This window comes from Chamaea fasciata, unplaced genomic scaffold, assembly GCF_029207755.1.
Source record: "Chamaea fasciata isolate MVZ Bird 193981 ecotype frontalis unplaced genomic scaffold, bChaFas1.0.hap1 SCAF_17, whole genome shotgun sequence".
In the NCBI taxonomy this organism is placed as follows: domain Eukaryota; kingdom Metazoa; phylum Chordata; class Aves; order Passeriformes; family Sylviidae; genus Chamaea; species Chamaea fasciata.
Window position 1 is genome coordinate 327,961 of NW_027094102.1, and position 105,684 is coordinate 433,644.

Sequence of the window (105,684 nt, forward strand, 5' to 3'; positions counted from 1 at the left end):
ATGTCAACCAACTTTTAATAAGAAAACGTCTCTCAGGTTTTCCGTGGGAAGAGCACATCCATTTCAGTGTGCAGCAGAGCGCAGTGCGAATGCCCAGCGCCACCCTCTCGGCCAGTGTCTGCTGGCAGAGGGCAGGCTGAGCCGGGACCGGCCCGGGCCGCTCTGGGGGCGCACTGCCAGCGGGTTCCTTTGGGCTGGGGGCTGCTCCTGTGCGTCACACGCTGCTGCGTGCATTTGGAATTGAGCATTCACTCAAGAAACATCCGTTTTTTCTTCAGATAGCAAATGGAAAGACTAACTGTTCCAAAATTAACAAAAAGTGCACTGAAATGAGATCTGCTCGTGTGGTTGCAGTCCAGAATGGACACCCAGTACCAAACCTATATCCCAAAGCTGGCAGGACATGGGCTGTCCTAGTTCCCTGCAACACATTGCTTTAGATCAGAGGAAACAGTCAAACGTAAGAAATAAAGAAAAGAGATAAAATCAAAACCAAGTTCTTCTCCCAAAATTATTTCCATCTGTGAGAGAAGGAAACAAATATTAAAAAATTAGGAAACAAGATTCAGAACAAACTGCATCCCCCAACTTGCCATAAACAGTTTTGTGTTCAATAGAAGATTAGAAAAATTAAAGAGGCCTTCATGTCCAAATGAAAACATCCAGTTTTAATTATTGACTTGCTTCGGATGTTAACAAAATAACAAAATAAAAAAAAACAACCAAACAACACAAATAAAACCCCCAAACCTTTATTTTCTAAAATATACATTACTGCAAAGCACTCATGGGTTTCCTGACTGGGAGCTGGTTTAAAGGAGGCTGTGGAGGAACAGGAATACGGAGTTTCTTGTACACCTGCCATGTTAGGGAGGGTTGGTCATGTTAAGGCACTCACTCCAAAAAGAACATTATTTCTGTCCTGAGACTGCTGACATGCTTTGATTAGTTTCAGCCAGTAATCTGGAAAAAACTACAGTGCTTAGGGTAATACTGACAGAACGGAGAACCATTTTTCAAACAAGAAAAAATAAAGAACATTATATACACGATTCCTTTTTTCTTTTAACTTAAAAGCATCCCTAATACATCTTAATAACTGTATTAAAGGCTACTTAAATATTGAAGATTTTAAATAGATTTTTTCAGTAAACTGGGAGTAGCTGTGTAACTGCCAGTATATTGGTCCCATTTTAAACAATATAATTTTTATTTTAATCTTGTACATATAATAACATGATTGAAAACACATATTATTCCACTCCACATAAATAAGTATAGTTCTTCTGACCTGTTTTAAAAACTACATCTGTTCAAATAATCAGATTATAAGACTGTATCTTTTCTTTGTAAAGTTTTCTTAAAAATCCTACACTGCTCTTCACTAGCACTATATTCCAGAGTACAGAATCACAGGGCATTAGTAAAAAGAGTTAATCAAAAACCTGAAAGCTACAGTAAGTAAAATGAAGTCATGATAAGAAGTATTACGGAATGTATACTCTGCAGCATAGAGAGATTCTCTCACTGGGCCGGAGTGGGAAATTACTCCAGAAGAAATTCTTCATGTTCCTATTTGAATAAACCGTAGCTTGTGCTATTCTTTGCTCGAAAGTGCAGGTCATTTCATGAAAAAGGGCTTTACGAAACTCCCGCTAGAGGACGTTGACAAAAACCTGCTGGCAGTTAGATGTGTGCCAGGGGCAGTACAGGGGGAGCGAGGCGTGTCCAGCAGGAATTTCAACCAAGCGATTTCTGAATTTCTTGAAGTCCACAACTTTCTGGTGGGTGCACCAACAAGTCCCCAGGAGAGCTGCGCTCTCTTGAGGAATAAGGGTCGTTTTCCAGGCCTCTGGCGGAGGGCAGCAGCATCCATTCCTGCCTCTGGTGCTCCTTTCGAGCATTTCTTCAAGCAGTTAAAGAAGTACCTGGGTCCTGCAGGGCTCCAGGAGCTCCAAGGCAGATTGCTGGTGCCAGGGGTGGCTGTCGTCCAGGGCACAGCAGCACCATGGGGTCAGTCCGCAGGGCGAGGTGCCTGGTGCTCCTACAGGTCCCCCTCCGCAGGCGGCTGGCACAGCCTGTACAGCCTGCAGGGCAAGAGCAGGCAGGAACAGATCACAGGGGTAATAACTAACTTACTGCCGTCCGCAGCTTCTTCCTTCTTCTGCAAGCTTTAGAGAATAGTCCCATTTTTAATCTTGGTCACTGCAAGTTTACAAGTGGCACTGGCTATTTGTTAACTAAAGTATTTACAATCACTGTTTACAATATTATTTGAGACTCTCCATCACTTCCTCTTAATTTTGGCTCAGTTTGGTTCTCCAACAGACCCTTCTCTCTTTTTCTGTTTCTTTTGGTTTTAAAGCCAGTTCATCATTTTTCACAAACAAAAAAAGTCCTCCCCCTCATACAGGCTGGGATACCAAACACATAAAAACATATCTGTTTGTTGACATGCTTGAACGAATCTTAAAACCAGTAATCATCTTTGCAAAGAATTTTTTTTACTCACAAGACTATCAGATTGAGAACAGTGGTGAAACCTAAGCACATGTTGACGTGTCATTGATGATGTATGACTTTGTGAGCTTTTTCTTGGCTTTTTCTTTTTACATCAGAATAAATGGAAGTCTTTCATAACTTTCAAGACATCTATTACAGATTTGTGCTAGGAAATATAATCCTGGGAGTTAATTCACCAGATCTCCTTTTAACTTTGCTCAGTTTTATTTCACATTATGATGGAACGCAGTAGGAACACACATATCTGAGCTTTATTGCCCTGACATAATCCAAGAAAATAGTTCTGGAATTTATCATTGTGATTCAGAGTATACTCAAAAGAAAAAAAAATGCCTCATCTTGTGATTTGTTTTTAAAACTGCTTTGTGAAGGTAACATGGTTATGGCCATAAGAGTGGAGCCAAAGTACTGTACGGCCATTAATAATAGCAAATGACTACACTACCAAAACACTGGTGGATGGCACCTGGGCCGTGGTACCGGAGCCAACACCATTGTTTTGTTTGTTTTTGAAACAGCAATTGCCATCCAACAGAAGGATTGGGTTCTAAACGCAAAATTCTACTCTTTTTAACGTCTCTGAGAAAATGAACCCAGACTGTTAGAGGAAGCATCACCACAGCCTCTAGAATTTAAAATAATTTTCTATAAACATTTTGAGGAGTGGATAGGAGAAAAAAGAAAAATTAAAAGAGGGACTAATTTAGACCACCTCAGAAGTCTCAATGGGTCAATAAGGTATCAGTGTTTAAGGAAATCTTCTTAACACTGAACCAGTGTGCTCTTCGGAGGCCTCAGGCACCAGCAAACACGCTTGTTCTGTCTGAAGATATGGCACAGACTGTGCTGGACCTTTTCTGGCGCTGATGCTTGTGGGCCAGAACTGTTTTGCCTTCATGTAAACAATGCCATTAACAACAGCAGAAGCAGAAGTTTCTCTGGCATTTGTACAGGCAGATTCTGGGTATATTGTCATCTAAACCCTGACCAATTGTTACTGCCATTGTGGGAAAATGCTGTGTTACGGTTTATTAAAGAACCCTCTTTTCTCTGAGAGGTGAAATTGGAAGAAACTGACCCAAGATATTTCACTTACATGTAAAGGTATTGTTCTCTAGTAGAGGGAGATGAACAGCTCTGTCTCCTGTTAGGTGCAGTAGGGTTCACAAATGTACAGTGCTTTTCAAAGCTGCCTTCTAGACAAACCCAAGTATAACCCTGGGCAAGTGAGCTTCCTTAGGGCTGCACTGCTGTGTGGTTACTCTGACTGAAGAGCTTGCTCTTAAACCTGCTCTGCCAGAACTAAACCATCAGACTCTTGGAAGCACACTACTGTATTATCTTTGCATAGCTGCAGTCAAAATTGCTGTTCAGGATTTTTTTCTATCTAAACATTCCAGAGATGACTGTCCATCACTAGCTTTGCCAACTCATAGAAACAGTCCAAAAAGATCAGCTATGTTTGATTCAGAAACTGTAGAAACCCTTGAATCTGATGATCTGCATATCATAGGCAGCAAAGCTGATTAATCTACAGTGTATAGTTAGTTTAGTACAGGGAGAAAAAAGAATGATTTTCTTTCTTTTTTTCCTCCAGTATTGCTATCAAGATCATCTTTGGTCATAGCAGGAACTCCACAATTGTTACAGAAACAAAATCAGCACTCAGAGAAAATGTATAATCCATAATAACCTACCGAGGTGCATGCTGTGGCATTTGGTCCATCACTTTCAGATTCTTGGCAGAGATTTCAACCCTTGGGCCCTGTGGAAACAGAGAATTTATGGTACCGACAGTACTGACAAAACACATGATCCTTAGGAAAAAATATAACGGGAGTATGGTTCCTGTTTGAGAATCCATTAACTACTTCTGAAAGATTTGGATCCATTGGGAGGACACAATTATCATCTGTGTTTACTTAAAAGATAAATTCGGCCCCAAGCACTTTACAAGCACTGCTGTCTAGCGCTAGGTAATTTCTGCTATTTTGACACTGTGATTGAGACTTGCGTTTTTTCTGTACAGAAATGGTCTTAAATATGCGGCACATTCTCTTTTCTAACGGTCAAGGCACACACAGCACACACTGAAGCACAGGTCAGAATTGCTGCAGGGGCTGTACGCGCACAAGCGAGGCTGTTCTGTCACAGCCAGGCGTGGCCGTTGAGCCATTAGCAGGGTTGCAGTGCACAAAGCACCAGAAGAACGCCGTGTCTGCCCCGGGATGTCAGCGGGGCCAGGGCGGGCAGCAGGCACTGCACTCACTCACCTGTTTCCGCATGATGTCTGTGGCTTGCATGATGCACTTGGGCAGGAGCCCGTGGCTGCGGGCCAGGATGGCGGCTTGCTCCAGGGACACGCTCAGCGTACTCCTGAACCAGGGAACCACAGACCACAGCTTAGAAAGTGTAAACAGCCACGCGCAGGACACCTACCGCTTGCGTCTTGGTCCTGTTAGCTGCTGGTTTTTATTTACTTCTTTAGATTTTCTTACATACAAAACTATTAAATGACCCCGGTCTTGTAGCACCTGGATACTGCAATTGTTTGAGTCTCCAGCATCATTACTACAGGGCTGTGTGTCACTGCTCTTCTGCATTGATTCATTTTAAAGGGATTCACAAATTTATCTTTTCTTTTGAGACACTGGCAGAACAGTGGTGTGTTTCAAAATCAATGCACATACCAAGACTCTAAAGGTATTTTTGAGCAACTTCCTACATTTCCAGTGTGTCTTCGGACTGAAGACGATGCTGACTGGAAGTTCTATGCAACGAGATCACTTGGTCAGTTGCATTGGATGAAGAACTGAAACACAGAATCTTTTGTGTCAATATTACTTATTAACAAAAGCATTAAAAGTTACAAGCTACTCCAAAGCGAAGGCATCAGCAGATTTAGGTCCTTACTGGATTCCCTTAAAATTGGCCTTATTTAGCTTTGAGCAGGCTGACATGTCCAGGAAGGAGAGCAGCACAGCCAGGTTTAGCCGCACCCACCTCTGCATGCCGGTGGCGCACATGGTGATCTGGCAGGCGCCCAGGCGGTAGCAGAGCTCCGAGGATATGGGCAGCAGGCCAGCTCCTGATGGGGCACTGCTGGGACACCCCGACTGCGCTGCCTTTGGACTAACGAAGGACTTCAGCAGCCTGCAGAGCTCATCCATTGCATTGATAGGACGAATAAGCTAAACAAAGCAATGCGAAAATTATCAGTACCGTACTAACACCTCCAAGCCATGAAGGCATCTACAAGTCTTTATCCTACTGGCCACGCACAGTACCCTACACCACAGTGACTGCCACACAGTGACAACTGCTTGCAATATATATGAACTTTGGAAGTGGAAAAATAAAATTACTTAGGCTTGGGACAGTTTGCTATCACAAATAAGTTTTTACAATGTGTATTCCAATTGCAAGGATGTTCCCTGCAGTAGCATTTTAGTGCTTTACATGCACATATCCACATGTCACCTGCCCGGTTTGACAGACTGCCTATAACTGAGATGCTGGGCAGCATTATTTTCTTGTTTCCTCTGCAACGAAGAGTACAAAGTGAACAAAGTGTAACTTGCAAATTGAACACTTGTTCGTTTTCATGCATCTGTGGGAGAGGAAGATGAGCCCATTCTGTCTGGCGTCAGACATGGTGTTTGGCAAGGGCAGGCAGGGTCACACAGAGTCTCCTTAGTGCTGCAGTGAAGGGGGTTTATGTCCACCCAGGTTCTGCACATTGTCCTCTCAACAAAAGAACTGTAGCCAAGCTTCAGAGAAATTCAGATCCCCCCTTTAAGTTTGGGAATATTTTAAAATGCTCTTTAGGTTTGTATAGATCTGCCATACAGTTATCTCACAAGTGGAATTTTAGAGACATTGAAATAATACTTTTATGAGAGAATTTATTGCAGAAATAAATGCAGAAACAATACCTGGTCAATCTTCACCGCAGTAGTATTGGAATCAGTGGGCAAATTTGATCTCTCTAGGTAAAATGTCCTGCAAAAAGGCCAGCAGGTACTACATTAGTTGGGTTTGTCCCACTTCAAGCACATACATGTGTACAGTCTTGTATAAAACAGCTGAGAAAGCTGTGCTAAAAGGCTTGCATTTGAAGATCTGCTTCCTTATAGAACCACTGTGATTGCAGTAATTTACACAGTCCGTGCTACCTTACGTAGTCCAAATCCTCATTAAGAAAAATACAATTCTAGCTCTGCACAAAATTCTGAGGTCAAACCGGCACTGCTCCTGAATGGGTTAAACTCATGGAAGAAAATTACCAAGTTTCCCACACAATGAGCATCTCCAAAAATTTTTGTGCCAAAACCACATCAGGAACTAAACAACTTTTTCATTAAATTTTAGCAAGGAGTGCTGTGAAATTTTCAATGTTTTTTAAGGCAAGGCAGAAGTACAAAATACCTGAGTTTACGGTAGTATTGCTGCACTTTTTCGAGTGAAATGCCATTAATTTGCTGTGGGAGTTCTTCTAGAGATGAACCAGCTGGTTGTGGTTGCCACGCTGTACTCTCCAGAGCTGAAGAAGAAAACACTTTACTAAAGCTGTGTTATTAGTGGTCTTTTAGAATTCATTTATTTATTTCTATACCATCTCATTGCTCAGCAGATGACTGTTGGATCAGGTAATGGCTGATTCTATTACTCTGTAACTTTAATCTTTTCCCGGTATGGCAGTACAGTGGGAGTCTCACAGAGGTGAGCTTCACAGAAAGCAGTTCTGTCTGACAGCAATTACTCCCCATTAATGAAAGCAATGTGCTGTGTTGTATTCTGGTGTGAATACATCAAGCTGATTTCTAGCCCAGGTGGTTCTGTCACAGTGTTGGTTTTTTGAAACACTTCTCTGTGGCCTGGGCACATCTCCTGATCCTACCCTAGATCCAACTGTCCATGTAGTCCAGTATAATGTCTCTATGGCTGCGGCATAAAAAAGCCCCAAAGCAGCACATCTTGTTCTCATGACTGTGTCTAATTCTAAAGTCTAGCACTCCCCAGGGCTTCCTAAAATAGACATATCTGCTTCCTAAGTGAGTCTGTAGGTCTCAGCTGCTCCATGGTCATTCTTTATTTTAAATCTTTCAGAATCAGTAGTCAGCTTGTTTTTCTCAAGAAAGCTTTTCACAGACACCTTTTGTAAAGAGCACCGTGTGCAGTTTCAAGGTTCCCCCGTTCTGAAACCGAGCAGGCAGTTTGGAGAAGTAGTAGCTGTCAAGATAAAAGATAACCTTCAAGGCCTGACGACTTCCTTCGATGTGGTAGAAGACATGAGTATCTGGAGAAATAAAGATAAAACACTTGCTGCTTTACCACACAGGGGAATTGTGAAACCACTGCTATCTGAGCTTGTTAGATTACCTAATGACATACCACATTCTCCATCATAGGGTGAATAAGGGAGAGTCTTTATGGAGAAAATGCAGGCTGTGAAATCTTCTATTTAAGATATCATAGTTAGTGTGACCTAGTATGTTTGATCCAAATACAGTAAATATGGTTAACAATTCCAGTCCCATGTTGCTTCCTGGCATTTCATAGCCAGTAGACGTGAAGAGACAGACCTGGCAGGGCGAGACACTGGACAGGGCAGAGCTGGGAATTGAGCAGAGGGAGCGTGGTGCCAATTCTCTGTCCCGTCTCCTCCCCCAGCACGGAATGACACAGATTATCACACTGGCACAGGCCACAGCTGCGCAGCACACGCGTGCCCCGCCGTTCCGTGCTGCCAGTCCTGCCTGAGGGGCTGCGTGCTTGCAGGGGAAGCTGAGGGAACACAGCAATGCTTCAGGCCAGCTGCCCAGTGCTTTCCAGGTGTGACGTGGTCTCTTACATTGACAATCACAGAGGATATTAATCCACAGAACATACCAAAAAAAATGTGCCTCAAAGGAACAGAGAACACTCACTTGCTACAAGACCTTCGTCCAGCTGCTTGAAAAAAAAGGCAACTTTGTCTATTTCAGCCAGAGTGACCTGGATGTCTTCCAGCATGGTGCGCTCCTCCTTCTGTAGAGCAAGGCCACAGATACAAATAGGTTATTGTCTGCCGGAAGATGAGTGACAGGAAGGTCGTTATGGGCATGACTTGGTTCAGGAAACCTAAAGCAGAGTGCAGAGCTTCCCATTAGCTCCATCCCAACCAGGAAATCACTAACAGCTTTTTAACTGTGTGATACAACTTGAACCAACTATGCAAGCTCAGCTCCTCTCCTTAGACATGGTGCCCCAGCACCACAAACCTGAGAGAGAGACTGCACTCGATCTCTGTCTGAAATACTCAGAACTTCCTCACCCATTTGAGAGATGCATGTCCTCACCAGGGGATGGCAGGGGATACTCATGCCACCAACAGCTGGGCACTAAAACCTCTCTAAAAGCAGCAGCATTGCTCCAAAAGAGAAGGCTGACTGTTTTCTATAGTGTTCTTGGGTGACAGTGGGTCCAGCATTTGTGAAGAGGTGAATATGACCGGATAAGGAACATGGCACTTGGTTGTCAGCTGGGGAAATCTCCAGAGTTTGCAGTAGTGAGAGTGTGAGTACGCTGCTGGAATGCAGGAAGGAGGTTCAACAGCTCTGGCTGTGCTGAGTGGCACAGAATCACAGGCAAATGTAAGCAGACCCAAGGATACCACAGTTCCTCATCTTACCACGGCGGGGGAGAGAAGAGACTGGTAGTTCAGTAAAACTCCAGTGGCTGCTATCTGTTCCAGCCATTTTCTGCTGGCATCTCTGCTGCTCTCTTCGTATTCCCCGTTGTTGTTGTACCGATAGTTGAGAGCAGCCAGTAACTGCTCTGAAAAGGTGCAAATAGCAGCCACAAGAGACTGACAGAAGATGGAATCACGTCTCAGCTGTAGCTCAGTATCTGTCAGAGAAGGAGAGAGGAGCATAAAGAGGTCATGAATACACTCTTCTTCCTTCTCACTGCCAGCAGGTAGTGTGTGTGTGTGTGTGTGTGTGTGTGTGTGTGTGCACGTGGCATTTGGCTCCTGCTGCAGCTTTGCACCGATTCCCAGATCCCCTCACCTTGCTGTGTGCCCTGGCACGCGGGCATGTTGTGAAATTTTCTAGTCCGACTGACTGCTCCTTACTCCCTCTGCCATCTGCATGCTCCTTCTGACTGGAAAGAAACTAACCACTGGAAAGTAGCTAACTCCTAAGTTACAGCCATATCTGGACTGGTTCCCTTCTCTTTATGTTGACAGATGCAGGAGAAGTATTGGAAGAAAGTCTCTGCCATTACTTCTCCCCTGGGCTATTGGAGATTAATCTTGCCCCATCCATCTGTATTTTGTGGGCTTCCCATATGCCTAACGCATTAACTGGGCCCATCCATATGGTACCAATTGGTTTGTTTCTTGGGAGATTTTCCCCTGCATTACTTTTGCTTCCAGTATGCCCGCCAGGCAGCCACGTGCTGGTCAAATCGATCTTGTCATGCTTCAGGGGACTGCAGGCCAGAGAGACACATGACTAAGTACAGAGTGACTTCCCAGGCGCCCCCAGCACCGCAGCAGGCTCTGCAGTGCTGCAGCAGCCTCTCTTTGGCAAGGCACCGTTCCCCAGGGAAAGAAGCTGAAGACATCAGCCAGAGGCTTTGAAGGGTCTGGATTATTTTTATAAGCACTGAACACAATAGACTGACTAACACACTCCAGGCCCTGGGCCATATTCTCAGCTTAAGGGAAACCATCCTTCTTTCCAGTGGAAGTTCATGGAAATGCTGCAGGAGATGGGGCCCACACAGAGAGACACTCTGGGAAACATTTTATCTGCTACCAAAACCCAGCCTTTATGGTCGGCAGCCTGGCACACAGCTTGGTTTGGACAGTCACAGACCAGGCCTGGCAGGAGCTGAGAGATAAGCTACAGCCATACAAATCTCTGATCTCCATTCTATGAAGACTTGAGAATCAAGTGTGGCACAGTGAAACACCAGTTTCCAGTTATGTACTGTACAGTTTTCAAACAAAAGGACACCGACTAAGTGCCACAGTTAAAAAGGACTGCGCCCAGGCTCCTTGTAAAGGCCTGTCCCTTGCTCTGCAAGCACAGTGTTTGGTGTGTGCTAACAGGTTCCTGATGTCCCCAGTGTATTTGGGTTCTCCTTGCTCAGTTCAGCTCTTTGTTCTTGGCTGTAATTTCAGTATGCCTGCTCTGTTTGGAACGATGACAGAGTCCGTGGCTCAAAAAAGTTGTGCAATAGATCTCATTTTTGCTGCGTGTTCTCACCACAGCAAGGAGGAGCAAAGGGAAGGAGGGTTCTCTTCCATCTGGGAAGGTGGGTTGTACAAAGGAAAAAATGAAGACAGAAAACGCCGTGTGTTGTTTTGTAAAAAATGAAAACCCCTTACCTGTGCATTTTAACAAGGCCAAAAGCAGTTGATTCTTCCCATCTAAGAGTGAAGAAAAGAAACACTGTAGTCAGCCAAATACCAAGGTAGATGTGACTGCAGCTGGTTAACAGATTCCTCATTTCCCCCCAACCCCTGGCACCTGCATGGCCACGTCTGTTTACTATGGTAGCCTTCACTTGCACAGACATGTTCAAGACTGAAAAAAACCTTAAGTGTAAAGCAAAGAATTTTACTGGCTGCATGCTCTGTTAACTACCATGAATTACTGGAAAACAAATTGCATTTGCAGACGAATCCCTAAGGAAGTGATTTCTATCCAGTGCTTCACACTGATTTGTAAACATCAGTTTCATCTCCCGTTCCAGTTCAACCAGACTGCAGTGGTTTAGGATGTTGCAGTATCTGATTTGCATTCACTTCACAGTCTGGAATACACCAAGTATCTCTCTCTTCTATTATCTAAAAGAGTTTAAATAGCACAGGGAGATAGATCAGTCTGACATCAATCTGAATGGGATGATGAAATAAAGCAAGGGGGGAAACGTTCTTTGAAGTTGCTGCACAGGTGCAATTTTACCATAAAGCAACAGGAGTCTACAAACAAGAACACGCTCTGCCTGGTCCTCTCTAGAGCCTGGAACAGCCTTATTGCCAGATGAGTTAAAATCATGAAGTCAGCTGCTAGATTGGATGAAGATGTCTTCCCCCTGAAGCTAGTAACATTTCCTTATTTACAGACCTTCCACATGTTTCTGTATGATGTCAACAAGGTTCTTGATGCGCAGTGGAAGGTTCCACGGATCCTCCTGAATGCTGGCCTGAATATTATTCCGGCACCTTACTGTGGTTTCTTCCTTCTGTTTAAATTCTAGAAAACGTGGAGGGTGTTAGCCGTTTAGGAAATGGCACATAACCAAGAGTGGCTTAGGAGTTATAATGTGAATGCAGATGAAAGCAGAGACACAGTACCAATAGCAGTAACTGGGAATTCAAAAGGTCCCTAACTAGAAACAATAGAGAGGTCAAAACACTATTCCCATAGCCCCATTCACTAGACTACGAGCCCCTGCTTCCTCTGCCTTTGATGACCTGCAGGCAGCTCTACCGGCCACATCCAGGGAATAAGATCAACTTTGTGGCTGCGACTGTCACATCCCGTAGTGATGGAAGTTCTGAAATATCCTGCTTGCTTTCACCTGATGAAAGCTAACTATTTAATTCTAGAGCAGACAATTTATTCTCCGTGACTTAGCTATGTGGTTAAGTCAAACACCCCACTGTGGGTGATGAAGTGCATGAGCAGACAGAGAAACAAAGAAAATTATGCAAATAACTGGACAGGACCAGGAGAGCATTGCGATGTCCATCCATCACAAAAAGGTGTCTGTGGTAGCTATTAAACAGACACTGTGGTCCAGGATTCCAGCTGAGTGTAAGCAGGGCTTGTCTGCTCCTCAGTGTGATCAGTTAACTAAAAGACTCTCTCGGGGTAACTAATCTACTTTTAATAAATGACATTCTGTTTAAGCAAAATAAAAGAAACATCTGTTATTTCTTCGCTTCATTCCAACAGAGCATGGAAAAGCTAACATTCTATACAAATGTGAGTGTGTCCACAGAGATGAGCACACATAACAGAGCTTCACAGGAGTTTTTCCTGGAGTCAAGAAGGAAAAAGCAGGAAAAGATCTCTAGTTCTGGAGTTTGCCACCATAACTAAAAACCAGAGCCTGTGAGAGGTTGGAGCTCTCACCTCCTACAGCACCTGAGGTACAGCAGGAGTAGTAGGGAATATTTCAGCTCTCAAGTGGGAAAGGAAATGCAGCAAATTTTTAGACAATAAAATTCTGTGTATTTCAGGCAGAAAAGAAACCACATCCTGAGCCCCAAAACTATTAAGACCAAAGAGTCATCACGCTCCCTGAGGAAAAAGAAAATATGGTATCATCTGTTTGCTCTCTGTGGGAATCAGTTTTCCAAATAAGTGTCCTGCGAGGATGAGTTTACTCTGGCAGTCACCCATCTGAAGAAAAGCAGAGTAAGTCTTTAAGCAAACTGAGGCAGAACCTCTGGTGCCTTGGATCTCCAGTGGTCAGTCACTCCTTGGCCTTGAATGTGACTATCCCTACTTTGTGCCTTTTCAAATATGTTCACATCCAAGTGGGGATTTGGAAACTTGTGAAAGAGCTGCATGTAACAAAAGAGGCTTCCGTGTGTTTCAGGAGGAATTCTCATGAAAATGATGGTCAGACATGGTACTAATGCATGACTGGGTAGACTGCAGAGTTCAGGAACTCTGTGTGGCCGGAGCACATTTGCTTTCACGTGAAGCTCTTACATCTTGGAAATCACATTATTAAATACAATCAATCTATTTCTTTACCTTGCAAACTGTGGTCCATGGGAAAGTGCTTGGTTTCCTCAAAGGCCTTATTTATTCCTGGTCCTTTGAGAAGTGCATTGATTGCATCAACCTACAATTGGAACGTTATCGATCAGTGTCAATTAGACTTGCAGAAGAAAAGCTGAACAGAACTTGTGGGAAACTGCTGAAGCCTTCACACTATTTGTATGTTGAAATGACTGGCACTCAGCAGTCAGACTTTGTAGCCATAAACTGGCCTCAGGAGCCTCTCACATTTAATAACAGCATTTTGCACAACCATGATCTGTGTGCTGATGAGGTGAGAGAATAGCAAACAACTCTGCAGGGTTACACATCATAAACACATCTGCACGCTAAACTTGTGAGAACCTCCTGGAATCGGCAAATGTAATTCATTTACATCAAACAAAGTATTAGAAATTTCTCCTTTTTTGTCCTCAAAGCTTTTTTTCCCTTAGGCTCACGCCTTAGGTAGGGCAAGTCAGCCTTGTGATTACAAGGCAACTTTAATAATGCAGACAAAAGTGATTCATCAAACTGTCCTATAATATACTTGCTTACAGTGTACCCCAAATTCTTGATAGTTTGCCTTCCTCAAAATATTATTTCCTACCACAATTTAGTACTTCCAGTTTCTTGATTGACATTGATAAAGAGAAAGCAATTCAGTGTAAGCATAACACTTTGCATACCTGGTTAAAAAGGTGTTCCAAACAGCCATGAAGTTTGTCTTGCTTGTCTAAAGGTATCCTCATATCACTGGGAAGCTCATCTCCTAGTACAGGAGAAACGAAAAGCTTTTTGTTTACAAACATGATCTGTGATACACCTTCACACTGGTGTGAAGTAAATAACGACTGCTGCTTTATCTCCAATTCTTAGATCAAAATACTAACTATTTTCATATAATGCAAATATCCAGTAACTAAAGAAACTTATCCCTGCCTAATACCTCTCCCATGTTCCAAATTTACTGTGGTTTGTTAGAAAAAGATTATGTTCTTGGGATTAGTTTTGAAGAGACCAGCAGTGCGAGTTCCCGATGCAGGTGTCTGTAGCCAGCACAGAGGTGCCCGTGGTGCGGAGGGCCGGGCACGAGCAGGTGTGACACACTCACCTGATCCCATCTCATCACTGCCCAGGTAGGAGCTGTTGCTGCGCACGCTGGTGTAGGACAGCACCGAGTCCCGGTTACTGTTACACTCGCTGCAAGGGAGAGCACAGAGGGCGGTGAGCGGCGGCTGCCGCAGGCAGCGCAGAGCGCCCACGCGGCTCCTCTGCCTGCGGCAGCGCCCGCTCCGCGAGCCTGGCCGCGGGAGAAGGAAGCGGCGCTAACGCATGACACGCACGACAGCCGGCGGGCAGGGGCTCCCGCACAGGCCGCCCTCTGCTACTTGCAGGTAACTCTGAACGCCTAACACATCGCCCCGCTTCAGTCAGTCACGAAAACACGCGTCTGCTACACGTTTGCTACCGGTTCTCAGCGTATTACAGCTCCAAAACCAGCACACAGGGAGGCTGCAGTAGCACAGATACTGGAGGTGGGAGAGAAAATGTAAGGAATCTAAGCCACTGGAGAGTCAGGCACAGCAGATCCTACAATGAAGCAGAGAAGTCACAGCAGTCAGCTCCACACGAATCTTGGCTCATGCACACCTGGAAAATTCGAGAGTGAATCTCCGCTCTTTAAAGTTCACCTCAACTCTTCTTACTAAAAGAAATCAAGCAGACTGTGGATCTCAGGGTGTCCGCTTCCAACGAAGTGACAATGACAGTGCCTTTCATGGTACAAGCACAAAACAAAGCTTACACAATTCTCCACTGTCTCTGCCTCTGATGTCTCTGCCTCTTTTTCACTGATATGAAAGTATCAGAGCAACTGAAAGAACCCTAAATGGGTTCTTTGCTGTCCTTTCTTAAATCTAGCATCAAAGAAATCTGGATTTTTTCTCCAGTCCTGCATGGGTGGCACCTACTGCTACTGGAACGAGTGCCCAACAACAGCAAGTAAAGCATCAGGACTGCAGCGGGGGCGTTACAGACACAGATCATTCACTCGGGTCCCTGGAATCCTCCCAGCAATATGGTCGTACAAGAAATGTAAAAATGGCTTTTAAGGGTGTTAAATTGCAGTGATCAGACATGGCCACAACTTGTTATCCCACTTATTCTGAAGCTGAGTTTCCAAATGTTTCCCCCCAAAATAGAGGGAATTGGCAGTGAGATTTCCTTTGGTAGCAAATATTCCTGGAGAACCAGCAGTCAGTCATGTCCCAAAAAGATTTTGAGACGCCTGAATAAACATTTCGGTTTGTGGTTTCAAAGGCCCATTAAAAAGAAAAACTTCAACGTCCATTTGTGTTTCTCAGGAAAACTGGCTGCAGAACCGAATGTTAATACTGGCTATAACAAGACCAAGTAGTCTGAGAGTTCTGCAGTCTGGACTTCTGTAGTTTCTGGCTACAGCATACAGAAAGTCGCACCAGACCTATTTATTTAATTTTATTCAGTTTTCTAGAAGCTTTAGTATTTTGGCATTATTTTGGGGGAAGTATTTTTTCTGTGTGTGTCTTCAGGGTAATAAAGATAATGCATACTTAAGTGAAGTGAGTACTCTGCTAAACGAATACTAGATAATTGACTGGGAAACAGCTTGTTTGTTAAATCCACACTGGAATCAGAACTTTGAAACACTGTATTAGTAAGGCAAAAGCACAATCTTCCGACTGACCTGTAGGAGTCTCTGAAACTCATGGTGTCATGTCCAGAGTCTTCCTGGTCCTCCTCACAAACTTTGAAACAGACCTTCTTGATTCCACCATGCTCAGCTTTGTCAGGATCACTCTCCTCTGTTCCCAGGGAAGGTGAGGATGTCTCTTCAGTAGATGGTGGCTCGCAGGCACCAGCTTCTGTAGGTTCTGTTATGGTGGACAGAAGTCTGCAGGGGCACAACGCAGAGCTCTCAGTCCCACAAATGAACTGTCATGACCAAGGCTAAATGCACCTATGTGAAACCAGACCTAACTGTGTGAGCACTTTACATAGACCACGACCTAACACCTGATCTGAACATGCTCTCAGTTTGAGGCCACTGCCCCTCGTCCTGTCACTCCAGGCCCTCTCTACGTCTTTCCTGCAGGCTCCCATCAGGTCCAGGATGGCCACAAGTAGGTCACCCCAAAGCCTCTTCTCCAGCTTCACAACCCCAATTCTCAGCCTTTTCTCACAGCAGAGCTGTTCGTCCCTCTGATCATCTCCGTGGCCTCCTCTGGACTCTCTCCCACATCCCGCCTGGGCTGGGCACCCCAGAGCTGGATGCAGCTCTGCAGGTGGGGTCTCACCTGAGCAGGGCAGAGGGGCAGATCCCCCCTGGCTTCACCTGCTGCCTTATGGCAGACAAACTCTCAAGGGCTCTTGACAACAAACAGATTCTTATCTTGGACTATACAGTAAGCAAAACCGTGTCTGTCAAAGTCAGGGAGACTTTCAGAAGGGAAGGACAATAATGCAGTCACTGGCGGATGTGGCCGGGAGTGGATCTGACACCTCCAGGGCAGGTGTGAAGAGGCGAGGAGAGGCCGACAGCTGGGGCTGACAGCACAACGTGCTTTTGAAGGTTACTGCCTCAAGGTTATTAGAATTTCTTTCTCCAGCGCACACAGGATTTTGTACTCACTTATTTATCTGAACGACATACTGCTTCATTTCCTTCACTGCAATGTCAAGTTTGTTAAAAAGGTGCAAGTAGGAGTCCTGCATCTCCCAGTCTTCCTGTTTCAGCAGAAAACTGAGTCCCCTTTCTTCCCAAATTGCTCCTCCATTCTGCTGGCCAAAGCTGCCATCAGGATCTCCATCTTGTGGGGCTGGACATCTCCAGGACGGTGCAGCCATAGTGGTGATGCAATGCTGAGTATATGAGACGGGATTTAAGGTACCTACTAAACATTAAAGGATCAGTTAGTATGGCTCTCCTGGCTTTCCCCACTCCATCCCAGTGATGATTGTTTAGGAGAAGTGGAGTTTTAACTGGAAAAACTAAAATTGCACTGAACTGTTTTATTTAATTACATTCTATGACAAAATCATTCTGAAAGAAACCCAAAGAAGTAAGGCTTTTTTTCTGGCATGCCAACTGGACATTTTGAATTTACTGCAGTTCAGAAAGTGGCTAAATTGTGGAAGTAAAGGCCTATGTCCACATGTATACAAATACAGGCAACATTGAAGCTCTCTAAAAGCATTTGCTGAAAAGTTAATGAATTTGGGTTCTCAGGAGTCAGTCTATGCTCTTATTCCAGCTCTAGAGATATTTACACTTACACACACACATACATATACAGGATTCTGTCCTTAGAGTAGATAAATTAATTGTTTTTCATTCAGAATTGCTGACAGTTTGGGTGCAGTACTTTGCTAATTACCTTAGCTCACATTAAAAATACTTCTGCCCAAGCAAGCAGGGCTCCTTTCGAGACCCCAGTTTGAACAGTCGGAGCCGTTGTTTGGAAGGTTGGTTAGTCTACACTTCCCTCTTCCAAACATTCCTGCACTCTGACCTCCACAAGACAATGAGTCAGAATCATCTTAAGTGAGATCATGATAAAGAAATGTTGGAACTCAAACAACCAGACTGTAGGAGAAATGCTGCATAGCAGCAATTTATCGGAAGAATAGATCCCCTGACAGAGCAGAGACTTTCAGCTCCAGAGTGTGGAAGTTATTTAGTAATGAGAGTCGAAAGCAGCACTGCAATGGGACTGACTTCAGTTTTCCCCCTGAACGAAGCACTAGCATTGCCATCCGTCCCTGATCATTTTTAGTCAGCACGTCACCTCTACTAAGGGCAACAGCACCCCAGCCACATAACTACCACGAGATGATGGCCAAACAGTTTAGACAGCAAAACATGGCACCTGAAGGCCCTCTCTGCTTAAAGCCATTACTTTTTCACACCAGAAGAAGGCTGCCATTTAACTACAAAATCCTAAGGAGAAAGAAAGGGTAAGACCATGTTTCCTTGGAACTTATATTTGACTTTGCTGAGCAGTGGAAAAACACAACTTTTTATACAGATGAAATCAACATGACTTGAAAGTAAATTCTCACCTTGCTCTGGATCGAGACCAATAATGGAAGGTTTCCGTCCAATGCGAATACTGAACGATCTCCCTGCTGAGGTAGTGCTTTTGGGGTAGGACACCTCCATGAGGTTAATATGGCAGTTGGTGGGGCAGAAATCCATGCTGCCGAGGGAATGTGGCTCCATAACGGCTTGTTTGAAGGCTGGGCTCACCTTTGTCTTCAATTCATCTGCAAACTGGGAGAAATAAAGTAGTTGTGTGCTACTGCACTTCCAAAAAAAATTTGATGCAATGCAGACAATTCTTTTCCTGCCTCCTATTCCAGAAATCCAGGAATTCAGATTTCTGCTGCAGCTGGAATAACACATAAAAAAGCCACTCATAAAACAATAAAAGAAAGCAATTAGCTGTACCTCCTACCACTCTCTTCAGCTCAGGTAACTGCACAAAAAGGGCACACACACTTTGTTTACACCATGGTACACTGCCATTACACTCATGTTAAATAAGACATGCAGCAATCTGCCCTCATATTTATTCATTAATACAGTGGAGATGAATCTGCAGTAATATGTTTTAACCCACAACTCTGACAAGCAGAAAGGAGCGACTTACAGAAAAGGTAAACCCTTTTCACTCAAAGCTTGCAATATCAGTAACTTGCAGAGGTGTTCACATCCCTCAAGGACATCCACCTCCGAAACCATTTGGATTCATTAATGAAGAATCCTAAGACCCAGTCAAGACAATGAAGTACTGTCTGAAGCCTTCAGCAGTAAGGAGCAGTGTTGTACCTCCTGGTAGCTCGTGAGCCTCCTGCTGATGCTTTCCAGCTTAGTGTCACAGATCTGCCGGAATTCATACTGGGGCATGGTGGCCACGGCGCTGCTTAGGGAGATGAGTCTTTCACAGTTCCTTACGAAATTGATGTCCTCTGCAGCAAAGGCCTCTAAAATCTGAACAAAAGGACGGGATGTCAATGATAACAGTCTTGACAGGGAGGGAAAATACAGTTTTCTTCCACTCAGCGAGTGGCAAAGCCCCATGGGTGAATAAAGATGCCTCCAGAACAAGCTGCCTTTATTACTGCCTGAGAACCACTCATGTTTCTAATCCTCAGAATCATAACATTCCTTAAAAATGTTTAGAATCACGGAAGTGGATCAAAATATCCACTGTCCAAGTTACCTGCTCTAGCATCTTTTCATGGGACATCACAGTAACATTAGTGGGATGTGACAGAAGTTCAGCAACAGTTCATTTTTGTCAGAGATGACCAAGCCACTCAGCACTCTCTGCTGCTTTCCAGTAGCAGTGGTTCTACTCAACCCCTGTAGCAACCCGTCCAGCCTCTCCGGGGGGAACAAGCTGCTTGATTTTTTTGCAAGGTAAAGCAAATTCCTGCCTGAAAAGATTAATCTTAAGGATCAGCAGAGCATAAGCTACCAGGCAGATAAAAGCAAGAATTCCACAGCTGAGGGCTCCCCTCCATCTGCCTCAACAGCTGAAGGCCTGGAAGCACCTGCTGATTCACTCACACCCAACAAGCTATTGCAGCTCAGTGCATTCTAATGGACAAATCTCTACGCAGGCCTGAGAAGACCAATGTCAGCCTCAACCGAAGAGCCGAGCCCACGGCAGCCAACAATAAGCTGCATCGTTGGCTTCCCATTCTGTTTGGGAGCAAAGCCGGCCATGCGTGGTTTTCGGTACCTTTGCAGTGAGATTGAAGCAACCCTTTGGTTCCACAATTTTCTCCAGGACAAAGGACTTGATTCCTGCACTGCTAACATATTCGTACACCACCCCGTGCTCCAGGTGGGTGTTATCCACAGTCAGGGTGATGAGAGGGGTTTCTTCACCAACGACCAGTGGAGGCGTAACAGTCTGTGGTGTCTGGGCTGGAAGCAAAGCTAGTCATTAGAGGTGTTTGGCAGCACATGTGAACACAGACCTGCCCAGGCAAGAGAAACCTGCTGAGAAGTATTGATTGCAGACACAACCTTTGGCTCAAGGAGTGTCTCAGACTATGTGCTGGTGGAGACTGAGAGAATATTCTTAGGAGGACAACTGCTGTTGGCCGTTAATGGAGACAGCGACAGAGTTTTAGATAATCCACATGCTCCAGCTCCCATTCTGATGTTCCTCCATGCCAGTGTGCACACATCCATGCTCAGGACACTACTCCCAGTTCTGTTCAATGACCCCAGCAGAAGCTTCCCTTCCGGGAAGGGATGCTAACCTGAGTCCTGTTGTCTGCACTAACCCTCTGGCAGACTGACACGGGAGGGCAGGGACGTGGTGAGGAGATAACAATTTTACACAGAGCAATTCTAGAGACCAGATTCAAGCTCCACTCAGACTGAGCTTTGCCAGGGAGTTGCTCACACACATCTAGCAGGGCTGTGCTCAGCTGCTCCAGGGTGGAGCTGCGCCGTGTGCCCGCGAGGTGACAGCACCACCAGACCGTACAGGGGATCTGCACACACGAGCACCTGCTCCTGGAGGAGCTGCCAATGGCGTTCGGACTCCGGGCTCAGTCCTTCGGATTCAGTTTTGCTTTAGTAGTCTCCCTTAACATCTGCTTTTCCTAATATGCCCTCAATATGAAAGAAGAACTGGTTTTTGAGCTGTGCTTTCAAAAGTTAGAGGAAATACACCCACACCTTCTCCTGACACAGTGGTTACATGCCTTGAAAACTTGCTCCAGATCAAAGTAATTTAACATGCTAATCTTTAATCAAAAGTAACAGAAACATGGTTTGCAGGGCCTACAAAGGACTCCAAAAATGCTGAGTCTCTTCATTCCCATAACCGACTGTCTTGTAAAGAACAGAGAGAGTCAGAGGTGCATGGTTTGTGTGTGTATCTCAATCCTTTGTCCCCCCTGCAGAATAAACTGCAGCAAAGAAATGTTTTCTCTGGCAGACCTCATTCAATTACAAAGCTTTCCTAAGACAAGAGGCATACAATAATAATTACACTTTATATTTCTAGTATGGTTTTCCTTCTGAAAGCCCCTGAAATCCCCAGGTTCTCCTCCCCCATGAGGATCTTTACCTGATTCCTGTTGGCTGCTCTGAAGAGGTTCCAATTCTGCACGTCCTTCTAGAGCAGAGTTGTCTTTGCCGGAGCCTGGGGGACTGCCATTCAAACACGCAGGGGATGCTGCTTGCTGAACTCTGTCCTCTTCAGCATCTTCGTGTGTTCTGTACACCCACTGGTACAACCCCTTTCAAGAGATAAAGGCTTCAGCCAAATGCCCACTCTACAAATATTTGGACTACAACGGTGAACCTAGCCATCAGTTCTGTATCTTCTAAGAAGGCTCAAATATCAACGTTCCCCCAGCCTTTCTCTGAACTTCAGAGAACATGAAATTTAGATCACTAGCTGGGTAAACTTCTGTGGTTAGTAGTAGTTAATAATTTTCAGTACTGTAGGCATGAAATGGCTTTCATACTATTTTTAGGTGTTTTGCAGCTACGGGCAAATGGAATCAGGTCGCCTCAGTGATAGCAGGGCCCTGGCATAGAGGGAAATGAGTCAAAACAAACGTGCAGATGTTTTTTTTCTGAATAGTTAGGAAGCACAAAAGCAGAGGGAAAGGAGAGGGCAGAAGAAGGGCGGGAATAATGTACTTCCTTGGAGGCTGTGTGTTCGTACCAGTGCCTCCTGCTGCCTGGTCCTGTAGGCTGTGAAGTGCTCCAGAACTTCCTTGTAATTTCCATGTGTTGCATTATTCCCATTAACTTTCAAAATACACTGGCCTGGATGAAGGCCTACAGCTGCAGCCTCAGAACCTGCAAACAACCAGGAGAGAAGTAAGACAGAAATGCCATCTGCCCACAGATGAGAATTCTGGAAAGTTTGCAAAAGCTTTCTGGTTAGAAAAAGTAAGAAGAGATGGATCAGTCCTGTCATGCCTTTGTTAACCAAGCCTTTGCTACTATTCAGAGAGCTTTGTTGTGTAAGGATAACATGTGTCTATCCATTGCTGGGAAAACCAGCAATCTCCTGGACCGAAATGCATTCGTGCTAGAAATTGACATTTCTGTGGGAAATTGTTTGGGATTCTTATACGGTTCTCTTTTAGCCTTATGGTGACGTTAGCTGCACTAAGTAAGTCTTGCTTAAGTACACACTGTTGTATTTGTTCCAGCCTCTTGCACCTGGAAGACAGAACACTTGCCTGTTGCACAATTTGCCACAGAAAAAGCTGTGATGTCAAACGTAATTTGTCTTTTCCAGGCAAAATCCCGAAAAAGGACAATCTTCCTAGCTGCGACTTTCAGCTTGCACTCCAAACTGTGAAAAAATGGTTCGAGGTGCTGCTGTACGAGGGTGCAATAAATGTGTGTCCCCTCCCCGGGAAGTCCAGCGTGGGTGCTGCCTAAGCTGACTGCACTCGGCTGGAGACACACGCTTATTCTGAAGGAAGGAAGTGGTATATGTCTAAAAGGTCGTATTTTCTGCATCTGCTGAACATAAAGGTTAACGCTGTGCTTTGCTTGTAACTCAGTTACCACGTCAGGTACAGATGTAGTAAACACCTCTGTCAAATTGTGTTTTCTCCTTTTAAAAAGATCAAGGAGAGCAGTCTGCCTCTGTGTTATACTGGTAATTTGTAGCAATATATGCCTGTGTAAAGGGAGAAGTAGTCTCCAAGTCTTATGAAGATGTCCAGGTGGTGTTATGACTTGTCTACCAACCTGCTGCTCCCACAGCACCTTCAGACGCCAGTGACCCAAACTGTGGGTGACGACAGGCAAACATTGAGGAAACAACAGACAGCAGTACCCCTCGATTTCTCAACCATTCAGCTTTAGGGTTTTCCCCTGTGGCTGTTAAGCTTTACCTTAGTAGTCTCAGAAGAAACAGGGGCAGTGATAATGCCTTCGAAAGAGTCCGTGGTACTGTGCATTGCAGCATTCAAGTTTCTTCCACTGCGGAATTAAATTATTCCTTGTGTTGTGTTGGTGGAAATAGAGGCCCCAGACTCAGTTCATGGGAACGACACTGCTTGTCTTAGAATCTACTTAGATGATAAGCAGCTTGAGGCAGGAAATGTCACACTGTTCTATGGTTCTGTGACTGGGATTCTCGTCCGTCACAGGTTCCTGTCACTGTGGTCACTACATTTGTCAGAACTTGTATAGAACAGGCTGGACAACGGAACCTGGATCTGTCTTTATTGAAATTATATTCATTTACATACCCACACTTTATATACACATCTATCTATTCAGCTGTGCTCCCAACTTAACTGTACCACAGAGTTTCTACTCACCTCTTCCTACTGCGTGAACATAGGGTGGTGCTGCTCCCCGGATCTGAAAGCCAAGTGCTCCAGGACAATCGGGGATTTTAATAATCCTGCAGATAAATCAAGGAGAAGAGAAAACGGTTTCAAATTAGGCTGCCAGAGTTCTGGGCAGTTCTGAACAGCATCTTTCCTTGGCATTCACAACTGGGTTTGGATGAAAGAAAGCACCCACAGTGTTAACAAATAAATAACAAATAAACAGACCTGAAGTGTATATGGAAATATACTCCATCTTCAATCTCCAAGGCAGATGGGAGACTCAATTTGCTAATTAAAATTTGGCACTTCTTAATTTATTACATCTTTAGGTGAACAGCACTTGACAGAAACTTTCTAAGGCATTTATATTCACTTCCATTTCTACACAAACTTCAGTGCAGTTATGCTGACCTATACCAGCAGAGGATTTTTTTCCATCAAAAGATTTAAAAAATCAAAACAGACTGGACAAGACATTCTGCACTAGAATTCAGCAACAAACGTCCAGTGAGATGTTCAGTTCTATGGCAGATTAAATCACAGACGTTCCGTTCTGGGATTACAGAATCTAACAATACACACGACACTAACAGGGCCAACTCTCATTATAAGAAACAATAACAGACTGAGAAAATGTAAGAGCTGATATTGTTAGACTCATCCAAAAATAAGCCAAGCTTTAATGGGTGGAAATAGTTTTCCCCATGCCCACAGTATTGTGAGAAGCTTCACACCTGAGAAAGAATGACAGTCCTTGCGATCCAGTTTTGTTTGTGCACAAGGAAACCAAAAGTCATCCGCAGTATAAAGAGAACACATGCCAACCTCTCCCAAGAGCCCCAGGGTCATCACTGAAAACAAGCTGTGACTCTTGCACCTCTCATTTCTGTCGTGTTTTCCTACTGAGCGGCCTCTGCACTGCAAAGTGTTCACACAGGTTTCACTACAGCTGCGGTTAGGAACTGACATTTCTCAATAATCTTCTCTCGGCCCGTCTCGGCACTTACTCTTTTGACTTGGTGGCTACCAGGAGCCGGAGTGGCCTTCGTGAGCAGAAGGACTGGGATAAGATGGTTTCCACTTCAGCAAACGGGCGGAGGAACACCAGGTCCTCATTGATGGAATAGATTTTCCTTCCTGCTTGCAGGCCAGCCATCTGCCAAGGGAACAAACACCACGGAGCCCTTTGGACCACTGCAGCTTTCAGCAGCTCTGAAAGCTCAGGCTTCAAGGTTCAATCATTCCCTACTTATGGACATTTCTAAGATAACTTTCACATGGAATAACACGCTGTAAGTAGTGTTGGTTCCTCGAGTCATTTGTCACTCCCCCTTAAAGGTTTTCTGCATTTACAGAAAACAAAGAGGTTTCACCAGTAGCCTTAGAAACATGCCACTCTGTAGATGAATCCTAGTACTTCTCTGCTACAAATTTTAAAGGGACTATTAAAAAGGGAGACTGTAAACAACAAGGGGTGGGGGGACACAACGGAAAACTGTGGGCCCATAACAGCCTGGCTGTGACACCCCATGAGACACAGGCGTGTGACTTCCCACAGCCTGGGCACAGGAGCTGGGGACAGTTTTCAGCCATCAGCCTTGCCAAACCAACCTATACCCAGTCAGGTCAGTAAATGCAACCAGGTCTGAAGTGGTGACAAAAACTGTCTCTGCTTTAAGTGAAGGACTAGCTTGTCATTAGCCTAAAAAGCTGTAAAATTTTGATTTTAATCCCAGCTTTAGTTATTTGGCAATGGTCAGATCCAATGACAAGAGATCCCCTACTCTGCCCTCTGGAAAATAGCCTCAAACATATCCCTCGATGATCTCGACCAGGTAAAATGTAACATAAGAACATTAGGACTAGGTTTTAGGTATCAAGGAACCATTAAAAAACTATTAAACCTTCCAGATTAGAACCACTTTGTATAACTTCAGGGTTCAGCAGTTGGGTTTCCTTCTAAATGTGGCAAACCCTTTTCTATTCTGCCCGGAAACCACTGACAAGTTTCTTGAGTTGAACAAGGAGGACCACAGAGCACTACTCTCACACACACCCTGGCTCAGGGAGATGCAGATTTAGTTCTTTGCTGGACCAGTATTATTAGATCAAGTTCAAAAGATGGGCTGATGGTCAAAGGTTATCTTGAAAGATCAAGAAAAAGGTTCTTTAGAAAATGGTCCTCAACCACAACAGATTTGCAGGCTATTCCCCAAGCTTCCAGCCAAAAAACGGGCAGAGGATTGTCTAGCTGGCAATGGTCCACAGCACCGGTTTAGATTGGGAACATTTTTGGCCAACCTGTGTTGATTTTGAGCACTAGACAAAGCATAGGATTGGTTTCTTGGGTGAGCATAAACCAAATGAGAATCAGGAATAGTGAAATAATTTCATTCTAACACTGAACTTCAGTTCAAAATTCCTTTCCATGTGACATTATTAACTTGCTAAAACCACTCTGTCCACTCCAGCTATTTGCATCAAGCAAGTTGTCCCAGAGTTATTTGTAGCCCAAAGGAGTAACCCACCAATTGTAACGTGGACATTCAAACATTCTGTAAAAGTCCTGTTGCCCAGGACTTTTAATTCGAAGCTCTGTCCTGTGTGCTGCCACAATTTACTGTAAACCCTTGACAAGTCATTTGGTCCTCTCTTATCTTCATCAGTTTATCTGTGCCTTGTTTTGGTAAATGGAATGTCACACTGTGTTACCCGCATAAGGATTCGGTAGGACTAAATGGGTGATTAAGAAATACTCAGCTCCTGTGACATTTGAGCCGTCTATGTGCTTCAGAGAAACAAAGCAAATATATTCTGTAGACCTCCTAAAAAATACCACGGAGAGAAATGACTGCATGCTTTTCAAGGGAAAAACACATTTCTAAGAATACAGCTTTCACTCAAATAAACCTGTTTCCCATTGAACATCTTTGCTATCCCAAAAGAGTGTTACTTTCCCTCTGTCCTTAAATTAAAGTTAATTAAGGTTAACTAATAAAGTTGCTAAGGAACCTGAGGTAAGCTACCATCACACAGATACTGCTCTCATCCTATCACTTACCAATAGTATTCAAGCCCCCCAGTAGTGCCAAAACACTTATCAATTTACAGAAACAGCTCATTACCAGGAATTGTAGAAGACAGCCATCTTCTATTAGCTGCCTTTAAAGGAAACAGATTTTAAAAGGATGGTTTTTAACTTTCCTAAGTATTGAAACATTCTTAGATTGCAAAATATGAATGTGAGGTCCTACCTCAGCAGAAGACTCTCGTCGAACTGACTTCACCACAATTGCTTTGTTCTTTTCCTCTATGTCAAATCCATAGTCATCCTCTTCTGGTAAAATCTTAAACACAGCACAATATTTACACATATTTACGCTTCATAAATATGGAGGTCACAGAAAAGGTGAAGACTGGAGATGAGAAATTAGACTTTTCATTGCAAGCCACAACTGATCTGGACTTCCGTCTTTTGACGCAAAGGGACTGCCAGATGATTTGGTCTGATTGCCTACAGAACATGAGCTGTACAATTTCATCTTAGTAATTTCGGCATTGAGCCCTTAGTATATACTACAGCAGATTTCCCAGAGTTACTCAGGTATGATCTGCAGTCTTTGAGAAGTGAAGAATCTATTCCCACCCTTGAGAGTTTGTTCCAATGGTTAATCAGCTCTTCTTTTGGAAACTGCATTTGCTTTCCTCCTAGCCCTTTATCCTTCAATAGATCTTTCACTTCCAGATAACGGAATTCATCATTGTTCAGTATTTTCCACTGGCGGATATACTCCAGATTGAGTGTAGTCATCTGTCAGTTTTGAGAATGCATCCCACCGACCTGATAATGAACGGTCTGAGTGCTCCCCAGCGATCAGAATCTAAGCCACCCCAAATAATCTTTAAAGGTATGTTTTGCAACATTAGCGAAACAGGTTAAATAAGTACAGTATGACTCCAAGTTCCTCCTGCTTTGCGAGCTTTGAAATTGAGCACTGAACTCAAACTGCTCCTTCTGAACCGTCAAAGATTTAAGGCCTAAATTATGCAATTCATTATGCAATGAAGAAAAACTTAGCTACACGTGCAATTGCCAATTTTAGTTCTGCTCTCTCATTTTTCTCCTCTACTATAAAACAATACCATTTTAGCAGAAACATCAAGGTTAACATTAACAGATTTCTTACCAGAAGGTTCTTTCCCAGGATGTTTTCCACGAGTTTGAAGTCATTACGTAATTGTTTGCTCTTGGAACTGGTGCCCTCCATCTCCTCATCAGCATAGAAGCGGAAATATAAGGATTCATCCTTGAATTCACTTTTCTCCAGGACTGGAAATTATACACATGAAATACATACATGCATTTACAGGGAGGAAAAAAGAGAGAAACACAGAAGAAAGTTAAAGGAAATCCCAAATATTTCACCAATCTTTACAGAACACAGACCAGATGCATCTCTATCAGTCAGTTCCTCAGCTCTGTATTTTTAAGCTAATTCTGTATTTAGGAAAATAATTTTTTTCACAGTGCATGTTTCATTTGACAAACTATGCTGACTCTTAGGACTTGTATGTTCTATTTCATACTGATCCAGGTGTGATTCGTTTTCTTCCCTCGTTTGAGGATGGGTGATGTCTAACTTGGCAATTTGGCACTCAGATTTGGATGTCTCAGCACAGAGGATTGTGTCTGTTATCCAAGAGGGATAAACTAGGCAATTTTACTTAACATCTGATTTTTTTGTGCTATTTCAGGAGAGTACTTGTCTTGTGCATTGCTCAGATGGCTCTGGGAGAGATGCAGTGAAGAAACGTGCCCCTCCTAGCTTGCCCGGTGCCCTCAGTGCTTCCCTTAACCACCAGCAAGTGGCTTCCCTTGGGGAGGCCCCAGGCTGCGCCACGCGGCGGCCCAGGACTGTGCTGCGGGATAACCTGCAGGAATGTGTTCGCAGCATGTACGGCACAGCCCAGGAAGGCTCGTGTGGCTGGAGCACGAGCTCGTTTCACTGCCGCGGGGAAGCAAAGTTGCTGCGTTACCATGATGCATGAAGCCATTATTGCAGAGTCCCACACCCAGGGCGACAGCTTCCTCCCGGGTTTGACAGTCTCCCTGGAAACAGGAGAACAGTGTTACACCTCAGACCTTTTTCTGAGCTAAATTATTCCCCCTCCCCGCCGCATAGCTTGTGGCTCTGAAACTAGCAGGATGACTGTGTGGGGAACAAGGGCAAGCCATGAAACAGGCATCCCCTTGCCCAAACACTGTTTGTTCCTCCAGACAGCATCTGTCCCTCCTACAGGAACCAGGGGAACAAGCGCCAGCACTGGGGAAAGATACCACATTACCTCAAGGTAAAGGCTTTTTATTGAAATCAGAGTGTTGGACTTCAGGACCCATTGGTCACAGACAATAAAACTCCTTCTTTGAAGCCGAGAGATCCCATCCGTATTCAGCTAAGTGTGTGAACTCCGCAGGTTAACACTACAGGGGCAGTTTGCTTACACAGCAGGTTACAAAGGCTTCAGTCTCTCGCTACCTGAAGCCTTGAGCATAGTCCTTCAAAACAGGTACTGAAGGTGACTTGCGAATTTGCAAGATAGTTAGCACTGGTGCCTGGGTGCGAGGTGAGCACAGGGGAGCCGGGGGGCTGCCGTCTCAGGGAGAGCAGCTGCTCCCCTCGTTCCAGCAGCGGGGGCGACAGAAGCAACCTCAGCGTGCTCCTTTCAGTCCTATTGAACGAGAAGCTGCACCCTACACAAGTGTCTCATCCTTCCTCCCCTCCATCTCAAGAGCTGGATACCTGAAAGCTCTCCCGGCAGCTGCAGGGTAGTGTACTGACCTAGTTTTAAGCAACCAAGCACCCTCTGATCTTGTCAGCAAAACACCAGTCCTACTTCAAATCCTGCTAAGGAGAGCTGTAGTTATTTGCCAAGCAAATGCTGGCAAAGCCCATCGCTCTGGTGTGTCAGCACTGTTTCAATATAGGATAAAACAGGATCCGCTTTGGCCAATCCACAGCATAGATTTTATTAAAGAGGCTGAGAGCAGAAAAGGCACAACTTTTACAAATTAAGAACTAAACGCTGTTGTCTTGGTAGAAAAGGGATCAAAGCAGTTCTGAAAGAATTGCATGACTGTGTAATCACACAAGGAAAGCCAAGAAAATAGCTTTAAGAAACCAGAAGTTTAACTTTTACTATAAACTAATTTCAAGTCTTCACAAATCTTTCATTTTCAACATCCTGTCGTAAGACAATGCTCAACACTCACGTTGTGTTATTTTATGGGATAAATGGGTAATTTATTTACAGAGACTGGAATTTAAAATTCCAATTTATTATTTCAGTTGTAAATAAACTGGAGGAGAAATGCCTCCTGACGTTACCATCTTAAACCTTTACCAGGCTGTGTTTGTTCTAGGCAACCAGATCTTTGCATGGGAAGGGTCTAACCCAGACTTGGCTACTCCTGATGGCGTTAACGTTACTTTGGCCTCAAAACACTCCTCTAGCAAAATGCACTCTCTAGAAAATATAGATTTAATTCTTTCAGCTCAATAAGTACTTCTAAATGCTATGTAGGAATTGGTCCAAATACAATGAAGGCAGTAATGAAAATCTTCAGGAACAGAGCAGTTTACAATCAGCAATCTGACAAAATGTGTCTCATCCTTTTCATACAGAAAGTGGATGTGGAAGTAGACACACTAGTTCTGATGTGACAACTTAGGTTTCTTCCATACAATCTCTCTATTTGAGTCATCAGAATTACAGAAACAGTTTACAGTCAGTACCCCAGTGAAGCAGCGTGTCCAGAGCATGTTACCATTACTCTCATCACTGCTGCCACCATTACAATTGTTGTTATTGCTGTCCAGTTTTGGTAACGACGTGCTGATAAAGCCCCAGTCACGGTGGCTGGTTGCTCTGGGACGTGTAAACCCAGCAACTAAGATGGTCTCAGACCAAGACTGTTTACAGCTCCCTTGGAGGAGGAAGGAAAGCAGACGCACACAGGAAAGAACAGCAACCAAACCACTTTAAAATTTTCCATTGATACATTGGAAAAGGAAAGTTTTAGGATTATGAAGTGTCCCTTAGCAAGGAGAGTACCTTAAACTTCTCTTACCTGTGCAATCAGCCAGTCCACTAGCTTACTTGCAGGGATTACTGATTTGTACGTCTTTAGGTGGTAGTCACGGTCTCTAATTAAGAAAGAGAATTCAGGGAAAATCAGGACAAAAAGGAATGCATTTCTCTTACACTCTAAACCTATATATCCTATTGTGACCTCCTACTAATAAGCAGCCATCTTTTCTGTCTAGAAAGTTTTAAACTTTTCCAGCAATTTGAATTAGGAAGATAGTTCAGATCAACACAAAGCAGTGTTATTTTAAATTTCTCTGGATGTTGTTTCGAGCCATCTTCAGGGAGCTCACATTCCAGCCAGAGGCAACCAGAAGATTCTTTTCACAGATGTCCTAAGCTGCTGCTGTAACTCAGGTTAGAATACTGCCACCAGCAGTTCCACTAAAAGTCACATTCTTCGGGCAGGAAATCATCCAAAATCCATCTTTTGCCTCAGTACCAGGGCCATCTATAAGCTCCAGTAATTCTTCTCTAGTGTTTACCCATTAATGTATTCATAGACAGGGACTCTAGACATTCCCTCTGTGCCTCCTTTTTGTGAGGCTCGTGGAATTAGGCAGCTTTTATTTTGTCAAGAGAGATTCTCCACACTTGTTCAGATTTTGCTGCCTCTAGTAAAACATCGCGTAGTAGCCAGACACAAATAGAATATGCAGTATCCTTTTATGGAATCAGACAATTTCAGTCATTGTAAATAAGAAGGGTTGTGTTTAGTTCTTGGAACACAACTGGCAGCAGCTCACAGCCAGCCCTCGCAGAGAGCAGCACTGTCCTGCAAGAAGGAAAAGGAACCCTGTTGTAACTTGATGCTTTTTGCGGTTTTCTTCCATTTCTCTTGTCAAAGCCATGGAGATAATTGATGGGTTTAGCCTTTTGTGAAATATTTCTGAAGAATTTTGATACAGACACCAGGGGACGATGCGGCTCCAACACCTTTTACCTCCAAGGTCACTGGATTTAATCCAGTTCGGAAGAGCATAAAAGCCATTTTAAGGCTGTTCACTGGCACATGTGAAATGAGTTTCATGGTCCTGATCCAGTTCCTAGCTCCACATCACAAAAGCCATTACCACAATTAATTTGCATTAACTGGCTCCCTCTCATTGAGAGCCTCAGTAGAGAGGCCGAATGCTGAATGGTCTGTGTAGAATCCATTCCTCTCTCACCCCTGGGGGTGGTCCTTGCCCTGGCATGACTGTGGAAGGAAGCACAGCCAGCAGGGCTGTTTTACAGCCTGGATGGATCCTGGTACTGCCTTTTTCCTAAAAACTGAATATCCAAACACTGTCTAAAACCCATCCTACCCAGCCCTGTTCCTTTTACTGATCATCTGCTGATGCAAATATGTTGTGACTGACTGTTCAGATTACAGCTTCAGCTTTAATTCTGCTGCAGACCGGCTTTTGTTTGTTTAGGGTGCTCTGAACGACAGGATCCAAGCACCACACTGGAATCTCTTCACATCACTTCAGCATCGATATATATTTTCTATAACCCAAGTAATACAGCAACTACAGTCCCCAGCACATGATGTGCCCTGAACCAGAGTCCCTGTGGCCATCCCCAGCTGCACACCGTCCCTGAATCCGCAGCTCCAACATCTCCAGCAGCAGCGCTGCAGCTACAGATCTCAGCTGAGGAGATGCAAGGGCAGTCCACGAGCCAAGAAATTCAGAAAATCACTGCTTAAAGTAAGAACCAAGAAAGATTTCAATAGTAACACCATCCTTTTAACAAAGTCAGATAATAAATGCAAGGGGATCACAAGGGGAACTTACTTTACCACTGGAGTGTACAGGCAGTGCAGTCGGCAGTACAGCCTCACGCCCTGAAGAATGGAAGATGCAGAGTGAGCAGCTTTTTCCTTGCCAAAGAAACACTGACGAGCTAATGCTGACAGAACCTGGACACTGGTGTCTCTACTCAGCTGGAATTTTGTACTGATTAATATTGATGTTCAAAACAGTTTCTCTAGCCTCTCTGTCAAACATTCTTCCTTCTTTCCTGGCTTCCAATAGCCAGAAATCTGTTTTTACCTCTATCCACCTCTATTGCAACACTTTCTCAATAATCCTTCCTCACAATCAACCCACTAACCAATGTCCCTAAGAAAAAAGAATCAAATTTCTTAAAAGGTATGTGGACAAATATGGATGAACAGAACTCATCTGACAGACAATTTTTAGGAACAGTTTAGGCCAGCGTCCCCCACAACAGGCCAAGGCATCCGGGGGAGAGCAAACTTCTCGAGGCACATCACAAAGTTCCAAGCAAGAAAGACAATACAGACCTTGGACACGATGTCTTCCAATTCACTTCTTGGCTTGTACGTTCCATCATCATAGCGAAATCTGTACATCACCTGTTCGTTCTTAAACTGGTGCTTATCTGAAACTAAAACATCACCATGATAATTAAAACTGCCTTTTGTCCTCGCCATGTCATTTATGGGCCAGTTGGGAAAAACTGAATTTTTTAAAGTTTACATCCGATTCAGTTTACGTAAGGCGTTGGAAACAGTCCTAGTGAAGGGAATTGGGAACATCTGACCTCTCTCGGTGAGTTTTGAACAAAGTGTGGCAAATTCCCACAATAATTATCACAGCACTTACAGCCATTTTTGCAGTTGCCCAGAACTCTGCAACTCCAAAAGCAGAAGCATGCTGGTGGCAGAAATTACAGCTGTCAGAAGTAATCTTCTGTCATGGTTCTTACAGTTACCAGTGAGCTCCTTCTAAAACCTAGACTGGTTTTTTTTCACCCAGAAAAGCCATTCCACAGCGTTGCAGTTAAAATCTTACTGGGTAATGCTATCTGCTGATGCGCTTTACAGGTGAGGACACAAGTGACGTTTCAGTGTGATCGGCTTCGCTGAGTTTTCCACCCTCCCTTCCAGGGCACGACTGAAATCTGATCCCTTTTTGTGGCATGGCACACTCACCATGATGAATGATTCCATTTTCCAGTAGTGCCTGTCCCAGGTTGACCCCTTCCTCCGGTTTGCTTATCTCCCCAATCTCAGTGAGCCAGGACACGAACTCGCTGCCGAGGGGAGCAGAACACACAGTCAGCTCTGAGGGCAGCAGGCACCGGCCTCTGCCACCATCAGCCCGCCCCAGGAGACTGTCCCTGGAGCAAGGGTGGAAACTGCTGTCAGCAGTGGCACCTCCACGCTGTGGACTAATTCCCTGCATCCCTGGAGGAAACGCTCTGCGGAACGTTTAGGCTCTTCCCATCATCGCCCTTAGCTCACAGGCAGTGTGCACACAAAAGGAAAGATGACCTGGCTGCATCCAAATCCTTATCTTATGGAGCAATCCAGACACCCATGGGGGAAAAGATGAGCCAGCAAGATTAACTGAGGACCTTAAATCAAGTTCAACAGTAGGGTATCCTCCTTCCCAGCTACTTCTTGCCAAGTTACCTATCCAAGTAGTGGCCGTGATCTGACTTAATTACACACGCTCATCTTCCTTCCTGGGCCTGATTTCTGCCCCCAGCCCCACGGTGTAATCGGATTGGCTTTAATGGAATCACAGCAGGACTTAGAACAGAAGAGTCAACCTACTGAATTCAAGCACGGAGCAGTAAGAGATGGCACGAGTCCCACCGACAGGTTAGGTTAAGGTCGTTTTCTGGAGGTGGTGCCTGGCAGATGGCATACATCATGCTTCTAATTTATGCACAGAAGATGCAAGTCTCATCTGCTGCTCATGCAGCGTGAAACAAAACCTCTCTGTTGAGGGGCAGAGCTGCACGTATTGGCGGAATAACAGCCAAAAATTACAGATATGTAGGACACTACTCATTAGAAACAGGAAGTACAAAAAGTGGCCACAGCAAGCCTGATGAATCCAGCTCTGTCAGAGCCCCAAGGGACTGAGCTCTTTGCCAGGTTAATTAGCAATTATGCTAGAAATGCGTTACAGTCATGGAGAGGAACAAAAGGAATATAGGAAAGTAGAGCAACTTATGGGAAATGTGAGTTCAGTGAAACACTTGGGCGCTTGCCAACATGCAGAAGGTTGCTGCTTAACAAATTCTTGTCTCCCTGTCTCCACCTGTGGGCTTTAACTGAAGTATTTTTATTCTCTTTGCATTTATCAGCACCGACTGATGGAAGCTGTAGGAATTATTTGCATTTTGCCTTTAGAATAACAGAACAACTTCAGGACTGAAGAACTTTGGTTTGCTGGGGGGCTACTGTGTAGCTGTCATAGCGCAGAAAAAGCTGCAGCAGCTATTCAGCTATGCCAGGAGAATCCCATGGAAACCAGCAGAGTTTCGTGAAGCCCCTGGAGCCAGAGTAGGGATGAGTCAGGCCATCTCCTAAGGAACCTTCTTTCCCCAGTGATTGTGAACGGTTTCTGTAAGCATTTAAAAGCTGAAACAAACTACACACTGCGCAGGGAGGCAAAGCAAGAATGATGCTCCACCCACCCTCACAGGAGGCAGGTGACCCACCTGCAGCCAGGGAGCACCCCAGGGAGAGGCCCCCCTGCCCTGGAGGTCCCCGGCCAGAGCAATGGCTCCGTGCTCCCTACAGCCCTTCAGCGGTGGCCCAAAACTGCAGTGGATGCTGCTCTGTTACCTTTCCCGCTTTGGAGTTTAAGTGGATTGTAAATGTAAGGTTGATATGGTGAGCCCCAACAGGAAAATAACTGAACGCTACCCTCACAGCTCTGAACCTTCCCAATCATGGGATGGTTTTCTTAAGAGCTGCGTTAAGATTTCTATGACGTTTGAATCAGAAGCAAAATCAGTAATCGTTTGATCTGAAGGCTTTATAAGCCCTGAGAAGTACATGATCCAAAAATATCCCAATAGGCTCTTAAGGAATATGCTAGACTGTTTCTAAGAAGTCGTCAACTCAAAGAGTGGATGGCAAAGCTTGCTTTGTTTCCTAATCTTGTCTGAAGCAGTTCTCCAGGACAACTGAGAGTATCTCCACTCCTCAGTGCTGCCACGCTCAGTTCCCAGCTGACAGCCAGGTCAGGACAGCGTCTCCCAGCAACACCTTGGAAACGAAGGGACTCGAGCAACTGTGTTTCTACACAAGAAATACACAGGAAAATCCAACCCATCCAGGGCTGTACAATCTGATGGCTGAAACCTCCCGAGGTTACCAGATGCTCTCTCTTACACACGCAAGGTTTTGCAGCACTGAAAAGAAGCATGGCCGGCATATCATTTCCACACAGTGACAACACCACCACACATCATTCAACTGTGTCACCAGTTACTGGCCTAAATGCCACGAAGAGTCATCAGGAAAACAGATTTCCACTCAAGCCAGTCAGTTGCTGAAGTCAAGTTCAATAAACAGCCTTATAAATAAATGCATGTGATATCCCTGAAACTATTAGGATTAGATCATGCAGGTTTCCCCAGGAAAACATTTTATGTCTTGAATTCTGAGAAGCTATCTGATGTTCACACACCAAGAGGAAAAAGATTTTTGTGGTCTTGGTGCTGCTCTCAGCTGCATATAACAAAAACCCCACTGAATACATCTCAGCAGAGTTATCAGTGACTCCCTTAGGCAGGAGTATCTGCAAAAATAAACAGGTGCCAGCAATATGCATTGTTCAGGGAAAGCCCTGGGAATGATCCAAAATCTGCCAGTCGTGACTGGAATGTACTGACTGAGTCGCACTCAGCTGAGCTTCCCAGGACTATACCAGTAAGTGAATGCAGAAAAGATATCAGCAGAGTTATCTAAACTCAGCTAAAACATTAGCAGAAATAAATAATTCTTTTGTCAGAGATCAGGATACCTGTAGGTATCTCAGTCTGGGCTCAGCCATTAGCAAAGGAGGGTCAAGTCCTCACTACTGGAGTGTCAGGTGGCTGTCAAGCAAACTGAGGGCATTGAGCAGGACAGACTGTAAGAAAACAGGCATTTTAAAAGGAAAAGTAGTAGCAGGAAATCCTGGATAAGACTTGGAACTAAGCATAACATCAGAGAACCCGCAACAGGCTGGTACATCACGACACTGGAAGAAGGTAAGTTTCTGACCTGGTACTTCTTTTTGCATGAAAAATTGGACCTGCCATTATCAGATCTAAAAGGTTTCAGTTTTAATCCAACAAGATCAGACGGGGGGGTGGAGAACGTGTGAGAAGAAGAAAAGGGCAACTACTTCTCCAACATCACCAAACCTTTTTCTAGCTGAAGCATCACCAGCTGAGGCTACCAGCCTGCCTTCTGTCAGAAAGACATTTCCATCCCTGTGCACTGGCGAGGCTGCTGCAAACTGCTGTTCCTGAGCCCAGAGAGGGCAGGCAAACGAAAGTATCTCAGAACTGTTTCTCTTCCCACAGCTGATCATCTCCGTCATTAACAGCCGAGGTGGAAAAGCCTTCTCAGGTCATCTCCTGAGTGCAGTGCCACACGTGGCCCCGCTGCGGCCAGCGCCGATCACCGAGCCAAGACGCCCACGGCGTCTCTTCTGCTGCCTCACACGTCATCCTTCAGGACTGCTCTGTCATTACTTTGTCATATCTAGCTGAATCAGGGAGATTTTCCCCAGCCAGTATAGTCCTATACTTCTGACAAACACATCAGGTCGCATGATGCACAAAATTTCACTTGTGCCTGTTACACTGACAAACAGGGAAGTTCTCAGCACAGTCCTGGGGCTTGGACAGTTCTGCTGGATGTAAGTACCACCTGGAAAGCGTTTGCTTGTATACAAAACAGAGTACAGGCTAGGCCACCAACTGCCCTGAGCTTGCGGGAGTTGACGGTTGTTTTCTTACTCCTTCTGCTGATCTGCAGCAGCTGGTATGACTTACTGTAAAACACAGTGAGCTGCCACATTATTCAGCCTGCGTAAGGTGTGAAACAAAAACCAATGGCTATTTTTAATAAATCACCACTATAAACGGGGCTTACAGTCTTTGTAATTAAGCTGCATCAAAGCTCATCTGACCTGTGTCACAGTGCCTTCCCCAGAAATTCTAGAGTCCATTAATTGGAGTGCATGACCTTTTCAATTCAAATGTCACTTACTTGCCAAGAAAGCACTTGGGAACTGTACTTAATTTTCTTCTCCTGTCTTTGATAAGATTCACTTTCTTGCTCATCATCATTTGGTACAGCTTCTCTCCTTTCTCTGCAATCATGACATATGCATCCCTCTCCATTCCCAGTTTCAAACCTGGAACAAAAATCAGAAATTCCTCCAGATCTTTAACACCAAATAAAACATTTGCTCAAAGTCAAAAGCTGAGGCCAAACAGCAAAAATGGTAGAAACACAAAAATTGACTTGTTTTCCATTTAAGTGGGAAATTAGGTAATTTTTTAATCTGGGTACAAAACTGTCATTGGTAAGTTTAGCACCACTGAGATGCAGCATTTCTTCTCCATTTTAAAAAGCAGCTTTAAACTTATGGGTAATCAGACTGGTTTACAGGACACGAAGGAAGTCCAAAGCGAGATGAACACGGGTCAGGCAGTCCCAAGCACGGACACGGGCTGGGGGAATGGATTGAGAGCAGCCCTGGAGAGAGACCCTTGTGGGCGCGGGCGGATGAAAAGCTGGACATGGCCCAGCCACATCAGCGCCGCACAGAACCCCAGGGGCTGGCTGAGGCCCCAGCATTCACAAAAGCTTTTTTGGTGCTTTCTGTCTTCTAGCCTGGACACATCATTTTCTGGATTTGCTACTCTAGAACTTGCAAATCTGGGCAACTCTGGGGTCCAAAAGAGACACAGATTTTAGACACCTCCCCGACTAGCTTGAGAGCAGGCAGCCTGAGGTGATCCTGTACTTCAGGGGGCAGAATTTAAGTGACTGGTGTAAGGCTAGAGAAAGGGAGAACTGTGCGTTTTTTGGGAAGAAAAGTTTATCCTAACTGGATGTAAATCCTGTTGCTTTATGGTAAGATACAGTGATGCATCAAGAACCCTCTGAGATGTCAGAGCTGTTTCCTGGCTTTAGGAAAACACTGAGGACAGATTTTAATTCTGCCTACGAAGGGAAAAGTGCAACCTTTTCTCCTTCTCTCAAATAGGTGTGTGTGCATATGCCTTTGTTCTGCAGTTCATTCAGTGCAGTACAAAACACATCATCCACTTACTCTCTCTCTGCTCCCTTTCCTTGATGATAGCATCCAGCCACTTCTGTTTATCTTCAGCAGTCTTGGCCATACAGACAAACCACTTGTTTTTGGCTGTGTTGTGGATCTTCCAGCCATTTGTCACCGTGTAGCCATTGCTGTGGTAATCTGCTGCAAAAGACCAAAGCACAAAGCACACAGTGAGCAGGACGCCGGCTCCCTTAACCGCACCAGTGTGGGACACTTGCGGTAAAATCATCCTCTTTGAAGACCTTCACTCCTGAGGTGTTCCTCCGTGACTGCCCAGCTGTACTTAGCGCTCTGCAAGCCCGAGTACCCACAGGCTCTTCAAACTGACTGAGTGCTCCACTCCTCGGAGTGACACTCGATGACTCCCCCCAGAAGAAGAACTAAAGTCTTTTAAATACGAGGCCATCAGTGAAAGAGTCTGTGATGTTTGTTCAGGTTATTTGTTCTGAATTTCCTGGGGACACGCCATCTTCCTGCACTGTAAGGATTTCTGTCCCCACAACATGGAAATTCTTTACGTGTCAACTGTTTAAAGGACATGATACTAATTCCTGACTTACTACAATAGGGGCCGTGGTGGTGTGGCCTTTATGGAGGGAATCAGAAGCCCCCAGGTCTTCCTGCCTGTGTCAGGATACAAGAATCATAACAGAACTGCCATTCCCGTATTTTGCTCATGGTCACATTCCATGCTACTAATTTGGATACTAAGAGTAGTACTTAGCATTCTAGCACTAGCATTCTAAAAGAGAAGAAGATCCAGAAATTCTGTTATTTCAGCTGTAATGGCATGTGATGTAAAAAAAAAGGATGGAAAAAAGACAGAAGTAACTTTTATTAAATTAACTTGGATTAGGACACAAAATAGACAATCTTCTGGGAACACATAGTCCCAATAAGGTCATTTCAGAAGGAAGGACGAGTGCCTGAAAGCATTTCCAGCCCTCCAGCCATGTAGGTTGGTCCAGTGATGAAGGCCCTACAAGTTCCACAGGTTGCTTCAGATTTCACTAGAGGGGATGGACAAGTACTTTTACACCACCTTCCAACACAAGATGTGAACTCGTTCTGTTCTTAAAAGACAATATTTAGTCGCTTACCTGTTCCATCTTCCACGTTCTCTACTTCCATGACTTCTGTATTTATTCGGCCCCTGAAGATATAAAGGGACCCGTTGATTGACTTTGTCCTTTTGGATGGTTTTTTCCCAGTGACTCTGCAATTAGGATGAAGACTGTTAGCAACACAAAAGCAAACAGTCTAACAAATATATGAATAAAGCAGTCTGAGATATGACTGATAAAGGAGACTTCCAGTATAGTGCCTGGTGGTGTTTGACCACGCCTCTGATGTTACACAATTGGAATTCATTCAGATTTCCACGGCAGGTGTGCCCCAGCGTTAGTACAGCAATAACGAGCTTGTTTTGCCAGATCGTGTGAAGATGCAGGTGGCTTCAAGACTGACACTCTTGATGACTGACTGAAATCCACGTCCATGAACAGCACGTGGCTGCCTCACCCGACAGCATTGCATTTAGCTCCTGTGTCCCTAAAGCTGTGATCCATCGGTGGTGTGCACCAAGCTTCGCCTCCCAAATGAACTACGTGAAGAGGCCAGTGTCACACGCTGCCACGTGTTACACGTTGCTGTGGGGAAAATTCTGCCGGGGCAGTTTTGCACCCAGGTTTACATCCTTACCCACGAGCTTTATAGCGTCTCTGCCGAATTCAGGAAAGCACTTTTCATTACTAGTCATGTTCTGATTTTTGTGCCTCAAATAGGTGTAAAACTATCCAAGTGACACCTGCTGTGCTTCACTGTCCAAGAATAACCCTGCTACGCAAGCCAGAACACAACTGCTCAAATGGTCATTAAGAGGCGGCAGGCGTCAAAATTCCAGTCAGTGAAGGTTCAGCCCTGGAAATTTGCCAGTACTTCGGAAGATTCAAAAAATATCGCAGTAAAATCAGCAGGGGCTTGGAGCTATCAGATCCTTCCCCAAAGACAACTCCTCAAGTCAAAAGTCAACCTGTCCTAGCGGCCCTAGGGAAACCTTTTCCATGTTCGGCCTATTTCCCTACATGAAGCGTACTGCTCCTGACATCAGGATTCAATTGAAACAGCAGTCTATGATCCTGCTAAAACCAAAAAACAACACTCAGCCCTGAAAATCTAAGTCATCAGTTTGCCAGACTTCCCTATGCTTCTGCAAAAGGAGCTAATGCAGAGCTAAAACATCAAATGGAATTCTGATTCTAAACACACCTTACCCTGGGTTCGACAGTCCTACTCCTCATTTATGTTATTGTGAAAAAATATGATGCCCAGGCTGGCATGCTGCACTGTTGACTGCTTATCAAAGACTCAGCCCTGAATTCTGACTGCATTTTTGAATCAAGAAATGCTCCACTGATTTCCACAAGTTACCAAAACACAATGAGATGAGAACTAAGTAATTTAATCTCAAATTAGGAACAGACAGAGACAGTTTGTTAATGGGGTTTGGGGTTTTTTTAAGGTGCGTCCCACTAACGTGTCAGTTGTTTGAGAGCAGCTGGCCAAAGGGACACACCAACACACAGGAAAAGACATTGATTTCCATTCTAGACTAATTATAAATAGCAGCGAGACAGCAGAAAAATCCAAAATAAAGTAGCTCAGTGATCAAAATACATCTTGTACATTAGGCAACTCCCAGCAAGCGTAATGAAATATTATGCTTTTTAGTGGTAATCAGATCCTCAGCATCCCATCAGTTCGAGTTACATTGTCAGACAAAGGGAAACAATCCCTTGAGAAATCCAGGAGTTACAGCAGCATCCTCCAAAATCAAGCCAAACTACAGAGGAGCTTGGGGACATCTTCTGTACAAAAGGAAGTTCTGCTTAAAGGGCACCAGAACATTTTGTTTTCTAAATCTCAGTGCTCCAGGAAAAGTGCCTGGACAGCACTGGAGTTAGGCTAACCTCGACGACAAACGGGCTAGCAGAACAGTTTCTAAGAGCTCTGAAGAAGGAGAAGATGACTATCAGATTAACTGGGGTTTTATAAGGAACAGTTTCTGTCAGAAAACGCAAATTTCTGAACTCTGTTTCATACAGAATTTTGGACTTTGGTAAATGGCAAAGGGTCCAAATGAAGTGTTTCCTCTCCCTTGAGTCATTTCAGAGTCAAAACGCTTCGGGTAGATAGACAGATAACATTTGAAGTCTTTTAGATTTGATGGTGTAAATTTTTTTTTAATGTAAACATTTATATCTCATCTAATTCTGAATGTAGATGTCACCTAATAATTTGTATTTAGGTGGTATAGATCTGGCATTATACACACAAAAAAGTATGAACATTACTGAAATTAGTTTTCAAAGCTTAAGTGTTCCAAAATTTCCATTGTTTCCCTAGGGGGAAAAAAAAGAGAGAGCGAAAGAGAAAAAATAAAGGATAAAAAGACCCAAATTCTGAGAAATGAGAATGATCTTTGGAGAGAACAGTGGTTTTACAGAATTTCTAATTGGGCTGGCCATGCCATTTGGCCATCACCAGTAAGGAAGTATAACTTGAAGCAGGGGGATTGCATTACAGGAAAGGGAGGGAGAGGAAAAGGAGTGCAGGGAATGCATTGTAAATTTGGAACAGAGAATGGGGCTGGGGTTGTGAAGGTGAAAAGCTCAGGAACTGAAATACCCTATAATTGCTGCAGGAGCAAGCTGCCTTCCACTCCACCAGTGCTATTGTAATTACAAGCAGCAGGTGTTAATAAATCTTAAGGTTTCTGAGGTGGGATGATGCAGAAAGAATTACCAGGATAAGAAAGGAAGACAACAAACAGAGCACGTGGGCTGTAAATGCTGACAGCAACAGACAAATACTCCTCTCTTTCTCACTCCCCTGGGCCCTGCAACTATTTTGTTCGCTCAGTATTCCACTTTCCCCTATCTTGGCTTTTTATCATTTTTCACATCACCCTCTTAGGCACAGCATAACTTCACCACATTAGCTGGCACTGTCACATAATTCCTGGAGACACAGCTGCCCTCAGAAGCTTTTGTCTGTGAGAACTCACAGCTTTTGCTGCACTGTTTTAACTCCTCTGTGGACTGCACTCTTCTCAGAGGGGCACTCCGATACTGCCTGGAATATTTATCCCACCACAGAGTGACTTCTCTCTCCTACTGCCTAAGTGATAGAAATAGTCAAGAACAGAGGGAAGTTCCGCCTGGGACTCAGCCCTACAAAGCAGCAGAGAATACAGTCGATGGTCAACAATTGATCACAGCTTCCACTTACAAATCTCCTGAACGGTGAAACTGCAAATACAGAGGGACTCACCTGGATTTCCTCTTGCAATAGACCAGGAGATTATCGAACAGAAAGAACATTCTCTCCTGGATGTTTCCTGCTGAGATTTTTAACAAAGTCCCTTGCAGTAAGAGCTGTGTGCAAATGTCTGTCAGATTTGATCCCTGAAACGTAAAAAAAAGAGATTAACTTTCCTTTATGAGTGCACAATGAAGGTCTTTCACTAACACACTCTTATTTTATCTGCCATTAAACTGTGAAATAGCTGATGCACTCACAAGGATTTCACCCAGATCGATTTGCCTTTCAAGTGAGATCTGCCCATCAGAAATGTCAGCTCCATTCTAGCTCTAACACCTTCCTTTCTTTCATATTCCGCTTGTTCTGCTACAGTTCAGCGGCAGCCTGCACACGCAAAATGAACTCTAAATGCCAAATTCCTCAGAGTGATGCTGCCCACACCTTCAAGAGTGTTTACACGTCACAAAAGAAACAGAAATAAATCCCTGTGCCCAGCACAAGTCATTGCACTGTGCAGTTAACTGCCTGCAGGGAGCTTGCTGCTCCCGCATCCTACCTCCCATCCTTCAATGTGGGACTGCAGCTGTTCAAGGGCTTCCAGTTTCTCCATCTGCCTCTTGGTCTCGTTGATATTTGTACAGACTGTCTTCATTGCCTGCAGTGCGCTCTGGACAGCTGGGTGATCGGGGTGCTTAGAGGGAGTCCTCTTAGCTAGCTCCTTTTAAAAAGAGAGGAAACATGGAGACTGAGAAGTGGCTCAGGGAAAGGTATGAGCATCAGCAAGCAGTGCTGCAGGAAAATGCCAGAACCACTGCAAAACTGAAGAGAATTTGGGGGCATTTTACTGCAGATGCTGTTCTCTATTCTTCATCTGTACAGGGCTATTGTGAATGCCGGTAAATAAATGAGGCAATTGCTCATGTTAAATACGCTACACTAAGAGAGCTAAAGCCAAGTATGTTTTGCTGTGTCAGATGTGTTTACTTTGTATGTTTAGAAGGCTGAGGCACCTGTCCTGACAGAGACAAACATCTCTGCTCTGAAGGAGTCTGTAAGTCTCTGCTTCACCTGTGTCAAAGCACAACAGCCCAGCTGAGCCCCACGGAAAAACAGCAGAGGCAAAACTCAGAACCTGACAGTATTAATGACTTTGGCAAAAGCGGCAACCACTGTCAACTCACAATTAATCATTGTTTTAGACCAATAGTACATCATAGTCAGCCACTCGAAAAAGAGTACATTAAAGAAATCCAAAATCTAAAATATTATCAAGGTAATTTTACCTTGATACACAATACGGTGCTCAAGACTGAAATACTTTCTCACTATCCTTTGCCTCAGTGTGTTGTTTGGTTGTTTAAAAGCCCTGTGCTGCTGAATGGCATCATTCTGCAAGAGACACAAGAATGAGTTTGGCTACAGCCAGAGAGGCAGCCCAGCACTGTGACCTGAATGGAGCTACATCGCTTCCACCCATCTGTGGTTTACTGGGTAACAGGGGCACAGGAAAAGGATGCCAGTTGACACCAACATGAAATTCCCTGTGGAAGTCTTTACTTTGGTGAAAGTGAGGCCAAGGAGAGTAGATGTTGCAAAAGTAAAGCCAGGAGACAGGCGACACTACCTGTGCTCCATGACTGCAACACAGATATCTGTCACTAAACAGCAGCGACGGTGCGCAGCTCCAGGGTCACCCACACCGCACTGCAAACACGTCCGTACACACGGTCTAAAGCTCCCATTCAGAAACCCCCCAAACACAGAGAAAGACCTCTCCATTCACAGCACGCCTGCTGCAACAAACAGCCTCCTGCCCAGGCCCGTGGCGGCCCGGGGGCAGGAGAGGAGGCTGGCAGCGCAGGCGGGCGGCCTGGGACGGGCCCTGGCCCCTCCACAGCCCAGTCCGGAGCCATGCCAGGCAGGGCCGTGCTCCCTGACACGGCATTTCCCAAGCGCCCCCAACCAACTCCAGATGCCAGCTGCTATTGTTCCGAAGAACACACACAGACACACATCGATGTTATTAATAAAAAGTGGTTACAGCATTTAAAATATGTGCCTTACCCTACTACTTCAGTTTCCTTTCAAACACAAACCAGTCTGAATTCCTTGAGCATACTGCCTTTATCAAACCCACCCACTCGGCTACACCAAACACTCCCTTTACACAAGGTCGTATCAAAGTCACCAGATAATCTGGATATTCACAAACTCTTGCTAAAAACAAAGTAAAAGAAGAAAGTAGGCTAGCTTTGGTCTAAGACTTTTCTCATCAGCTGGAAGACAATGGTATCTGTTTGCCCTGGGAATTAGATAAAGTAAGATCCAATCTCCATGAATACAAAAGAACTATTTCAGGAGCCATAACTGAAGTTCAGTAGCAAAGGGAGAGCAAACACTTAATTTGAGGGCTGTGCTATTTTTAAATCTGTCTCTTTTTTTCCTTGCTTTGAGAGCTCCATTTTCCTGGTCAGCATGAACAGAATCTGCCTGTGTTTTCCCTCAACTGTTCTCATGTCTCAGACATTTGTGTCCACTCTGGGAATTTCACGCTAGCGACTACCAAATAAATCTTGAATGGGACACAACTTATTTGCTACGAATTCACTACCTTTGAGAATCAGAATCAGCCACACTTTATAACAGCCACTGACATTTTCTGACCGAACTACTCCTAGTTATGTTATTAATCTCACTGACTGAGGCAGGTTTGTTGCCCAATGAAAACCTAACTCCTCTTTGTTTTTTCTTAAAACTTCTATTTCCTGTCCATGAAGTTTCGAACCAATGAACAGTGTGTGATCTGGCTGTTGCTTCAACGGGTACACGTGGGCCTGGGTCAGCTGCCCCAGAGCTAAGGGCAGGCACAGGGAGGGCAAATTCACCTTTACACACTGTGGCCTGAGAGCAGGAAACACTGTTTGAGTCTTCATCTTGGTGGCACTGGCTTTGGCTTTCAAGGAAAGGAAGTTTGGTCCCCAGGAGTTTGGACACGCATTCATCACAGAATTCTTACTTTCTTCCAGATTCATAAAGGGACCTTTCTTTCAAAATATGAGGGAAAGTCTTTGTATCTTTTTAATTACGTTTCTTTTGGTAAACACAGCGTGAGTCTGGCTGAGGAAGAGACTGACATCATGGGAGACCGGTGGCTGTTAGCCACACTCGCATCCACGAGGCCACCGGGGGATGCCAGCTCTCCCAGAAACTGCTTTCTCCTTTCCCTCAGGTGAGCCCGCCGAGCAGAAAGGATGAGAGGCAAGGTGGCTCATCTTAGGTCGTTTGTGCTGTATCTCCTACGGTGAGAGTACCAGCAAGGGGGCCAATTAGTGCCACACGCCAGAGTCATTTCGGGATTGACTCCCGCCCCTTGGGAACTCGCTGAGACGGCCAGAGAGTTTTCAAACCAGCTGCCGAACAGCTGGCAGAAGGTCCAGGATTTTGATCATTGCTTGCCATCAGACTAGAGACCTTGTAATGAAAAGCATCCCGTGTTTAGAGGCCTCAGAGCCATCCAGCCCCTCAGAACACTGGCCCAACGCAGGCTGAGCACAGCTTCACAGGAAGCGGCTGAAACCGCCGCACAAGCCCGAAGAAACAGCTGAAGGGCACGCAAGTCCAAAGGCTTTGGTTAGTCTGTAAGTCACCCTGCCTGCTCTACCCAGACCATTACAGGATCTGCAGCCTGCCAGCATCAGGCAGCCTTTTGCCTGTGCCCATAAAAAGCGATTTTCTTCAGAGAAGATCCAACTCTCAGAAGAGTAAATCAGGAAAGCAACAGTGACAACAAAAGCCGAGGCTAAAAAAATGCAGATTCATTCCAAGAATCGAACAACCATCTGGAGAAATACTTTCTCTGGTTTACCTTGAGCAGAAGAGGATATTTGCAAATTCTCTGAATTGGAGTCAGCAGATAACCCTCTAGTGGAATGTCTGTTGTCTTTCTGCCTCCCAAAAGCATGCAACCCTATAATCAAAGAAAGAAACAAATGTTACCTCAGACACAAAGCTTTCAGATGATTTTTGACACGATTTTATACTTCTAGACATGCATTGTGGTGAGAAAGCGCTTTACCACACCTAAGGTACAGGAAATGGCACTTTATTCACCACTGACATACAGCCATCAGGTCTGAAAAGCTCTGCAGGCATCAGGAGAAGAAAATTTGTAGTGGATAATAATGGCTGTGCAGAAAGGTGTCTTCTCAGAGAAATACCACACAGCTGATGACTCAGAAACCATCCTAACAATACAATGACCATCAGCAAACCTAGATGGACCATTACCTAAAATATTCCAATTTACCCCACAACAGACAGGACCTGGTGTTTTTGTTCACCCTGTAAAGTTGTATACTGTCAGTCCAGAAAATTCATGAAGGCTAAAATGAAGCCTACTAACTAGTAATCATGTAATTAATTAACTTCAGTCCAATTCTTATGTCTGAATTGGCCTGGAATTGAAACAAATGAGTCATCTGCATAACATCCACCAATTCTCTGGCAAAACATTATGGCTGAGCACAGCCGGACAAACAGCCTGGGCACACTGGCTGGCTAACCAGCACACAGGGAACCTCTCAACGGATTATCCAAATTCATTTCTCAGGGTTGACAGAGTAAGGGAGTTTCAGAACAGGGTATGGCACTGGGAAAAACAAACAAACAAACAAACAAACAACCTTATAGTCCTTGATCTGTCCTTAATTTGTAACAATAATCTGTAATCTTTACGACAAATCAGTACTGCCATACTGCAAGCTTTTTACACATTTCCCTGCTGATTCTACTATTGCCTGCTGCCAGAGAGAGGCAGTAGATTCGGGTGGACTTCAAGTCTATTTCAGATAAACCAGTCCACATTCCTGTGCTCAACCATGAATTTGGACTTTGCTCCAAAAGTCACTCCAGTTGCAAATCTGTCCTGTCCACACAGAAGCTGAACTTCAAAGGCAGTTCAGCCAAGACGTGCCTGCTTTGGGCCATCACCAGTAACTTTTCCCCTGTGAAATACGTGCTGTGGCTCAGACACACTGAAATCTAGTGAGTCTCTTGGCTGTAGCTCTACAATTCTTCTCTTCAAGGAATCTTCACAGACATCATACAAAAAATCTCATCAGTCCTAACTGGTATTTTTACAGACAATTGTCTGTAAAAGAACCTGTCCCCAGGCTATTCTAGATCTGTGGCACTGGCTACCCAGCTCACAATGCTCCCTGTCCAATTTCCACGTCTCAAGTGATTCAGTCCTTCCCATCTCCTCTTTCAGCCCTCTCTCTAGCTCTGGGCTCAGAACTGCCCTTTAACACTTACTGACTTTTCAAACGCATTCCCACATTCTATGTTTCAGCAGCTGCGAGGGGGCAATCGGGCCAAATCTATCCTCACAAGCAAAGCTTTGTACTTCAGTGCTGCCTGCTCTGCACAGCAGCCCTGTAGCACTGGTGTGGGAGGAGAGGAGAAGGGAAGGGAGGCCTGGAAGAAACTGCAGCACCACAGCTGAGTAGACACATCAGGGCAGCCCTTCTTCCCATGTTTCCTGCCATTTGAATAGTCTGTTGGACTGAGGTGCTGCACCAAGAGACCGTGTGACATCTCTGATGTCCCTCGCAAGCAGTTTGCCAGCCGCTGTCTCTAACACAAGCAGAAAACTTGGCCAACCCAGCGGAAGTGGAGAACGTTCTGAAGGCTGGGAAGGATGGTGTTCACGTGCACCTTCCCTCCTCTTTCTCATTGGTTTTCCTCACAGAAGCACCCAAAATAACTTCATGAACAAGGCAAGGGTCGTTTAGTAATCCAAAGCGATGGTTTGATAAGGGTGATGAAAACTCAGACGTGACAAAGAGACTCTGGCTACACAACAGCACGAGGCTAGGCTCCCTCTGAGGATCTTGTGGCTACAGGAATGCTCTGGCCCTGCTTGTGACTGGTGCTGATGTGGAAGTTTTCTTTTGCTGTACTACATTGGGAAGGAACAGACCTTTCACAGCAAGAAAAAAACGAGAGCAGAAAGAAAAGCAGGTCCTTTGCAAGAAACAGTCTTTATTTCACTTCACAGACTTTACTAGGAAAAAAGCTGATGTGATGAATTATTCCCTCACCTACGTGCCAACCCCATTACAAATGCCACACATCCACGGCCAAGGAAACAAGACGCTCAAAAATCCAGCAGAACTAGGGTGAAAGTAAGGAGGAGAAACAACCAAGAAAGGAAAGAAAAGCAAGCAGTGCAGTGGTAGGAGGCAGCGCCCACTGATGGTTTCTCCTCCCAGCCCAGCCTCTGAGGCACGTTGGAAGGCTGTATGGCCACGGCCCTTCTTGGATGGAAGCCGGGTTACTTTTGATTTAAGCAGCAAAGATGCACTCAGAACGATTCATCCCGACTATATTTCTTGCCCACAGCTGAGAAGCAGGTCACATTTTTCTGATGAGCTGGTCAGAGAACTGAGCAGGGAACCAAATTGAATGGGAACTAGCCTCAGTCTTGTTGCTGACCTATTACATTACTCCTTTTATCATCTGTGCTTGTTTCTTCTGTCGATTCTTTTAAAAAAATCCTCCTTGTTTCCACCGCAATCACCCGTGTGGGTAGTGCTCAGTTCTGTGCCTCAGCTCCTCAGTGATGCAGACCCCCCCTCCCTGAGTGCTCCCCACCTGCAATGGGTCATACCTGCAAAGTGCCCGGCATTCCTGGCATACAAAAGAACTGTTATGAGCACGGGGCAAAGTCAGACCATTCAGTCAAGAGGGCTGGAGAAGGTGCTTACCAGAAGGAATGTTCTCACTGTCGGGATCTTGTTCAGTTCCATCAGCAGTCTGAGTGCTTTCTCGTGGTTGCTACAGTACTCCTCGTACACAAAGAATTTGTCTTTCTGCAAGGAGAAACAAAGTGACTCTTTGATTCAGACACCACTAGAGAGATTATTCTGCCACAGGCTGTTAGCAAATTCTTTACAAAGACAGGCGGACTCCAACTGGCATTAGCACTGGGGCTTCCGTGAAGTGTTTGACACTGGTCTAATGGGAATGATCTATACAGGTGTTCACTAATTCCCCCCTTACCCTGCTGTAAGTTAGCAGAGACTTTTCTGAGCACTGAGACTTCCAGCACTTTTCCTCTTAACACTTCACTGAGACCGCAGGTATTCTTTCCTGAAAGGAGGGATTTTGCTCTCTTGGGAATACTTGCAGCATGTGTGTCAGGATATTCCGTGAAAGTAGCCAGGAGCTAAACAAAGCCAGGGGGCTGACCACTCCTGCCGGAGGAAGAAAGCCAGGTGGCCTGAAAGAAGCTCTGAGATCTGGAGGGGAACTGTGGGACAAAGCAGTCAGCTGGAAATCCCCTGCCTTTCACGGGCTGAGAGCCAGGCCCCTGGAGGTTGGCTGGTTCACTTTGTGCTCTGGAGCAAGCAGCAGACAAAACTTAACAGCTACACACAATAGTTTCTGTAACTGGAAGAATTTCACCCAATAACCAACATATTGCAGGTACTAAAGGAAGGGAAAGGCAGCTTCACAACTAGACTGAGCTGCCTGCACTGGGACACGACACGCCAGCAGCACACGCTGCCACGAAATCCCGTGTTAAGAAATGAAGGTCAGCTGGCAGGTCGGGGTCAGCACGTTCTGCTCGGCTGACCCTTCAGATTCAAAGACTGCAGCTCCTTCTGCCTGAAACGATCAGAGAGGCTGAACCCATTGCAAACACCAGATATCTGGAAACGCTGGAGTGATTCACAAAAGAAGCAGGAACAACTACTCCCATGCCCGAGCAGATGAGGCCAGGGGCAAGTTGATCCTCTCAAAGCCGGTAGGAAGGGCTGAACTTTGAGCAGCTATGTTCAGAGCTTCTAGCATTGCACTCACCAGAAAAAAGGAGGGTGATGAGATTGCATTGGGTTTCAGGCAAAAGGACTGATTCAGAAGACAGAACCCATCGTTTCGGAGCCCTTCTCGAGGTGCTGCTTTACTTCCTGGTTCAGGCTGGCTTCTGTGCCATAATGCAGCACCGTGTGGAGACAAGCTATTTGCGTATCAAAAGTGATTTCAAAGCATCCGCGTGGTACTCTGCAGGGTGAGAAGTGAGGCTTTCCAGAGCTACCTGCCGTCTCAGGGCACCAAGCCACGTAGCCAACGCCTTCCAGAGTTTGCTGCTGCATTCACAGCAGCGTTCTGGTCTGAAGACATTCTATCCGAACCTTTTAATCTCCCCAGAACTTGGGAGTTAATTCTTTGGAGTTTTGACTGCAGTCCTAGCACTCTTAGAGCTTCCTGTGTCAGCTGAAGGTATTTGCAGCATTGAGCTACTTTTAAGACAGCTCACAGTGACACGCAAAAAACTACTGCCAGCTGAAGGAGTTTCCTAGCAGGAAACCACGGGAATACAGCTGCAGTCACTGGGGACTCCCTTTGCTATTGTCACAAGGAAAGGAAATTGCACTTATGTCAGTTTAGGAGTCAGATGTTCAATGGTAGATATACATGTTCAGAGTCCATAAAATGCTTTTGGGTTTCGTTTATCACTAACCTGATCAATTTTCCCCTCCTTGTACTTCAAAAGAAAGAATTGAGAAGAAACAGACGTATGTCCAAACACAAGAACAATGGTACAAAGCAAATAAAACAACAGCCACAAAGGGTATGCTGCAAAGAGCTGGAGTGCAGATGTTCAGGACTTTTATCCTTCAGCAGCAGCTGTTCAGGTTGCTACTGGGGTGCAATAGCGGGAAGCTGCAAAGAAACAAGAGCTTCTGACCACCAGATGCAGGAAAAGGCAGGCCTGGGTCCACAGCACAACAGCAAACAAGGCGATAGGATTGTGTCAGCCGTAAAAACAGGAGAGTTACATTGAAACAGATAGGGTTTTCCCCACACTTTCTCCTCTCACCTCTCCTCAACTCCCTGGATGCACACTAGCACCAGGCTTGAAATTCAAACCAGCAGCCATTAACACCAGATCATCCGCTCCACCAGCGCTCACACAATGTCACTGCTCGGTGTCTGACTGCAGCTTTAAGTGCCTGCAGTTTGGGAGGCTACATTTAGATCATGACCAAATCCTTTTGCTAAAGCTCAAGACAGTACAGTAATTATCCACACACCAGAGTGCTTTCCTCAAGTCTCTCCCAGCTGTGCCCCATGCCGGCAGCCCACAAATATGAGAACTATGCTGAAAATGACTCCTTGCCCGAAGTGTTTCATTTCCTCTCCGGGTGATACTCAGTCCTGGGCTCTCCCGTAGCCGGGTGAGGAAATTATCAGTTACATAATTACAGATGTTAGCCCAAGAGTTCTGAACCTGCAGAAGTGCAATTATGGTCAGAGATGAGACCAGACAAAAATGGCACTTTCTTACTCAGCAAATCTGCTGGATACACAGCTAGACCTTCTGTTTTGGTGACAGAAGTAAGTCTGTACTATTCTCAGTTTGGTTAAAGTAAGACTTCAACCAATAGTTTATTCTCCAAGTATGTTATTTTGGACCCATTAGCCCTGCCCACAAATTAGTGCAAATTTGAAAACAGTTTTGACTAGAAAAAAGCAAATAAGGTATTTGGAAAACTGCAACGTTTTATTTGGACATATTTTTAACAAGCCATGGCATTTTCTCATTTCAAAGCAGGCTGAAAGCAACCTTGTCAACATCAAAAACCTAAACAGAAGACATAATTCTCGACAAAACAATATCCCTGATGACTCAGACAGCAAAACTGACCACTCATGCAACACCGCTCCAGAAAATGAGCGTAACAACACACGTTTCCCTAGAACAAGTTTCTGGCTTTCCATCCCCCAGCCTCTGGCAGTACGGCAATCCCAGAAGCAAAGGATCCGACAATTCTCTGCCCTTCTGCTGCACACACGGTCACAGCCTTCCCTGCCCTGCAAAAGCGAGCCTGTGCTCGAGGTGTGCTCACCCCGCGGCCAGCACGCGTGCCCTCCCTGTCGTTAGAGACACATCCCACATGCTGCTTGTGTTTAAGGCTGTACGTTGGACTTGGAATGAATATTCAAGGCTGTTCCGTACCACCTGTTCCAGTCACACTGAACCGCAGCTCCAGAGCAAACTCTAGCACCTCCCAACAGACAATGAATTCTGGTCACCCGACCACAGCGGGCGGACAGTGTCTGTCTCTGAAGGAAAACCATTTTCCACACCTGAATATCAGAGCAAGCACTTTTCATCATCTCTGAAAATACTGCAAAAGGACAATGTGCAATAATTTGTTTTTTGGAATTCTTGCAAAATCTGCTTGCTTGCTTCAGGTGTCATTCAAGATTTGAATCCTTCTGAACCAGAGGCCCTTGGGAAATACCGGGCCCATGACAACCACCATCCCTCGATGTGTTCACAAAGGGGGTCAGTGTGCACTTGAGCACACGGTTTAATGGTGAACATGGTAGTGGTGCTGGGCTGGCGTGGGACTCGAGGGTCCTCAAGGCCTTTTCCAACCCTGATGATTCCAAGATTCTAGAGAAGCAGTGCTCTGTTTCTGAAAGCTGGGGGACCACTGCTGAGCAAGGCTCCTCCAGGCCAAGACAGAGCAGGCAGAGTCAGGCCTGGGCAGACTAGAGGACATTAGGGATACACAGGTCTCGTGAAGAGGACCCAAGCATTGCGGTCTCGTGGAGTTCCACATGGTCAATCTGGGGATTGCTACAGGGATATACCGTACACGGAAACTTAGAGAAAACATGCTCCACTAAAAAAACACACTGAATGGATAAAACACTGCTTCAAGAATTCTCAAGCTATTCACCAGATTTTTAAGTACCAGGCAAACACCTGCAGGAGTACTGTTTCTGAGGCCCTTGAAACTGCTGCTTTTTTGATGGGTGAGAAAAAATGGAACCAAAAATCAACAGGAAAGGGAAGAGTTTCTAAAAATACGTCGTTGTTTAGCTCAGTTTGATGTGGCGTCCATTGTTCTAACCTCATTCACAAGTTTTTTCCCACCCTACCTACAACTTTCATACAAGACACACATTGTCATAGTACTGCTACAAGCCTCAGAGATTAGGGCTTGCTAAGGGGCTGGAGAGCTTGCGACAGGAAACTGTACTTTCTGATAGCATTAAGTCATTGTACTTACAAATTTTAAGAAAACATTTCCCAGTTCATGCTGAGACTGGGGTTCTGGTTGCAAACAAAACTCCAGAGCAGCCAGGAACTCCTTGTGAACACCAAGAATGTCTTCAATGTTCGAAAATAAGATCTGAAATATAAGGAGAAAAACATTGCTAGTTTCTAATATGTCTCAGAGTTTTTTGCTAAGTAGAAATGCCAAAATACTGCGGAGTTCCAGACTTACCTTGATAGGATCCAAAGCTCAGACAGGGACTTGTAAAGAATGAATAACACTGTATTTGCCCCTTTCCTAGCCCCCTATAAAAATCTTTATTGCTACTGAAGCCCCTGCTGTAAATTAAGGTTATCTTTGCAGACCCCTGAGCATGATAAATGCAAGCAACCTCTCTTAAGTCTTGAGAATATTTCCTATGAGAACAGCCAGGTAAATGGAACCACAAGGCCAAACTCATTTTGCAGGGGACACAAGCAGGGAGTGGTTTGCCTTTCCTTCCCATGCATTAGAAATCTCCTTCTGGAAGAAAGGGACTTGAAGGTATCACACACAAGGGTGTTCCTGTCAACAGGAGACAAAATCAGCTGTACGGGATCCAGCCTTTCTCTGCTCGGAGTACAGAATAATGTACATTTCTCACAAACCTCAAGAGCAGCACTTAGAGTTCCCTTTCACTGACCTCAGTGACACCAAAAGGCACATTTAGAGGGGAAGAGGCTCCTCGTTCAACCTGGTATTAAAAGGCTCCAATTAATACTAGGTTCAGCCTTGTATTACTGGGGACAGTTAAATGATCCCTGTGATTAGAATAGGTGTGTGCTAAGGGGAATGAGCTGCTAGGGTGAAAGATGCTATAAGCACATTATAAATCTTGGTCGTTTTCATCCAAAATAGGAGGAGAGGGTGTGAATCCACGCACAGGGGTGGAATGCTGCCTAGAGAGGGGCAGAAGTCCTAACGAGAGGTGACAGCCATCGGTACTGGCAGGGAGCAGAGGGAAGGCTGAACGGGCAGAGTAGATCCTGCAGCCTGCAGGACATACACGTTGCAGACGGTGTTTCTATCACTTTGCTTTAACCACGTCACTTGCAAAGAGAAGACGCGAGTGCAGTCAAACACTCCCACACTGGGAGAAGCCTGCCAGGTGTGGCTCAGTGAGCGGGTGGCCCCTGAAGGAGCAGCCTGACAGGAGCAGCTTTCGTCTTCCTGGCACCTGCTGTGGGAAGTGATCACACCTAACATCTCCAGACCCTTCCCCAATGCCTCACCACAACACTAAGCTCTTCAACTTTAGGCACTGGAGTTTATCTACCAGATGTAGCACTGAGTCAGCCTGGTGGCTGGTGATGAGGCAGCAATTCAGAGAAACAATAATCTGTAAATTAAGTCTAATCATTAAAGCTAGGTCTGAAACCTCAATTCCTGGTTTAAAGCCAGTTTCTCTCTGGTATTGCAGGGGTAGACAAGATCAGGAATTCAAGGCCTTCCTCTCTTCAGGTAGCCAGGTTCAACTCTGTACTTCTGTTTTTCACAAGGACGGGCAGAGCATTTCTCTCAAACTCCTCCCTTCAAGCTGACGGCATGTCCAGAGCAGAGCCTGTTGCATCTTCCCTGTCTTTGCTTCCCTCTCCCTTCAGGAATTCTGAGATTTGGTGCTGTGCACCGTCATCAATGCCCACTTGTGCCTCAGAGCTCCTTTCTAGCTCTCAAGAAGCTGAAAGATTCCAACACGCTGAATTTGCACTGACTGGCTCTGAACCCAAAAAAAGGCCAGGGCGCTAGGGTCCTTTCACTGCTCCCCAAAAACTTCCTGCGCTAATTCACGGGGAGCCTGCAAGTGTTCTGTCACGTGGCTGAAGGTGGTGTGATGATGCAGGAGCCCGTGCCTGCAGTGCTTTGCCAGACGCTGTGCCACAAGGGGATTAACAAGCAATGGGAAAACATCTGTCAGGGATGATTTTATCCCTCGGGGGCAGTCTTCAGGCGTGGTTTTTGATCCAAGGAATATCTGTGCAAGCTAATGAATTTGAGGTGATGAGTAAAGCTCTACTTGCAGCAGAATTTGCAGGTTAGAGTCACGTGAAAATCAAGGCAGCAGAGAGACCTTGAGTGCACACGCTCCTGTGCCAAATCCCGTTACCAGCCTTGTGCTCACCCCCAGGTTGTACTGCCTGCAAACTGCTCTTTCAGGGAAGTGACAGCAGTGCCTGCTGCGAGCACAGCATGGTATCAACACAACAGGAGAGTTATTCCTACACGAGGCAGCGAACAAGTTCAAACCAAATTTTTATGATGCTGCTGCAGCTGTCAGTCACTGGTGCACTTGTGGAATCTGGGCCTGCACAGCACTCAGTGTGGCCTTTCTGGAGAGGGCTACAGGGGCTGAGGATTACTGAAATCTCTGCTGCTTAGCACCAGCTGGAGGAGAAATCTGCAAAATTAAACTGGGAGCAATAACAAAACTTATCTTAAAAAGCACCTTCTCCTTTGGCCCAGAGGTGAGTGACTGCCTGAATGCCCTGTTTTCCTCTAGGCATTTCTGCCCTGTGGAGAGCAAGAGCAAAGCCAGGCTTCTCCTCACACAAGCTGCCCAACCACTTTTGCAGTCTCTTCTACCGCTGGCCATCTCACAGCTCTCTGGTGACTCAAGACGTAACATCAGCGGGCAGATCATCAGGAGTCCCAACAGCACTTTTCCTTCAGTCACCCCCGAAGCTGCTCCAGATGCTGGGCGGTGAGTTTTTGGAGATTTCCAGATGTGAAGACAGCAAGAGGCCGAGCTCCGCAAAGGCGGCAGCAGCCTTGTCCCCAGCCCCTCGCGATGGCAGTGGCACGCCTCGCTGGCCTGAAGACCTGAGGGCCAAGGGGGCTGGAGCCCAGCTCACCTGGCACAGGAACAGCTGCAGCAGCACTGCGGGGTGAGCCCTCCTGTGCCTGCCCTGCTCCCTCAGGCCTGCAGGGCAAAGCTGCTGCTGCTGCTGCGGCCTCAGGAGCTGCAGCACCCAACACCAGGGCAGGAAAGCACCAGCCAGTGCTCTGTCCCGCTCCCCAGCGATTTCACTCGGGTTTGTGCATCGAGAGGGGTTGGGGTTCACATGCAAACGTGCACAAGGTGAGTTTTTAAGCCAAACAACTACAAGAAAGTGCTTTGTGTGTTTATGGCATTAATGAACAACACACACCCCTGTGAGCACAGGCACTAGAGGAGCCTGTACCTCACAGCCCTCTATGTCCCTGAACTCCTTCCAGTGCAAAATTCATTCAGGAACCTCCTCACACAGGGGTCTCACAATATGCAGACCTCCCACAAGAACCCAAATTCCTTTCCACAAGAACACAAAGGAAAATTCCTGCCTCCTTCTCATAAGCCCTATTAAATTTCTATTAGTAGAAAACAGCAGATGCAATTTGGCTAACTGAATACTGGCAAACAAAACAGACAAGGACTGTGGATTCCCTGTCACTCTACTCAGAGTTTCACAAATCTTGGCAGAAGTTAGTATCTCTGACAACACTACACTGCTGCCAAATTTTACTAAAATTAGCCAGTGAGATGAAAAATTCCAGTAATTTTTCTGGAAGATGACAGCTCTAAGAATGGGCAAACAGATTGACAGATAAACTGTTAACATGAGCTCCTTTCCTTAGGGAACCAACTTAATAATAAGCATCAAGATGACACGAGGATATCTGATACTCATATCCCTGAATCTAGCCTTTCATTGCGTATCACTTTCCCTACCAAGAGAACAAGGAAGGCAGAAGAAATACCTTTACATTCTCCTCTGTTATGTACTTCTCAGCTTTGTCCACTGCATTCTGTCGGATCCGGTGGAGAAATGCCTGCAGAGATGAAAGAGGATTTATATTCAAAAAGTTTGAGAATAGCTTGATTTCACTTTTATTTCCTCCAGGTTCCCATCAACACCGTGTGGCTGATTACCTTTAAGGCTGAAAGAATGTAAAGGTTTATGAACTCCCCACCACACGTGTCCAGGCTGCACGCAGACACTGCCAAAGGCATTTCCTACAAGGCTGTTGGGCTTAGCCTGACAATAAATGTCTTCCCTTTGTTGAAGCTTTCAGCTTTAATGATGTGAAGAGCAGCAGACTCCAGCAGGGTCCACTTGCTCCCCTGAAGGTTTCCTGTGTCTCCAGGACAGCGTGGAAGGAAGGGGCTGTCACACTGCTGGGGCTGAGGCACCTCAGAGCCATGAGCTGGGGCTGGGGCCAAGTCCGAGAGTCTCCCTATGTGGGGAAGGGAATGGAATTCAGCAGACAGTGCCTGCGACGCCCTGACCCGTTCACCTCAGTTCAGTTGGCTCAAAACAGACAAAGCAATGCTGGGACTTTTCCCTTAGGTCAGGCTTCCCCTTCTCCCAGCTCTGCACAACTCTGGCTTCAACAGTCAAATGAATGAAAAGCTCCAGGCCAGATACAAATGGACAGTGACTTCAATGTCAGCCTGAAAAGCCTAACTCTGGCTACTGGAAGTTGGGAGGACCTACTTGCATTTGCACTGAACACACCCACAAACCCATTTGATTCAGTGGGAAGGGTTCAGAAAAGGACACTGCATGGGATTTCCAGCTCAAGACTCCCTGGTTTAGCAACTATTGGCTAAAAGGCGCTTCTGGACTGAGAGCAAAGAATTTTCCTATCCACAGGCACCAGCAGAGAGGGAAACACCTGCAGGAGAGACTGACGGGCAGCCAGCGAGGACAGAACCTGCTGCAATGACCTACAAAACCTCTGCAGAGCAGGGAAGAGGGCTCTCCTCTCTGCTCTTGCCCGTGGTTTCTGACTTGCCTCCCACACAAAGGAGTGAGCCCTGGGGAGTGCAGTGAGCAAGGATGAAAGAACTTCTCTCACCCACCTGAGAGAGTGAGGGGAAGTTGGTCATGTCTTTATTTAGGGCACAGAGCAGCTTTGTTACAGCTTGATAATAAAAAGCCTTTAAAAGACGAACTATTCCTGAGCAAGGCCCATGTCAGCTGGTGCATACTCAGCTTTTGCTTTTCCCCTTGTGCCTGCTGGGATCAGCAGCAGCTTACAGCCTGTTAAGGGGCAATGTCACAGAACCAAACTTGCAGCTTACGGAATGCCTTCACCTCTGGTGTTTTGCTTGGCAGACCCTGAACGTGCTCCTCTGGCTGACTTTCTAAAAGGAGCACATCTCTGTTCCAGCTTAGGCATGGCTCTGTCACTCATCAGCCATTCACACTTTACAGGACAGGCACCAGTAAAAAAGACATTAATTAATGAAGCACAGAGACCCTACATTTGTTTTTAGCCTTGGATTTTCAACCCGCTTTTGAACAGATTTCAGGGACCATAACCACATTGCTCCTCTAGGATTGCTCAATAGGAAGAAGACCTTGGCTAGATTCCAGCTAGATCTGGAGAACCCAGAGGAGTTTGTGGGGACTACGAAGTCTGAAGACTAGATGCCTGCATCAAAGGACAGGACACACGTGCCAGTGGCGGAAGGGCGGTTTTATAAGGACCAGCCAGCCCACCCTGGAATACTGTGGGCAGGAAGTGCAGTGCTCAGCAGCCTGCAGCAGCCCGGGAGCTGCCTGAGCTGCGGAGTTCAGCAGGATGGCTGCTGACCTGCTGACGGGAGAACACTGCTGCACTCCCCCTGCAGCTGGGTGTGATGGCCCAGCTCAGACCGGCCCCTGAGCCACACAGGCGCCGCAGCACTCCAGAGCCCTTCTTCGTTCGCTAACGAGGTCAGGCACTGGTTCTCCTTCCTTCAATCACAAACGTGTCTGGAGACAGCAAACCCAACTGAAATCATCAATTCACCTGCGCAATTAGCAGCTCCACCGGTGACTGACAGTTATCTGCACATCAGTCCCAGTGTGAAGGGTCTAATGATAGACAGCTGTATACAGAAGTACAAATCACATTGGCTGTTAGAGGCCACTCAATAAAAAAGTGGAGACTGTGTTAATCAAAAAAAAAGCTTTCCTGTGATGCTTGTCTGAAAAGACCACTTGATGTGAGCACAAGAAAGGGAGAAAAAATAGGGGGAAATCAAACAAAAACTAAAAAAGGCATAGAAGCAGAGAGAGGAAGGAGGATGAAAGACCTAGAAGGGAAACAGTCAACTCTGTAGATAGTCTTTCAAATCTCCTACAGCCTCTGATTTGCCTTGGTGTGCATGGACAGCAGTCTCTCCAGTAATAATAAGACGGTTACAAGAGATTTTTGTCTTAACAAATCTAATAGTCTGCTTTCCAAAATGCAAGTGTCCTCAAATTATCAAAACTTAGTGGATGCAGAACAAATTTGTTCCCCATTTTTCAGCACCTACTGAGGTGCAAGAAGAATCTTTTGCAACACAGTCATTCAAATAAAAAGTATGAAAAACACAAGCTATTAAACAGCAGCTCACGAAGATAATGCTGCATGCCCAGTTCACATGGCAACCCCACTTTCTTCCAAACCACTTCCTGCTTGGAAAAAGCAACCCTTTTCCCAGAGATGTTATTCTGACATTCAGGTCAGCATTTCCTAGACCTCTCCCGTGATTTTTGTGCTACTTGTTTTATTGGGGTCTAAGCTCGTCTGTACTAGCACTAACCCTCGCATCACCTGGTGACACAGACTCCAAGATCTATTACACAAGTAGTGTGCATCTCTTTTGGGGGAAGGAGCGCTGTGATCTTCCACCAGACCTATTGATTTAGCTGGATTATCAGAGTTACCTGGACCAGGACCTGACAAAAGTGATGCCAAAAAGAGAGAAGCGGTGGTGGATGGGTATTAAAAAACTTGCCATGCCTATATCTTATTTATATTCCAAAATATTTTGTTATAAAAGAGGAAGTAGTTGAAAGGGTAAAAGCTTGTCTGTCCACCTACAAAGTTACTGAAACAAACTCTCTCTGGCTGCTCCAACCTCTTCACGCTCTACTCAGCTCCTCCAGAAATCCAACGGCTCTGGCCCTTGGCATTTCTCACAAGGAGCCCTCAGGGACCCCACAGTACAACCCTTCTCATCTGCTGCACCTCCAGTCTCTGTAGGAACTAGCCTCCAAGGAGATGGGGAAGCATGGGGGCAGCTTCCTTAGGAGACCTTGGAAGTACGAGCTGGGCACTCTGAAAATCACTCCTGGGACACACGAGAAGATCACAGTCACCCCTCCATGGCAACCAAGAGCAGAAATCTCTGCTGTGGCACACTGTTGGTTTCCTCCTCTCCGGAACTATGGGGGATCACTGAAACAACAACCAACTGCACAGCACTGAGGCTGCGGAAGAGCTGAAACTGCTCAACAGGCAACACGAGTAGGCTCTGCTTCCTCCTATCTTCTTGTGGTACCCTGGTCAGGACTTAGAAGGATCAGGATTTCACAAAAAGCAGAGGGGAGAGGAGAGCTGAGGGCAGACATCTCTCCCGCTCATCCCCGCGCTGCACTGCCCCTGCCCGCGCAGTGCTGCCCTGTGCCCACCCCGGGCCAGTCCGAGCAGCCCCGGCTGTTTGTGTGGGCAGCACAGGAAGAGCCCATGGATCCAGAACAAGAGCAGGTCATGGCACAGGGCAGCAAAAGTGGGAAACCAGGCTAATCCATTTTCTTTCTGCTGATAAAGACTGTAAAGGTCCCATCTTCCATTTTCATGTGCCCAGTATTAGGAAAACAGTCCCCAGAGGACTTGTTTTCGTTTCAAATTCTGCTGTAATAACATAATACTTATTTGTGCACTGTGACTGTTGTCCTAGAGGTCTGCTATTCCCAAACTCAGCAGGCCACAGCTGATGCTACTCATGTCCTGCAGAAGCACATTTATAGTCTGCCTTACAGTACAAAGCCTTGCAGGATTCAAGCATCCTGACAAACTAGAATGAGCAGACTGAAATGTTTCCTTTCTGCATCACATCATGTTGGACAAGTTCCTCCCAATGCAGACTAATAGAGACGTATTACAAATCTAGAATGAAATTTAAGAATAAAATTCGTTTCATTAAATAAGTACTCTTTAATGCTCCTTCTGTATGAAAGTGTTTTGTTCTTCTACTCGTGGTCCTCACATTCCACTGTTCCCATGAAATCTCACTGTTTTGATTGTCTTTGCAGCACCTCTAAACCACAAAAGCACAGAGTACATTTTAAGGAAAGAATCTGCCAATTGTTAGTTGTTGTCACATGAAACAGTTGCACACATGAAACCACTGGGATTTCTCTCAAATGCTTTTCACACGGGCCTTAATTAGAGAAAATTCGTATTTTCCATATTCTGTGTAGCAGAAGTAACACAAGGCAAACACTAGGGACGAGGCAGTGACAGTTTGCTGATGCGCCTGCTCAAAACTCATGTTTAAGGCAGATTCTTGCTATTTCTGAATGTTTGAGGAAGTGACTTCTTACTGAACAGCAAGGCAGGCCAAGTGTGCCTGCCCCTGAGGGAAACGAAAAGGAGAACAGAAACAGACAGTGGGGAGGCAACTGCTGCTGGAGAAGCAACAACTTAAACACAGTCCTGTAAAACCTGTTTCCTGAACAGCTGACTGCAGTGCCACATTGCACTGAAGAGACAAGGGAGACAGCTTTGTTAAACTCCTCAGTGATCGGGACTGATTCAGAACAAGAGTCCAGGGATCTGGATTTTCTGGGTTAAATTAATAAATTGCTTTACACTTGTGCCATCAATCATTTAAAGCTTCTTGCAAGTGCAGATAACTTGTTTCCAAGCAAATGTGTTCACAGTGACAAATTAAGAGGTGACACGAACAGTAACTTCCAATATTTGACCATCACTAGCATCCTCACCTTGCAACTACAGGACAGAGGTCATAGATACGAACAAGAAATGCAAGTGTAATTTTAATTTCTCTTTTTTCCATCACTTGAATTAGTGTTGTCACTAAATTTGGCTGTTAGAAGTCTTTGCCTCCATCCCAAAAAAACCCTACTGTCTTTAGCAAAGCAGCTCAAAGGTCCTGTGGGATCACAGCTTTACTGAAATAGTGTGACAAATTAAAATGAGTGTTTGCTGAAGTTCATGTTTTGAGAGCATCCTTGCTCATGTTACTCAATTGCTAGCTTTGAACCTTGTCATTCTGATCACGTTCTTTTGCTTTCTATCAGACATGCAGCCCATAAGCTAAAGCTCTACACAAATGACAGGAAACTAATACCCTGCGTCCCACGTGTCAAGCGCAGTTGTCACCTGCACCGACATCTGACAGACAATGCAACAAATAATCTCAGAGCAACACAGCACAAGGCCACTGGAACCTCCACACGTGCAGCAGGTGCCTGCAGGGCTGCGCTGAGTGCTCCCAGGCCCGGCTCGCAGGCAGCGGGGAGTGAGACCCCTCCGTGCAGCTGTGCTGCTCCGCAGGGCCCGCGGCCTGGGCACGGGGAGCCCCAGCCCACACACAGCTGCCTTTTAAAGACACGTGAAGTAACTCCTCAGTAAACACACCGCTGGTTTGCCAACGCCACCGCCTGTCCCGGGCAAGTGCCAGGATACCGTGTACCACGCTGCGCCGGACTCGGGTCTTTCCGCTGAGGCATTAAGTTGGAGCACTGGAAATCAGAGGCAACTCCTTTGACATTACTAGCGTGACACATGTAAAATGGAGCAACACTGAGGCAACTTGACTACTTCTAAAGAGCCTGTTACTGCACCTCTTACTGGCAATCCAGTATTCCCTCATTGCTCAATTACTGGCTGCTGTGTTAATATTTCTATAAAAACACAGTTTAAATTATCAGGGTCTGGAAAAGGAAGGAAGAACTTAAGCATCAGATGAGTGCAGTATACTAAAATTCTCCTAAAGAACAGAGCCACAGCTGCGAGAGAGAGCAACTCTGCAAAACCATTGTAGCTGTAGCTGAGACCTACAGGCAAATTAATTTGTCAGCAAACACCTGACCAGGGACTTGCCTGACAGACAGAGGTGTTCAGTAAGAGGAAATAGCACCAGAAATACTTTTATTGCCCTAATTTCAGGCTTTCTGTGTATCAAACTGGCTTTAAAGCCTCAAAGCTTATTGGTACTTTTTTTTTAAATCTATCCCCTGAAGAGGAACTAAATTATTAGCTAACCAAGATGATTAATAAAAAGAAAAAAAAAGTCACATACATCATGGAGTATCAAACATTCTCTGCAAACAGCTCAGGCAGTCTGAGCTGTAGAAGCTGCACAATCATTTCACACACACAGAAGCACAGGAGTTACAGGAGGCACCCGCTCTTCCCACACCAGGCTGCATGACCATTTGCAGAAAAGCAGATTCCATTTCAGGTGAAACTGGAAAGACCCTCAGAACAGAAATGCAGCTTCAGCTGCAAAATGCAGCTATGTCACAAGGGAGAGATCCTTTCACCTGAAGCACATTTTCGATGGGTATTTTTTGTAATCGTATAGATACATCAGCAATAAGCACATGTGCGCGTATTACAAAACCACCGCTCATACTGGCAAGTTAATAAACATTAACTAAGCACTGATCATGGCAATTTGAAACTTCTTCCCCATTTCTTAATCTGACATATGGTGAGTGCTGATAAACACTAAATGAAATACAGAGGAGCATTCAGAAATGCTATTTGAAATTGTGTAAGTGCAGGTATGAATAAAACGTTTTATTAATAATTATTTCTTTAATTACTAGATAAGAGAAACAGCTACTGCTAATATGAAGTACACGCCTGAGATAATTCCAAAACTCTGATTTGTCCATAGCCAGTCCTGAACTTTAAGGTTCACGCAGTTATGACCACACTTGGCTGGTTTATCTGACATCTATCTTGCCATTGTTACACTGTCTGTAACATCAAATCAATCACTAAATACTGGCAGCGCACAGCACTGGGACTTGCAGCTGCGCTTTAAGGACTCGGACATTCCAACTGCTTTCTTCTGCCTTTGAATTTCTTGCCAGAGGTGCGGCACAGAATGGCTTCTGCCAACAGTCTCCGGGGCTTCAGCGAGGATTCACCCCATCTGCGCACGCTGGAAGCTGAAGCGCTCCCCGAGTGAGTGAGCCCGGTTCTCACTACCCCAGAGGCGCGGGCAGGCAGCCCAGAGGAGGAGTCACTGCGCTGTCGGAGGCTGTTGAAAGAGGCTCGGTTCCATCTCGAACGGTGTTCCTTCCCATGGAGAGCCGGCCCGGGTGAGGAACTTCGCTCAGCCCACGCTCCGCGGCTGCACCGCTCTCCCGGCGCGGCAAGGACAAATGGCAGGGCAGTGAGTGGTGCTGAATGGTCTCTAGGAGAGAACCGGGACTGTCCCGGGCGCTCAGGGACGCGTAGGGACACGGGGACGCTGCAAGCTGACACATGCAAGATCCTCATGCACGGACATTCTCGGGACGGTGGCACTCCGGGACTAATCACAAGTGAGCTGATCCAGCAGCGCTTCCCAGGAAAAGCATTTTACAGAGAAAGCTCTAAAAAGACCCCGGACCACGATCTGCATTTCCAGCGGACTGCTGTTTACACCGGAATTGTGCAACAAAAAAACCAGTCAAACCAAACTCATGCCTTGACTGATGGAGGGCGGAATTGAAGGGAAGTCATCGAGAAATACGTTGCAGTGTTTCTTCAGGAGGAGCTGTTTTCATTTGAATGACAAAAGCCTTTTGTGAAGTGAAAGACAGGCTGGTGCTGCAGAAAGGCCATTGTCTCTTCTCCATCGCTGCCCCGACCCCCGCTAGCCCGACCTCCCCCCAGTCACCAATATTTGCATTCTCAGACAGGTCACAAGATCCCAGTTCACTCCAGAGCCCCAAAAGCCACATTTCTCACCTCGGAAGTCTTCAGCACTCACTGCTATTAATCTCTCCCTATCACCCGGACTTCTCTTGACTCCTCTGCATGCTCCCCCTCCTGTACAACGTTATCTCTATATCGCTGTGAATAATCGTATTATTGTACCTCAAAAAAACCCCAAACTCCTCCTCTTCTTTGCTTAAGCATGTCCTCTTGTGAATATCTATCCCTGGAAGATTCCACCCCATTCCAATATCAATAGAAAATGTATCTGTTTGGATTTTCAAAAGAACTTAAGAAAGCTACGTGTGCAATTCTCTCAAGCTTTTGGAATATCCTCCCTTTTACTGGCCTCTTCATGTCATTTTCCCTGTTCTACAATCATGAGATGATTTTCATCATCTTACTGCACCATGGCACTCTTCAAAATGTTTCTGGACAAGGTTTGGTTGAACAGTGTGGTTTACTTCATTGCACTTTTATGTGGAGAAATAAATCCGAACAAGTCAGTGTCTGCTTAGTCTTTATGGTACTTCAACAAAAGTTTGTTTCAGAAGTAAGGGCCCAGTAGACAACACATGAATTTTTCAGGATTCAACTCATATTACTTACACTCACTGTGTTCATAGTGGAGAGATGCCTGCAGATTGCAACCAGTTCTACATTTGAGGTGGCTCCAGCTACCAAGATCCTATCAGCACCAGGGGATGTTTACTCAGGTTTCAGGCTCTAGACAGCTACTCTTTTTTTCAGGAGGGAGGTAGAAGCACTAGAAACATCAAGTGGTATCCAAAAAAAAGTAAAGTCAAGATGATAATGAAACTGCAGCAAAAATTAGAATTTCTTCAAATAATATTTCAGGATAACAATCTAAGCTGAAGAACTTTGCTATCAGAAACACTACTCTCTTCCTCTTCTACTCTTTCCAGTGGTGGTGTGTTAATACACTAAACATGAAACAGGCAACACAGAGGAAAACTTTAAAATTAAATCTAGTCCCCTAAAGTCCATGCAATATTCTTCACTAGTGGCAAGACAGCCTAGCACTTCGGCTGGCTGAAGCAAAGCAGTTCAGCTGACTGCCAGCAGTTCACTGACACTTGCCCTAAATTACTTGTGGATCCTCACAGGCCCACGGAGGGAGCATTATCTTGGGTGACCCACAAACTTCATCTACATTGCAAAACCGTAACAAAACCCCAGGATCTTCCTTCCCTCGGAACACTCTCTGCCCTGATGACACCTACTTAAGATTGTCAGACTTTGGATCTAAATATTGAGATTGCTTCAGAGGTTTCTGCTCTCGGGCCTTTTCTTGCTCTCTTTCAGAAACAGCCCGACAGACGAGGGGGCCATGCAGAGCAGTCTAGAGCCCAGCTCTGGCCATAGAGCACCTCAGGACACCCTCAGGAGGCGTACTCGTGTCAGGGGTCCTGCCCAGCTTGACACACCTACAACACCGAGGTGCTCACACACCTGTTTGGTGGGCCCACACAGGCCTAAACTCTCCGCTGCGCCCAATACCCAGCGGTAACCAGTCCCACTTCCTCTTGGACGAGTGGGAATGATGCCATTGTGTCAGGTCTAAGAGATGGGAAGTCTAACAATGCTGCCTGCCCCACTGCCCCAGGCCAGCCCAGAGCCAGGTTTCATAGTTCCCCCTCACATCCATTTGTTTTCTTGTGACAGCCTGAAGAAAACCTCTCTACTGGTGGCATTCCTTCTCTGCACACACGTTCTGTCAGAACACAATCATATCACACGCAGTCCTAAACTCCAGCTTCCTGTGAAGCAGAGTGAAGAATGAAGCATTATATTTTAACATAAAGGGGAAGTTGAGGCAGTGAAGGCCCTGAACTGCAGGGCTCCAGCGGGCAGACAGCCCCCCCGGCTCCCCACGGGCTGCGGGGCCGGTGCTCTGCCTTGTGCCACCAGCTGTGCTCCCAGGCTTCGCAAAGTCTGGAGCAAAGCTACAAACAGCTTGGGCACATACACCTCTCTCTTTACAGAGGTGTAAATACATTGGAAGCCTTAAAACGAATTACTAAAATTTTAATTTTAGAAGGGACTCGGTTATCAAGTTTTTTGGAAGTATTATGATGTTTTTAAATGAAAACCAGATAAAATTTGACCTTCCTTCATCGGAAGCCAACTGCATTACATTGCTAGGAAACATGAAGCACACCTCTCCAAATGTCAATCAGTTGCTGCGACCTGCCCGTTTCTGGGTACTGCCACAGCCTTCTCCCCCGCAGGACAAAAACAATTACTAGAGCAGTTGGGGAGTTACCAGCCGACGGTCCTCGGGAAACTGAGCAGCTGTTTTCAGTGTAGGTATCGGATGAGGTATGACTTCGCTCCCCGTTCCATCCAGCCACAGGAGTTGTCCCTGCTGACGGAAGGGCTGCACGCCAGTGCACTGGCTGCTGAGTCTGGCAAACCATTCATCCAGGCTGCCATCTTCCCCTCTGCAGCACTCGCCCTTCAGCTGCCTTTCCCTTAGAGGCTGACTGGTGGCACCGAGTATCTAGCAGAGGAATTCACACATGGAGTTTCCTTTAGAGCCAATACTCCTGCCACTCATCCTTCACCTCACACACGGCTTGCACTGCTTCCCCCAAGGATCCATCTCTATCAGTCCAAAGAACAAACCTCTAAATAAACTGCCAAAGCTCAGGTGCAAGCTGGGCCAAAGCAAATAGCTGTTTAAACCTCATCTACCACATTTACACACTGGATTGAATTTCGCCTTTGCAAGAGTCCCAACTGCATCTGTGAACTCAGCTGATTGCCAGTTACTGAGTGCTCACACAGAGCAGGGCTTTTATTTGTAATAAAATATTTAGAGTGGAAAAACACCACAGAATTTAATAAAAGAAACACTCTCAGACTGCCAGTGCCTTGTGGTGCATCTTTGCAGATGCTTGGAATTCCCTACAAAAATAAAGCTGGAATTTAAAATTCTGCCAATTCAATAAATGTCTGTTTCAACTCAGCTTTGTATTAAAACAGTAAGCAATTTTACTTATACAAAATAAAGTGTGAAGTCCTGGATTATAAATAGGCTCCATTTGTGGATCTCTTTTCACAGTTACTCTGCCTAAATAGCTGAGTGTTCAGAGAAAAAAACAAACCCGATTTGCATACCTAAGCACAACTGCATTAGCCAACTTAAAAGGCAAAACACACACACAAAGCTGAATTTAGACATCAGACATCTTCAATAAGTGTTGAGTCTATTCTCATAGAAAATGCAATAGATCTCAAAGCTTTTTAAGAATAAGCATTTAGAACCTTACAGAGGCAACATCTTTTCCAGTGAACTGTTTCAGGCTTTGCACAGTAAAGGCAATTCTGGATGCTCCATCAACTGCCACATCAATACAGGATCCTTTATCAAAACCTTTCTATTTTAGCCATGTACCAAACTAAGGAACTGTATCTAAATGCACTACAGATGGTGGGCAAAGCAAAAACAGGAGGAAAACTGGGACTGCAACCCTTCCTTCTCTGCTAACAGCCTAAGCAGAGTGTCCCGCTCGCTGTACTCTGGGAATCACTCCTCTGAACTGCGAAGAGCCCACCCTCCTTTTTTCAATCCCCTGACACTTAAAGCTCTCCTGTGTTTTCTTGGGAGGAAAGTTTAGAATACTCTCTGCTAGTCTTCTAGCAGGAACCGAAAGAGAAGCAAAAGAAAAAATGATTTAAAAAATCTCCAGGGCACTTAAGTGGACTTTGAAAAACCAACCCAAAGCTCTGACACCACCATCCGTGACAACACAAAAACAGCCATGCCAAAGCACAGGGCTTTGCTCTTACTGTCAGCCACTTGGGACTGAAAGCAGGTAGTACAAAACACCCACGAGAAACACTGAGAAACCACAGCAGGAAGTAATAAGCACAGGATGTCACAAGAAGTGTTAATATTTATTTTACTTATTCTTTAATTCACCTCCGACAAAGCTAAAATCTTCTTCAGGGCAATGCTCTACTGAAAGCACCTCGCAGCTGGGAGCACATCACCGCTGTAGCTGGGTGGCTGTGCACGATTTGATTCTGATGCTTACTATCTTTTCAGTGGAAAACCTGCTTTGTCATGCTATTAGCGCCTCCAGAGTTGAGTGGAACCTATAAGCATTACAATCCCTTTATATTTTTTGTGCCAAGGTGGCTGGAGTTTTTGTTCTGCCTTTTGTTTCTCCCCTGGAAGAATGGTCCTCAGTGGGAAGGGGCTGCTGTCTGCTCAAAGCCCTTTCCAGGGACTCCTGGCTCTCTCCAGTTAGCAATGCAAACGTTTGTTGCCTTCACTCACTGTTCTAAAAAGCAACATAAGGCAAGATGAGATTACCCACAAGCCTCCATTCTACTCCTTGTTTTATTACTTCTAGCAAATGGAGTAGAAAACAGTAAAAGCAGAGCATTTGATTACTGCTTGCTAAGTACAGAAGCTGCGCAGAGCCTCTTTATTTCCTGAATACCACAGGAAAGCCATGCATGACCATTTGGTTTGAAACACACCACAGCGATTACTCCCTGCTCCTCGCTGTGTTGACTCTTGGTTGGCGGCTCTTCTGCCACTGGCACCATACAATGAAGCACCAGCCTGATCCAAAGGCACATGCTTTTTGAATGGGCAGAATTCCACAGAATGAGGAAGTTCTGACCTCAGCCTTAAAAGTGACAGGTCCCTTGATACCGGTGGGATTTCTGGCTTGCTATCGCAGCGCTGACTGACATGGCTTTTACCGCATCACTCCCGGTGCCCTGTCAATTACTGACTGGAAAGGCAGGCTGGTACCTCACCCTCACCTTACCCCTTGCCCTGGGGCTGCCAGCGGTGCTTCTGATTGCACAGCTGTCACAAACCGAACTCCATCCTCAGGGCACAGCTCTTACAGGAGTGAGCCACGGACGCACGAAGTGGTGGCAGAAACCTGCTGAGATGTAACCCCTGGCCCCGGATCCAGGGTCCTCCGGTGCGCTGCAGTGCTGCTGGCACTCCATACAGGAGGCGGGAAGCTGATGGCAGTGACTGGTCAGAATCTAGATGATTAATGATGGTGCTTATTACTTACAAAACCATCCCATTACTCTAGCATTCCCTTCGAAATCCACTGTTCTTAATTAAATACCGTTACTACTATAACAAACAATAGTAGGCCTCATTACCCAAATGAAGTAGAGTAATTTCTAGGAAATGCCTTTCTTCCATCATAGATGATGTTGACTTTTTTATTTCCTAAGTATTCAATTTTTCATGTCTGAATGCTGAAGCAACAACATAACCACAGGGTTATTTCAGGAAAATCTGCTTTGAGTGCTACTTGGATTTGTTATCTTTCCGACAAAAGCTTAATAAATCACCATTAATTTGTAAGGGAGAGATGGCATGGTTCAATCAAACTCTGCAAAACACCAGAATGTTTCAAACACCTCTGTAAAACAGAACATTGATCACACTAATATAGGTAAAAACTAAGCCTTTTCAGGTAATTGTGAAAGGAAGTTTGATCAGAACCTGGGTAACAAGGAAAAAAGAAATCCTAGTACAGCTATGAACAAAGACATGCTATAGACACTGAAGTCGCTGTTCTCGTGGGAATAGTTTCATGACACCTATAGACACATCTCACAATTATCCAAAAGGGTCGAGTAAAAGGAGGCACAGCACGAGTGACAGCTTCCTTCCCAGAATTGAAACTTCTTTCCTTCAGCTTTTTCCAGAAACAGCAGAAGGAACAATAGAGAATATGGGGGAAGGAGACAGGCAGACCTGTGAAGACCTGAGGTGTGTGAACAGAAGGCAGATTGTTCCTTATAAGTTTTCACATGGTGCCCTGGCATAAGATAGCACTGGAGTGCTAATGAGCCTGCACCTCAGGGGAGTGACTGCAGAGGTTCCTTGCCTGAAATTTAGAATATGCCTAAATGCTGTCTCCGAAACAACTGATTCATTCTGACCTAACACAGAATTAATTACTGCCTCTGACATGATAAAATAAGTGATGGCAAGACTATAGGCACGGCTCAGGAACATTTTGGCACACCTTGCCAAGATTTCTGGACTCCACTGCTTCTTTTTCACTCAGATAAACCCAGCTATAACATCCTTGCTTTAGGTCTGTACCATGTGATGGGATGTTTGTTCTAGTTTAGTGGCAAAAGGAATGTAAAGGGAAGTAAATGCATCACTTGTGCATCAGAAGGTGTTTTTTCTCCTCATGGGACAGTTTTTCCCCAGTCTCACAAGCACAGGGAACGCGACCCAGCCTGGCTCCACAGTGCCAGCCCACGGAGGTCTCTCTAAGACAGCAGCCAGTGCTTGACTGATCCGTGTCTTTTGGTTGGCACTACCCCAAGACATGCACTCAGGATTAGGATCTGTTACTCTTAGCCTCAGTGCCTTTGCATTTGGATCTCCAAATTTCATGCTCAGCACTCACCACCTACCTCTTTCTTAGAAAAAGAAAATGGGAAACTCCCGGTCAGTAAGACCCTGTGGGACACGACTTGCATGTCAGACCACCAATGCAACTTACAGCTGCTTAAAAAGGATTCTGATTTTATAGAAACGATCTGTGGCTTTTACCAAGGTTTAATTTTTTATATTAAAAACGACACAAATGTGTACACATGTTCAGTTCCTCTAACCCTCGCTACACCTTCCCTCTCCCCAGTGCCCAAGAAAGTGAATTGGCGCATAAAGGTAACCAAGGTGACCACCAAACCACACCCAAAATGCAAGCAGTAGATTTATTTCCTTCCTTACATTGCTAACAAGGCTGGGCGGCAGAGACGGGCACACGGGCTCTGCTGGGCTGGGCCCATCCCGGGACAGGGACCCAAGCAGACACAGACCCAGCTCAGCTCATCCCAGGGGACGGTGGCGGGGAGGGAGGCACTGCCTGCCCCAGTGCAAAGGACTTCACACTGCGGAGTTTATCACAAGGCTGTGTTTTTATGATCTGTCTCTCTCCCAGCAGGAGGCTCAAGCACGTCCGTGAGAGTGTGTTATCTTTACACAGGAATTCTACTTCTCAAAGCAGGCAGAGGATGAACAACACCAGGCACAATAAATGGAGTTTCCCCACACTGATATGCAGCATTCTCAGCTGTAAGGTCACATTGAGCAAAACTATTCCCTCCTTGCCAAATCTTCTGGTTTTAACCCGTTCCTCCCAATACAAGACTTGTTTGGGCTAAGAATTTCACAGGATGTATAAAGAAACATTTTTCTTATTTGCTTCTCTCATGAATGTCCAGCTTGTTCTTATTCTTTGTGTTTCTTGTGCATTGTTTCTAGAGACTTCAGCTTTCTTAAGTCAACATGACTAGCCCAAGAGAAGGGAATTACTTAATCCCCTGACAGAATACACGGGATTATTTAGAGAAAAATATTTGTGTATTGATGAAAAGTAATTATCTTTCACTGTCAGGGTTAATTTTTATTGTTCTCTAGTCTCGATCTATTCCCTGTTGTTAAGTTTAAACACAGAATGACAAACTAGTAATTTCTGAATTTAAATCCCACCAATAAAACGGTGACATTTATAACCTGGAATAATCCACCTACAGCCCACAGTAAATCCCTTTGGATTCTCCACTGGCATTTCTTCATTTGCAGAACATAAACGGCATCGTTTATCTTCATCCTTGCCATGACAACATAAATAACGTACACATTTAGACAAAGCCTATCTATCCTATCTCTTAGGAGTTGTAAGGGGTAGCTCCTACGGATAAGAGGGCAGCAGGTCCACGTCCTTGCTGTGCTGGGGCCCAGAGCTGGACAAAGCTCTAGATGGGGTCTCGGGAGAGCAGAACAGAAAACTCACACCCAGCCCTGGATAAACCAACAGATTTTAGTTAAGGGTGTTAACAAATGTGTCCAGGGTAAGCTAACGGAACCAAATGAAAAACAAACCAGAGCTATCTCACCTTCCCAAATGGACACAACCACGTACATCTCCTGCTAATGGGGCTCTCTTGCACACCAGCACCTTCCACTCCTGACAGCCACCACCAGTTCTGTGTTCCTTAAGAAACCAGGTACCAGAAAGCTTCTTGAGCACAATGTGGAAGTTGAGCTATTCAAAACTATTCAGCAAAGAGTTAAAATAATCAGCATATACTTTATGTCACTGAGACATACATCACAGAAACATCCAAAGATGCTGGCAAATATTAATCCTTTCTCTTTACCATTCCACTCACCAAGAGCAATTAAGTTTGAGTTGCATCATTGTTTTTCCATTGCAATGTCCTCACACTGGAAAGCAAAGCTTTTAGAGATAGAAGTGGTATGACTGAGCTACATAGAGATAGAAACCGATAGAGCTGAACTGCAAGGTAATAGAAGCTCTCTGCCTAAAATGCCCAGGGAATTACTGCTTCACCTGAGGGGGATCTTCTCTGCTGACTCTCACCTGTCTATCAGGAACTAAGAGCACCGTTTATAAAAAAAGCCTCTCCTGTGTCCTTCTTTCTTCTGAGTCATCACAGCCATCACTGATACCCTTCAAATTCAGTAAAAAACCAGTAACAGAGGAACAACGCTTTCCGACTGTTTTCCTTCCAACAAACTTTCACATTACCAGATTTTAAAGGATTCGTTCACATACACTAGCATGAATTACTCTCTATCACATAAGGCACACACAGAACAAATGTTTAAGAGACCTGCTCTGTTTCCCAAAGGCTCATTATGGTGACCATTAACTATGGGAAGGTTTATTCCACGTAAAACCAGTGGGACATGCAAGGATGTTTCAAACGCTCAGACTCACCAGATGAAACTTCAATCACTGTAAGAACATCTTACTGAAGCATGTTCCAGAAACAATTCTGCACTGGCTGAGTGTATCTCACAAAGGGATTTAGTTAAGCAGGTGCAAACCTCAATGCAGACACTTTGATTTCTATGGAAGTATCTTAGATTAGGCTAGTTTCAAACTGCTCCCCATAGATCTAAGCTGAACTGCAAACAATCACTGCTAAAAGGTTTGCACGTGACTAGCACTTTGGTTTAAAATTCCTTCTCAGGTCCCACAACCACAGCTGTTTGTGTTAACAAGGCCTAAGGTGACAGTGTGCACATAAAGAGTGGCAGTTGAGGTTGGGAGGAAACAATTCAAGGAAGAAATAAGTACTTCTTCATGCAGGGCTATACAACAATAATAAAAGAAGCCATACCCCAGCTCTATCCATCCTTTCAGTGTCTGCTCCGAGTCACAATGAGAACACAAGAACTATAAGCCTTTGTCAGGCTGACATTTGCATGACATTGCCAAGAGTTCCTTTGAGTCAGGCTCCTGCTCAAGGCCCAGTTTCATGGCTGTTTGCCTGTGCTGATTGCAGCGATGCTGGCTGTCGAGAAGCTCCAATTCTAAAAGGCCCCAGGAACATTCCGTTCGTGGGCTGAAATCTGGAAGGGCATTTTCAATAGGATATGTGATTTTGCAGCTCAGGAACTGAGTGTGACACTGATGTTACATCTTTTGTCAAGCAACACGGTGATGGATCCCAGCCCTTGCTGTCGAATAGCAACCCTTACAACTGACGCTCCAAGGTTCCTGGTTATTCAGTGAGGATCACACACTCAGATGGTGAAAAAAGGATGTACCCTTTCTAAAATCTGAGGACCCATGAAGTTCATGAAACTCTCACTCATGAATCTCCAGCATTCTCAGGACTTGGGGCATTTAACCAACAAGATCAGAACGGCCTGAACAACTCTGGACATTCATCTAGAACCTGGACGTACCAAAGGCAAGGTCTCGTCAGTGTGCCTGATGGTTCAGAAACCCTCCCTTCTGCAAGCTAAGGCAACCACGGCATGATCAGGCTGACTGCACGACGCCCAAGAGCCTCCCCAGTTGTCCTACTCACTAAAGACGCTCTTTTCAGTATCACCCACTAAGATGAAATCCGAGGAGCTGAAAGCCTCCCGCACAAAGAAATAGGCTCAGTTACCAGAATGTCACACGGCAACATAAGCTGTCACTGACCCAGAAGCATCAATTTTACATTGCGCTAAGCACAATGAGGCAGTCGCCGAGGCTGAGGTAAGTCTCCCATCACAAACAATATTCCTAGCAGTATTTCTGCACACAGCACACCTTCCTTGACAGCCTGCATTTCTCTAATTCTGAAGTCTTACCAACAAAAATGCTCTTACAACTTCAGTACCCACAGAAGAAGCCACAGGAAATCTGACTGTCAAATGCAAGTAAATTACTAGTACTGGGAGCACTTAAAAGAAGAAGTGTGCGTGCTATTTAAATTTTGTTATAAATAAGATGAGCAACTGATCAGCACAGCTGCCTCTAGAAAAATCAAGTGTTAAGAACAATTCTGATAATCAAACCAAGACATGCAAAACAGTCCACGGATTTTTAATGGTAACGTAGGTGAGATGACAGAGCATTAGTCAAATGCTCACAAATCTCTTAATTATTGCAGCACAGTGAATGCAAAAGAATATTTAAATAAAGGTAAAACGCTACAGGCAAACAATACGAGAATGCAGAACAGAAACGATTAAGGTCTCTGTGTTCCTAAGGAAACCATCTACCTCTCACTCCCTCCTTTCCATTAATATCTCCCAGAAAAATGTCAGCTCCAAGTTGTTCCCAAAGCATTCAGCAACTGAATCTTGGAAACAAGCCTGGAAAGTTGAATGCGGGTCTGATGTGAGGGCTGTCCTTCCCTGGAGGGTTTAATCTGCCTGTGCACCAGGACTTTCAGCGCACTGTCAGGATCTGGCCCCAGCAGGAGGACCGGTGACAGTGTCGGCTCCCCCCACAGCGGCAAGAAGCCCCTGGGAGCAGGCGTGCCGCAGGGAGAGGCTGCAGGCTTTCCCTCGGCACGGCAGGGCACTGTGCCGGAGCCTGCCCAGGGCTGCCTCCCCCCTCTGCTGCCCCCGTCACTGCCCAGCACTCGCTCCGGGCAGCAGTTACCTGCAGCAGTAACTGACGCTGCAGGCCATGAACGCTGCGATTGAAAATGACATTATGGACTGAACGCATACCGAATCACATTGCAAGAGCCTTGGAGCTGTAGTTCCTGGACAGCCCTGACCCATAATCCATTTCCACAGTGAGCAAAAGGAACGCCGGTTAATCCTTCATGTTAGAATCCACTCCTCACTTAATTGGAGCTAGCCAATTAGTCCTGATTTGAGATGAGAGGACTTTCTGAAATATCAGAACTTATCATATAAGAGGATTGATCTGAATTTCAAGCAGCTCGGCAAGCAAGATACCAGACGGCTTCCCAGCAATGCACCGGAATAGGTGTGAGAGCAGCTCAGAGAAACAGATTTCCACAGGCACAGGATTCTCAGTTTCATCCATTCATCTTGAAAATAAATAAGATCTGACTTAGAACATAAAACTCTACTTATTCTTCTGCCTATTAGAGAAGACAATTTTTGGGGAAAACCAATTAAATATATATATAGGCAGCAGCCCTTACAGTAAATGCATCCCAGGCTACATATTGTAACTGCACTTAAAAAGAAATTTGGATTGATTTATAGTTCTAATATGAGATTAAGATCTTTGCTTTGTATTGATGTGACTAATGACCGAGGTTCTTGTAATAAGCAAATGCAGCTGCCCTTGACAATGGAGAAATCTCTGGGGAGGAGATGAGGATTGCATAATGAAGTTAACAAGGAGTGGAGGACACAACGTTTTGTAGAGGATCTGCATGAAAGCACAGTCTCTCATCTCTCTGTGCTATAGAATGCTTTCATAATGAAAAACATTTTCAGGCCACATGCTTCACAAAAAGATACTTTTTTAATTAGTATGAAACTAGTACAAACTTTTCCATTACGTAGTTTTTTTACTCTGAAAGGGCCTTCACTTGACAAAAATAAGATTGCTCAATTTATGGAAGTATTCTTTAGGCACTTCAGAAATGAAGAAGATTTTCAAGATGTAAACCTTCTTTCCATGATAACAAGAATTTTGAAAGTCAGTATTAATGACGACCTGTAAATATTATTCTTTAATACTCAAAGCTGTACTAATAGAGAAACAAATATTAACATAGGAACAAGGGTTTATGCCAGCAGTTTCCAAACCAGAAAACTTCCAGTTGCCCCAATCAGCTTCAGGAATCTAATTTTCCAGTATCCCAAGTGACACCAGTGATACCTGCTGGACACCAGATTCCTCAGGCTCAGGTAGCGCTGCCTGGCGAGATCTTGGCTGGTTTTCCTCTCCAACATGAGCAGCCTGCAGGACTGTGCTGTCCCTGGGCTGGGTGACATGACCTGCTGCCTCCTGAGCAGCTGCACCAGGGACGCTTTTGCTGGGGGGTGACAAAACCAGCACGAGACATGGGCCTGCCCTGGGAGTAGGAACGTTCCTGTCCCTTAAGAGCTGATACTGGAATACACCAGCCAAACAACTGGACTAGACTTCGCTTAGAAATAAATAGTGAGACCTCCACGTTGTCTGATGGTACAGAGATGCTGCTCACAGTAAATTCTGCAGGCAAGTCCTCCCCTTCTCTCACATCTTTTACACAGTTGCTGTCATCTACAGAACTTCATAACCAGATTTCATCCTTTTAAAAATGTGAGATTTCCCTTCATTTAGTCAGGAATAAGAAAATAAGCAAGGCTATCTAGAAAAATGTAAGATAATGCTTTAAGTTGTCTCAGTGAGACTTAGAACTCCATAAGCAGCATGGCCAAAGTAACTCCAAGACTTTGACATGAAACTGATGGACATCACACCTGCAAAGTGTCATCTTTTGTCAGTGGCTGCCATGTTCTGGTAGCCAGAGCTTTGTACCAGAGCCATCAGCTGATCTCGTTGGCACTACCCAAGCACAGCAAACCTTCAGGGATACTCTGTAGTATCATTTGTCCAACACTCTACTTCCATCTCCCTACTCCTGGAACAGGCACTCCTTACTTTGGTTGCTTACCCTCCCAGCAGCAAGGCAGCTCTCATTCTCACCTGGGCCAAGACACATGTGACAAACAGTCCCCTCAGGATTCACGGCTCGTGGATAAGATCTCTCAATCCCCGACTGAACTCACATGCCATATTCCATTCATAGAAAGGACTACGGATGAAATAATATTTAATTCAATAGCTGACAAAGCTTCTTCAGGAAGACTACTAAGACAAAATAATCTCTTTTTTTTCCCCACTAAAACAGTTGCTGTTGGGACTGTGGTGCCTCATGTATTACTATATATATATTAGTAAAGACAATACATTAAAAATACTGAACTAACACCACATAAAGAGACAACCTATCTGGGATGTCTTTAGACCAGGATATAATGTACACATCACCTTCAGATTTCCTACAGCTGCCCTGACAATCAGAGCCAAAACATCTTGGTGATCTCAGGCTGTAATCAGGGCTACTTCTTTAGACTTTAGATCGATAAATCCTGTGAGCAGCAGTGTTTCACTTCCAAACTCTGGGGTCTTGCTAAGTATTTTCATTATTCATCATTATCTTTAATAGACAGAGGCAGACAGAGGTTTATACCTTGCAAATGCTGCGCTGAACAGCTACAGAAGGTCTTCAAGTTGCAAGGAACACAGGAGGATTTAAAAACACCTCTGCATTACTCCTGGGCTCTCCTTGACAGGTGTCCATAACAAGTAACTCGTGAGAAGGAAAGGCAGTCTCCACAGCCCTGCTCTGCAGTGGTCTCATCGGGGACAATGGACCACCAGGCACAACCGTCTCCTGGAGACTTGCCCTCCTTTTCTTCCTGGGAACTTGTGTAAAACTGTCCCCACTCGACTGCTCCTGAATAATGTGCAGCAGCAGATGAGCAGCAGTGACTGCCAGGGGAGCTGCAGCCCACGGCAGCTCAGGGAGCCCAGTGCCGTGCCCCAGCTCCCACCAGCACTGAGGGAATCGCAACAACACACGCTCCCTCAGCAAAGATCCACACTGGTGAAAAATGCAGGTGCCACCAGAACAAAGAGCACCTGACAGTTCACTTAGGACTGAAACCAGAGTCCCAAATCACCTTCTGCTCACAGTTTTCCAAACTAAAACCTAGGCAACTCCAAAGCCTATACCAGACATTACAAAGTAAATAAATAGCTTTTCCTGACTTTTCTGACCCACTCTACTACCCTTGGTTACTTCATCCTTAGAGAAAACTCTGTTTGGTGACAAACAGAATGAAATTTTTGCCTTTTTTGTTTTTTAATAGGATTCAAGTGTTGATAGAAAAGAGGAATGCACACTTTAGAACATTAAATATATCAAAAGGGGAACATAAGATTCATTACATTTACCGCTGAGCTGCCAAGACTGCCCAGTCAATCCACAGCAGCCCTGCAGCCTTCAGGCAGAGGGAAAGGTGTATGTATATCTCACAACAGCCTGAGCTTGTGCCAATATCAAAAGAACTGCTAGTCAGAGGAATCACTGACGGGGGTCCCCTTACTAGACAGAACCAGCGTAAGGTATTTCAGTTTGAACAGTTTACTCCCACACCCCACCACCTCACACCAGTGAGGCTGGTCAGGTGCAGATATGCAAAAGGATGAAACCTTCAGGGGAAAATGCAGGAGTCAGAGCACAGCAGCCTAACACGCACCACAGGCTGCACCACTGAGCTCCTCAGCTGCAGTGAGCTGCACAGGAAGCCCAGCACGCAGCTCCTTCCACCCCCCATACACTGGGCTAGGAGCAGCTGCGGCCCTCACTCAGGGTTCCACAGACAGACAGACAGACAGCACTTCCTGCGTAACACAGCCCCTCATTCGCAGCCACACTAACTCGCAGTGCTGGATCTCTCCTTGTACAGTAAGACTGTGCTTCAGCCTCGGACAGAAACGATTCCTCCCTGAAAAGCATGGACCAGCATCACCTGTCTGCACTGAATGCAAGAGACAGCTCAACCACTTTACAGCCCAGGACAATCTCTTTCCATTACATGCCTTCACACAACTCAACCCTGAGAGCTTGTCCCAACCCTACCAAGACGTTGGCTGATATTACTCAGTTTTCCTTGCCCTCGTTTCTTTCTTTCCCATGCACACATGTATTTTTAAAGTGCTGGTCCTGCTACCAAGGGCATTGTTGCTGCTGCATCTGTTTGTAATCTGTATTACATCACTCAAGAGTCCTGCTAACACACAGTGTAAATCGTTACTGCGATACTACTTCTTTACATTGAGTCCTTATGATAGAGAAAAGAAGAAATATTACCTGAACCAAGAAAGCAATTTCTGTCTCCTTATTTCGAAATTACAGTGAAACCTGTATTAGAGTGGGAAGGGGCATCTGTTTACGCTGAGGCAAGAGTTCATCTGGAGCTAGGACAGATGGAGTTTTTCTAATGTGAAACCCCTTTACAGTGCGTCATTATGGCTGTGGGTGCAGGACTGCGACACAAGAGATCTCTGACAGCTGCCAATTCCAGCTGCTAGCACACAATCAATCTTGCTAAGAACAGAAAGGTTTATTTCCTCTACCTGACTTTGATTCCCACTTGAACCTGAAGTCTTGTCTTTTTCCCATTGCTCATCCTGTCCTCCCATGAATCTGGCGTCCATTTGCGCCCATCTCTGCTCAAGCAAAGAATCCCGGGTTGTGTGCTGGCCAGCTGGCCACAGTGACAGGACTGGAAATGCCACGGAGGGTGAGTGTTTCAGCAACAGGCAAATACATGCCTGCCACAGGGCAAGGCTCCTTCCAGGGCTTTGGGTTAGGCAGCAGAGAGCACTCCTGCAGCAGCCTAAAAGGCCTCGTGAGACAGAACATTCGTGCCAGCCCCGGAGGTTTGGATTAAATTGTGTAGATGACAATGCAGAAGAAATTTAATCAACATTGCCTAGTTCACAGTTTTCCCATATGCTAAAAAACAGAGAGGAAAGAAATAAAAATTAGAAACAGGCACTTCTTCCCTTAGACAGGAATCTTGGCACAAAGGTCAAATTACCAAATTAGCAGAAGTACTGAAAGCTGGAGGAGATGGGAGAAGATGAACTACTGCGGGTAAAATTCACAGCAATGCTTTCCCTAACCACAAACAAAACTTTGGGAGACATAAGCAATCTCAGTCTGGGGAGATGCTTCACTCCACATTCCATCCAAGCCTGACACTGCTGACTGCAAGCAGCAGGCATTTATTGATAGCACGTATTTAGGACAGATCCTGCTCTGTGATTGCTAATCCAGCTCTTCTGCAAACTTGGAAAGTTCCACAAAACTTTTAGGGGCTCCCTCCAATCCAAGGAAATGTGGTAACATACCTAATGTCCCATGTCAAGGTGCATCAGGCACAGAACCCAAGATCCACACAAGGCTGGTCCCACCATACGCCTGTACAAACCTGTCTGACACTGGGCAGTGCAGCTCGGTATTTGGGGCCAGCATACCTGACTGTGAGAAGTCATGAATGCAACAGCTACATTTGCATTGTAGAGACAATTTGCAGACAACTGGCACGAGGCAGCCAAATGTCTCCTTTACAACAATGCCTAATCCACACAGCACTGTGGCAACAAAAGGAACTCCAAGCTTTGCATCAGCGTTCTGTATCTCCGCTCTGCCAAATGCCAACAGAAAAACCTGCTTGTTGTCCCTTCCACAGCAGCACCAACACGAGTCAGCATCTCAAATCCAGCCCTGTATATGCGAAAGAAATAAAATAACAGATACAACCTTGGAAAGAAGTTAAAAGGAGCTAGCAGAATGTTACAACAGTATCAGTCAGAGCAGATATCAAAATACCCACCCCGTTCATGGGCTTCCATCAGCCTGACTTCATCTGCTGAGGCAAACTGGCATTGGGGTTGAAATGCTGCAAAGGACTCAGGATGACCTACTTTCACTCTCTACGGGCTAAGACACACTGTAGTCCCTACCAATAATATATACGCTTTAAACTACACAGTTAAATCATGTGCTACAATCTGAACATTGCTTCAGTCCTCAGAGTAATAAAAACCCCCAAAAACTAGTTTACAGAACCATCTTTAATACATGAGCATTTCAGATGCTTGCCACAGACTCATGAGAGGAGGCTTGCTCCTACAGAATGTGTTCCTTTCCTGTTGACTCCTTACTGAAGTTAAATCTCCTTTACTTCAGTGAGTTTGGCAGGTTACGGCACAAGAACCTCCCATTCTGTTTTCACAGGTTATGAATTTTGTAGATCTGATGTTAAATTCAACAAAGCATCCTTTGTGTTCCACTAAGGTCTTCATAAACATTAAGAAAACCTATTTCCATTCCATTACTCAAAAGATATATGGCAAGGGAATAAATGTGACAGCTTTATCCTAACCTGTCAAATCCCTGTTTGCTCCTGGTTCCCGTGAACCTCACACCCCCACCCCCATCTCCCAGACAAAAGAATTCCAAAACGCTTTCAAAGCTCTAGATAATGTTTTGGTTATACTAGTTTACCTTTTGACCAGAAGGAAGAAGCACATGGACTCACAGGAATAAGTGGGGATTACATCTCACCAGCACAGCTTGCTAGAAATGTATGTGAACTGCCATTAGGAGAGTAGGCAAGCTTTTACTCTGTCTCACCTGCCCCCAAAAATATAAAAACACCAAAAAACCTTCAGAACCATCTGGGCAGCCCACAAGGTAACAGTCCTGACTCCTTTTGGGTGTCTCCATACTGTGAAATAATCCAGGAAAAACTGATCAGGCATGTGTAATTTTCCAAAGCAGAACAGGAACTAGTTGAGGTTATCTAGGCAAAAGATCAAGAAAAATTCAAGCAGCAGACAATGCATGTCCAAGCCAAACAACAGTCAAGGTTCACAGAGCCTCTCAGAGAGCTTGGCCTGGGGAATAAACCCCTTGCTTAGTAGAAAGAGGCCTGTCGACTCAGCACCATGAAATTGAATAAAACCTCCCTTTGTGGCAGCAACCAGGGGAGAAGCACAAAGGGTCTCTGCCACCGCAGCGCTTCTGAATGACAGAGGCCTCCAGCAACTGCAGCACTCCTCCCACCCACAGCAGAATCCCAGGAAACTGAGTGCTTATTCATGACTTGGGCTCTGTCCATTTTCTGAGTTTCCCTCCACATCCTCCAATGCCGACCATTTAACAATATCTTCTTTTAGCCTGTCTTTTGTTTGCCACTTCCGCATTTAATTGCAAGTTCATGGGTATAAAGTGGCCTGAACAGCTGAACTCAGTCATCCTGATTTGAAGGCTCCCTTTCCTCATAAAAGGGGAAACAGTTCTTTCTCTGTCTTTCTGTCTGTCTTCATTTCCCTTTCCTTGGCCGCTTCTCCCCTTCCCCCTCCAACCCGGCAATTTTTCTCTTTCCTGTTCCCTTTCCCATCCTGCACTTGTTTCTGTGTCTCCCCCTAAATCAGACTGGTACCCCTCAGAGATGCTGATGTGTGCAGGGAAGGGAAGGCAAAGCTCCCAAACGCTGGCACCTGTCCTTAGAGGACAGTTCCTGCTCTGCGTCAGTCTGCAGAGCAGGGCAGCCCCCGTCGCCCCTCGAGCTGGGCACACGGGCAGGCAGCTCGTGTGAGAACACCGCCCTCTGATAACAAAATCTCTGCACAGATCCTCTGCCTTGGACTGCGCGTTTCAAGGAAAATCTGTACGCTGAGGCTGTAACTTCTGCATCAGTTGACCGGGAGGAAGCAGCAGCACAGATAAACAATGCACTTGAGTTCCCCATTACAACGTGAATTCTGACTGCACCGATGTCACCTCTCACTCGCTGGGCAAAAGTAGTTCATTAACACTGTAGCATGCAAATAAAAAAAGATTGAAGTAAATAAAGGTGGCAACAGGTATCAACTTGAAAGGACCTGCAGTCCATGCTGGCCTGTTTTTTAAAAATTACCATGCCAAAAAGGGGGAAATCTGGTGCTAAAACCAAGAGCCCTAGTAAAGCCACTAATTAATCATGGATCATTAATTGCCACTTACTACAGATCATAAAATAGGATTTTTTTCTTATTAAGCTCCAAGAGCACTAAGTCTTTGGGAAACAATTCTGACAAAATGGCACATAAGTCTAAGCAGATTTTAGACACTACCTGTGCTGCTGTGGCAAACAAAAGGATCCAGTTCCACCGACTCATGTCATTTAATGAAGCACAACTTTGATACAGCAAAAATAGCACAGGAATCCTGAAAGGAGATCTCCCAAAAACAGACCATCAGGCATATGCTCAGACAGATCATATCTTGCAAACAGATTTCCGAAGCAAACTTTAAAAAACAGCACCATCTGGATCAAATTTGCAATTCTATCCATAAATAAGAAGGGACAGCTTATGGCACCACTGCAAGCATATTTATAAAGTGTGGGAATACCCGGCTGTGAGGCAAGAGTGCTAGGGGGAAATACGGTCTACGGGAGCAAAAAATGCAGCTGAACCACTAAAGGAGTGGAGTGAGGAAGCCACTTCTCAGCAAAAGAAAACTATCCAGGACAAAGACGAGTGGAAATGAGGCAGCTGTATGCCAAGAATTTAGCAAAAGGTGAACCCAGCAAGGCTGTGGAGCTAAATTGTAACTTACGAACAAGGGCAAAACTCTTCTGACTGCAGAGCAAACTTCCTTTCCACGGCGGTGCTCCTGTGTACAGAGACAGCGGAGCCAGGCGTGGAGGGAAAGCTGACAGTGTCTGCTTTCCCCAGAAGAACCCAGAACGAGAATTCCGATGTACAGCTGAAAACGCTCCAGTGATTTATATCTTTGAGAATCCAGGCAGACAAAGCACACTTATTCTTTTGGCCCAAGTGACTAGCCAGAAATGTGGGGGAATTACACGCTGTCCCAATTAGAAAGAGAAAATTCTTAAACAAGTTAGGTCATTTTGCTTCAAATGACAGAGGATAGTAGCGTTCTGACAGTCACATCACAAATTCATATTGTCATCTTCTGCATTGCCACAGAATCTTCAAGTCCCTGTATTTTCAGGACATATTTAGAACCAGAAATAAAACAAATCACCTGGTAAAAAAAGATGACTTAGGCAGTAATTTTACATTATTAACCTCTCCCAAATGTGAAACACCCACCCAGTACCACAGGATATCCCCCATGGTATCTGCCCTACCACTGGTAACAGCCTCCTAAAACTGGATTTCCCATTTTTACTTTATGAAATGCGTACTTCCAAGATTACTTTTGTTTCACTTGTTTTACTTTTTTTTTTTTTTTTTAAACAAAGAGTGTAGACTTTTTCTGCATCTTTACGAATTTGTTCTGTTTTTAGATATGCTTGGTTTTTGGAGAAGTCAGAGTAAATTGTTTGGATTGACTTACAAAAGAAAGTCACATTTACTTTGCTAAGAAGTGGAATGATTTAGGACTTCAACACCTCTTTTCTTGGTTACCCCTCTGCTGCTGGAAGCCGCTGTCCCTGCTCTCAGCCAGCTGACGTGGGCTATTCCTCTGCCTCAGCATCGTGTCAGCCTGCTCCGTTCCAGGTACCAAAGAAACACCTCAAACTAAACTTCCTAACTTTTCACTCCGATCCATTAAAGAGCCCTGACAAATTTCAGCAAGACCGCAGGGATAAGCGTTATGAATACACACAATCAGGGGGCAGGAAATAATCAGCCAGGGAAGCTGTGACCCCAAGTGTGTTTCTGAAGGAGCACGGCCAGGGCTGCCCATCCCGACTGGCGCAGTGTCCACGCAGGACATCCTCGGTGGCAAATGCAGCCAGGGAACATGGACTGGCTCCTTGCTTCTGGATACAAACACTCAGGGTACAAACAGGACAGGACATGGAGCAGCATGTCAGACAAGCACCTTTTCAGTTGCTTTTGAAGGGAACGGTAGACCTCAGTTCCTGAAGTCTACTCATTGGATTTTTTTAGCCTTTTTCTTCTCTTTTCAAAAATCCTCTCTGAATTCACTTCCAGGGGCTGGCCTGTACCTTACTGTGCCTACCCTTGGCTCTGCTATGGGCACAACTGTTCTCCAACACAGCAAGCTCTCACCCAGAAATTAAGAGAAATGCTTTCTTGTTGCTCCCTCATATCTGGCCCTCAGAACAATCATTGTATTCTGCTTGAATTACTTGTCTCTGAAGAACTGGTGGCCTCAAATTCCTCCACTCATTTATAGACTACATTTTTTCCTCTTAGAATTCAAAGCATCAGGGAGTGAAGTTTATCCTGTGTTCCCACCACTGAAGCGAATCTGTACCTCCCTGGAATTTTATTTAATGAAGGATTTGCATGGTATGAAAAAATAGCAAGCTTTTCTTGGTTCATTTTGATGCTTTGCTGAAGAAACAACCACTGCAACTGTAGAACTCAAAACCTGGAAAGCAGATATGAGGTGCTAAGGAGAAGCAGCTTCATCTAATATTTAGCATCACACTCTTTATGCAAGAATACCCCACATAACTCACTTCAGATTCTGCCAAGATTTTATGCATGCTTTAGTACTCGTACCACACATCAATAACTTATGCATTTGGAGTTATCACTGCTATGTAAACTCATTGAGACTCCACTCAAATCCATAATAGATGAGAATTCACTACAAAAAAACCAAGAACCCCGTGATTCTGCTGTAGCCCAGAAGGTACCTCCCATTAATAAACAGGCAAAGCATTTATACATGCACATAGAGATGTGTGTGTGGTGTGGGAGGCACTATTCTGGCATAAGTTTTAGAAACTAAACCAGAGCCTCACATGGAGTATGTGCAGGAAACCATGCTGAGTGTCTGGGATTGTGTGTCCTACACAAAAGCTTCTAAAGGCAGGAGAAAAACAGACGAGTTTGACAACTGAATATCACAGTACCTAGACACACAACAGACAGAGAGATTTCTACCCAGCTCCTGTCACTGCCTGATGTTTAGACTGCTGGAAAGACTTTTTCTTTAAGAAAAGATTTGTATAATGATGAGTCAAGACAGAAGTTACCAACTTAGCCAAATTCCACTTAAATGCACACTACAGTGGACAGGTAATATACCTCTAAATGAGAAGCTTCTCAGTGAAAAAATTGTGAGATTTCTGTCACTGGTGCCACAGCTGATGTATCATTAAACTCAAGCCCAAATTACTTCCCATACACACAAAAAAACACCCCAAACACTGAAAAAACCACATAGGAAATTTGCTTTCACTTCATTGCAAAGTCTCAACCCTTCTGACCAATTCCACCAGCCCAACTGAAATTTGCTTACACAGCAAATACAACAAAATAACATAAGCCTTGAAAACAGAAGCAGCCTAAGAAAGCACGTTTCTCTTCCTCCTTTGAAACTGCTACTCACACATCATCTGTATTTAACATTTCTTGATTCTAAAAATCAAGGTAAGTGCCTAATCCTCAGCCACTCCAGCTGCCATCTCCCAGTCACCTACAAACTGTTAATTAATGTGCATTTGGGCTAAGGACTGTGACTCTCATTTGCAAACTGATTTAAACGAGACAAGTGAAGCAATTTTTGTCCTCTGTTCTGTTCCTTCCTCTCCTGAAGGTTAGACCTCTGTTTCTGACAAGAGCGCATCTGTTGCTTAAACACTGCCGTCTACAACTCAACATTTAAGCACTTAAACAAACCACTGTAGCCTTTGATCTGCATTTACACAGAAAGCTGCAGCAGCTGAGAGGACAAACCCAGACCCCATTCACACTGTGGGACTTCAAGCAATGGGGCCAGGGAAACAGGCACACCAATAACTGCCATGGTCACCTCACTTTAACACGTTTGCAAACACAAATCAAAGCTCTAAGCAGTGAGTAAGAGTGAAATTGGTGGGAATATCTTCTGCTTTGGTCTACTGCACTCTAAGATAATGAAGTGAAATATGGATTCCAGGACAACGGCATATCACACACACTGGCATTTCCCACTGCTTGCAATGGCCAGCACTGAAATGATGATCTCAAATTATGCACAACATTAATGTTGTGTTGTGTTCTGCATCAAGCAGTCCTGGTGGACCTTCACCTGTCCATCTGCTTTAAGCCGTGGCACAGTGGCCACGCCCTGCTCCAGCAGGACGCTGAAAACACCGTGCTCTTTTCTTTCCCCTTGTACAAAGGTACTTGCACCCTCGTCGTGAACTGCTGAGTGAAGCAGAGCAGGAATAGACTGTGGGGACAGCGCAGAGTCGGTGCTGTGGGACACAAGACAGCAGGATGCTGTAGTGGTGCGGGGATGCAGAGCTGAGGAGAGCAGTCCAGCCCCACCCTGTGCTCCAGTACACCAGAGCAGGCATCTCAGCACGTCTGGGTTTTCCAGACAGACCAAGCCGGCACGTGAGAAAGGCAGGCAGCACTCCTGTGGGGGCATTGCCCACCTCTGCACATACCCCTCTTGCTAAAATCCCACCAACTTCTTACACAAATGGTTCAACAGTCTCATGGTTTGCAGAGATGTCTCATGCTACTTTTTCACTTTGGTACTGGCTTAGTTTGAATAAAGTAGTCATGGACTCTCAGAGTCACAGCTGGAGAACAAAAATATTTTTATATGAAAATATGGAGTATTTTTTAAGGGAAACACCCAACAAATATGGACTGAAGGGGTATCTTTAAAATGAATGAAAAGGAAGGAGGTGAAGCTGTAGAAGATCAGAATTGTGCAGAGGGGTACAAAATCTACCAAAAATAAATGCTCTTTTCCCAGAGGACAGGTTTCCACAGTGAATTTCAGGATTAAAATACTTCTTTAATTTGCATTCAAAATACAAGTCTGAACCTTGGAGCTAGAAAATTACAGAGGAAGAGACTTCCTTTCTGTGGCATCTCTGAAGTTCCAGCTCCTCACCAAAAAAACCAAGTGCAGAGAAGCCACATAAGTGAAATGTTCTAGATACTGACTTCTGTAACAACTTTTTCAAAAATTCACCTTGGATTTAGCTTGGCATTAGACAGTTTTACTTTGCCTGACCAGACTCTTATTTCCTAGTGAATGCAGGGGCCTTCAAACCCCCGTACAGCAGCACATTCAAACCACTGGCATTTTCACTTCATTTCTGGTTTCTACACCCTTTGGGCTCAATGTGTGCTCGATTGCAGAACTCCGACTTGCACTTACTGCTTTAGAAAGTACTTCTGCATAGTGTTGAGAAGGATTTGTTCCAGCAGCTAGCACACAGAATAGGCAAGCACGAAACCAGATGTCCAAGAGTTTGCACTTGGGCTTGCTGAGATTTTAGCATGAGCACAACTGTTCAGACAACTGTCACTGAGTAATTCTGAGACCTGACATAGCTTCTTTGTTTACATTTTTACTACCTCCTGAGAGTACTGGGAAAGTGGTGACTGGCAGTTCCTGAAGGGCCAAGACTTACATTCTAGCCCTTGTGTTCACACAGGAGCACTTGGGCAGGAAGACTCTCCCAGCACAGGTCCTGCAGCCTGCAGAGGCACTCCCAGAGGGGAGAACTGCTAGTGCCTTCCATCCCCACGGATTCTTCGTCTGTGCACAGACGCTGCCTCTGGTTATGCCTAACAGACGCCCCGGAACTGAGCTAAGACCACCAGTTCCTTGAGTGCTATCTGCCCAGGATGTGGCAGCTGGTTGTCAGAGACTGAATTGAAGAATTAACATTTTTGTTGCACTTTTCCACGAAAAAAGTCACATCGTTTATGTGACATCTTTTGCTCAGCCTTCTCTCCCAAAGGTAAGAAATGGAGACAAGGCTCTGTTAGTTACTTCATTTGCACCCTTTGGACAACTCATTTTGCCTTTCTGCACCTCAGTTTCTCCATCTACTAAATACTGGTGCTCTACTTTGAGATGATCCAGCCAAAAAAGTGCTGCATGAACCAGCATTTTTATTCTTAATGCGCTTCACAACAAAATTTTCTTCTTCTCTAAGTGAAATAGTCTGAAAAGCTTCCTTGCACCGGATTGAACTGGTTTTTGATACCACGCTGCCACAGCAGCTCACCCAAAGCCATACTAAAAGAGAACTGAAGTCATGCAGCCTTGCCTCCACACACCACCTGGACATGGTAACTGCTGCCACTGCAACTTCATTCTTGCTTGCAGTTTGCAAATTTCAGTTCCTCTGCTTGTGTGCTGTAAAAATTTTGATTCATACTTTACTTTCCAAATATTGTGGCTTTTCTTGTGCAACTGCTTAAGAAAGATACCCCACATTGTGCAAACGGGTCTCTTATGACAGTGCATGCAGAGTGTAACAGACAAAGCCCATTAAGAGCCTGGCTGCTCCTCCCAGCTTTATTTCACATCAAAAACACATATTAGCTGTTTTTCAGTAGGGAAGAAAACAGAGGTCACAGTGGAAAGACCGGATGTACCTTGCTGTTCACCACGTTCACGTTCTGCAAGCAGAAGCTGACGGGCCCCTGCTAGAACAGGCTGAGCTTCCCCAGCTCCCCCTGGTTTCTGCACCCCCCAGGATGAGGTCTGCAGAGCTAGCAGAATCCCCAAAAGGCCTCTTCCACACATCATGCAAAACACAGTATCACCCTACATACTCCTTCTCTTTTCTATTTTGCTCTGCTACTTGGGGTAACTGCACAAACCTTCCAGCACCCTTCACCAACAGATTGATCCATAAAGCAAGTTTGATCAGCTTCATCTATTCACCATGCCAAAAAGCACGACGAACCCAAGCACACTTAGAAAGAGAAAGAAAGGCTTGCTTAACTGTCAAAAAGAGGAAAGCACACATTTCTTCAGGGACTGTTTTGCTCACTGAGTAATTGCCGCATTTGGCAAACACATAGAAAACCCCACCCAAACCAACAACAAAAATCAAACCAAAGTAATAAAAACTGTGCATAAGTATTAATTTATAACAACAGGAACTGTCCACAGCTGATTTTTTCAGAGAACTACCAGAGTTAGTAAATAGTGAAGGATTATGTAAGGATGCCTGTCATGTGTCTTAGTGACCCATTCTAATCACAGATGTATTTACTTCAGTACAGAAGTATTGATTTGTGCTTCTTTTTGACTCCGTCCATTCATCTCAAACCAATACTCTTTTCAACTGTGGTTAGTTCAAGAATTATACTTTCAATTCAGTGGTCCAATTTTGTTTCTAAATGCTTTTTGCTCTTGTTCCCTCTAACACCTAAGCACAGCTATTCTGGCAAATGCTGCTGCTAAGTGTTGGAAGGATGAATGCACAGAAGTGAAGAAAGGCACCTACAGTAAGACTGCCTGTCCTTGCACAAGGGCTCTGCAGTCACCGCAAAGGAAGGCAGTAGCAAGCAGAACATGGAGGCAATGTCACAGCCAGAGGAGTGAACACAGCACAGCCCTGGGAGTTCAGGGCTGGCAGAGCTGAAGGCTGCTCAGTAAAAAGCCCAGCAAACAGATCCTGCAACACTCAATGCACCACATTTCATGTCCCCTCTACCATTTAATGACTAAGTTAAAAACTCCCATGGTACTTTCCCCTGGTATAAACAACTTAATTGGTAAATCTCACTTTTCAACCATACCTCCCCAAAATACTCTCTTTGGTCCATATAGCCTGAAAAGTTACTTATTTACTGACAAGTTTCCAGAACACACTCTCCTCATGTGAAGAGATGACTTGTGCCAGCACAGAAGATGGGACATGGATTTGTAACAGTGGTAGTTTTCCACGTGCATTCTTAAGAGCCAGCAAAGGAGACAAACTCTGTGAAAAGTGTCTCCCCAAGCTGCATCTCTCCTTTTCCTGTTGAGGCATCATGCCTCTGACAAACCAATGCTCAAAGCAAATGCACTTCTGCAGCTCTCTCTTCAGAAAATTTCCCCCACTGTTCTGCCCTTATTGTCCTGTCAACACCCTCCTCACAAACAGCTGCTTCCCATCTGAACTGATTTCTGAGCACAGTTTCAGTAACACAACAAACAGAACCACCAGCACCCAGAGGTATATGAGCTAAAAAATTATATGCAAGTGTCCAGTGATTATCATTTGAAGCCCTTGATTTTCTTCAGTAAAAAGGGAAGTAAATAGAAGAGAAATGATCAAGCACCCTTCACAGGAAGGACCAAAGTACTTTCAGTCTACAGTATCTCAGCTGACAATGTTCACACTGAATGAGGTAAGTAACATCCAGTTCCTTTTCGCACTGTCCTGAAGTAGTTGTCAGCCATCCAAATTGTATTTCCTTTCTGTCTCCTCCTTCACAGATTAAAGAAAATAAAAGATCCCAAGTAATGATGGCAAGAGTCAATAACGACAAAATCTAAGGAAGGCTGACAAAACACATTTCTGGCCTGGCACCTACAACTTTGATATAACAAAGCATCAGAAGTAACACCATGTACAGCAAGACCCTCAAGGAAAAGCTAGCACTAGGTGTGGGTGTGAGCTCCAATCTAGCAGACTCCTGCTGTAGCACTAAGCGCCAGAGCCTGGCGTGGGACCCAGAGCCACTGGTGAGCCCCAGGGCCAGGACACGCACCTGGGCCTGGCAGCTCCGGGACAAAACTGGTACACTGTGGCTCTGGCCTGGGCCTGGCAGCACTGTCCCAAACAATGGCCAGGCATGTGCCAGGCAGGACAGGCCAAGGAGCACTCCCAGCAGGCAGCCCGGATGCAGCCATCCTGCTTGCAGAGTTCAACGGTACAGCACAGGACCAGGTCATGCCAGCTGGCCACAGGGCCCAAGAGTGGCACTGTTTTCTTTACTGCATTTCTAGCCTAAGTCTCCTGCTTAACAACACAGGGCGTTAACCACCGATCAGGTCTCACAACACAGGTAAACTTCTGTGTCCGTGCCCTCTCCTCTGTGACCTACATATTAAATAGCACACAGCCTACTCACTCACTCCTACATGGAGCTTGTCCATTTTCTCCACAACAACATGGATGCTATTTAGGAATCAGGTCTGAGAGGCCAAAAAACTCTTACAGCCCTCCGTTACTGCCCCTTCATACAAAATGGAAGGGGCTTCTTTGGCCGCCCAGTGTTGAGGTTAACAGCCAAGGCTCCCTGTGAGGTGATGCCTTCAAAGCAGTTGCCAGATCAGACAGAAAGTCCCATGGGACCAGAGACTTTTGCTGAAATCCACCACCTATCTGAGATAAGAATTTGCATTTCAGTGAGCTCTTATCAGGGAGTCTGCCACAAAGCAAGGCTCTCCACCAGTGACACACACATGGAGTATCAGGGAACTCCTCTCATAGTCATCTTCCTCAGCATCCAAAATTATCCCTGAACACAACCTTTTATGTTTCCCCTCTTTGCTGACAAGTATTTCCTTCATGTATCCCACAACAGGCTGCTCCAAATTAACCATGCTAGGATGCCAGAAGCATGAGCAGGCAAAACCTTCAAGACAGAAGTGTTATCACTAATGTGATTTACTGTAGATAAAAGAAGGTGTAAGAGGATATGGATGATCCTGTTAGGCTTTTTTAAAATCTAAGCTCATTCTGTCATGTACAAAGGTAGTAAACATCTGGCAGACATCCAGCAAAATGAGACCCTTGGGTGTAAAGCTGTTCCTTAGTAAATTGCTCAGATCCCAAAGATGAGCACCAATTCCTTGGTGGCAGGCTCAGCAGTCAGGGCCACTGGTACAAAGGCTGTAGCAAGCTCTGTGTAAAAGAGGTGTTCTCAGGGAGGGGGCAAGCAGTGTGCCTCTCAGGGATTAGCATTTGCCCACCCTGACGCCCTGGGCCGAGACGTGTCAGCAGGAAGGATGTGGGTTTGGTGTCACTGGCGGCAGCTCTGCCTCACAACTAGACCAGCAGCCTCATTTGTGTGAGCCAAACTCCTGCCCCAATCACATCAAGTTCCACTCCCAAAACATCCAGTCAAACAGTTCCTAACATATGCTTGAGGCAGGAGCCCTGGAAATGTTGGTCCTATCACTTAGCAAGTGGTATCTTAACAACTGACAAATCCACAGGGAATATATAAACAGCACTCTGCCTATCAGATGGTTTGCTCCTTCTTTTCTTTTCAACTGAAAATGTATTACTGAGCCAAATAAATTAAGACTAGTCTATGAAGATTTTTAAGAACTAAATAACTGCACTTGTTTTAAAGAACAGTGTCCTCATTTTAGACAAGCAAAGTGGTTTGGGAACCAACAAATTAACCTGTTGGCACAAGAACTCACCACAGCAAAACCAGAAGTACAAAATGAAAGGTTAAGAATGGTCACAAAATTTACTCCACGAGTCATGAGACGTCAGATTAACTGCAGGTATTATTTGTATGGCTGATATGCTTCCATAAAAAATAATTTCAGCAATGGGAATAGCAGTGAGAACGACCCAGTATCCTCACATGAACCTAAATGCTCCTGTAACTCAGTTCCACAGCCCCATTATCTCACACCAACCTTTAAATAATCAGGATTTGGAAATCTATGGCCCTGTCTGCAGCTCAGAGATACATGACATAAAGTTGTCACTGTTTCCGGGACTGTCGGAAGTGGCATTGCCAGCTGCTTTGTAACAAGCTCTTGTGCTGATAGCACTGGGTGAAAGGGCAGACAGGCCAACAGCCAATTCTGCCTTTCTGCCCCTAGGCTGGAAGTGGCCTATCTGAGAAACAATCAGCTTGGGGCACTCAGTGTCTCATGGCCTGACATATGGCACTCAGCTGGATAAGCAAGGAGGAAGACTCATTAGGAAGAGTGAAGGAGCTGTTTTCTCATCACAGAGCAGTTTTCACTCACTCTGCTCTGGAGATGTGCAGTTCAAAGGGAGCCAGTGTCTCTTCAGATGGATGGCATCTACAGCAGGGTGACAAAGTCAGGTGTTTTAACCAGACAGGCACCCTGAGGTTCTGCCCCAGTGCAGGCCCACTGCAGTTCTCTGCAATCACACCTGCAGAGGCAGCGTGAAAGCTTTAATCACACCTGACTGGGTAATTAAGCAGGACTCTTCATCTGCGGCAATATTTAAATCCAACACTTCCATCGGATCTCACGCATGCTGTTGGTGCAAACCCCAGCCAAGCCTACAATTTGCGATACAGAAGGGAAAAGCAGTCAAAGGTAGTGCTCAGTGTGGATGAGATGGCTTTGCATGAACTGCACTGCTCCACAAGAAGTCTTTGGAGCCAATTGAGAAACTGCGTGGTGGATTATTTCAAGTTTTTCCTTGTCCCTAGCTGTACTCACTCCTGGTAACCAGGACAGGCTGCCATTTGCACAGGAATTTCAAGCTTCATCAAAACCAAAAGATATAACACTATTTACATCCCAAACCACATTACAACTGTGCAAGCCTTTACCACTGCAGGCTGGAAATCCATTTGGGGAGACAAAAACAGAAAAGGGATTCTACAGCTGGAAAGAAGACAGAAGTTCACACAGTCCCTTTATATTTTCTTGTAAGTGCTTGAAGCAAGCAATAGGCAGGCAACAGAAATAAGTAATTCCTTGACAGCTTAATCTGTCACAGACTATGTGGGTGCCCAAAGGCAGACCCTGTGCTTGGGGGATCCTGCTGCTTCAAGGCTCAGAAACGCTCTGTGCCGGGTGCCCCTGGGAGAGCAGGATGCACACACAGGACAGCTGGCCTGCACACACACCAGGAGGGTTCAGGGTGGCACCTGCAGGGCAGCGCCCGGCAGTCTGACCACCCGAGTGCTCCCGTAAACGCTTTATGTGACACCCAGTCACAGTCACTGGTATGAGCCATGAGTTGTCCCCAAATGCAGGTACAAACTCAGACAAACCTTTCTCTCCTGTGACAGTAATGCTCTGTATACTGCACAAAACCTGTTAAGTAATCCACAGCCTCACTTGGTACTGCTAAACCTTGGGAGTGCCTTGCACCTGGTCTTTTGGGCACTAGAGTTCAGGATACAAATAGATCAGAGAATCCACGTAATAGCACAGGAATTACCAGAAGTAAAATTAAATAGTTTTTCAGAAAGCAAACTGAACAGTTTGACAATTTAGCAGAATCTGAAGCAAAATGTATAAACATTCTTGAACTATTTAAGGGATGACGCAAAGGAAAAAAAGAACTCTGAAAAGATTAGACACTACGTTAGGCATTACCAAGACATTTCTAATATTGACAACATCTAACCACCAGGATAAACCATCAGGAATGAAGGTATTTCCGTACCAGAACATGATGGGACGGTTTGTCAAGATTCTCTCCAAGGCTACTTTTCATGATTCTACGATACAATGTAAAATTGAACAATTACATTTCCCATCCCTGCCAACCAGTACTCCTGCCTATGGGGAGTGGAAAATTATCAAAGCTTTTAAACTTTTTTGCTTCCTATATTTAGGGACAAACAAGTTCCCATTACGGGTATCAGTCTACTTCCTGCAACTATCAGGTGAAAATGTTGCAAAATCAAACATGCATCCACACAGTCCAGCCATGTACGGAGCAACTCCAACCCTCTGCTCTCTGCACTGCTTGGCTCACAGTTTGATCCCCATCCCTCCCTGCCCTCAGCTCCCACAGCTATCGCAGCAGAGCTCTGTTGCAGAGGCACCAGCCGGCTCTGGGAAAGCCCAGGGCAGCCAAGCACTCCCTTCTCCCTCGGAGATCGTGGCACATGTTCAAACAACAACTGGCAGGTCTGAAATGAGAGGGAGGGACAAACGGCAAAAGGGCTGACTGATCACAGCACAGCAGCCAGGAGGAGGGAGGCATGCAGAGCCACAACCGGGTCAGACACCTCATTCCAAAGGATGTAACAAGACCAAAGTAGGTCTGAGAAAAACGCTAACGAGGGTCAGATGCACACCAAGTGGAATGAGTTAAGGGAAGCAAAAAGAAATTAGTTTTAGCTCTCACCTGTATGGCAGTAAACTGGTGAAACTGCACAGGGAATGTAGTGATACTTTCTCACCATGGAAATTCTGTGAGAGTGCAGAAAGAATAAACCCCTTCTTTCACACAAAAACCTGCTGTACTCCTACGTAACTGATTTGAAAAGCCTCACTGCAAAAGGCACGAGCTCGGCACACTGTTTTCAAGGCGACACACTAAGCTCATACAGCTCAGAGCAGGAGAGGACCTGGGTATTCTGCATCCGCCAGCCCTGATCTTAGACCTGTGCCTGTAACCTGGGCTCTCCAGACCACAGGCTCAGATGAATAAATATTTTCAGAGCTTTCTCTTTGCTTTGTTTTGCTTTTCGGTTTCTCATTTTTGCTTCATCTTTCTACATCCAGACTGTTTTCTTCACTTTCTTTCTTTGTATCTGGGGCAAAAGAGCCTTTTAAACTATTTGCACTTCAGCCTTTAGCTGTTGATTTTGCACTATACTTGGTCTGAATAGAAAACTCTACTAGCAAAATTGCCAAATTCAAGAGTCACAACAAAAGCCCCTAAAAACTCAGGAGCATTTTTGTTTTGCTAATTTTCTATCTACGATTCGTGCTTTACAACCATAAGGGCTACAAACGTGTCATTTAAAATGAAAGCCGTAATCTTCCTCAATTTACATACATCGGGAACCAGGCTTTAAAAACAAAAAAAGCTCCATGACGTTAAAACTGAACAGAAGAACATCTTGATCGTTTGCAGCTCTAACAACTGGCGGTAGGTGACCAACTGACCCAAAATAACAGATCAGCAAAGCTAATTTAGATCACTTCCAAACAATTTCCTTTCCCATCTCCTTTCTCTTCCCCAAGTGCTCTTTTCGCTGTATCATAATAAAGGAGCAACATTACCCAAACCATATGGTTCACCTTCCAGAATCAGCGTTTCTCTGTCTCTGCGGAGGGTGAACAGGCAGAGAACAGGGGAGGACAGGAATCCACAGCTCCCAGCTGAGACAAATGGTCTGTCTGCTCCCTTATTAGAGACCAGAGCCTCATCTTGGATGCAAACAAGATTGCGAAATAGAAAGGGAAGGGGGGGTGGGGAAAGACCAAACAAAGCCTGCGATGCTTATCACGTTTCAAGATGGGTGGAGTGCAAAACCCAGAGACAGATCAATTACACCGACAAAGCAAGCAAGAAAGGGGAGCAAAACACAAATATTTTCAGTCAGTAGGATGTGGGCTAATTTATCTGATGGCACATGTCCTAACGAAACATTTATACAATTGATAGAATTGAAGAGCACTTGTAGTTTTCATACAAAAGTAAAGGAATGCATGATACTAAAACCTAAAAATCGTACTGGTACGATTACTTATCCAATTTGATACCTATCTGGTAAGAACAATTCACCTGTCCTACTATTTTCAGGCCTGCACAGAACAAACAGCAATTGCTCAAGCTAAAAGTACATCCTGTCATTCTGACATTAAAATTTACAAGTTGGTGGTTTGTCTCTGGAAAGATGAAAGAGACATATTTCTATACAATGCAGAGAACAATTTGGCTTTATATATTCGCAATTATCGGAGCTGTGGGAGCTCAATGTGCAGGTTTGAGCTGAATGTTCAGTGAAATAAATGCATGTGGGGGGAAAAGGTGATGCAACAGAGTATCCACCACTGCAATCCAGTGTATTGGATATCTACTGCTCCAACACTTCCACATGTAATTCATGATTGTGTCTACAAAATGGTAAAAACAAACCCTCTAAAAACCTGCCAGCTAACTCCTGTGTACTCACTATTTCGTCTCTTTTTAGATGATGCCAGTGAGTATGTCTGAAGTTGCTCAGGGCTCCTGTGTGTCCTTCCTTGAGAGCTGGTCTTTCATGACTGAAACACAAGTGTCAGACTTGACAGGGTTTCGGTGGAACGGCCATGCAGCAGTCACACACACCACAACCTCTCTTTTCCCAACAAACTGTGCATGGCTTCTCCAGACCAGCAGACGCTCCAGAACAGTTACAGAGCCGGGGTAAGCCGAGGGCTGCACCCTGCAGACGCTGCACCCCCGGCAGTGTGCTGGCAGCCCCACACTCCTGCACAGGACTGCACGCCACCAGACAGAGGCTGCCATTTATCCAGCTGGGCACTCGAACTAAATCATCACCTGGTGTCATTCCCTCTCACAAAAAAAAGAAGTATTTGCAATATTACATAGGACAATATAAACACTTCTGTATACATTACAGAGTTAAAAGAGGCCAAAGGAATAACTGAATCCTAAAGTCTGGAGACTGAGGATCCTCATGGTTTATGATCACACCAGAGACTTACAGGAGAATTATCTGCCTTTATGTCTTTGAAGTTTATCTTACTCCTCAAACTTTTACTAAAGCTCCACTAGGTTCTGACAATTTTCCACTTTGCTACTTCTGTGATCAGTGGTTCTTTAATGATGTTAGCAGCAGTACATTTCCATCTACGCCATGCAGTTCTCCCTGCTGCTTAAAAAGTTTGGCTGTGTAATGAGCCTTGACTAGTACAGCCAGTAACACAGCTGCATAACTGCTGAATTGTCTATTAATACTCAGGAGTAACACAGCACTTCTTCAAGGATGATATTAGCAATAATACCATCCCTGCCTCGCAAAATGGCAAATAGGACAGGACACAATACTGTGTGTATTCATAATTAAATCAGTAACTTTGGGTTATCAGCCGTGAGCTGGTAGAAAAGTGTTTTCCCCTCTCCTTCCTTACTTTGAGGAAATATCTAGGACAGCTGGAACTATTGAAATAACCGTACATATAGTGTCATATCTGTATTATATGACAATTTAATATAAAATCCAGAGTCTGCTTTAAAAAACAGCTATATCCCTTGGAACTGATCATCTCACCTCGTAAGATGTGGAGCAAAGCACAGGGTAAAGCTATTGAGCTTCATTCTCTCCATAGTTATGATACTTTGTTCTATAATAGATAATGCACTGTTAACACACACATTAATAGGTAGATAGACAGACAGACAGACAGATATACACACACACATATAATACAAGTATCAACAGGAGTACCAGAAACTAAACAGGAGCTCAACTGGCTAGGAAGGCCTTCTCATGTCCAAAATTAAACGGAATAAAATTACTACAAATCACATACAAAGTGAGAAAGGATGGGGCATTCCAGTTAAACTTGCAGATACAACTCCATTTGTCAAAATTACTTTAGGTATGAAGCATAACAGATTCTAGAGACTACTTTATTTAAACAAATAAACATCTGTAGCATTTTCATTAAATGAGTACACAACTCACAATAAAATATTCTTAACAGTGACTAACACTATTTTTATTCTTAGAAAATAGAACTCCATGTTCTATAACTTAAATTACCTAATAATAACTTTAACTATACTTTATATACCCACTTTATTAATTTATGAAAGCAAAATATGGACCACAATCTTTTAGGCAAAGCAAATAAGGACCGAGTCCTTATGCCAATAATGAACCTATTTTGGCATAATATAGTGGGAAAACATTTCTAAGCATAGAAAAAGAAAAGAAAAAGGAAACCTTCCCTTAAACATGATCACATGATCATCTCCTAAAACAGATTAAAATACAGTAACTAAATTGAAGTTACTTTGATTTATTTGCAACTGCATAGTATTAAATACTTACAAGATTCTAAATACTTAAGAGATCCTTATACATTACCAGGGAACACAGGAAGCTGCTGCTAGCAAGCAACTTCAATGCTGTGAATAAACCCATAGAATTTAGCTGTTTGCTTTTTAAAACATTGTTTATTGAGAACACTTAATGAGGACTAGGGCTTCAATAGCAAATATTTAACCAAGAGCACAGATTCCCTCACATAAGCACAACTGTCCCAGCCTACTTGGAGGAAACTCTTAATGATGATAACAGATACAAGATTTAGCTTTCCTTTATTTAACCCAAGACACTGAAGCTTCCCAAGCGAAGAAACCCATACCCCACATCTGTCTCATCTCCTTTTTGACAGAAGAAGTTTGCAGAGGATCTGGGCTCTGCAGCTCTCCGGCACAGAACCACAGTCTATCAGAGCAGCCAAAACAACGTCCGGATCAAACGGAGCACAAACCATTTCAGTACAATGCACACTGTGGAACTAACACCCAACCTTGGAGTGCTAACCTGCTGTGCCAGCCCAGGATGTGTAACGGTGCCCGTTTATTCAGCACCGGGTAGTGCTGCCCACACTGACCCTGAGTGGGGCAAACAGGGATCCACGGGGCAGGAGGGGTGGCCCCTGCGCACGCCCAGCCAACACCAGTTATGTGGCCAAGCAGAGCCGAGAGAACAGAGACCCAGGGAACAGCACTGCTTTCATCAGTGTCATAAAGCAGAACTTTTGGCCTATAACTGCATCTAATCCCAGCGATTATATAGATGATACTGTCCTTGCACGTTGTGGTGGCTGTCCCGTGTGGGAGGTGGGGCAGGATTCTTTCCTGTGGGCTGTCTTGTTAGAAGGATTAAGTTACGGCCATCCACGCAATTTATGCAGAAAATATTTCACACCCCAAATTGTATTTTTAAAAATTCCATCCCAATACTGCTCCTTTCAGCCTCACACGCTGCAGCAGATCTTCCTTCTCCTTTCCTTGGGGCTAACACCACTCAGCTATCCAAAAGCACTTGTAGAGATTCAGTCCTTAAGATGTAGGTCAGTGATGAAGAAACCAACATTATTTAGGACAGCACATGAATATTTGACATGTGCACCAAGTTAAGCCTGTGTATGAAGAATGCTGCTCTAGACTAAGGCCAGAGATAAGAAAGATCCTATCCCTGAGTGCTTTATTCAAACAGAATTACCGAAACACAAATTCCGTAGGGGGGTAAAGCTGCAATTGCAGAACCAACACCAAGACATCACCACAGCCACTCTACACCTGGTGACAGAGCCCCTCAGAGGGGCTGTGACTGCCAGCAGTGCCAGCTGAGACTTCAGTGCACTCTGTCAGGATCCTCTCCTGCCACTACCTAGGGCATACTACTCACTGCTGCTCTAATGGAAACTGCCAAGTTCATGAATGCAAATAAATAAAAGACCTGTTTTGGTGTTTTAATACATGAAAATCCCATTTAGCTAACACTGTGAATACATTTAACTGTAAGAACCAGAATTAAAAATGTATGTAGCTTCAAGCTACATTCTAGCTTGCAGCTAACAAAATCTCAAATTCAGTACTTAGGACAGAGGAGTTTTCTGAGGGGTTTTGGTTTTGTTTTGTCAGTAGGGCGGGGTGGCTCGTCTACATCTTACAGCTTTCAGAAGAAAACCTCCTCACACTGAGACAAAACCACAGTTCTAAATGAAGCTAACTGGCACTTCAGTTTGAAAACTCAAATTAAAGGCTCTGAGTTCAACTGCTGGAGAGAGAAGAGGAGGGTTCAAGTAGAGACCAGTTCATAAAGCAACCACATCCTTGTCATTTATCTTTTATGCTAGACAGTTTGCCACTTTGGTGAATCTGAAAAACACTGAAGACAAACTGTTTTAAAAAACAAACAAAAATCTTGCCAGAAGGACAGGTCAAAAGGGGCCCAGGGTCTAAGCCCTTTTAGATGAAACCAGAGTTTAGTCTTTATCTAGAAAAACACCAGAAAGAATTTCTGCCCTGACCAACCTTTTAGAAATCTCTGCAGAGACTTCCTTTGCTTTGATTTTTGATCTCTGTGTGATCATTAGTTTATTCTTCTTGGGTTTTTTTATGCTGTATCTGTTATCTAGTAACTTTTACTGCAGGCTCTTCTAGTCATTTGCAGGAGTGTGGTGGTACACAGATGAATTCCACATTTAGAACCTTTATAGGAAAATGGAAATATCCAGATGGATTTTTTTTTTCTTCTGAACTAGCCCGTGAATAATTTCAGAGGCAGGTATAATTGTTTCCACATGCACACACACCCCCGGCACAATCACAAATTCGTGTTTACCATTAAACAAAGATATACGTGCAATATTTATTTATAAATAACCGACAGCAAGGGTAGATTCTCCAAGTGCGTGTAAAAGCAGCTTCTAAACAACAGCAGCCACGGGGACGAGGCATTCCGAGAGCAGATGCGCCGCCGGGTCCGCGGGGCCAGAGGACCGCGGCTCCGCCGGCCCCGCGCTGCCCGCGGCCCCCGCCGCCGGCCTCTCCGGCACAAACTGTGTCGGCGCTGCGGACCCGGCACGGCCACTTCACAACTTGCGCCCCGCCGCCCTCGCGGCCCCCGGCCCGCGGGAGGAGCCGCTCCGGGCCGGCCCCCGGCCCCGCCGCGCCCCGAGGGCGCTCCCCAGCCCCGCGGGGCCACTCACCGACTGCAGGAAGCGCAGGGTCCCCACGTAGTCGCGCTCGGTGCTGAGGATCTCGTTGAGGACGCAGAGGCGGAGGCGCAGCTGGCGGTCGGTGTCCTTGGGGCAGGCGGCGGGCTCGGCCGCGCCGGGGGCGCCGGGCGGCGGCGGCGGCGGCGGCGGCTCCATGGTGGCGGCGCGGGCCGGGCGCTCCGCTCCCCGCTCCCTCAGGAGCCCCCCATGGCCCCTCGGCCCCGCCTGGCCCGCGGCCGGAGGCCTCACAGAGGCCGGGCGCCGGGCGAAGCCCGGCTGCGGGACATGCCGGGGGAGCGGCGCCGCACGGCCGAATAGAGCGCCAAGGGAAGTCCCGGCGGCAGCAGGGGGAGCGAGGGGAACGAGGGACGGGGCGGGCGCAGGCGGCGCAGCCCGGCCCCGGGGGCTGGCGGAGGGCGGCGGGGCGGGGTGAGGGCCGCGGCAGCGTGGCTCTTTGCTCCGGTCCCGCACGGCCGCCTACCCGCGTGTCCGCCTCACGCTCAGCCCCTCACACACTCGGCCCCTCGCACACACGGTCCCTCACACACACGGTCCCTCACACACAGCCCCTCACACACACAGCCCCTCACACACACAGCCCCTCACACACAGCTCTTCACACACAGCTCCTCACGCACTCACGGCCTCTCACACACAAAACCCCTCACACACGCGATTGCTCACACACACGGTCCCTCACACACACAGAACCCCTCACACACACATAACCCCTCTCACACAGAACCCCTCACACACTCAGCCCCTCACACTCACGGTCCCTCACGCACTCGGCCCCTCACACAGAGAACCCCTCACGCATTCGGCCCCTCACACACACAGAACCCCTCTCACACAGAACCCCTCACACACTCGGCCCCTCACACACACAACCCCTCACGCACAACCCCTGACACACACAGCCCTCACACGCGCGGTCCCTCACACTCACGGTCCCTCACACACTCAGCCCCTCATGCACTCAGCCTCTCACACACGGCCCCTCACACACTCAGCCCCTCACGCACAACCCCTGACACACACAGCCCTCACACGCGCGGTCCCTCACACTCACGGTCCCTCACACACTCAGCCTCTCACACACGGCCCCTCACACACTCAGCCCCTCACGCACAACCCCTGACACACACAGCCCTCACACGCGCGGTCCCTCACGCACTCCGCCTCGCCTCCGCACTCCGTCACCGTCTCACCGCCGTGCGCTGCAGACCCCGCACACCTCGCCCCTCGCCCCCCTGCCCTTCACAGAGTGTCGTGTTCCCGCACAGCCCGCACGGCGCGGTCACACAGCGCGGCCGGACACCGGGCTCACACAGCGCGGTGTCGGCCCGGCCGGACACCGGGGCCCCCACGGCACAGGAGCACAGCACAGCGCGGTGAGCACACCGCGGCTGCCGCAGGAGCAGGGAGCTGCTCGCAGCCCGCAGCCCCCCGGCCCCGCAGCCCGCAGCCCCGCAGCCCCGCAGCCCCCAGCCCCGCAGCCCGCAGCCCGCAGTCCGCAGCCCCCAGCCCCGCAGCCCCGCAGCCCCGCAGCCCCCAGCCCCGCAGCCCGCAGCCCGCAGCCCCGCA

General features: G+C 45.5%; 1 protein-coding gene across 3 annotated transcripts; it reads right to left on the reverse strand.

The window, feature by feature from the left end:
• Nucleotides 1–647: 647 nt before the first annotated feature.
• PREX1 (phosphatidylinositol-3,4,5-trisphosphate dependent Rac exchange factor 1) lies at nucleotides 648–104,411 on the reverse strand. 3 transcript variants are annotated; one of them, XM_066199288.1, is made up of 40 exons: nucleotides 104,089–104,411; nucleotides 58,102–58,173; nucleotides 54,340–54,462; nucleotides 50,014–50,118; nucleotides 47,112–47,213; nucleotides 43,803–43,964; nucleotides 43,256–43,389; nucleotides 40,024–40,139; nucleotides 38,915–39,064; nucleotides 37,843–37,990; nucleotides 33,769–33,869; nucleotides 33,118–33,221; nucleotides 32,606–32,655; nucleotides 30,808–30,883; nucleotides 28,716–28,788; nucleotides 27,866–28,008; nucleotides 26,933–27,025; nucleotides 24,686–24,834; nucleotides 23,664–23,749; nucleotides 22,040–22,176; nucleotides 21,434–21,605; nucleotides 20,087–20,274; nucleotides 19,168–19,329; nucleotides 18,399–18,609; nucleotides 16,969–17,230; nucleotides 16,024–16,230; nucleotides 14,410–14,498; nucleotides 13,985–14,067; nucleotides 13,290–13,380; nucleotides 11,646–11,774; nucleotides 10,904–10,945; nucleotides 9,197–9,414; nucleotides 8,454–8,553; nucleotides 7,679–7,822; nucleotides 6,952–7,066; nucleotides 6,459–6,525; nucleotides 5,527–5,714; nucleotides 4,797–4,899; nucleotides 4,221–4,288; nucleotides 648–2,087 (listed from the first exon to the last, which is right to left on the reverse strand). In XM_066199288.1, exons 1-40 carry the CDS (start codon nucleotides 104,251–104,253, stop codon nucleotides 2,045–2,047), a joined length of 4,971 nt encoding a protein of 1,656 aa, XP_066055385.1. In that variant the 5' UTR covers nucleotides 104,254–104,411; the 3' UTR covers nucleotides 648–2,044. The 3 variants fall into 3 exon arrangements, with proteins under 3 accessions (XP_066055385.1, XP_066055384.1, XP_066055383.1); XM_066199287.1 differs by having other exon boundaries at nucleotides 38,915–39,061; nucleotides 104,089–104,319; XM_066199286.1 differs by having other exon boundaries at nucleotides 16,969–17,227; nucleotides 104,089–104,319.
• Nucleotides 104,412–105,684: the final 1,273 nt, after the last annotated feature.

Coding starts and splice junctions, on each gene's coding strand:
- PREX1 (XM_066199288.1), bottom strand. CDS start 104,253: ATGGAGCCGCCGCCGCCGCCGCCGCCGCCCGGCGCCCCCGGCGCGGCC. Junction 50,119..54,339: donor GAAATGTTTTCTTAAAATTT/GTAAGTACAATG, acceptor TTCTCCTTGCAG/AAAGACAAATTCTTTGTGTA. Junction 4,289..4,796: donor CAGACATCATGCGGAAACAG/GTGAGTGAGTGC, acceptor CTGTTTCCACAG/GGCCCAAGGGTTGAAATCTC.